Below are 112,923 nucleotides of genomic sequence, written 5' to 3'. Positions count from 1 at the left end.
GATGTCATAGCTGTGCTTTATTGTGAAGAAAGCAGAGCTAATGACCAATCAGAATCCAGTACCAGAACAGTGATTTAGAGATGTTACACACACACACATACAAACCTGTCTAAATTATTTGAACACTTCTAAATTATTTCTTATTATGAATGAGTCTCTGAGATTCTCTTCTGTAAAACAACAATTCTACATTTGACATCTGTTTATACAATGTTCTGCATTTTCATTTTGGTTTCCATGTTTAGTTTCTTTCACAGATCTCAGTCTGGCTCTTCACCATCTCTGCTTATCAGCTGCAAATCAACCTTGACAAGACTGAGCTCCTCATTCGTGTCCACCCCAGTCTCTTTCCATCTCTTTTGAAGGTCATGCAGTCATTGACTCCTGATGTGTACACATATTGGAAGTTGTCCTAGTTGACCCACTGCCCTTCATTTAACTCGCTGTGACAGCTGTCCCATCTGCATATGTGTATATATTGGAAAAATCTGCCTTATCACTCCCATCTAAAAATCTGCAGTCTGACATGTGATTCATTGAAACAAGTAATTCTCACATTTGTCAAACTGCATTTTTGCACCATTTTGAAGGGCACTCTGGGACACCACACAAAGGGTCTTTCCAAACAAAAGTACATTAATCTCATTGCAGGACACTTCCACAAGACTGTTAGTAAAAGGGTACATTTATACAGTGATTAAAGTACCCACTTCAAAGGCTCTGTATTTTTAAGTAAGGATAGCATAGGGGTGATCACTTTTGAATGGAATTTGCCCCAGTTCTCAATATTTTCAGAATCATATTTAAGACCTCTTTCTGGCCTACAATGCAATAACTATAAAGCATTATTCAACTGTACACCCACAAACTTGACACTAATACGATCAGAATGTTCACCCTAAACAAACCCAGCCATACACTCCTGTCTACTTGTCCTTGTATAGTGAAATTACTCTTTTTGAAACACCTTGATTAAACTGAGAAAAAAATACTAATATGCCCACTATGTAAATCTGAATTTCTCTACTTCGCATTAGCAGAACATTCAACGCTTCTGGTGTTACAGTATGTTCTTATTGGAACTTAATTTTGGCTTTTTCTAGGCTTTCGATTTCTTTTTGCTCCACTGTAACTGAATCATCTTTGAAAACAAATGTTTAATGTTTGTATATGCTTAAATAGTTATGTGGGCCCCACAGCTTATACAAGGCCCTGTCAACAGAGCCCTGTGACTATGAGGGCCCCACGCCCTCTTATAGGATCCGTTTGCCTTTCTGTTTCTAATTTCTTTTTTTGAGCCACTCTTTAATCTTATAACGCTGCCTGGTGAAAGTTTCCATGCTTTTCTGGTAGTAGAAGACATTGTATAATCATTTCCAAAACAACTACCTTTATATTTTGATGCACAAATCTTTTTTTATGTGAAATCTTTGCTGATTTTTGATAAAGTAAAATTAACAATAATGCTAATATTGTTACTAATGTTTCAATAGTAGTAATTATTGAATTCAAGCAACATGTGCTTATTATTTTATAGAAATATAGGTTTAAACAGGTTTACAGTTTTGTTGAAACAAACTATAATGTTAGTCTGACAAAACCTTGTCTGAAAGTTTAAAATAGTTTTAAATGCTTGAAGTTTTTACAGGTTTAACAGAAAGAAAGACCACTGTGTTGGTACATGGTCAGGACGTTTCGTAGTTGAGGGCTGACTGTGCTCAGGTATTCTGCCAGTTTATATTCTCTGTTTAGGGACTTTGTTGAGCCGTTGATTCTGTCCAATGTTTTAGATATTTTTCTTTTTGTGTTTTAATAAATTTGATTTGGTTTTGCTGGGGTTTTGTTCTGGGGTTTAGCTGGACATGTTTCAGATTGTAAAGTCATCTCTAAGACCAACTGGCTACAAGGGGGTTTCTCTCTGAGGTCAGCTCTTTGTATCTTAGGGCTTTGTGTCGAAGGGTTTATGTATCACTATTTTTTAGGTGGGCATGGATTTTATGGCTCTTTTTTTATTTTAATTATTAGTGGGTACAGTCCTAATTCTGCTCGGCATGCATTATTAGGTGTTTTTCATTGTACTTGCAGTATATTTTTGCAGAATTCTGCCAGCAGGGTCTCTATAGAGTGTTTGTCCCATTTGGTGAACTCTTGGTTTGTGACCCATGCATTTTAAGTCTAGGCCTTCAGTGTGATTCATGCCATAAAGAAAATACAGTTTCCCAATGAATGAGACATTGTATCATACATTACGTGGCAGTCAACTAATGATACCAATTGACATTTTAAAAGCACATCCACGCACAAAAGCCAGAACCAAGGAGGTATAATAATGCTCTCAAGGAAATGCTCTCTAATAATATTTGCAATGTAAATTTAGCTTGAAATAAATTTTGTTTCGTCAGGGTACACGGTTACTTTTCAAAACTTGATCCGACACTGAATGCACAAGCAGCCTAATTTGCAATTCGAAAACTCCTGATTTTGCTATAATGCAAAAACACTTACCAATTTGCTTGAAGTGAAAATCAGTCTCAATGGTGATGTGGCTGTGATGACAGCTGTCTCGTCAGAAAGATCTTGTGCGCTTCACTTTCAAATTACGTACATCACAAAAGCATGATTGTATCACTCAAGTCCAGCTAAAAGGCCTGAACTGGGACAAGCATGGCTTCGCCTCTATTGTGAGCGACAACAGCACTAGATCATCTGCAAACAGGAGGCATTTGACTTTGACAGTGTCTAGTAAAGTAAGACCTGGTGCTGGAGACTGTTCTAGAGCTCTCGCCAGTTCATTTATGTATATATTGAATAGAGTAGGGCTTAGACTACAGCCCTGTCTCACTCCACAACTGTATTACTAATCACTCCAAATCTGTGTGTTTGTTGCCAATTGTGACAGCAAATGTGTTGTTAGTGTACATTGATTTGATGATGTCATATGTTTTGTCTCTGATGCCGCACTGGATCAACTGAAGCAAAAGCCCCTCATGCCAAATTGAGTCAAAAGCTTTTTTGAAGTCAACAAAGCATAAGAAGATTTTACTTTTGTTTTGGTTCATTTGCTTGTCAATTAGAGTATGTAGTGTAAATATTGTCTGTTGTGCAATATTTAGGTTGGAAGCCAATTTGGCAGGACATTACTCAGGACATTTTTGTTTGTGAGAAATTGGAGGAGTCAGTTGTTTATGATGTTGCAGAATAGTTTAACTAGGTTGCTGTTTACACATATTCCGTAGTAATTTTTAGGGTCGAATTTGTCTCAACTTTTATGAAATAGGGGTTATGAGGCCCTGGTTCCAGATGTTGGGAAATACACCTGCACTAAGGATTATATAAACATTTTTGAGAATGGCAATTTTTAATTTGTGGTCTGTGTACTTAACCATTTCATTTAGAATGCCATCAATACCACATGCTTTTTGGGATTTAAGGGTTAATATTTTATCGGAGAGTTTAGCTATTGCAATTGACAAATCTAAAGGGTTTTGGTAATCTTTGATAGTTGATTCTCTTGTAATATATGGCATTTTGCTCATGATTTTTGTTTACATTACTAAAGAGGTTGGTGAAGTGGTTAATCCACACATCTCCATTCTGGATGGCTAGTTCTTCATGTTTAGATTTGTTTAGTGCATTCCATTGTTCCTAGAAGTGGTCTGATTTTAGTTCAATTTCCTTTAACTTATTTTGTATGTTTTCTTCCTTTTTCTTCCTGAGGGTATTCCTATATTGTTTGAGTTTTTCGTAGTAGTGTTTATGGATGCTTACATTGTCAGCATCTCTGTTTCTGATTTGATAAAATGTCACTTCTTTTCTAAGGTTTTTGCATTATTTGTCAAACCATTTCTCATTGGAAAAGTGTCTATTTGTTTTTTTGTTTGTGGTTTTTATGTTAGACAATGTAGCATATATTTCAAATATTCTGTTCAGCCCAGGCCCGGACTGGCCATCGGGAGCACCGGGACAATTCCCGCTGGCTTGGCGACTAAGTTGGCCTGCTGCCAGCCAGCGGGTTTTTTTTATTATTTTTTTATTTTTTTTTAATTATTATTATTTTATATTACTACCTTTACCAGTGATCATTTTTGAATTCGTCATTCAATAAAATTATTATTAATATTAATAACAATAAAATAAAAAAAATATCATGAATCTGTTAGTCTTGACTGGCAAGGTTAAACAGAAAATGCGAGCAGCACCCGATGATGGAGAGAAAACTGCCAGGTGGAGCAGAGAGGGAAAGGACAAAAAAAAAAGAAAGCACTCCAAGAAGAAGCATCAAAATTTTGCAAAATTACTGACCTGTTCAGGGCTTCAAGTGCAGGTCAGTTTCATCTGTAAATACTGTACTTTTTTCTTCGTTAACTTGAACTGCTAGCAAATGTAAGCGTCTAACGTTACATTCGTGGAGAAATCAAAACAAATGAGTGCACACAGAAAACTCACTGAAGAAATGTACTGAGGTAAAAATTCGAATTGTTGTTTTTTTTATTTATAACATATGATTTAGTTTAACATAACACAACTAAGGGAGCTGTTTTGCAGAATATTATCACGATTGAAAATGTTACATTGAATTTATTTACTGCACCATATTAACTGTTTTTGTTTGTATTTATTGCACAATATTAACTGTTTTTGTTCTATTTAACCGACTAAAATAGTTCCAAAGGAAAGCTACAGCAGCGCGGCGTTTTGAACGAATCTTTTGTATGAATGACTCACTAATTAAGACGGTCACTTGCCGCCACCTATTGGCGGTTTAGTTTAACGTTTAAGTATTGCATTTTTTTTATATTCAAACATTTATTTAAAACATTAATCTCATAACATTATTTATTGCAGTTGTAATTGCAGTGCACATTTTTTTATTTGGTGGGTAATAGCCCTATAGTGTCTTATTATTATAACTGAATTTATTGATCAAATGTAAGAATTTGACATAAATGCTTGTATGTACGTTATGTGCAGACCCATTTGATATTAGGACTGCTTTACTTCTAGGTTGGTTGTTTATGTTTTTATGTTATTGTCATACTGTGAAATAAATGTAATTTAGGGGGGAAAAAAACAAGGTTGTCCGTGTTTCTAAATTTTATTTGGGTGCATGGCCTGGATGGGTGTAGGATTTCCCGGCCTGAAATTGTGTCACAGTCCGGCCCTGGTTCAGCCTATCTACTGCTAAACTGACACCTTCAATGTTATTCAGGAGTGGTGTAGCAAGGAAATGTTCTAGTGGGGTTTGAATTTTTGGTTTGCCAATTATGCTTTCTTAACTATTTTGATTCCATCTACATTCTGTCAATGTAATGTAGTCAAGGGGATTTTTGGACACTTTGAAAAGGCTTAAATGATGCCTTCATATGGGCTTTTCTATGGAAGAATAATAATGTAGCCAGGCTGTAGTGTCATTCCAGACGTTTCCAAAATGTTTTACAAATAACCACAATTTTTGAGGTCCAAACCTTTCGGCCCTTCAAAGCTCTCACAATGGAGGGTAAAGTCTTTGAAGGAAATAGGGTGTAGGAATGATCACTTCTGAATGGAATGCACCCCTCATTCAAATGAGTTAGAAAAGATACAGCAGCATGAGCCAGAAATTCCTGAACTCTAAAAGAAAATTGGCCCCGTAGCCCTTGCTAGACATAATCCGCCCCTGCCTACTGGGCAGGCAGGAGAATTTATAGAAAAAATTACTTAAATGTTGATCTGTTTCTCACACACACATATCATGGATTTAACCACTGGAGTCTTAGAAATTACTTTTATGCTGTATTTATGTGCATTTTGGAGCTTCAAAATGTTGGTACACATTTACAGTACTTGCATTGTGAGGAGCTGAAATGTTCTTGTAAAACTCTTGGTGTTCTGCAGAAGAAAGAAAGTCATGCACATCTGGGATGGCATGAGGGTGAGTAAATAATGAGATATTTTTTTATTTTTGGGCGAAATAAATAACCCTCTTAATAAAGACCAATGGATAAAACAGTCCAATCATTCTGATAGTATTGCGGCCAGAAAGTGAGACTCAGTGGGGCAATATGAGTTTTTGTTTAAAAGACTTTAGGTCTTGCAGGGTACAGAATTTGCATTCCCATGTGATAATTACGAATGTTCTGTGGCTTAAACTGTGCTGTTGATTCATCTCGTTTTGTAAAGCTCTTTATTATAACATTATGTGCCACAGAAGCAGGCAGGTGGCGTTGTGGGTATAAATATTTGCATTTTGCTTTGATGCAAACATCATATCGGTATAAAGCAAAACAGGAAGACAATTTTTCGTTATGTATATATTTTTTTTATTTTATAATGATGATGTTTAAATAATCTTAAATTCATACCAGAATTGGTAAAAAAAAACGCGCGATTGTTGTAATTTTAGCAGTTTTACAAACACAGCCTGTCTATCATGTGTCTACACTTAAAATGCACGGGCCACAAACCAAGAGTTCACCAAATGAGACAAACACCACCTGCCTGTATGACAGAGTGTTAAGATAAAGGTTTAAAATCTTTCATTTATAGGCTTTGTATAAACGCTTACTTTTAACAATGTCTAGTAGACCAAAGAAGAATAAAAAGCAGAACCCTTACGACACAATAAAATTGATCTTTCTTTGCTTTTCTGTACGTTTCCCCCTCCCGAACAATAGCTATATAAACAAACTGACTGACAATGTGTATTATTCCTATCTGACCGTCTGGTAAGGAGCAAACGCAGTTGGTAATATGCAGAAGTCCCTCGGGTATCTAGTCAGTTGCGATGAACAAGCTGTCAATAGATGCAAGAGGCTGTTGAAGTTGTAGAACTGCAACACACCGGTGACCTGCTGAAGCCACTGGAGGGCGATCAAGGTCTTTCCGCGCTGCGCAAACGTGCCTATCGCGGCGGAGCGCAGCTCCCCAATAACACGAGCACAATGGACAACGGGCGAGACTGAGCGGCAGACAGATGCGCGCTGCGCATACTTACCTAAGGCTATTTGCACATGACATCTAAAAACTTTGATACATCTTGATTGTGACGCTGCACGTTTGATTTATCAAGGCACGCGGCAGCGTGTTCTCAGCACCTGCTTTTTTGGTGAGTGTAAGTCCAGGCTTAATGCAGCGGTGCATGTTTTTTGGGGAGGGGGAAATGAGCAGGTGATGAGAGATCCTGTTGAATAATAGACCCAAGGGCGAGCCGAGGCTAAAACTATCATCCCTCGAATGCGATCACACCTGACTGGTTGAGGTGTCATGTTTTGTTTTTGGCCACGTCGAGGAAGATCTGGATTCCCAGAGCAAGAGGGATTTTTTGACAAGCCTTGGATTTACATCCTCACCCATCTTTTTAAGGGTGGAAGCTGAGAAGGCATTCCCTTATCTTTAACCATGTAAGTGTCTCGAATGATGGAAGATGGAGTGCATGAGAGGGCTAATAAATTGCGTGCAACGAATGTTTATAATTAATTGTCATGGGATTTTGGATCAGTAATATCACGCGCTGTTTCCTGCTTCTTGCTTGGCTGGCCTGTAACAATAAGGATGTCTCATATTATTATTATTATTATTACTTGTATTATTACGTAGGATATTGACTTAATGTATGTCTTTGTTCTTGATGAGGCTACATTGTTTTTGTTTTTTTTAAATGTTTTGCTCATGTTGATATTCATATCCATCACAGTCTGTTTAGGATGCCTATCATGAACCGTCTTTTATCCTTTCCTTTGCAGTTGTTGCTGGTGTCAAACGGATTTAGTGATTCATTCACAGCCACTGAAGTGGCAGAGGATGGAGCAAACCTACACCCCACCCCTTCCTCACGGTGAAGATGGGAACCAGTGATAACGGAAAAGGCTTTTCTCTTCTCCTAATTCCGTTTTCTTTTGAATAACGTGACAGCAATGCGCGTCCGCCAAGCACATGGATTCTAGAACTCGTGGGCACATTTTTCCAAATGATGTCACCAGATACACAGTGTTTCTTTACAGCTATGAAGTCCAATTATAATAAGTGAAAGTGCACTGAAAGACCTTAAAACCATTCGCTCGAACAGTAAACACTTCGTGCATATATAGTGTGTGCACTACAGCCACATAGCGTGCCAGTCAAGTGCACAAATGATCTTTAAAGCGCTGAGACTATCTCATTCTTCAGCAGTTTGCTGAGATTTTCCAAGTCCATCATTCTTATAACGCATCATAGGCTGAGAAGATGGAATTTGCCATGGTGGGTGCGGACAGCGGGGGATGCAACGCCCACCTGCCCTTCGGATATGCCCAAGCACTCGCCAGAGAGCGAGAGCGCGAGAGGGAGAGACACTCGCGCGCAGCGGCGGCTGCAGCAGCGGCGGCTGAAGCTGTAGCGGTTGGAGAGGGAGGTGGGTCCTGTGGCACACATCCACACAACCACCCGCAGCAGAATCGCACCGCCTCCTCGACGAATGCCAACAACAGTAGCGCCGGTACCGCCTCGCGCCCCTCCTCCTCCCAACAGCAGCAGCAGCAACAGCACGAGTCACCACAGCAACTTCTCAAAGAGCGAAAAAAGCAACGAGGCGTCGCGCGCTGGAGACGGAACCGCGCGGCACTCGGCGGGGATCTACGCCACTCAGAGTTGGCGCTCCTAGGATCCGAGGAGGACATCATGATAGAGGAGGACGAGGCAGAGGGCGAGGAGGAAGAGGAGGACAGAGGAAGTAAGAGGTCAAGTTTTGTCTACAACGTGGACTATGAAGAGACGGTTTCCTTGACGGACCGACGTCCTCAGTCAGGGTATGAAAATGTTTACAACGAGTACGGCTGCTGCGAGAGAGTTTTCATCAACGTGTCGGGCTTGAAGTTCGAAACTCAAATGAAGACTCTCGCGCAGTTCCCAGACACCCTTCTGGGGGACCCGGAGAAACGAATCAGGTACTTCGACCCGCTGCGCAACGAATACTTTTTTGACAGGAACCGACCGAGCTTCGACGCCATTCTATACTACTATCAGTCAGGGGGCCGGTTAAAAAGACCCGCCAATGTGCCGTTTGACATATTTTCAGAGGAAGTGAAGTTCTATGAACTCGGGGAAGAGGCAATGTTGAAGTTTCGCGAGGATGAGGGCTTTGTGAAAGAGGAAGAGAAACCGCTACCCGAGGACGAGTTCAAACGTCAGATTTGGCTCTTGTTCGAGTATCCCGAGAGTTCGAGTGCAGCCAGAGGGATTGCGGTCGTGTCAGTGCTGGTCATCGTCATATCCATCGTAATTTTTTGTTTGGAGACATTGCCAGAATTCAGGGATGACAAAGAATTCCTCAGCCCAGGTAAAAATTCCACCCTCGCCGAAAACGGATTTACGCCGTTCAACGATCCATTTTTCGTCGTTGAGACGGTGTGCATCATTTGGTTCTCGTTTGAGATCATTGTGCGCTTTTTCGCGAGCCCCAGCAAAGCTGCTTTCTTCAAAAACCTTATGAACACCATAGACATCGTCTCGATTTTGCCTTATTTCATAACTCTCGGCACAGAACTCGCGCAACAACAACAAGGCAACGGGCAACAGGCAATGAGCTTTGCAATCCTGAGAATCATACGACTGGTCAGAGTGTTCCGGATCTTCAAACTGTCTCGACACTCCAAAGGTCTCCAGATCCTCGGACACACTTTGCGCGCGAGCATGCGAGAACTGGCGCTGCTCATCTTCTTCCTAGTCATCGGTGTCATCCTGTTCTCCAGCGCCGTATACTTTGCCGAGGTGGACGAACCCACGTCCCAGTTCACAAGCATCCCCGACGCATTTTGGTGGGCTGTAGTGACAATGACCACGGTGGGTTACGGGGACATGAAGCCCATAACAGTAGGGGGGAAAATAGTGGGCTCGCTGTGCGCAATCGCAGGTGTCCTGACCATTGCGCTTCCAGTCCCCGTCATTGTGTCCAACTTCAACTACTTCTACCACCGGGAGACTGATAACGAGGACCAGACGCCCGTTGTCGAACAACCCCCATCGGGTTGCCCGTATTTTCCGGATTTCCTGAGAAAATTCAAAGGGTCCCCATCGGGGTCGTCGTTGGGTGACAAGGCGGCCGAGTACATGGAGATGGAGGAAGGCGTGACAGAATCTCTATGCGGTGCTGACACACAGAGCCCAAGTAGAGGGAACGGTAATGACATAGGCGGGAAAAACAGTTCACATTTACGAACCCTACAGACAGATGTATGATCATAGAAAATGATAACCTTCTCGTGAGGTTTGCGTGAAGATGACTGCACAAATAAATCAGTTAACAGCACACATGCACGCACGCACGGTTGCGCGCTTACAACTTGAAGACATACAGGACGCGCGTGCGCAAACACAGAGACATTCGCATACGCTCTCATGCAGTTCTGGACCTAAGCTGAAACATTTTTGCAATGTGGCTACTTTTGTAGAGAAACATACCATCAGGCGACAGGCAATGCAAAAATCACCAGCTTTACGTGACGTGGAGAGGTATCTATATCTGCTAACCTGTCCTGTTGACAGAACTGAACCACTCCAGGCTCATTAAAATGAAGGCAACAAAAATGAATTTGCATAGGCACTTTATGAGTTACATTTGTCAGTAATTGTAGGGAAAAGAGGCGAGTTCTTATCTAATGCTATTATGCAATAAAGTTTAAATAGTTTGCACTATCATCAGTTATGTTGTAGTGTCCCAGTTTTATGCAGATAAAATAAATATATGTAACATTAAGGCAGAGAGGGAATAAAATAATAATAATGATATAAATTGTATTACTAATTCGAAATAATATAAAGCAAATATAGGCTGCAACCGTCAATGTTAAGAACAATTAAGCAAATGTTTCCCTTACTAATGAATTAGTACCATTTTTAATTTGTATTATTTTTGAGCTGCATGACGCGCAAGGCAATGACATCTTAAAACCCCATTATGGCATACAAATGTGTTAGCATGCCAGTATTTACAACACACTATTAGCCCACCCCTGTGTAGTTATTTGTGCTTTGTCCAGGGTGGCCGAAAACTCATTTTAGTTAGTCCCTTTTGTGAGTGTTGAAAAACAATTCAATCGCTTTAGTTTTTGTCAAACAGAACATTGTATTCTGTATTCATTGGCAAACACTATAACTCATTCATCATGCAACCAAGGATTCATTCTCTCTGATCATAAATGTCACTTTTTTTTGTGTATGCTGAGGCCAAAATACCGGTTTCACATTGTCTCACAAAATAAACACCTTGTATAACAGAATCGAAGACACCATGGCTTGAAGGATCAGTTTGGCCACTGTTGCTCATATGGGAGTATATTTCAAGGGAATGCTTCATGCAACTAATTGTTCTTCGTCCCTTTACCAAATGACAATGCATCCCTTTATGAAAATGCTGACCGGAAATGTACAACCAAACAGCACTGATGGAAACATGAACTCGGTGGACTTCATGCACAAGAGTACCTGCGTTCCACAGCGAATTCTTGTCCTCCTGGAGTGCACGATGACCACTGGGCATGTGCAGTTCATTGTGAGAGGTAAGCATTCTCAAATTTAGAAAACTGTTTAGTTACACAGCAATTATGCTTTCATTATATACAGTTTTACATAGCATCCAGCTGTTTACGCATGTGTACAGGTGTTTACGCATATGTATTTGTTGTCTGCCAGGGCTAGAAGCAGGTGTTATACGTGACCTTTGCATGCTTTCAATCTCAAACATCTCATGTTTTCTCATCTAATAACGGTATATCAACAATACAACAAATTGCTTAGCAACAAGGGACTTTTATTGTCACAGAGAACACCAACCATGCTGTTCTCTCTTGCAATCCAAAAATCCTCAGAGCTCATTAGTTGTTCAGAGCTTCATTTTCTGATGTCTTAATATGGCTGTTACCATTATATTGCAGACAAGATAATTGCCATTCCAGTAATCCACCAATCTTTTGTCATTAATAAGACATACTCTTTGCACACACAACAAGGGGATAACTATGGCCTCCCTGGGCATAATCGTTTCTCACAACATGTTTACTTGCATATCTAGTACTTAGATAAGATATGACCATAGATATTTAATTACCATAACAAAGTGCATTGGTTTTCTGAGTGTGTATCGAGTGCCTTGTGGGGCTGTTACAAGAAAGTGTCTTAAAATTGTTGATTAATAAGTAGCCTAATAAACAACAAACATGTATCATTTGTTTGTTGAATGGTAAACTAGGCCAATGCAATTCCTGCCAGAGTATAGTGTACATTTTCAGAAGTGATCCTCTTACAACTTGTAGTAGATGCACTAATGTTAAGGAGATATATAATGGAATTAGATCACTGAGGTATCGGGCTCCTCCTTTTACATTTTACATTTACATTTACATTTATGCATTTGGCAGACGCTTTTATCCAAAGCGACTTACAGGGCACTTATTACAGGGACAATCCCCCCGGAGCAACCTGGAGTTAAGTGCCTTGCTCAAGGACACAATTGTGGTGGCTGTGGGGATCGAACCTACAACCTTCGGATTACCAGTTCAGTGATTTAGCCTACTACGCCACCACCACTCCTTTTATTAAACAGAAATATTTAAAGTAGCCTATACTCTTACTTTCTTCATGAAGTAGGGCATATAGTTTAAATCTAAACCAGATGAGTATTACGATTCAAACCTAACACATGTGTAAACACACCTTCCATGAGCTGAAGTGGTTTACATTTGGGTAATGTTAGTTTAACTTTACAGTTGATAACAAACTGTTCAAATAATTCATATGTAAAGTAGATTTAATGAAAAAAAAGAATGCATACTACATGTAGACCCCGCATTTGCGTTTATTACTTTGGGCTGTCCAGCTAATCACAGGTGAGTTTCATGAGCCAAAACAACCCTTCTGTAGTAGGCCATCAGTCAGACAGTCTAATCAACATAGCTTCGTTCATTTCTACAAAGTTACTTTCAACAATGCTCATTTATCCATGTTTTGTATTGGCTTTGTGTTGATCTAATTTAATAATCTAGAGATGAGGAACATACAAATGATTGTTATTTATCTGCATATCTTTCTTGATTGGCAGCATTACATGAAATGCACTGCAGATTACTAAATCTGTGTTAAATATGTAAAACTATTTTTAATATCAGCCCCTGTTTTTTCTACCTTCATGTTGGTGTGCAGTCGACAAACTGTAGGAAAAAAGATAGAGCTGCTGTGTTCTTAGAACACATTTTACTGAAGTGAATAGATGTTTTTTATACATGAAAACATATGGACGTTATTGAAACGAATAACGAATATTATTAAGAATATTATTGTTGTCTTTTGATCAAATTCATGCTCAGCAGCTCACAAACTGTAGGGAAATGATAGATTTGCTTTGTTCTTATAATGCTTAAAACCTCTAATAAAGTCTCTTTGTAGGTCTGTAGGCAGGGGCAGACTGACCACAGGGATAACCAGCTGCGAAACGGGGCTGAATGGGTGGCGATAAGCTGAAACGGGCTGCGACTGGCTGAAAAGGGCCACAAAATGGTGCTGCGGCAGGGCTGTACGCTAAGTTTTTTCTCAAGGAGTACATGTGCTCCTAAATTAAAACATGTAGGAGCACACAAAAAAATTTAGGAGCACAGTGAAAATTTAATACAGAGTTTATTAACAAACAATTTATTACATACATATTTATATTGCGTGTATGAGTATGTGTGCGTGTACAAAGGGACACACATCTGTAGAACAGCACATACCACCCAAATCACACATTGAACCCATGCCTACTAGAATCAAAGGATATCAGTTGTCCAACTGCTTTTGTATGTTGACCGTCTGGCATATTTAGAGGTCAGCCAGCGATCTCTCATTATGTCAGCAATTTGACCGATCATCTCGGCACATTGTCTTATGTGGGATTCATGTAAACTCAGTTTTTGTGGTGGAGTCTGATAAGCGGCCTAAATTTGACGAAAGGTTCTTCTTATTTCACAATGAAGTATGCGATGTTTATCCTAGGGTAAGATTGTGCCCCCCTAGGGAATTGATGACCTACGCAAACTGCGCAGTATGCATGTTGGTAGCGGCAGTACTGATAATAGAATAATGCACCATATCAAAGAAAAATAAATAATTTGCAAAACTGCAGCATCCCACAAATCGAAATAAATGTAAAAAAGAAGGATGCTATTTCACGTGTGCATTTAAAGTATAACATTTCAATGTGTATAAACAAAGTGCATATAAATGTAACAATTCAAATACAATCTGAACAGTATAAGTTGGCTCCGCCCTCCCTCATACATCTTTGGTTCATTGTTTGACACTGCGTGTCTGATTGACAGGAACAACAGGTGAGGCTTTTAGTCTGAGCAGACAGTCAGAACTAATGTGTGTGCTTGAGCATTGAGGCCTATATTATTTAATTTGTTTTTTCGTTATTTTTAAATCATTTGATTATTCGTATCTTAATTTGTTTTTAAATAGATTCTGATATGCGAGCCGGCTCCCAATGTTCACCTACAAGGCCGAATCGATCGCAAACGACCCTTCACTATTTCAGATGTGTGTTTCCTGACACGAAGGACGAGATGCCCACCTGTTTTTGCCCTCTACAATATTTGCAGAACATGACATTGTTTTCTAACTCTAGCCATGGGAACATTTTGAGCCAATTTGCATTGAATCTATATGTTCTCCCTCCACCGGCTACAGTGGACGTTGAAGTGACAGCTGGGGTCACGGTAGCTTCGCTAACATTGTTTTCAGCATCCCTAACATTAGCCGTCTCAGGTAAACCTTGTGAAGAGACTTCATTAGTTGAACCTTGCGAATCTCCCTCGCCAAATTCCTCTTTCTCCTCATCTCTTTTTCACTTAAAATAAAATGCGATGTCGCCTATACCGCTACTTTTCTCCATTGTTCACCTTTATCTCTCTGACTGGACCGCGTCATCACAGAAAACTCGACTGTGGTTGGCACAAGCCGCTTGTGGAATGTGGGTCTTGTAATTTTTAAACAATTATCTTAAAAAGGGGGGAGGGTGTTACGTTTGTAATCTTTATTCGTACACTGTGTTCGTAAATAATTTTTCCAGTTCGCACGTATCTATTTTTAGGGGCAAATGCGAGTGAAATACTCGCACTGTAGAGCCCTGTGCGGCATTCACAAAATGTGGGCCAGTTTATATGTAAAATCCAGGGCCGATTTCTCTTCCCAGTCTGCTCCTGTGTGTAGACACACACATTTTAAAGGAATACAATTTTGTTTTAATTGTTGATTCAGTGACTGACTAATTTCACACAAGACATTTATTTGTCAACACCTTCTGGCATCACCAGAAATAATCACCGTATCATTAAATGGAATTAATTTTGGTGAATATAGTCAAAACAATTGAGCCACTTGGATACATTTAAATCCCACAATGCATACATAGAGTAAAAAAATGTATTGTGCACATGCACAATTGTCATTATTGTAATTGATTAAATAATTTATTCAGGATCAGTTTGTTCTCAGTCTTTAATTGTCATCTGTGAAACAGAAGCAAGTGCTCCACTAGGTGCCCTTTATTTTTGCAGCTAATTTTGTAATTATTTTTCAATACTTGAATATTTAAAATACCACAAATATTAAAAGTAAATAATACATATACGGTATATTAATATAATACTGATATCATTCTGATATATTAATATATACTGTAGTATGTCAATACTGCACTGTACGTGTTGGGTCTGCACGAGCCACCTACGGACAGCTGTGTCCCCCTTCTTTTAAAATGACTGCTTGCATACACTCGTATTCACATGATAACACAGGCTATTAAGCACTTGTTTACTGGGTGATGTTGCATGGCCCATATAGTGAGGTGTTACTGTAACACTCTGTCTTCATTTTCATTTAGTGTATTTTGGATTGCAGTAAACATTCACAGAGCTAGTTATTTGGTTTACTGAACATTTATAAAATCTATTGATAAAGTCGTGGATTTTGTTGGTCTGTATAGCTCTTATATGTTGCTCTGGGCCTAAATGTTGTTGGTAATGATTCCTTGAGTCCAATAGCTGAATCTGCCTGTTTTTGTTTAAGCAAAGGCTTTAACGGGCCAATATGAAACAGTCTGCGTTGTGATGTAGCCCAGTTGTTGTGATCATAAAATGGATACCAAACTAAAAGAAAAGTACAGCTTCCCTCTAATACTTTATTTTTGGCATCTTTCACTCATACTGTCTGCCTTTTCTCTTATCTGTTCCTTGCCTTCCTTCTCTGCTGCTCTTTCCCTTTCTCTTTGCTAATGTTTTTGTCTCCTTTTTTCCCCTCCATCTTCTGCAGCCATTGTAAAATTACTCCAGGGTGCAAATGTACCCTACTCATCCATTTGTGGCAGCCTACCTCACTTCTGTGTAGAGGAACTTATAAAACCAAACTTGTGTTAGAGATGGAGAGATTATTAAACAGTTTGATATTATTAAACTGTTCAGTTCATAATGCATGTTACTTGTTTACATTGCAGGTCTATATGTGTGCGCATGCATGTCTGTGAGAGTGTTTGTTATGTGCAATCAATCAATAAAGGCCTTTACCCACACCACCTTCATAAATATCAGATTAAATGCCACTGTAAATGGATATTAGACTAGATTTCCTAATATCAGTCACCCATGACTACAAAGGACATTTTGACATATTGATAGATCAGCATAACAACAATCATTCCCATCATGCTGACTCTCTGTAAATATCGAGACTGGCATTTGAGCAGTGTGTAGAGCCAGAATAGTCCAGCTGAAAGAAATCACTATCACTCCACTCAGAGCATTCATTAGCTGCTTTGCGTGATGTGTGTAGTATGACACTCAAGTGTAGCTGTACTGCTCAGAGCTTGGCTTGATTGCTGTACCAACACAAACATTTGTCTTATTGCATGATACAAATATAAACAGCGCTATAGATTATAAGTTGAGCTGTCATGGCAGATATTTCACTCCATAATTTCCTCATCTTCTCTCTGTACATCTGAGTCTGTGAAGCATAAATAACAGCGTTGCATGTGCTAAAATTGGAAAGGCAGACAAACACAAGTAGTCTAGTTTGATCTTCTTGTATGAGTAGGGATGGGAATCGTAAGGAAAAACTATTCCTCTTCACGATTTAGATTCCTTAATTGTTCTGTTCCAAAGAGATATTTGGAAATAAGAAATGTAATTAGTATTGATTTACTGCCCTCAGTAGCCTGTTACCAAATAATGAGATTATTTTATATTTTAACAGAACAGATTCTTGCAAAAGGTGTGTTTAAATGGCTTAACTTTTAAATGGCTACAAAACTTATTATGTGTATCTTCAAGTACTCTGATTTAAGTCTCGCAGGCACAGTAATAATTTGAGATTCATTTCAAATCAGACAAATTAATGACTTGTAGTTCAATAAGGTTTTGATTCACTGAAAAGAACTGGCTGATAAGAGTCATTCTTTCATGGGTAGCACTGTCTGCAACCTGATCCGGGGCCAACAGGATGCAACAAACCGGAACGGATTCGGGTCAGTTTTATATCGGGTCAATAAATTAATAATTGAACAGGCATACCTAAATTGTTTAACACACGTGCTGTCACGCACAGAAATGCATGAACGTATGAGTTACGGGCTGTTCACACCGAATGGGTTTTTCTGCGTTTCTGCACAGTTTTTCATTGTTTTCCTATGTAAATACGTGCTGGACGGATGTCTTTGACTGTTGCACTACACCTCACACAGGGCCGCTGCATTTTGTAGACACTGTGTCAAGTTAAAAATAACTTTTCAAGACACCTGCATTCTGTTTCATTCGTTGAGCTTCGTCTAGCTTGTTTTTAGCGCAGGTATCACAAAGATTCTACGTTCTGAAGAAAGTCAGGCTGCAAAGAGGACTTCATTTGACTGTTATACTGTTACAAATGATTCCAGATTGTTCTGCACCAAGCAAAGTTACAGCACTTGATAAACGGTAAGCCAATTCCTTTCTGCTCTAGTGTGCTGAGGGGCCGCCGTGCCTAGTTAAAACCCTACTGTTACTGTTCTGTTACAAATGTTACATATGATTTTTGAATAAGATACAGCCCATCACAGCAATACTTGCTAGGTCATTTGTTCAGGAGGTTCCGGATCTGCACAGATTGTCCGTGTACTGCCTAGTTGCACCTGCCGTTGACTGTACTAAAGAGTATCAAAGCAGTTGTCATGTGCATGCATGTGTAACGGGAGCCAGCTGGTACATGATAGCTGTGTTCGTGTATGTGTAAACCTCACTCTCCTGGCATCAAGAGCGCACTAGCAAATGACAATAGAGGCTGCTGCCTTTAGCCTCCTTGTTAGCGTGGCCGAGGCTGACGCCGGTTTGAATCCAATTCGGAGCAGGTTAAGCAGGACCAGTTACAAATGGAATGTGTCCATATGTGCTCGTGGTCAACAGAGTATACGTTGAAAGGCTTAGTGCTCAACCACAAGCCTTATATGTCTTTGAAGCCTTAAAAGATTGCAAATCCGGCTAAGTGGTATCACGGTATGTTTTATGCTGCGGATTTAGTTTTGCTCATTAAGTAGTGATGCTGCAGTGTCGCTGAGTGGTAGCACAAGAAATACTGTCAAAAGTGGTGTCCTGTCTGCTTCAGCAAAAGAATGTACATTCGAGAACCATGAATGGTACTGAAAGTCATGAAACTTATTTGGATTATTTTTTTTTAAATGAATCTGGTTCTGTATAAGAACCGATTCTTGGTTCCTAAGTGTATTGATGTCTAATTTTCTATCTACATCTACTTTTAAAGAATAAGATTACCAAAAAAATTATATTCTGTCATCATTTACTCACCCTCATGCCATCCCAGCAGAACACAAACAAATAATTTTTGTAGCGCCAAAAAGCACATATAATAAAATTAATCCATATTTCTATAGTGGATTTATTAATGTTTTCTGAAGCGAAACACTAAGTGCATGTAAGGAACAGATCAAAATGTAAACTTTTTTTATAAAAAAAAATTCACGAGGGTCAAATACTCACAGCCTCTCACGTGATGTAAGTGTGTTGGTAAGTTCACACGAGAACTAATGCGTGAAATTAAAGGAAAAAAAATATGGAAGCGCAGTGTTGTTTACAACAGAGGAGCATAGGTTTTCATACACAGATGCCTCATTTGGCTGGTTTGGATGCATCAACTGCGGCGCCATCTTGGAACGGTCAACAAGGAGAGCTTTTTGAATCATTTTGAATGCAAGTGAATGGAGCAGATGGCTCAGACCGAGCTCCTTGCTCAGACTGCTGCATAAACTGCCTTTGTGTGGAAACAGTATCGTGGTCCATAGGAACAGCTGCAAATAATGTATCTGTTTGCAGAACAGATACAGTTTTAACTCCAGCCTTGTCAATGTGCTGGCCGGAAGTGAGCAGTTTTAGGAAAAAAAATTAAAATATTGATCTATTTCTCACACACACACACACACACACACACACACACACACACACACACACACCCCATTTAGCCTTAACAGACTGTAGGGGCAAGTGCTGTTAGCGAGCACCTATGAAGGCCGGAACGGTACACGAGGGCCAGCACCACGCCCAACCGCCTTTGTCTCCCCAGTGGCGATGTTTACACACCGCACCAGGTACTCATTTTAGGCTGAGTCGACCTAGGGGAGGCCTGGGACCGGTTCAGATAATCGTCGCTGGTGTTGGCCATAAGCAGGAATCAAACTCGCGTCGCCAGGTTCGTAGCGCAGCGTGCTAACCGCTACACTACTGCTCCCCCCTTCAGAATACATTATTTATTCCACTGGAGTCATATGGCTTACTTTTATTTATTAAGCTTTTTGGAGCTTAAAAATTTGGCACTCATTCACTTTTATGGACCTACAGAGCTGAGATGATTTCCATAAATCTTTTATTTTGAGTTCTGCTGAAGAAAGACAAAATTAGCTTTTATTATCAATATTACTCAGATCAGGGGGCCTGGGTAGTTCAGCGAGTATTGATGCTGACTTCCACACCTGGAGTCGTGAGTTCGAATCCAGGATGTGCTGATTAATTCCAGCCAGGTCTCTTAATCAACCAAATTGGCCCATTTGCTAGGGAGGGTAGAGTCACATGGGGTAGCCTCCTTGTGATCGCTTTAATGTGTGGTGAGTTGTGAATGGATGCCGCAGAGAATAGAATAAAGCCTCCACACACACTATGTCTTCACGGTAACGAGCTCAACAAGCCATGTGATAAGATGCGCGGGTTGACTGTCTCAGACGTGGAGACAACTGAGATTCGTCCTCCGCCACCCGGATTGAGGCGAGTCACTATGCCACCACGAGGACTTAGAGCGCATTGGGATCTGGACATTCCAAATTGGGGGAAAAAGGGGAGAAAAAAAAAATATAATTCTGCAGTACCAAATATTTAGATGTATAACCCTTAAAACAAAGTGGAATATATACATGTGTGCTCAAGGAATTGTAAGCAAACTTTAAGTCACAAGATATTTTTTTTTTTGCAAAACTCTTTTAAGACGCAGTTCCATAATCCTTGAAAACTTAAATCTAGCTCATAAGCACCTTATTAAGCATGTTTACAACCTGGTATCTTCTTAACTAAGTTCAAAACACCAGAAGAATCAATAATAAGCTAAAAAAAAAACTGTCAATTGTACACAATGTTTGATGAACTATGGAAAGGCGAAAGGGACAAAAAAATCAAATAAATTAAGTCATGTTTTAAAGTACATAGTATTAAAAGTTTGAAATTTCTGAGCATTTGAGCATATTTGAGGCTGAGACAGAAGTTAATAGGACTTTTATATAATAAATCTTTAAATATATAAAAATCTAAATGACATCTTGCAGATATAAAATTTCAACTTTTATTACAAAGTGTATTATATTTCGATAATTCATCAAAGGAGGGTCCCATATGTATCCACAGTTGTCTGGGCTGAGCACTGAATATCCTCTGACACTAGAAATGCCCCAGGATAAAACTGGAAGGATCTTTTGGACCACCGGGCTTGCTAGGACCAGTGTCAATGTAGTGTGTTTGATTTGGATAGTGACCAGTGGTTTCTTTCAAAGACTCCTTCAGGAAATGACAACACTCAGTTAGAGCTGATTCAGGGAAAGATTTAGTACTCCTAACAGTAGGGTCTTTCACCCTCAAGTTTTATGTACTCATATTTTCCTGGTATACAGACAGGGCGACTCTGCACCTGTGTGTGTGTGGAAGACTGGACTCCATGATCCATTCATAGTCCTGTTCTTCCTGACAAAAACACTTCTCTTTAGGGTTTAATTACACTCCTGTGGGGCAGGACAGTGGAGGTCAGGATGTGTGTGTTGCTTAGCAGTCCTGTCTTGTTGGGTTGTGTTTCTGTTATCTGACGGCTTAAGCCCAGGGGGTCAGGGAGCACTGTCTGGACTAATAGGACTGACCCCTTTGATGAGAGACCCAAGACAGGACTCACGCAACGGGACACCCTAACAAATTTCACAACCTTTGCAGAGGTCAGCACATCACTGTCATTTCAGTTTATGTCCAACATGAAGAGAAGCAAGTGGCCATCCCTAAAAAGCTCATTCCAAAAACCCTTTGGAAAAGAGGTGGTATGTTTGTGTCTTTTATGACAACCTTATTCATTCGTTCAGTAAAAAAATATCCATTGAACACAAAACAGCTGCCTTTCTGTTTCAAATTATATTTTTACTAGACTTACTGTTACTTGGTGTTCTGTTGCCCTTAGTGATCGATGGTTACTTGAGTTGTCTTTCATTTTACAGACATAACCTCAAAAACATGTTTCAATATGGCAGTAATGGAGCTATAGAATCTTTTTATTTAATCTAATTGAATTCTGCAGAGAGTAAATCTAGTTTTCAAGATTTTGCAGAGAAACGATTAATGCTTCATGTCTACTGAATATGCTAAACAGTCAAATCTGAATATCACTACATGCTAGAACTGTGAAATTACAACATTTTGTGTCAGTTTTGAACAAGAAAATAAAAGAGCAAAAACTGATAGCAATCACTGATGAACAACTGGAAATATTTACACTCACAAGCTTACACCTATTATGCTTCATAAGTCAACAACGAGTGTGGTCATGTAAATGCAAATTTCCTTTATCGGGTTCAGATCATAAACATTTTAAACAAATAATTCGACACAGTTAGATTTTTTACCATTATTTCCATTTCCTATTGCATATAAACACCAGTGTTTTTCCCGGTTTATCCAATTTTCTCAGGTGTTTTGCGCATTTGACATTTTGACATCATAGATGGAGAATAATCTGATGGTTTCAAGTCTCATGTACTGTACGTAAAAGCAATTTTCTTACGTTATTAATTTTTTGGAATAAGCTGATTTTTGGTAGTAATCAGCATATTGCTGTGTATGAAAACGCGCACAATGCAAACTACTTTACACTGTTTATTGCACAAAAAGTAACTTGAAAAGAAAAGCATGGAATACATTTCCTAAAAGCAAAGTCTACTTGGAATACAACACAAATTATAAATTATTTGAAAGTCATATTTCAAGATCGATGCAGTTGCATTAATGCGGCAGAATTTTCAATCAATGCTTTAAAAAAAAGGATAAATCATGACACACGTAGTTATAAGTTACATTATTAATACTTATTTACTAAATGCCTAAATGGCAAAAATTGGAAAAAAAATACTACACTTTACTTTTCTTGTTAGGTTATTTCACCATGCATCCCCTTAAAGTGACACCATCTGTCAAGATGTGACATTTTAGTGTCCTGGGGAGGTACTGTGGCCTTACTCTGCATTATAGACAGTCTCTAATTCCACACAGCACAAGAAATGAATTACAAACGGGACTCACTATGCCCTGATGTAATTCCTGCTCTGTTGGTGGTTATAAGCACACAGAAAGCCAAGTGGGAATCAGTGACTTTCTGATGTTCACACTCTTGGAAATGCTAAATGTTACTAGCAGCCCCAAATTACGTTTAACAAATCCCATCATTTCCTGCATGTATTATATGGTTTTTATGATATAGATGTATCAACTTTAGATTATTAATTCTGAGTAAATACATTTGGAGTATCTTTGGAAAACAGGTTAAAGTCTTGTTAATGTCCTCGTATTTTGTATATCCATTTCTCCTCTGTGGTGAACAAGGAAATCGGAATTGTTGTGATCATTCTTCTGGTCTGAATGTTTATCTTGGTGGGTTTCCTGTGCTTTAACTGGCTTGTCATGCTTCCCCCAGAGAGCAGGCAGACAAACGGAAGTTTTGGGCTCTTGAACTAGCCAGCACTTCCTGTATTTCTATGGAGATAGCCACACTGCTCTTATTATAAAGGTAAACTATTGTTGTTTTAGTAATATTATCTATTGTACTGTGATGGAGAAAGGGGTTACTATGACTTCCCTCAGGAGAGTTTTTTATTTGCTTCATTTAAGTGTTCTGTTAACCAAATTTGCTTGGAGGGGACCAACTGAGGGACCTAAATCTGCTTTACCAACAGTAGAATATATAACATTTCTTTTACATTTCTATAAAAACCCATTTGCTGCTTTGGTAATGTTGTCCTCAAATACCGTGTAGAAATTTTGAACCACATTTTACCCTACAAGATATATTTGTACACAAACCCTGGCTGAGGCACAGACAGTGATGTGACATTGACATGATAACGTGATGAATGTCCCATTAAAGCTACACTATGGGTGCGTCTCAATCAGCTCCCTAGTTCAGTGGTCAGGGCACTTATCAGGGAGTCTGATTATTTTTAGGGCTGTCTCAATCAGAAAATCGTTCCAGTGCACTGAAATGTTCGCTCCCTAAGAAATCCCACAATGCACCTTAAAAACCAGGGAGCATTGTTGCTCACTGTGTTCCCTTACAGGAAACGTCAGTCATGTCTTCTGAAGTCTCTCAAGTCATTCAATGATGAGCACAAGTGTAAAACTAGTTTTTTTCTCTTTAAAAGGGATGTTGTTTACAATGCCTTTCATTCATAATTATCATGAAATTGAAGCAATCTTTTAAATATTTGAGTTGTTAAAAGGTTTAAAATACACTCCTATATATTTTCATTTCTTTTTTATGCCATTTATCTGTTATAATAACACTGAACATTTGATTATCTTCAAGGAAAATGAACGATAGTGTCATTTATACAAGGATGGTGTGTGAATTCGTGTTCACGATATACTGATAAACAACACATGGAGCTTGGGAGCTGATTGAGAACATGCAGGGTTACTTTTGGCCCTCTAGCGGTCGAGGCACAGAAATGCAAGTTTCTTGCGGAGGAACACTGTTTTGGTAATTACGTCAGTCAGGCTTTGGCTCTGCTCTTCTGCACAAATTAATCTGATGGTTTGAGGAGAACTGGTGTAACCATGGATACAGGTGACCATCTTATCAGAGCAAATGTCACTAAATATAACAAAACCTCACTCACCCTCGCCCACTCCCCTCAAAAATATAAATAAGTAAATAACGAAAGAAAAAGATGGATATCCGTTATATGAGCAGTTAAGTAGCATATCTTCCGATGTTGTTTTGACTTATTTAAAAAATAAATAAATAACGTTATTAAAGTCAGGCAACAATGACATTAGACATAACGATTGCTAGTCATATCAGATGGTGGAAACTATTATAGCTTAGCCAGTACGTAAATAGACTAAGGTAGTAACTGGTTTTGAGATTGTATTGTTAACAGCATAAAGTAATTGGTTTTCCATTGTCCTTCCTTCCTCGAAAATGAAATCAAGCACTGCAGTACCACAATTTATAATAAAATGCCCCATTAAAGTGGCTAGCGCTATTTAACGAACTACCGTGCTAAGAGAGCTACCTGGCCAACTATCGGTCCACTAAAATATCTTACCTGTCGAGCTATTTTAAATCCTTTCAGATCTCTGAGTTATTGACACCTCTGAAAAGCCACGGCGATGCTTTTTCATGTTTTATTATTACGGGCTCTGCCGCTTTCACTTTTTGTTTACAGATTCTTCGAGGTTCGATGTTTCTTTATATTGCAAACGGGTGATTCCCCATAGGGTTGCCTTTTTGAACGATCCATGGTCATTGTTGCTCATGTGTTGTGGCAATAAGCTTTCAGCTTCAAACGACCATAACACCTATCACCACACACATAAACGTGCAGTATAGCTGGACTCTCTTTCCTTTATTTAACGACATGATGTAAACATGCACGGATGACTGACAGAAGTTTGCAATTTCCCGTCAAATCCCGCCAGATCTAAAATATAAATAATGATTATAGGCTTAACATAGTGAATCGGGGTAAGGCAAAAAACATGGTTTGCAAGACAGATTGTTGTGTACTTGCTCATGAATGAAATTTTGTTCATTTATAACAAAAAAATAACAAATATCTTTCATAGTGTAGCTTTAAGTAATATACTGTGTCTGTAAAAAACAACAAGGCAACTAATCATTTCCCATGACTTATTAAAATTAGGGCTGGAAAATTTTGTTAAAGTGTTAGTTTTTGCAATTCATATTTGTTTTAACACATTAGAAAAATCTATGCAATTAAAGTTGTATTCTTTTTTTATTGTTTGTTTAATTTAATTTTAATTTCCTGAAAGAAGAAAGGTGTCCCATGTTTTTTCCTGGCAGGCTGCTCAGCCTTACAGGCTCTGAATGGTCTGGGGGTGGGGTTAGGGCATCTGCTGCCTGCCAGGAACAAACCCAAGCATATTTGTACAATGGGCGAAACTTCACTAATGTTTTTTCCCACTTTCTGTGGCTAAGTATGGCATATGTAAATTTTCAGGAGGTACATGCTCGACTCAGTTGCACATCTGAGCAAAGAAACTGATAATGTAGAGCAAGGGCAGTGCATGTACACTCACCTAAAGAATTATTAGGAACACCATACTAATACTGTGTTTGACCCCCTTTTGCTTCAGAACTGCCTTAATTCTACGTGGCAATGATTCAACAAGGTGCTGAAAGCAGTCTTTAGAAATGTTGGCCCATATTGATAGGATAGCATCTTGCAGTTGATGGAGATTTGTGGGATGCACATCCAGAGCACGAAGCTCCCGTTCCACCACATCCCAAAGATGCTCTATTGGGTTGAGATCTGGTGACTGTGGGGGCCATTTTAGTACAGTGAACTCATTGTCATGTTCAAGAAACCAATTTGAAATGATTCAAGCTTTGTGACATGGTGCATTATCCTGCTGGAAGTAGCCATCAGAGGATGGGTACATGGTGGCCATAAAGGGATGGACATGGTCAGAAACAATGCTCAGGTAGGCCGTGGCATTTAAACGTAGCCCATCCGCCTCAAGGTTGTGCGTGTTGTGGCTTCACAAATGCTTTGCTGCATACCTCGGTTGTAACGAGTGGTTATTTCAGGCAAAGTTGCTCTTCTATCAGCTTGAATCAGTCGGCCCATTCTCCTCTGACCTCTAGCATCAACAAGGCATTTTCGCCCACAGGACTGCCGCATACTGGATGTTTTTCCATTTTCACACCATTCTTTGTAAACCCTAGAAATGGTTGTGCGTGAAAATCCCAGTAACTGAGCAGATTGTGAAATACTCAGACCGGCCCGTCTGGCACCAACAACCATGCCACACTCAAAAGTGCTTAAATCACCTTTCTTTCCCATTCTGACATTCAGTTTGGAGTTCAGGAGATTGTCTTGACCAGGACCACACCCCTAAATGCATTGAAGCAACTGCCATGTGATTGGTTGATTAGATAATTGCATTAATGAGAAATTGAACAGGTGTTCCTAATAATCCTTTAGGTGAGTGTATAAGGCATGTATATGTATACATATACATATATGTATTAAACATTAGGCTAATACCTGTAAAAATGTGTTTAATTAACTATCCGCAAAAACTCCAAAACATTTTAGCATTTAGTAACAAATAAATTATTAATTTCTTGACAGTTCTTTGAGACATAGTATATTTGGATAGGGATATATATATGATGATTTTTAATGTTTGTTGTAATAAATCATGTACCATTATTTAAATGTGATTAATCACAGAAAACTGCAACTAATTGTTTATTTTTAAATTATTGTTCCACAGCCCTAATTTAAATACTTTTTGATTCTATTGCAAGTGTATATGTCAAGATGCCAAGTCGCAGTTTCTGAACAACATGAACAAAGTAATAATTCTAAAATAATAAAATCACAAATGTGAAAAAGTTAATTAAATTTAAAGCACAGTTAACCCAACAATTTTAATTATGTTACCATTTACTCACTCTCATTCCAAACCTCTTTGACTTTCTTTGTTCTGTGGAACAAAAAAGAAGTTTTGAAGAATGTTCATGCTGCTCTCTTCCATACAATGAAAGTGGATGGTGAGGAAAAGGAAACACACACCATAAAAGCATCATAAAATATCCCACACAACATATTTACTATATTACAAGTCTTCTGAAGCCATATCATAGCTTTGTGTGGGGAAGAGACACATTTTTCTTTGAAAACCGTGCCTTGAAAATCTTGCACCTTTGGTCATCATTCACCTTTATTGTTTTGAAACAAGCAATTTGGACATTCTATTGTAAATATATAATAAAAAATAAATATCTACTTTTGTGTTTCATGGAAGAAAGTTGATTGAGGGTGAGTAAATGATGACATATTTTTTTTTATTATTTATTTATTTATTTTTTGTACTATTTAATCTTTGCTGGATTTTTAGAATACATTGACCTGCACAGAACGGGGGCAGCAGGGGTGCAAGCCCTTGCCCCTTTCATTAGCGGAAACACAGTCGATCGCCTCGCACTCGCACTTTCTCATTACGCCTTCGCGCCGTGCACCATGTTACAAGGGTCATACCACAATGAAAATAAATAAATAAAGTGTATTACCATGGTGCTTTTTGTGAGAAATATAAAAGAATAGGCTATTATTGTGATAAAGGAAACATAGAAAAAAATAGGTACAGTATATACTGTATATACAAGAAAATTGTTAAATACTCAAAAAGCAAAGAAATTAGTTTCTAATTAGAATTTATAATTACTACTCATTCAAAAAACAAACAATCAGTGCCCTTTTTTATTCTTCCACCCCTGTCCCTGCTAATGTTTGTGCACATCACTGTATTATCCTGAGCACATGTATTCAAAAATCTGTTTGCAAACTTAGCATATTCTATCAAATAAAATTTCTTCCATTCCCCATTCTTGGGTTTGACAGAGACATACTGTAAGATCTTGACATATAATGTGGCCTAGCAAGATGATTGACTTCCTGCTTCCTGTTCTGTCTGCAGGAATGGCGGAAGAGTCTTTCTTTTCATCTCACTCTCTCTGTTCAAGCCTCTGTATATTTATATTACTTTCTTTTTTTGTCCTGTGGCTTATATCAGTGGGGGGTGGAAATGTTAATGTTGCCATGGAAACCTTAGATAAATCTATTTTTTTGTTTACCAGCTCCAGAGTAAAATGTCTGTGTGAGCGAGTACAATGGACTTACTTGATTGGAACAATGTTTAGTTTCTGTGAAATTTTGCTCTGTTACTGGAAAACAAATGTTGGAGTTTGTGGGGCTTTTCCCCCTCCCATGCTGTCTTCCTTGCTGTCTTGCTGTCTTCCCTCCCTTAGTTACCTGGGTATTGTTTATGGTGCTTACATATTCATTGCAGTATTGCAGACACCACAACTCAGCTCATGATATCTCTGCCAGTCCCCCAGGCTTTGCTGCATTCAAAATGTGGAGCACTTAAGTGCTTTGCTGCTCCTTACTACTGGTTAGAAGGCCAGATCCCCAAGCACAGCTCATCACGGCAGCTGCTGCCCTCTTTCCACAATGATTTTGACAAGTTTCTCCCTGTTGCTTAAATAATGCAAACCATCTCGCCTCAGTTTAGCATAGTTTACCACAGTGACACTGTGTGTGTGTGTGTGTGTGTGTGTGTGTGTGTGTGTGTGTGTGTCTGTGACTGTATATTTTGACTTTGCCTGTCGGGATTAGACTATTAACAGTTATTTGAGGAAACTGCGATAATTCTGCACTTTTCACATATTGCCACCCAAATTAGGGAATTTATTTGTTATCAACCAAATTATGGAATTTGAAGTATGTACTAGAAATTTTATTAAATGCACAATGCGAGCAATTAAAATGAACTCGATAAAACAATTGAGATAATTTTGCAATGAAAAAATCCACGCTACAGTAATAAGCTTTTGAGTCATTTTCGATATTTAGTCTTTGTTCTACCTCTGTTTAGATGAACAGGTGCGTGTTGCTAAAAAAACGCAAGGTGTTCGGCTTTCTCAGACTGTATAAAGTTGCTAACATTAGCTGCCTTGCTAACGATTAGGCCCTGCCAGTTACCGCGATCCGGGTCCGGACCCCAGATTGATTCCAACCGCAAGACTTCATGACAACGGTTGTGCCCTCTCATTGTCCATAGTGAGAATCATGACAAAACAGCAGTGCTGTGTACACCAGCTCAGATCTTTCTGCACTAAATTCTTGAATACTTTCTCTAGCACCGAACATGCTTCATTTATGCCCTGTCTGCATCGCACGCGTTGCCTCTTTTCCCTGCATGCGAGTAGACATGAGGTGCCCTGTAAGTTATCGCGGTTCCAAAATACTTTTAGACCATAAAGTTTTTCTCCTTCTAAATGTAACTTTATTAATAAGCATGTTATGAGCCTTTAATAATAAACAAATCGATTGTAATTGTAAACTGTTGTAATTTTGTGAAAATGAATGAGATGTTCTCTAGAGATCATCTCTAGCATGGATAACAAGGAAAGTACAATAAAATTACTAGTTGGTAGTCTTTCTCACTTTAATGAAAATAATAAAAAAATTAAAAAATAATCAGGGGATACCCCTGAACCCCCATACATTATCATTCCTCTGTCACAAGGGCTTCTATGCCCCCATACTTGGGTATCTGATTTTAAAGAAATGTACAAATATATAATATGAATGTAAAAATATTCAAACAATTACTGGACTGCTGTAATTAAGCTTCAAAACGAACCGATGATCTTTTAACATTTATATCTCTCATGTCATATAACTGCACTTGATTGATAAACTCTATAAAATATTTGTATATTTTGATTGAAGATCCCTCAGACCCCACTACTTTGGCCCCCAACGAATACAGTCCTTGACAAAAGTCTTGTCGCTTATCTATTTTGTAGAAACACCTGCTATTAACCTGACTTTTAATTAATCAATTGGTGTTAGAAATAGCTCATATGAATAGCTAAAACCCTCCCAAATGATGATTAATACACTGAAATAAATTAGTTTCACTGAAAAAAGATTTATCATTTAAACAAGACAGAAAGGTCAAATTTTAGCAAGACAAAAGTTTTGTCGCCTATACAGAAATTGAACAAATTTACTGCAAATACAAAAATATGTCAGCAAATTAAGTAGTGGTGCTGTGAGATCCAAATTTAATATCTTGTATGACTTCCATGAGCTTGAAGGACTGCATCCATGCGGTTTGGCAATGATTCATACAATGTATTGATGAAGTCATCAGGAATAGCAAAGAAAGCAGTCTTGCATGCCTCCCAGAGTTCATCAATATTCTTTGGTTTCGTCTTCCATGCTTCCTCTTTCATCCTACCCCATGTATATGCTCAATGATGTTCATGTCTGGTGACTGGGCTGGCCAATCCTGGAGCATCTTGATCTTCTTCGCCTTGAGGAACTTTGATGTGGAGATGGAAGTATGCGATGGAGCACCATCCTGCTGCAGAATTTGGCCTCTTTTATGGTTGGGAATATAAGAGGTAGCTAAGATTTCTTGGTATTTTAGACTATTTATGTTGCCTTCCACCCTGCAGATCTCTCGCACACCCCCATACTGGATGTAACCCCAGACCATGATTTTTCCGCCACCAAACTTCACTGTTTTCTGGGTGAATCTCGGATCCATGCGGGCTCCAGTAGGTCTCCTGCAATATTTGCGGCGACTGTGGTGTAATTCAACAGAAGATTCATCTGAAAAATCCACCTTCTTCCACTTTTTAGCAGGCTGTGGGCCTTGGCAAATGCCACACGGTTTTTCAACTGTCTTTTGTTTAGTGCTGGCTTCTGGGCACTGATTCGACCATGGAGGCCATTTCGAGACAGAATCCGACAAACTGTTCTGGTTGACACAGGGACTTCAGGTGACCAGGTCTCGTGGAGCTCTGCTGCAGTGGAAAATGGGCTGGCCTTGGATTTTCGAGCCAACGAACGGTCCTCTCGAGCAGTTGTCTTGCGGGGTCTGCCTGACCTGGGCTTGTCAAAAATGTCTCCAGTGTCTTCAGATGTTTTTTTTATCCTCTGTACTTGACGCTGAGACACATTGAAGGTGTCTGCCACATCAGCAGTGGATCTGGTCTTCAGCCTCTTGATAATCAAAACTTTAGTCTCAGGGTGAATCTTAGGCATGTTTGCAGAGGTCTAGTTGCCGTTGATGTGAAGGTCTAGTGTACTGGGGTTGTTTTTATACACACCTGAGACCTAATTGATCCATTATTAGTCACAGGTGAAGCTCATATGACAAGGCGACAACACTTATGTCTTTGCAAAAATTTACTCAATGGGCTTTACCAAGCTGTGAATTTTAGAATACTTTTTAACAGTTTCGTTTTGCACTGAAACATTATTACAAAAGCTGTTGGGATTAAAATGAGCCATTTCTTGTAAAAAAAATCTTGATTAGAAATATATTTCAGCGGCACTTCAGGTAAATTTGTACACAAGCGACAAGACTTTTGTCAGGGACTGTAGTTGTGGAGACTATTTCGACTGTTTATGATTTCATTTTTTGTGCAAAATGTGCAATATACAAATGTGAATGCATATCGTGATAAATATCGCGAAATAAAAGGAAAACTTTTTTGATTACAGGTTATCATACAAGATATAGATAGCATGGTAGATGGAGATGATCCGCTTACTCTGTTTGTTAAGAGTTAATTTCATTTTTTTTTTTAAATATGTTGAAAATGGTGAACACTCATGAGATGAAGACTCCAGTCATATCAGAATCCCAATCAAATCTGTTACATTGCACAGGTCGCTCCTTCATGGGCGCTGCCTTGTTGACAGCACATGAGACTGTGTCATGCAATTGAGTTACTACCTCTAATAATGACAATAATAATAATAGTATGCCTACTTTATTTAGCACTTTCAGCCAATTCTTAAACTTAAAAGTACACTGAAACTAATCAAGCAAACCAAACAACAAAGACAGTATACTTACTACAAACAACAACAGTGTTAGTGACATGGACTAGTAATTTTTAAACAATAAAAATAGTGAAAAGGTTTTTTAATATTTAAGACAGCATGTTAATATTGGAATTATTCTACTTTAAATAATATTTAAAATCACAACTACCATTACAATTAGTATAAATAAGTAGAGTATAAACATTATTTCATAAATCTGATGGTAGTTACCTCACGTTATTTGTTGCAGATACTAAACTGTTAGTGTGAGTCACTTCAAGGATAACTAGCATTGTGTGGACAAGCTTCACAATGCAATATTTGTAAAATAATGTCAAGATAATGTCAATAATGCTCAGAATGTAAAAGATATGATCTCGGATTCAGGGGCAGTATCTTCATCTGGTGCTGCAGAAGCGAAAAACAGCCAAGCGATAACGGCCATCAATTGCATTTTCTTTTTTTGGCGAGGAGTACTACGCAAACACGCCTAGCCAACCAACAGATGTAGAGTTACATAACAGACATCATTGCATGGAACCAGACCAGAACCCTCTCCAGTGGTAGAAGATGAATGAGAGTCGATATCTTAATCTTTCACGTATAGCTGTCTCTTCCAAATCTGTCCCAGCCGAGAGAATGTTTTCTGTGGCAGGAGTCAACAGGCTTTGCTCACGTCTCCTTCCTAAACATGTAGTTTTGTTTCTGAATAAAATATGTTGACGCATAAATAATTAAGCTGTTTTGTCTGTGAAATATCTAGACTCTTTATATTATTTACTGTTTAAATGTTTTTGAGCGGAAACTTTTTTCCAAAACCACAAGTATTACTGGGACAGATGGGAGAGTAAGAGCCAGTTAAAATCTTACTGAGTGCACTTTTAATTATAAAGGGACCTTCTAGATAACCTTACTAGGTACAATTTGAAAATATACATTTTACAAATTATATTTTATCATTAGTTTTTCCATCATGTTGTTCACATTAAGCTTATGAAAATTTTTAAAATTCAGTCTATTCCATCAATAACTGTCTTGAAATTGCATATATTATGTTGCTATATATTTTTGTTACATGTTTAATATTATTGTTTTTTTTTTTACAAGTATTTTTTACTGTTTACAAGTATTAACATTGTTATGGAGAACTCGTTCTAAATTGATACTGTCTTTATGAAGACCAACATCAGCCTGTGAGCACATCTAACGAGAGAGGATGTGCATTGTTTCTTTAATCCATAAGTGTTGTTGTTTTTAATCAAAAACTAATTGTAAAGAACAGAGACATTATTCAATGACATATGGATTGCTTGGATCTCATGTTTGGGCACACAAAACAAGTTAAACCAAACTTTAAGTCTCAACACACAGTGAAAGTATCTTGGTGCTAATAACTTCTTCACCACTATACAACTCAATAACTATTGAATAAAGTCGGAAAGTTTACCAGCAGCCAGTGGCTTATCATAGACATTTCTAGTGCCATAGTGACTTCTGGAGATTTTGGTTTTTACCCCTTTCAGATAGATAGGGGCTGTACTTTTATGCTGCTTGTATCCATAGAAAGTAGCTGCCTTGGAGCATTCCCATAATGGCTGCAGTGTGGACTGACTCTCCCTGAAAGTGATTTGGTGCTGTGCAGTGATTCAAATAGAAGCTTGTTAAAGAGGTGATAGCTGAGCTTCATTGTATAAATTTAAGTGAATGGTGACTGTAAATTACATCAACAAAACCATTAATCACAGTAATGTTTGTATGACAATTAATCATCAGACAATATTTCATGATCGTGACAGCCTTTTCTGACTAGATTCTTCACCCAATTAATATGAGTTTCTACATTTACACTTCAAGTTAAATCAAGCCAATTCATTCTTAGGGTATTTTCAGACCTTTAGCTTATCTGATTTGTTCCATAACAGGGGCTAAAATTGTTGCAATATTGCATTTGCGCTTTCACAAGGCAACATATTAAAACTGTCCAAAATCGTGTTAAAAAGTCACATGGTCAGAATGTTTGTGTGCTGATATGTTGGTTGTCAATGTGTCAACCATTATTATTTTTAGAGTATTGTTTAGGTAACAGTTATGCAAAATGTTGCGGCATGGCACAGAATGTGTGTTCCAATAAGAAATTGTGCTACAAATAACAATTATCCATCACTCAAATGCATGAGTTGTAAAATTTCCCATATTCCATTGCATTATTTCTGGCATTGAATAGTGCCTGTTCTCATGGTCACAGAGCTCTTGCGCTCTCTCTCTCTCTCTCTCTCTCTCTCTCTCTCTCTCTCTCTCTCTCTCTCTCTCACTCGCTCTCTCTCTCACTCAAACACATACACCTGACAGAGAGTGAAACCATGTAAATATGGTTAAAATGAAAACGGATCTGCTAGTTTTTATGTCAAGCCTTCTAAATAATTTTTTTTCTTGTTTTTTTTTTATCTGTCAAAAAGTTGCTAACACCTGTTGCTACCTGTTTCTGTTCTGCTGCTATTCAACAGAAAGAAACGATCATACTAAAATTAACCCCGGAATGATTAAACACCACCTCTTTTAATGGTAATCTCTAAAAATAGTCACCAAAAAGGCTATATATACAGTTGAAGTCTACATACTCTTAGGTTGTCATTAAATAATAAAGTCATTAAAACACATTTTTTAACCACTCCACAGATTTCATATCTGATTTCATTCAAGTCGTTTATGACTTCTACTTTGTGCATGACATGAGTAATTTTTCCAACAATTGTTTACATACAGATTGTTTCACTTTTAATTGACTACATCACAATTCCAGTGAGTTCAAAGTTTACATACACTAAGTTAACTGTGCCTTTAAGCAGCTTGGAAAATTGTAAAAAACGATGTCAAGCCTATTTTAGCTTCTGATTGGCTACATGGAGTCAATTGGAGGTGTTGCTGTGGATGTATTTTAAGGCCTACCTTCAAACTCCACGCCTCTTTACTTGACATCATGGGAAAATCAAAAGAAATCAGCCAAGACCTCAGAAAAAAAACTGAGGACCTCCACAAGTCTGTTTCATCCTTGCTAGCAATTTCCAAATGCCTGAAGGTACCACATTCACCTGTACAAACATTAGTATCCAAGTATAACCACTATGGGACCACGCAGCCATCATACCGCTCAGGAAGGAGACATGTTCTGTCTCCTAGAGATGAACGTAGGTGCGAAAAGTGCAACTCAATCCCAGAACAACAGCAAAGGATGCTGGAAGGAACAGGTAGACAAGTATCTATATCCACAGTAAAACAAGTGCTATATATACATAACCTGAAAGGCTGCTCAGCAAGGTAGAAGCCACTGCTCCAATTCCGCCATAAAAAGACTAAAGTTTGCAAGTGCACATGGGGACAAAGATCTTACATTTTGGAGAAATGTCCTCTCTTCAGATGAAACAAAATTCGAACTGTTTGGCCATAATGACCATTGTTATGTTTGAAGGAAAAAGAGTGAGGCTTGCAAGCCAAAGATCACCATCCCAACCGTGAAGCACGGGGTTGGCAGCAGCATTTGTGCATTTTCCTTGATAACCAAGCAAGTTGACTCATGTTACCATTTGTTTATTATATCGCAATCGCATATCGCAATATTAAACTCAATAATCGCAAAATTACATTTTCCTCAAATCGTGCAGCCCTATATATATATGCCTAAACGAACCAAACTAAGGGACAAAATGCACTATGATCTGAAACAAAGTATCCAAATGAGCTAGGTGTGAAAACACCACTAGATTCAACTTATCTCAGATCTTGAGTTTCTGATCAATTCTTCTGCAGATTTTTGTCACAGAAACTCGCTCTCTTTGGTGACATTGCACTTTCCATCTTGCCCTCTCCCACCACCAAGCTATTCTGATATTATTTAGATGGGTCTTGAAAAATGGCAGTAGACAGCAGTGCTTATTTTGAGCTTGGGAGAGGGAGATTTGGCTTACTTAAGAAATATTCTTATGCTTCGAATACCAGTGTAGATCTAGCAGGTTTTATAAAATGTGGTCTTTGAGGCCTAAAGTGGATTTTCCAGTCAGTAAGGAGAATGCATAACACTGTTGGGGAAGACATTTTGTAACATTGTGACAGAGAGAGAAGTGAGAATAGAGTCCAGTACATTTGTGATTGCTCTACTGGAATTGTCCAAGAATACATCCCCCCCCCCCCCTCCCCTTTATTTACTAATTTGATCTTCCTTTCATTTCATGTATATTTAAAAATTCCATTTATTTGTTTTTCTGTAGCCACAATGAATGCAGCTACGTGTGATCTTACTGCTGTAGTTTTATTCATTTTTATTAGCATGACTGCTAATGTACATAGTATCTTGAGCCCTGAGAGTAAAATTGCAATAACCTAACAAGAAATGCATGACGCTATGCCTCAGTGCATACAACAGAATTTAATATTCTTGCAACAGATAGTGTCAGGTAAATTATTATTGATTTCTGCGTGTGCGTATACAGTATGTGCATGTTCGTATTTGTGTGTGCATGCATACTGTATGTGTGTGTTTAGAGTAGGCAGAAAAAGCATTTTAAGTCCAAAGATTGTGAGGCTTTGACGCTGACAGCTGAATCATAGGTTGCTAGGGCAGGAGGAGAAAAATCAATGGCTTTTTAAATTCACTTTTTGAGGTAACATCAAAAGGCAGTGTCATTTGAATCACATAAATACATGGCTGTGTGCAGGTGTTATGCAGAGGCCAGGTGAAGAGAATCAAGGGTTGTACAGAGGGTGTTTTCAGCATGAATTGGCAACAGTGCCATGAAGATGCCTGATGCTGATAAAAATTCCAAGACCTCCCATTCACCTTCACTTTCTCCTTAAAGTGACCATCAGGCTTGAAATCACAAGCTGACAATCCTTCAACATCAAATATTAGCCTATTGCTTTGTTAATTTTAATTACTCATTGATTATATAGGATTCATTACTCAAAGGCGTCACTAGAAACATTATTATTCATGCCAAAATTAATGGCACAGTATTAAAGGTATAGTTCATCCGAAAATTTCAATTCAGTCATTATGTACCTTGTACGTCTTTTTTTTGGTACAGAAAGGGAGAAATTTTGAAAAAGAAAAACATTTTTTTTGGTCGGACAGGCTGTGGCATATGAAGTATCCAATGTCGTACAGTTGGAGTTGGCATCAATTCATCCTCTAAAGTAAAAAAACTGAAGTGATATCTGGCTAGCACTGACTGTAGTTTGTCATCATCTCTCAACGACACATAACAGTGGAGTCCGACACAAAGCAGGAACGGAGCTGGATCATGGGTGCCTCTGGATATGAATCCCAATGTTGAGATATGGAATCAAATAGAATAATATTAGCGTAGATGTCAGTCAATTTTATGCCGAGTTATAGATCATGATATATGTTTCTGGTTGCGGCAGACCTAACTAAAGCAGCCTAATTTTAGAGTTGATGAATAAATTCAGTGCATGAATGGCAAAATAGAGGAGTCTTTAATCTAGACTTAAACCGAACGCTGTTAGGGAGACTATTCCATAGTTTAGGAGCCAAATATGAAAAGGATCTACCTCCTTTTGTGGATTTTGATATTCTTTGAATCATTAAGCTAGCCAGAGTTTTGTGATCGTAATGAACGTGATGGAATATAGTGTGGTAGAAGGTCACTCAAGTACTGCAGAGCTAGACCATTCAAAGCTTTGTAGGTAGTTAATAGAATCTTTAAATGTATACAACATTTAACAGGTAGCCAATGTAACAACAATAAAATGGAGCTAATATGATCATATTTCTTAATTCTTGTCAGCACTTTGGCAGCTGCATTTTGAACCAATTGAAGTTTATTTATTGAACTTGCTGGACTTCCTCCTAGTAATGCATTACAATAATCTAGTCTTGAGTTCATGAACGCATTAATAAATTTTTTGGCATCTGCAACAGAGAGCATATGGCAAAATATAGCAATATTTATCAGATGGAAGAATGCCGTTTTACAAACATACACAACAAAAACGTCCGTAGCCACAAAACAAGAGACAGAATGAGGGTAGTCAGTGACAGTATCTTTTATTAGGATTTGCTAAAGAAAGAATAAGTATTATTCCCATCATCTCCATTGGTGAGAAGGAAAAAATTATGATGAAATTCAAACTTTTTACAAATGCATTCCAAGTTACAAAAGTTGAATTTGCTTAAGCCTCTTAAACTTTTCAGAGGACAACTCACCGAGAGCATGATCAGGACTAGACACTTCAAACTAACTAAAAAAGACTAACAAAACAAGACACATTCTGAACTTTCTCCCCTTTTCTCCCCAATTTGGCATGCCCAATTCCCACTGCTTACAAGGTCCTTGTGGTGGCGCAGTTACTCATCTCAATCTGGGTGGTGGAGGACAAGTCTCAGTTGTCTCCACTTCGGATATAGTAAGCCCACGCATCTTATCACATGGCTCACTGTGCATGACACCACAGCATCTCATAGCATGTGGACTATTCTCCGTGATCCACACACAAATTACCACATGCCCCATTGAGAGCGAGAATCACTAATCACCACCCCATGTGGGTCTACCTAGCAACTAGGCCAATTTGGTTGCTTAGGAGACCTGGCTGGAGTCACTCAGCACACCCTGGATTCAAACTCACAACTCCAAGGGTGGTAGTCAGCTTCAATACTTGCTGTGCTACCCAGGCCCTGCACACACTGAATGAAACATGTTCATTTTTCACAGCTCTTTGATAATGATAATAATCACCTTTTACAATACATTACAATCAGTGTGCATCTGTTCTTAATAATATAATAAAGTGTTTCTTCAACCATGTGTTTGTGTGTCTACGGGCAAATAATTGTTATATTAATTTGATAATAATTATAGTCTAATAATAATAATAATTTAATAGATTAATGGGAAAACGAGCCAAAAAATCATCTTGACCGTTAAAGGCATCAGCTATTGGCGATCACTGACTATCGTCAATCCCCGAGATCATTGTCTGTCGGCACAACCCTAATGTGCATTTCTCTCTATAAATTAACAAAATGTTCAGACAGTCTCTTGCTGGTTTTTCCGACACATTCAGAATCATTACCACTTTTGATGGTGTCGCTGCAGCTCCGTTCGTGTGTGCGCTTGTAAAATTAATATATTAATTTTAATACATCATTATTACGGTTTAGTATTTCTCTGTTATGTAGAACAGTGTTAGCAATGCTACTTATAACATTCTTTCTGAGCCCTAGAACTCAAACCATTTTCTGATGCCCCCAAAATATATATTTTTAAGTAAATAAATTGATAACATAAACATACGACAACTAGTCAACTAATGGCTCAAACTAACGACTTCTAGTTGACTAGGAAAATCTTTGGTCGGGGCAGCCCTAGTTAACAATCACCTTTTTTGTTTTTGTGCAAATAAAATAAAAAAATGACATCCATTACTAGGGCTCTCTTCAGTACGGCAGAGCTCTGCCCACAAGCATGACAAATCTCTCAGAAACAGTACACTATTTTTATTAACATAAATGACAGATATACAGAAAGTGAAAATTGTATCATATATACTGCATAAATACAATGAAATATATGATATGAAATCTCGTTGATACTGTTTTCAACAGTCTTGCTCACTAGGAGGTGCTTCAACCCCCTTGGCGTGCCTTTGAATGTTTGGTGAGAAACAAACCGAAACTGAAAATGAAACAAGAACCTCTGCCAAGAGCTCTTTGAAGCATACCAAGCACTGTGTTGATTTATTTTTCTTTTTTTTCTTTTTATTCAGTTCTCACAAAAAAAAAAAGACTGCTGTCTTGCGATCTGGTCATACGGTTAAGTAAACAACGTCCCTTGAATAATTCCACTGGACTACACTTGAAATATTCCCAAATCCTCTCTCACCTCTTTTTCTCTGTCTGTTTTCAAGAGCACTTAATTAATTTTCCCTCTTTTTCATTACATTTAGTCCCTTTTTCATTATTATTTAGCCCCCCCTGCATATACCTATATCTAATACATATTCCAAATTTTAGATAAAAAATTTTCTGTTCAACCTGGGGTCAAGGATCTGGACCGCTAATACAAGGCTACAGGGTTGATCCCAGATGTTAACTAGAGAGTTCAAATCTGGTCACCATAGTGCTTCTCAGTAAAGTACTCCTGAATGTGGTACTCCTCTGCAGTTTGTCTGATTGAATAAATTGAATAGATACATTTTTTTCAAATTCAAGAGACTGAATAAAAAGTGTCCACAAAATGACAAGTAACCAAGATTATCCGCATTAATATATAGTACTAATTGGACTTTTAAGGTGAAAATTTGGTCTCTCTGCAAATGGGAAAAACAAAAACAGTTCAAGAATATCAGACAGAGTTGGACATTCATTGGTATTGTGTGCTCTGTTGAAGATGTCTGCTGTAGTACAAGGTGTGTGATGTCATATGTCTTTCATTGTAACCCCATGCTTGAAGACCAGACGAGCCTCTCATAGCTGTACAGCGAGACATAACCAGCATTAGGGAGAGCCTGTCTGAGACATTAGATCTGTCTCCCTTAAATAGGGATGAACGTTATTGGCAGCATAAATCCAGTATATGAAAACTAGCTCAGGGATGACTGCTGATATCATTTCTGTTTCAGATACATCTGTTTGATTGAAATCAAACAATAAATCTCCTGTAAGGTGAAGAGCAGCATGGCAATTGGCACACTTGTGTCCCTCCTTTAGATCACTTGCAATCCACTGTGGCTCTGAATTATCAGACATCTTGGCATCCCACTAAATCTCAGACATAAAGAGGTGTGAATCAAAAACACTCTTGGCATTTAAGAGTTTAGCTTTGGTTATTTTGCCATTTTCACAAATAAAGGAGCATCATAATCTCTGGAGTACCAGCATGTTTTAATGATTAATGGTAATTATTATATACTTTGTAAGATAAACTATCCAGTAGCTGTGTCATAGATCATCCAGGACCGATCACTCATGTTAAATTGATTTTCCTTATAGACATGCGATAAACATTGTCAGAGAATGTTACTGCTTACATATGTCTGCAAACGCAGACACCAGCCTCAGTTTATTGTGCTCTGGGCCTACCTTGTTGGATATCAATCACATAATCACATGAGCTTTATTGCAAGGAAGAGTGAGTGGGGTAAGATATGCCAGTTTATATCATACATCTTTTTTATTCATTGTGGCAGGGTGGAGGGCGAGGCCGGGTCGTGATTCTGCACACCCAGCCCTTAATCAGGCTAATCAAGCCTCAGAGGGAATAAAAGCAGCTGAGATTTACGGGCAGCTGTCCGACACCCGTGTGTGTGTGTGTGTCTTTTTGGTTAAGTTTATAATTAAAATATTATTTATATTATCTAGCCGGTTCTCGCCTCCTCCTTTCCCATTAATCCCTTTACATTTTCATATTTTTGGCAGAAAAGAATTATCTTTTAGTTTTTCATGAACATTTTCCACACTTTCCCTGGCATTTAGGATTTAACGCTCCACCCCCTTTGCATGTGAAATGAGCAACAACACCAATCACTGCTCCAGTGCGCATAGTGTTTGCTGTCATGTCTAATAAAATGTTTAACTCTCCCATCCTTCAATAGCACCCTCTTTGTAAAGTCTGCATTACATTGTGACTGGATCAATCCATGGTGCTGTTAACATAGACTGAAACAACCAGAGACCTTGTTATAAATTTTGGATTCTTCAGAAAGATACATAGAGTGACAGATGCCACATATAGCTTAGTAACAGCTCAATGTATTTATCGTAGTGTGTAGCAATAGTGGTGTCTGTTCTGCTTTCTCCGTATGACCTCACCACGACTGTATGGTTCAAGTTTCTGATCACCCAATCGGTGTCATTGTGTGTTATGTGGCCAGTCATGTGTTGTTGGATTTGTCTGTGATGTAACACAATTGTAGACATACAGAGCAAGTTGTTTTTGCAGCTAAGTTTTAATAAATGTGTTTCTTGTACTGGGTTTTAACTTTTGACATGAGTATGTTTTACCAGTATATCAAGCTATTTTATTTCAAAAGAAGTAACATTTGATTCCTCATCATATTGATCTTTTAAATTTTCCTTCAGGCAAGGAGAAATGAGACAGATAAAACTAATACATCAAATATATTTTTATTACATGTCTCTCTGGAATACTTGATTATCATTGGTCAATAGTGGCATCCAGCTCTCTGATATTTCTAAATAATGACCAGGCATACATTTATATTTCACCAGTCAGATATTATGAGTCATCATTCCTTCATCCCATATCAATCTGTGATCTCTACAATTAAGTTAATGAAATAATTGTCATTTTTTATTTAAATGTATTTATTTGGCATGTAATTGTGTAATAAGTGGGATAATGAGCAGTCAGAAGGTCATTTTCCAATATAAAAACTGACAGACCTCCAACACATACCAGAGGTTGAAATCAGCTGTTTCTGGAGACTCTGCGAATTCCACAGTCTCTTTCATATCAAATTATACAGTAAATTCAACTTAAATAATTATTTAATGTCCATTTAATTATTAATTTGGTAAGCCGTAGGTAATAAGCGAGACAATCTAAAGGCATCCGGAGTTTATCTACAGTCTTCTTGTCTGGGTTTATTTTGTGATTATGACCAGCTGACTGTAGATTATCCTTTAATTTATATATGTTAAAATAATGTAGGAGGTAAGGGCTAAACTTACAAGCCTCTGGCTCAATTTACCCCACAGCCATTGTTTGGGTGGGGGTGGGGGGGTAATATAGACTTACAATTTGGTTTATCTTGGGATGTGGAGAATTTACTTGGACATGGAACAGTTTTTAGCAACAAAAAAATACCTCATGTGCTATTCTTATTCATAGACGGCTATGCATGATGTAATTTGTTTCCAAAAATAATATGCTCCCAACCTACAAAAACACTGAGGTAAACACAAACCACATAGCAGAATTACAAAACAAGAATGTATACTAAATGAAAACAGCCTAAATCTGTTTTGAAATTATATTCAGGTATTTGAATTCGACTCCAGTGCCAAGAGAAAGTACTAAATTAACTGAAGCTTGATGATTTAATTGAAAGATCGTTTTACAGAGGAATAAGTCAGACAGTGATGTCCTTATTTAAATATGTAACTCTCAAGCATTTATGTAAATTTAATGCACAAATCTGTTTGTACATTTTAGCATTTCATTGCTTGAGGGAGAGAGTACAATTAAATAATTGAGACTTTATCCATTTTTATTATTCTCCAAATTTAAATCTATGAATAAACACTGCCTCAGAGCAACCCCACTGACCAGGCTTTTTTAACGTCATTCCGAATGTTGCCCTTTTTAGTCACCATGCTGCTACCAGAACGTGCTTGTTAACACTGCCAGAAGCATTGGCTAAAAATGGAGTTTAAAAACCCTGTTCCCTGTATAAGCCAAAATGACATCATGCAGTGTCACAAAATTGGTTGCTCATCTTTGTGAGTAATGTGCTATTTTGTTTTCTAGAAATTTGATGGCTTATAGAAGGAAAAAATATAAGATAATAACAGTTACATTTATTCATTTTGGTTTGTGTTCTAGTTGTTATACATTACTGTATGTGGAAGAGCGTTCTAAAATTGAGAGCTAATTGTGTTTGTGGTCCTGACTCTGATGAACCGGTCTTAATGATTTATCCTCTTCTTGGACTTCTTTGCTTGTTCAAACTAAATTATTGTTCTGCACATTTTTTTATATAAAGCAAGCAAATCAGTTTGTGTGTGTATGTGTTTGACATTACTGTTGTATGTGCTCTTCAGTCTATTTTTTAGCCAGTAAAACACACACTGATATTCAAGGTCATGCTTCAATGGGCAACTGAATTAGAGGAAAGGTTTTAAGAGCTTAACAAAGTCCTGTGTCAATTCATTGGTTATACAGTTTAATTTCATAGGGGAACAACCTTACAAGTGTCGTAATTTAGGTGAGAGTATGAACCAATGTATATCTTTTGAGATCGAAAAAGTCGAGATTCTTCATTCAAGTGTAGCAAGAATTACTGATGCTTGGGATGGATGAATCAAGAAAACTATCTGTAAATACTGTCCATAAAGAAGACAACGAAACATTCTCTGATTATCAAATCAAAAATGGTTTGACAGAGCATAATATCTCATGTTGCCGTCTGTCTGACAGAATCCCCTTGTGTACCACAGACTTTTCAGTGTTCGATTCTCACTCCTGTGCTGTAGTTCAGAAGCATTCTGTACAGAAGCGGCATCCTGTGAAGATTCTTCGACCGCAAGTGGTTCTGTTTGTGCCTTGTTTTGAGGGGGCAGAGGACGTTTTTGCTTTAATGATGTTACATAGCCCCCACCCCCGCGAGCAGGATGCCGCTAATTCACTCTGACAGTCTGTCATACAGTCAGAGGCACATCATGCACATGTGCCTCCATTTTGCAACCCCCCCCCCCCCCCCAATCAGCATGCTGAGGGTTCTAACGCTACACTCTGTCACATACTACATGCTCTGCCTATTACAGTGACGGCAGCCAAGAGACTGGGAAAGAGGGATAAGCAGACAGACCGAGAGCGAGAGCGAGAGAGACAGAGTGAAACAAAAAAACAACAGCAGCAGCAGCTATGTAGGCATTCACGCACGTGATAGATCAGCAATGATAAATTATGTGGATATTTGCTGTGGACATTTTTTTAATATCTGATTTTGTATGATGCTGAATGTTAGGAATAAAGTATTTTTGGTTGAAAAACTTTATTCCACATGCAGCAGTTAGCTACAGGTCTCTCTAGAAACATGACACTCCTTTCATTTAGCAGAGATTGGCCACTTCTATTAAAATTAATGGGAGAAATTGGAACGCTCATACAAGGAGCTCGAAGTGCCCAACAGTCAACGGCTGTAGAAAGGAAGTCCCGACCTACACGTAAAAGAGCCAATCAATGTATAGATACAGACCATAGACTGTAAAAAAAGATGGACGAAGCCCCTTCGCTCTTTTCCATTGGTGAGAACTGAAACCGCCAGTGTCCCGATATGGCGCTGACATCTTGGGACTTGAGTCTGCGCAGTTGCGAGTTCGGGACCAAACCTGCGCATTAGTGAGCAGGAAGTAAAGCCACGAAATCAAGTCCCCGCCCTCACTCTGGTTGAATCAATCGCAAGCACACGCCCCTGCACTTTTGACTTTTGACTTAATTATTTGACGGTGTGAAATAATTAATTATAGAAATTTAGATATTAAATTTAAAGCTCCAATCTCCTCAGTCCTCCGAAGATCCCGAACAAAAGTCAGTTGGTGCTTCAGTGACTACTTCGCTCAGAGAACCTGTAAATCACAGCTGTCAATCATGATGTCACAGCACCGTTTTTATAGCATCAAATAACTAACTAAAAACAAACTCAAAAATTACATCAACGTGATAGAAACTACAGTAAATGACAGAAACTATCTTTGGAAAAAAGATATGTGAAGTGTAATTTAACTGTTTAGTTGGTCTCACGTCCCGTTGAATAACATGGGGAGGCGGAGTTTATGACCTATACTAGCACCAGTCACCGAGGGGGTGATCGAGACGTTTTGGCTTCACTTTTGAGGGCAAGTGTGGCACACTTGATACAGACATTGCCTGTCAATCAACTCGACAACACACAAATTGCATTTTTAATGTAATATGAGGTAAAGAAGCACAATTTATGAATTAGATAATTTCAGGGATTTGCATTAGCTACATAATTTGCAACATTTAAAAGTTACTTAATATTAGATAAAATTATCTCAAAATCAAACTTGAGACATCACACACATTGATCTCATGGATCAGGAAAATGTTGCATTGCATAGTGACAAACAGGTGTTTAGAAACGTGTTGTGGTAGTTTTGTTGCTATTTATTTAGTGTTTTGGAAGAAAATAAAATCAAAATTGCCTTTTACCATTAGCTCTGTTGTACCATAATCATTATTCTGAAATTAATTATATTTGTTCTCTCTCTTACCTTTACTGTAGTCATTGATAATACTGTTCCCCACTGTTCAGCACATCTGAAAAGTGCTATTTCAACTTTGCCAGAGTTCATGGGATTTGGGGTTGTTGTTGGATCACTGTTCATAACACAAAAAAGAATGTATGCAAGAAGGCTAAAATTAGCTACGGAATGAAATGTCTCAGAAAAAGGAAAATTGGCCTCAATGACTACAATTCCTTATTCAATCATGTTTTGACCTCTCCTGTGCCAGGAAAATATGAACGTAATTTAGTAGCAGTAGGGAGAGGAAAAAAGAAAGTCAGCAATGAGAGGGAGAGAGGCAGAGCGAGAGAAAGGGAACAGAATGTGTAAGTTAGTGGGGCTGTGAGAGGAAAGCTTGTTTCCAGGGGCACAATTAGATGCATAATATTCTAGATTGTTTAGACCATAAGCTTGGCTGTTTTTATATGTTTGGCTTTTTTCAGCAGTGAAAAGCATCTGACGCATTTAATGGCTTTCCAGCTCACCAATGTGCCAGTGTTAATCAGTGTTGGTATATTACTGTAGTGTTTATTAGAAATCCAACGGCAAGAGAAGAATTGTGAGGGGTAAAATAGATCTTCAATTCTAAGGGAAAGTAGCTTCTGAATTATTTGGTGCCTTAAAATACACTGAGATTATTGATACACTTATTTTATTATTATAATATGTGTGTAAAAAGTCACTTTTCAGTTTAACTTTATGTATTGCCAAATCTTGTGAATACAGCTTATAAAATGTTACTATCAAATTGCACTGTAAAAAGTGGTAACTTGCAATTTCATGAAATTTAACGGAATGGTTTTGTTGGTGTAACCTAATGCATTCAGGTTGATTCAGTGATGTTAAATAATATTATTGACGTGAATAAAACCAGTTAAATTAGTTGTTACCACATGAAGCACATTTATATGTTAACCTTTTTCAGGGTTGACATGGAGACATATGACTTCAAATCTATCTGTCGATTTTCTCATTCCCTCCTTTAACCTTTTAAAAAAAGAATAGTTTTTATTCCCCTATATGTCAGTACACATCATGAGGACTTCATTTCTGCTATATTAAACAAACGTCTTCACTACTTCTACACTGGGAAATGCAATTTCACTCTTCGCTGGAATAAAAAATTTAAATAATGAAAAAACTAAAAAAACAATAATAACACTAGTAACTGTGAACATTATCAATAGTCATTATTACAGTCCTTTGGTGTCCTGAGTGAGTGCTTAATGCCAGTGAGAAACATTATTGTGAGATGTCTTCCTGTTTCTGCAAAAGGGCTTGACAAAGTCACCATTGGCAGGCAGATGCTTCTGGCGCTACTCTGTTTTGCTGGCCTGCAGAAATATTCTCTGGAGTCATTTTGAATGTTCATAGGACAACAGCTTACTCCATAATGTCTGGCAACATTGGTACATTACATGGCCACCAGCAGCTTGACAATGGCCGTCTCTCTTGATTTTCTTTACATTACAGGTATTATGGTATACCCACCAACTGTTACTTATTGTGGCCTTTTTAGCAGTGACCTAAGCTTTAAGACAAGGCCGTTTTAAAAGTGATCTGATGGTGTTTCCCTGGACCCCTAGGGTTAAAGGTGCTCTTAGTTGCAATTTCTCACTGCTCAAACTCTACTCATGTTCAGTTGGCTTTTAAAGTCAACTATTATTCCAGAAATTGTTTTCTTGTTCTTTTTAAATGTGTTGATATTCAAGTATGCTTTAGAGTTTAAGGGAAAATCTATCGCATGATATGAGCTGAAATCAACTCTTATTAGCTGTGTTGTTCTTGATAGTGAAAAACCATCAGGGTTCATGTGCAAGGCAGAACAAGCTTCTGTAACCATCTGTGCCACTTGGCACGGCACTGCACTTCACTGTAAATGTAAAGTCAACTACCCGATAGTTACTCCGTAATTACATCACTGAGGAAACTGTTACTTTAATTTGATACCATGCCAGGCAGAGGACTTTTGGGGCTGAAGAGAATGTGGGTAAAGAGTTGTTCAATTGGAAACCAATTAAAATCTGATGATAGACAATTGCCATCATAAAATGTATTTATATACGTGTAATTTAAAACTGTTCTTTCCTTTTCTGCTTTCTTACAGTGTTGTGAGTCTTGCCCATGAGAGACTTTTCCATCAGCCTTTGGACTCCTACTGAGGGGAATTGCCGTGACTGACAGTCAGTGGATGGGTCAGACCTGTTGCCGCAGGTATCATTGAAGCCACAGCTGGACATCAGATGAGAATGGACACTGCAGCCTCCAACAAGCCTCAAGGCAGGAATTCCATCGTCAAGCCAGGTGTCAATAACTGTTTAGGACCCACCCCAATAAATGCCTTAAAGACACAGTACACTACATCTCTATGTAGAGGAACCTGCAGCAGGAGACTTCTTAAAAAAGCTTGACATATTTAATTTTCCTCTTTACGAGTGAATCAGTGTCTTGCAAGAAACAGATGTGAATATTTTCTTATATTAGAGAAATATTTGATTCGGTGTAATATTGTCACTTGTTTTTGTTCGGTAGGCCTCGTAAAAGGTGTTACATATAAGTGAAGAGAAAGCTTACTGTATGTGGCAGCCTCTTCCATCTAGTTTTGTCCATTTTTTTATTTGTATTTTTTCATTTCTTAAATCAAAAGACTGCCAGCTGGAACTGAAAAATTCAGCAGCAGTGTCAATGATGTCAGTCTGGACGCCTTTGCAGGGTCACACATTTTCAGTTTGAATGCAGGGTCTAAATCCCATCCCCCTCATCGCCAGACTAAAATACATTAATTCTCCAACCTGGTCTCATACAATTGTTACTGTACCTACGTTTTTCAAAATGATTTTGACATGGCTCGTTCTGCACATCACAGCAGTTTCCTGGTGAAATGAACACTTAACAGGAGGAGAATAATACATTTTATTCACATTCACTGAAATCAGGAGTAAAAATGCAGATTATCTGTTCAGAAACACTTTTCGCTATTTAGCTCGCACAATTTTATCTAATGATATCAAAACACTTATGAAGACCTTATTCACAGTATTTAACGGAATGACAACAACTGAAGGGATAGACTCCTCAAGGGGTTGTACTGTTGTTTAGTTTAAAGGATCATTCTGCTGTCATAACATTAAAAAAAAAAATCTTTCCAGACATTGAAAGACAAAAAACACTAGTTGTGAAAAACTAGATGTGATCTAGGAGCTTTATACAACTTGTAATGTGGTACATTGTAACATTTGCATTACATAAAAAAAATTACAATAATTTACAAGTGTATCAAAGCACTGTATCTCAACTGAGAGATAGTTGCTTTTGCTGTTCTGGGTGCAAGTCAAGAAGAGTAGACAAAAAAAATCTGAAAAGCATCACAAAATGACATGGTTGCTTCAATTGCTTTTTTCATCTCACATGTGTTTATCACACTATCGATTAGGTTTAGGTTTAAACCTATACAGTATGTAATGAACCATGTAATGTCATTTTGAAAAGAAAAAGAGAATGTAGCCACAGTCATGTAATTTTCATGAGATCAGGCTGAATAATCAAGAATCATTAGAGTAGCCGTGTCCTTGTTATCAAAATCCTAAAAGTGTCGTATCACTGGGGTTAAACATTAGTAATTGTCATGTGAAATGGGCCTGTACAGTATGTTTGCTTGTTTTGTGGTCACCAAGGTGCAGATAAATGACAAAGCAGAAGGGGGTGAATTATGGTACCATCAGGATTGGTGGACAGCTGGTTGATGTTCATGTGAGTCAGTGCATACTGGACTGATGCCCAATGCTCAAATTGTGAGCTGCGTCTGCTGCATCCACATTACATATCGGTGATGTGCAATTTTGGCCAACCTCTACAGAGTTTGGTTTATAAATATTACAAGTTAGTTTATTGCAATATGAATAAAAGTGAGCACTGCAGCGCACCGAAAGTGTATTAAAACGCTATGCTGTTGTGACCTGGGAATTTTGGTAGTGCAGTTCAGTTCCCCCTTTTGCAATACTCTCTAGTGCTCTCTAACAGAAGACTGCAAATTATAGTGCCACACACAGATAGTATGACAATTAAGCCACATAAAATGTGATCTACAAGTCATATTCCCAGTTGACAAATAGTCTTTCTGTTGTGAGACAAAAAAACATAAGGAGACACAACTGAAAGAGATGATACTCTCTCTGAAATGACTGCCCCACAGTACTCCCTGTCTCTAGATCTCTTTTCATCTCCCACTCTTTTTCCCTTCTCTAACACTCTGCCTATCTTTTTCTCTCCTTCCCTGCCTATCTGACATGCAACCAAGTATGCAGACTGGATCTTATGCACACTGTTTTCTTCACTTTCTCTCTCTGTCTGTCTGTCAGACAGAGTCTGTCTCTCTCTCTCTCTCCCTCTCTCTCTCTCTCTCTCTTCTGTATCGTTATCTTTTGAAATCTAGTCTGAATAGACATGTCAGAATTTGAATAAGGGAGAAAAGATTTGTGGTCTGTATGAACTTATAGAATATAAAAACAAACAATTTATAGAATGAACAAGCTGCTTTGCTGTCATGGAAATGCATTCAATTAATCTGTATGCAAAGTTCTATGGAAGTATACTATCTATTTTTTTAAATCTAGCCTTGAATATTATATAACCAAAGTTGAACCCTAAAAGTCTCTGTTCTATGTTTGGACCTTTATTTCTTGAAGAGATTTAGACCTAGTAAAACTAGATGCACATGAAACACGACGTATGTACATAAGCAGATGTCTATTTTATTGTGTCCTCAAGGTCACACGTTATTTTAGGCAGATCTACTTTTTGACTGTTAGCCTTCAGAAGTCCCAGGCCCTGTATTCTCTTGCTCTACTGATTCCTAATGGTTTTTGTGGACATCGTGGAAGCCGATCCTGCCAGTCGCAGACTCTCTACTCAGCTCTTTTGCTCTTTTTTTAGCGTGTGTGTTAGTTGACTGGTCTCTCTAGCAGAGGGCCACTTGCTAAGTACTTTTCATAAATTGAACACAAGTTCATCAGGCGAATCAGCAACATGAAGCATCTAAACATGGAGCATTGTGTCATGTCACATGTTGTAGAACTGCATGTGACTTTAATATGTATATATGTGATAGTAATATTATGATGTCACTACGACACATTGCTCTGTGCTCCATGCAGTGGATCGGAATGGTTTACATTCAAGAACAAACATTCCTTAACATCCACAGTGCGATGCGCACTGCTCTTTCTTTTTACACTGAGTCAACAGCCAAGAATTATCAGCCAAACGTGAGGAGACTTTGTTACCATGGAGATGCTCTGCCAGTGCTGACTGGTCAGCTGGGTTTTGAGAAAGAGGGAGCTTTATCCTGTGAAAAAGGGGAATTACCTGCTAAGTGAGATAAACCATATCAGCACATCCTCTCATTGATTATTTTGTTCACATCTAAGTTCGCTCATTCAAATGGTTTGCTAACTGTTGATGTTTAATTTACACAGGAGAACATAATGCAAAGGAGAGAACTCTAAAAGCTTACTCAATAGCTGCAACACACAATATTACTAATATGAATTCTGCTGTCTAATTGGAAATCAACCCACTGTGTTAGAGACATTCAGTCTAAACAAAGAGAATCCTTGGAAATGCATCATAAAATATAGAGTCCCTAAAAATAACTTAGTACACCAATGTGATATTTGATGTAACATTTGATCAATAAAATGTTGTTGTGGCTTTAATCATAGCATGGACTATATTGTAACTGCAGTTGTCTGCACATTGTTAATGGATTTCAATGAGCTTAGATAGATTCTTAAAAAACATGATTAAGCTTCTTCCACTTTTGTAAAGTGTCGTAATGGACAGAGATACCTGTGTATCACTTGGCTACTCACCCATGTCTCCATACAGTAATGAAACCACGGGAGAACATTGCTGACTGGAAAAGATCTCTTTCAGTTACCAGATCAGATTACTTATTGTGTCAATCATGCACCGCTGTACCCTACAAATGGCCAAAGGAACAATCACATGCAAGGACAACGTTTGCTAGCCATTTCTGCAAATCCAAGGAAAAAATAGATCAAAAATAAATATCTAATATCTGCTAATATATTTACTTCAAAACTCCTGTTGATGAGAGGTGTGTTGGTATGTGTTGGGTGAGCTCTTGTGCCTCCTAACAAACAAGTAGAGGGAGATTGGTGAGCACTTGATCATATCCATATGGCAGGAAAGTGTATTGAATCATTCCCCTGAAAGAAGTAAATAAATAACGAAATAAATAACCAGATATTGTGAGTTTTGGATGGGCTTGCCCTTTCTTTTTGCATGATGCTTTGGGTTTTTGAAAACTTGCATCCTGATTAAAGATGTATTTGTGTTATTTATTTACTTTTTTTCTTGTCTTTTTTGGTACATTGGACACCCTGTATCATTTATTTTTTATTTTTGTTTGCTGGTAAATTCATTAATCTTAAAGATTTTTCTACATGCATATAATTTTGTAGGCAGCAATATGATATGTGATGGAAATGAAATTATGTGCAATGTTGAAAATTAAAAAAAGCAAAACATAATATATTAAATAAAAAAACAAAGAAGGTAATTTCTATCTTTCGTCTGTGTGTGTGCATTTTTTTTTATGAATCATTTTAGTAATCTGATCACCCATCTACGAACTCCCCCTCAAATGAGCTGTCTCGACACACCTTCATTATATTAGCTCTCATCTTTCTTCACTTCTGAGACTCTCATTTCCATCTGTGTGTGACAGTGAGGCCTGAGAGTTGATGTAGCATGTGTCTAAAAACTCCCTCACCATGTGTCTGTGCAGTCCCCGTCTGAGGCCTGAGTTTTGCCGTTATGGGACATTTTCTGCCGCAAGGGCATATTAACTTGTTTTTGACACCTGACCCACCTGTCACTCATGTAAGGCACACTTTAAATATTTAAAATGGAAGCTGCATGGAGCAATTACTAGACTCTTGGATATGCTCCAGACACAGTAGCCAAACTCCCACTGAAGAAAGATAATGTGCCTGAGCTCACACACATAGCCCTGCGCTACTCTGCACAGCACTCTATCCAAGGGTCACACAAATACACACATATGCGGCAATGTAAACACCCTCAGATCCACAACAACACTTGAATGCTGATGCAGTCATTCCTTCTTACATTAATTCACTTGTCCACACCAGTGCACCAAAATAAATTAGGTGTTAATTAGTCCCAGTCTTATCTTCAGCCATTGTTTGACTTCAGGACAAGAGTCAACAGGTAGTAGGGCACAGGTGACCTTTCTACTTTAATTATAGATGCCCCTTTCTCTGTGGGTTTTTTTATTTACTGTAAACTGCAGAAGCTGACATGGGAAGAGATAGATTTGTCTTTGTGTGTTTGCATTGCACCTTGAAGGTCAGTGCCTGGGGACTCTGTGGATGGCCACAGGGTGTAAATCAGTGACAGAGTACTGATATTTATAGGCCAGCACCCATCACAGCTGTCTGTAAAATGGAGTGAACTTGCCAGAGGACCCGGAACAATTCTCAAGATTACCGTCTTCACATCCATGGTACTCGAATCAAGGCAGCATGCATACCCACATGCCCAAATGCACTTACGTAACATTTACAACAAGAAATGTCAGCTGTCACATTCACATTAGCTGTGTCCAAGCATGTTTGTTATCATAGGCCGGAACAGTCAGGGCGCATACGCTCATGTGTGTTGACTGGCTTACCAATTAGTAGCACAATACAATACTTGTCATGTTCATGCAAAGTCACTGAATATGAACAAATGGTAATATTTCAGATGTGATGTGCAGAAGCGTATTATATTTGGCTTAGAATGCATGTGATGGGAGGAGAGTCAGTCCTGCTAGCTGAGTTTGTGACTGTCTTCCAGGAAGAGACCACATCACTCACAGGTGTAACATTAGACCTGACACAGAACAATAGCCAAGCACATGGTGGGCATTCTGTAGCCTTCACACAACCACAGAACGTGGCAATAAGCGGCTAGCCTTATCCCTAACACTGCACTGGAAACCTAATGCCTGGCCCATTATTGTCCCTAGAAATTCTACACCATTCTACGCTCCGACAGTTTCCTTTAACCCTCCATCCCTCTCTCTTTTCACTTTAATCTCCAAATTCTTAGGTTCCCCGAACTCGTCCTCAGATAATGTCTAATCTCTCTTCTGCGATGCTATTGTGCCCTCTTCCTCATCATGAGTCTGAAGCCTAATTACCAGCTATTTTCCCCAGGCCTTTCTAGTCGGCGTTTGATTCACACCCAATTAAAGCAATCAAGGTATAATAAAAAAATTGATTTGCTCAAAAATGATTGCCAGTTCTGGGCTTAGGAAGACTGGGCAAATAATTTTTCCCTTGAGACAGTGATTGAGGAAAAGATACATAATTTTTTCCCCATCATTTAAGCTATGGCTCAAATTCGTCTTTATAATAAATAACATGCTCATCATGAGCAGTCATTCAACTATTAAATAATATCATATTATCATGATGTCTAGCCTCTAAATGCTTGCCTTGGAAAAAAAACAAAAGCAAATACAAATAACTTGCTATGCCAGACATACTTGGTCAGTTTGTGTCAGGTTTTGATGGATCCCATAAATTCTTCTTGGATTTTTTTTCTCTTTGCTCTTCTATCAATTTACTGTCTACAGCCTTCATTGCAAAAAAAAAAAAAAGAAAAACATTTTATTAATTACCAATTAGCATTTTTGTCGTGTTATCCAGTAAATGTATCTAAATGGTCTTAAAAAAAATAATAATAATAATAATTATAAAATAAGATCTTAAGACATTATAAGTCTTGTTTTCAGAGAAGTCTGACAACATTTTGTGTTTACATTTTAATTTAGTTTTCCTTTTGAAATTGTTATTTTTCTTACCCCATTGGCAAATAGTTTTTTTTTAAATTATTATTATTGTTGTTTTATGCATAAATCTCACTAAATTTAGTTTGATTTCTGTGAAAAAAGATTAAATAAATTAGGCAAAGTTTCCTAATCTTATTTTAAAAATGTTTAGATATTTTTACTGAAAAACAAGACAAAAACACAAACATATTTTGCAGTGTTTGTTTCACATACTGAATACACAGAACATAAAACAACCCGTGAATAATGTCTGGTTAAAGGAATAGTTCACACAAAAATAATTTTCTCTCCTCATGTTGCTCCAAACCTGTATGACTTTAGTCCTTTAATAGAAAACAAAAGTAGACCATTCGTGTTCATTGTATGGTAAAAGATGCAATGAAAGTGAATGGTGACTCAGACTAACATACTGCTTAAAATCTCCTTTTGAGTTAAAATGGAAAAAAGAAAGAAATACAGGGTAGGAACGGCTTATTGTGAAATGACGACAGCATTTTCATTTTTGAGTGAAATACCTCTTTAAGTGGTATAAACAAAAAACCTTTATTAAAGGACACACCCCTAAATGATGCCATCAAAAAAGGAAAAAAAGAAAAGAAAAAGAAAAAAACCTTGACACTTATTTAATTACATTTAAATAATATACATGCTGCTTTTATTAACTAACTGTGTCAACTACAAATATATTCAAACATACATACATACATACATACATGCTTGTTCTTTTAAAAATGTATTTGTCACAATGCAGGATCATTTAAAATGTTGAGGAACTGTTGACCAGTTACAGGACCTAAGATATACACTTTCCATTATACACATTTTAATCTAAAATATTGATAGTTATAAAAAAAAGTCCATGCATCAAATACACATTTACATTATGAAAGGCTATGGGCATCTGAGGATCAAAGTAAGCTTCAGACTGTCCTTTATGTGTTGGTAAATACACTAAAACTCCCATTCATTTATGTGCAAAGTTGAGTTTAGGGGTCATGGCTTTATGATGGCCTTTTGATGTAAAGTAAAAGCTTAAAGTTTAATAGCATGTGTTGACATATGTTGATTAATGGTAACTACACCCAATAATATTTGCTGAGAGGAAAGCTGCTGTCTTGGCAACAGAATTTCTGTTGAAATGGGTCGCTTCAGCAGCTATGAATGTATATTAGACCAGTGTGGTGGCTCTGCAGGAGAGAGAGGGAGGGGGAGAGAGAGATAGAGAGAGAGAGAGAGAGAGAGAGGAGTGAAGAGAATAAAAAAGAAAATAAATTAGTACCACAATAGATGACAGAGCAGAATAACAGTCTAGGGACAGTTCCATGGGAATGAGAGGAAGAGATAAAATTGTGAGTAGAGAAGAAAAAAAATGTATGAACAAGAATATGAGCATGAGAGAGTGAATGGAAGTTATGCTCTGACAGAGAGAGAGAAGACTGTTGATGCAGAAATGATTGAAATGTAAGAACACATAAGACTGCACATACTCAGCCATCCTTAACAAGCACACAAGCAAACGCAGGCATGCACACGCACACACACACACACACACACACACACACACACACACACACACACACACACACACACACACACACACACACACACACACACACACACACACACACACACACACACTGCCATGCACACAGCACATCCTCAGCCACTCTGTGCAATTACAGACATCATTCTCAGCTCTGATAACTTCATACATTGGCCTCGTCTTAACCTACCAATAGCACCAAACCAGCCTCCGAGAGATAGGGAAATGAGGACCAGAGAGCATGATTTTATATGACACTTATGCCCTCATGGTCAGCGTGAGGCCTTTTAGAATTTAGAGGACTTGGAGCTAAGGCGTAGTAGAGGAGGTAAAAATAATTTTTGGGGGGGAGAAACGGTGGTTGGTGCACACGAGCATGGCACAGACAGTTTGTGACATGGGAGGCGGGTGCTGTCTACAATGCACTGGCGGTGAAATGCACCCGCATGAGGTGTGAAGGGAAATTTCTATTTGTTGTCATGGAAACTGCCAGTGTGAATTGTCTGGAGCAAAAATACAAGTGGAGGGGAGGAGAAGAGAAGAGAGAAGACTCATGGTAGATCTATCAGTTCTTCCATTGCAGAGATGAAATAGCTATTTTTTTTTAGAAATGCAACCACCTTAGGGCTGTGGTGCACTTTTTTTTGGCAACCAAATCTAAACTATTTTTATTAGAGAAAGCAACATCTCAGATAGAGTATTATGAAAAAAAGTGTTCAGAGCTAAAGCTTTTACTGCACAACAAACATGAATAATTGGATTTGTTCAGTTTATGAAGTTGAAATGATGTATTAGTGATGTCTAACTGCAGTCATTTGCAGATATTCACATAGGCTGTATATGCAGAGGAGATGTTCTCATAATGGAATAGGTGTCGGGTTGCATTTATTCCAATTGTGTGAGACTGAATGGTGCATTCGTGCCTCTGAATCGTGCGCGAACACAGTCGTGCAGAAGCGCTGCTCTTACGCAGCTCGAGGATTTAAATGGGGAGGGACATCTACTGTATTTCCTACAAGCATTCAACAGAGTGATATATAAGGGTGTCCGGCCCTGTCAGTCATCTACAATGGATATTTCCACACACACACATGTTGGTGTGGCTATCGTTATGAGGACTCTCCATAGACATAATGATTTTTATACTGCACAAACTATAGATTTTATCCCCTAACCATAACCCCTAAACCTAACCCTCACAAAAAACTTTCTGCATTTTTACATCTAAAAACATTGTTTAGTATTTTTTAAGTGATTTGAACTATGGGGACACTAGAAATTACCCTAGAAACCACAATTATAGCATAATACCTTTGTAATTACCAGTTTGTAACCTAAAAATAATGCCCTCCAAACCCACCCACACACACACTTACACACAAACACACACACACACATTCTGAACCTGAGCAGCACAAGATATTTTCAGCTGTGACACACCTAACCTGCCAGTGCTCTTATCATCCTAGGTGGGAGTGTGTATTCGTCCATGTGTGTGTGTGTGTGCATGTGTGTGTGTGTGTGTGTGTGTGTGTGTGTGTGTGTGTGTGTCAAACTAGTGATTAGGGTATCAAATTAAGTTTTAGACCAAATGCAAGAACACAATGAGAGCCACTTCACACTGCTCGATGCAATGTGCAGTTTTCTGTTTGAGCAAATGGCCCCCAATAATTTAAAACAATTATGTAAATCACGTTTGTTGTTCATAACTGCACCAATATCGGTGGAATCAGTGTAGCCTATATACATAGTGGTTAATTATGACTTTATCTACTTAAGTAAAACATTAAATTCAAACAATCATTATCATGTGCTCATAGCAGTACATTAGACTGTGCATTGGTCATGGGATCACTTTCTCACATACGCACTATAAATATATCCTTATGTGTACACTAACATGATTTACAATGGGTTGACATCTATGAGAGTGGCAGCCTTAACATTTTGTGTGTTGTTGGGGGTCCGGGTTGGACTCTGGTTTGCTTAGATTTCGACAGTGAATGTTGGAAGGAGTTTGAGAAAATAGCAATGCAAAGGAGTGATGTGTAGAAGTAGTTTTTGGTTTTACAATGAGTCACAAGCTGATTTCAATGGGGACAGCAGAGTGTGTTGTAATTTGGATGAAATAGCAATGAAGCGATAGAGGCTGCATGCAGAGAACATCTCTTGGAGAGGCTGCAAATGCAAGTGATGTAAAGGTTTTATGCAAGCGTGCAGTTTGATTGGCAGGGCGGCTTAATGGTAATAAGAATAAGTGTCATACTTTCCTATTGAAGTTGTGCCATGTTGAGATTTTACCCCTGCGCAGAGACATGCTGTGGTGCACATTATTAGAATTCCTGTTAAGCGTTGCTGGTGCATCTAATGGCACCATTCTGCGATAAAGCGTATTGTATAAAATGTGATACTATAAAACTGTTGGGTAGATTACATCTAAAAAAGTAATATGGTACTCATTACAAATTACACAACTCTATGATTACTCTTTTTAGATAATCTAATCTGATTACATTTGGAGTAATTATTGCATGTTTTGATGAGTCTAATTTTAAGTGTATAGACCTTATTCACGCTAGTGCCATCTTTTTAATGATTTTTAATGAGAATGACAACGAGGCTGTGAGGGACAATCTCTCTCTTCAATGGCATGAATGGTATAAAGCTGATTTTTCACAACTCATGTTGTGTGGAGTTCTTTTTATCAATGTTTTGTCTGCGGAACGATACAAAAACACTTTAAACTGCAGTACATCCTATTGAAGAGACTGTACATCTATCCATCACAGAATCATTGTCATTCCAGTCAAAACTCAAAGAGGGCGCTAGCGTGAATAAAGTCTATAAAGAAACAACTTACACTCCTTTTGTAAATTATTAGTAAACATTAAATGGGTTGGTGCTGTTTTGGTAGCATGAGGGGGATATAATATTAGGCAGGTGGTTTTAATATTGTGGCTGATCGGTGTATGTAAAAACAATTACCTGGCTCAATAAGTGAACGCAATAAAAAGCTGTTTAAAAATCATTATAAAAGGCACACATGTGAACTTACATTGTATATTAAGGTCATATTCTAGATTTAATACAAGTTAAGCTCAATGAACAGCATTTGTGGCATAATGTTGATTACAGCAAAAATAAATAAATAAATTTGACTAATCCCTCATTTCCTTTAAAATAAGCTGAAATCACGGTTACAGTGCAGCACTTATAATTATCACATTGCTGTTGCCCCAGAGCATGTGAGCGGAGTGGAGCGGTGATAATTCCACCTGTGCAGAGAGTGGCTTTTGATGATTCCACTCCGCTCACTCAGGCCACTCAGCGCTGCTTGCTCAACCCAGAATGCGCTTCGTGACATGCTGGTTTGGGAACCTGCTAAATGAGCAATAGGCCTGAGGTTATGGAGTTCAAACATTGTTTTAGGGAAGTTACAAACCTTATAGCCTACATAAATTATAATTTAAAGTTAAGAACGAGGAAATCGAAAGGGAGTGTAGAGACCGTGAGAATTAGCAAATATTTCTTTTGGAATGCACCACATTCCCAGAAAGCATGAGAATGCGCTACATGAACATGGTAGTGCAGCAAAAGGTGAGCTAGTAGGCTACACTACCATTCGATAATAAATTAATAGATAAGTAGATGGTATCTTGTTGTTTTGCAAACATGTCAGTGCAGCTGCCAGCTAGATGTAGGCCCCGTTTTGTGGGGTGCGAATGTTAGAGCACCCTCAATTTAATATGTAAGCATAATAATACTGTATATTGGCAAAGAATACAGTGGTGGGCAAAATAATTAGCACACTTGGTAAATATGAGCAAACAAGGCAGTGAAAAAAATCTGCATTGTTTATCTTTTTGATCTTTCATTAAAAAATTTTTTTAAAGTAAAACAATTGAAATGGGGGAAATATCTCATTATTAAATAAATATTTTTCTTGAAAACATGTTGGCCACAATTATTGGCACCCTTAGAAATTCTTATGAGTAAAATATATAGGAAGTATATTCCCATACATATTTTACATTTGTTAGTACACCTGAGAGACTAGGAACATGAAATTGTTCAGCCACGACTTCCTTTTTTGCAGGGGTATAAATATGAGGTATTCCATTAATCATCAATCACAATGAGTTAGACTAAAGAATATAGTTCTGATGTGCGGCAAAAGGTTGTTGAGCTTCACAAAATGGGAAGTGGCTTGAAGAAAATAGCTAAAGAAAATGCCCAGTTCAATCAACTAGAGATATTATGAATCAGCCTGGAAGAGGATATGTGTCTATATTGACTCCACGCACAGTGAGGAGGATGGTTCAAGTGGCCTAAGAATCTCCAAGGATCACAGCTTGAGAATTGCAAAAATTAATTGGGTCTTGGTGTCAGAAAGTCTCCAAAAATATATCAGATATCACCTACATCACCACAAGTTGTTTGGGAGGTTTCAAGAAAAAAAGCCTCTGCTCTCATTCAACAAACTCAAGCATCTTCAGTTTGCCAGACACTACTGGAACTTCAAATGTGACCGGGTTCTTTGGTCAGATGAAACAAAACAAGTGCTTTTTGGCAGCAAACCCCAGAGATGGGTTTGGCGCACACAGAGATGAAGATGTACCCAATGCCCATGGTTAAATGTGGTGCTTGATTTTTTATGTTGTGGGGTTGATATTTTGCCAGAGGTCCAGGACATCTTGTTTGGATACATGGCATCATGGACTCTCTCAGCGATAATGGGCCCAAGCGATAATGGGCCCAAGCACTATGCCACCAGCTAGGAAAACAAAGCATGGTGGGCATATGCATTTGAGAGGGTAAATATAAGAGGAATATTTCAAAGTCACACTTCCTGTTAAAAAAAGATGTTCAATGACATCTGTGCTAACAGATAAATATCTGCCTGATTACAAATGATAACGTCCGGAAGACCCAATTATCTAATAGCTATTGTAAACTAGTACAAAATAAACAGCGAGATTTTATATACTAAAACAACAATACAATCAAATCATTCCATATGTGTACGTTACTAAGCATTTGATAATTTAATAAATGTCGGCCTATGGCCTAGCATATATTTCACCCAAAGAGGGGCACCAAAGGGGCAGTTGCTCGGGTCAGTGTATAACTGCTGTTGTCAGATGTACTGTTAAATTGGTGATGATTTAATACATGTTCCTCTGTGTTTTGTTGTGGGTTTAGTGTGCTATCAAATTTTTAGATCATGCTGGTATGTGGTATGCAGTGTAGTGCTCAGCTGAGCTTTGTTGACCTGTGTTGTGTTGCGTTACACTGTGCCATCTTAGCTTAAGCTGCTCTGAGGGAGCTGTCAGTCAGCCCTGTACGGCTGAGCAGCTCACAGGCATGGGGCATTTCATTCAACCTTACAGAGAGAGTAAATGAGAGGGGAACAGAGAGAGAGAGAGAGAGAGAGAGAGAGAGAGAGAGAGAGAGAGAGAGAGAGAGAGAGAGAGAGAGAGACATAGGGACAATAACAATTTCCTGAGTATGGGAGAAAGTTCACTTTCAGCCTCACACTGTTAGAATACCAATTCATTCATCAAAGACTCAAACCACACACACGCACCACAAAAGTATTTTTCTTTCTCTCATGTACAAAGCTATTTCAATGAAACTGACTGTATATATTTCTGTTCTCTTTCCTCTTTCAGTCCTTTGCCCCAACTTCCAAACACACACTAAAATGAGTCACATGTGAATATCTTACAGATGACTTGCATTCATAATCTGTAATTCTCGGGCACATCTGCCACAAAGATCCACAAAGACAAGCTTATTTTTGCCCCTAAACCATGAAACCCTTTCTAAAAATAGCCTGACCCTATTTATCTCATGTCATATCTGCTTTATCACGGACAGAAATAGAACGAAATGGCTTGGAGGGAAAAAAAAGGCATCTTCCTGCTGGAGTATTGCACAGGTTGTGCCTGTAAGCTTGGGCTTTGCATAAAATGAGCATTGATAAATTTAGCAGACTTACGTAACCATTCCTTCCTTAAATTCAAACTGATGAGGCAGGGAAATATATTTATTTCATTCTACAAAGCCTCTATGCTAATGAATAGTGGAGAAGCTTTGAATGTGTCACACTGTGCTAGCTAAGTGACAGGCGGTAAGGGGTCAGGATTGGACTTGGCAAAGCTCAGATCCACATGCTGTCTCTGTGATGAACAGGACTACCTACAGAGGGTCTGCTTGGCTGTGGAACATTCAACATTTCCTGGAAATAAATAAATTAATTAATTCAGAAGAAATTGTCTTACATTCTGCTTTGAGATCTGCATTCACTGCTTCAGGTACAAGCATTTTGCCACAGTGAACTGATGAGTTTTACTCTGCTTGGAATACCAGTTTGAAAGTGATTCAGCGATGGCCAAGGTAACTCACTGCAGAAAATCATCCACCTCCACACAGTAAAACACTGCCTGAACATCTGTTTAATATCTTACAAAGAAATCAGTGCAGATATTTGTAAACAGCTTGCTAACATTCTAATTCTAGAAAATGACTGGTTAGAAATGTTCTGGCAAAATAAATAAATAAGATATGAAATTCTTAAAGGGAGTCAAGGTCTAAGGTCTGTTCAAATGGCAGCAAAGTCCACACTAGTCCTTTTTTGTTTGAAACGTTTTATTTATTTATTTTTTCAGTTTCCTAATGCCATTGATTTCCAAAGTATGCAGTAATGGAAAGCATTTTCTTCTACCGAAAATGAAGCATTTAGAAATAAATCTCCATTACTACATATTTTAAATGTGCACATCTTAAAGTGTCTCTTGAAGTGTTTCATAACATCATCGTTTAATTATTGCATATATATATATATATAGTAGCATTTTTTTTTTAATTCAATCAAATCAATCAATCTACATCATTCAAGATAGCCAGCTAATATTTATTTTCAGAATATTGTCATTGTCTATAATAAACATTTATAAAGTTATACAAATAACCAAAACAGCTTTAAGAATATATTATTGCAACTGTCTATTTACTGGCAACAATCATTACTATTTTGATCTCCATTTATTAACAAAAAGTTTTGAACATGAATCAGTCATGTCACAACTTCTATTATATTAAACACCACAAAAAACGAAAAAAAAAAAAATTAATGAATTAACTCCAGATGATGTTTCTCTGTCTGTCAATATCTCATAATTCGAGTCTTTTAAATTCGTAGATTTTTTTTTCAATAAATTCAGATTTGTTTAGTGACTATTTTTGTAAATCCCACTCCCACAAATGACAATAAAGCATATCTATCATTTTGTGAACTGCTGTGTATGACTATACAAAATAATATGGCCTAAAAATTATTTCAATTAGGTCCTGATGTCCTTGTAATGTCATCAGTCATGTTTATTAATAACTTATCCAGCCCCTTTTTCTGAGATTAATAAGATATGCCTCCTCCTCTCCTTCAGTCAGTTAACAGATTCTGATCTTCGCACATTCACAAACAAGATGACAAATTTCAGACTCAAATGGCCGAATGGTTCAGTGAAGCACTTCAAACCAATGATATACTCCTTCACAGCACACACCTGAATGCTATTGGTGGTCACTATTAGTCAGCCTTTACCAGGGGTGTAAAGTAACAAATTACAAATACTCACGTTACTGTAATTAAATACTTTCTCTCAAGAATTGTACTTTTTTTAAAGAAGTTTAAAAATTGCATATTTTACTTTTCTTGAGTACATTTTACGTGCTGTAACTGTACTTTTACTGCGCTATTTTCCCACCGTCTGTGTTCGCTACTTCACTGTCCTAAATTTATTTTTAACTATCAACATGATTGGCTAGGGAGAGTCTTGTGACTCCCGTCCAATCAAATAGCCTGAAATTTTAATTACTGAGATTATTGGGTTGCTGTGAGAGATTAATGCAATGTTATCAACTGGGCTGGGTAATAAAATTATCTAGATGTTTATCTGAAAAAGAGAGATGTCCTCGATCAAACTTTTGTGTACTTTTCTATATCTAGAACAGGGGTGTTCATTACATCAATCATGATAGCAAGAGTACCACTGGTTGGTTGATCTAGATGAAATATAAAAGATTGACTTTTTATTTCCTGACGTCTGTCGCTTCGTGTTGTTTGATTGACAGGTGGCTAATGTTTGAGTCTAAACGATCAAATACACTTTATAATTCCACCAATGCCCGTCTTGATGAGGATTTAATGTAAACACAGTCGTTTATGTCTAAAGTGAATTTAAACAGTGGGACAAAATGCATATTTGCATCAAAATGTTGGACTTGAAGTGTACATGTAACCAAATTGAGCACTGTCTAGCAGGCTATTATACATAGCCCACTGTCTAGAAGTCTTATAAAGGAGATTAATCAAACAACAATATCAAGGAAATGAGAAAACCACTCACTACTTTTGGCTGAATAACTTGAGTAGCTTTAACAGTATTAAACATTGTATCTCAAAAGGAGGACAATGTGGTCCCCCATGCACTACTTAAATAAATAATTCATAAATAATGAACATTCTCTAATCATTTAATCACCTATCCATCTGTCTATGACTTTATTTCTTCAGAACACAAATTAAGATTTTTAGAAGAATATTTCAGCTCTGTAGGTCCATTCAATCTATGTGAAGAGGTGCCAAAAAAAGCATACAATTAATACATACAACTGCAGTGGTTTAATCCATGACTTCAGAATTTATATGATAGGTGTGTGAGAAACAGATCAATATTTAAGTAAATTTTTGCTAGAAATTCTTCACTCTGCCCGGTAGGTGGCGATATGCATGAAGAATGTGAATCACCAAAAACACAAGAAGAACAATGTGAAATTTAAAGTGTATGACTGAGCAGGGAGTAAAAAATGAATTAAATATTGATCTGTTTCTCACCACATCTATCATATCACTGCTGAAGACATTCATTACATCTCTGGAGGCACATGGATTAGACTACTTTTATGTTGATTTAGTTGATTTGTGGAGCTTCAATATTTTAGCACGATTCACTTTCATTGTATGGATCAAAAGAGGTGAGATATTCTGATGTGATGTTGCCCCTGTACCAAACCACTTTTCCCATGCCTGCTCTACCTCCTCTATTGTGCAGGACATGTCGTGCCAAGTGATCCTGTTTATTCAGCATATTTTGCATTCTTTACATTGTTTGAACATGTTTTATGCACAACAATAACGCTCTGTCGGCATTAAGGGAAATTTAGACTCTACACATAAACTGATTTTAATGTAATTGTTTCATACATTATGATTTAAAACCGTGATCAGTGTATTTTCATTTCTGTTATCATGTCTCCCTTTTATTTATTGGAATCAGATTCATGTAGTGTTTATCATAGATAAGTGATGTATTTTAAAAGTTGGCCTACAGTGTTCATTATAATGGGGCATAGGTTTTGCAACTCGGTACTCAATACTCATGAGTACTTTTAAATGAGCTACTATTTTACTCTTATTTGATTAGTTTTGGACAGTTACTTTTACTCTATGCACACTACAATGTTTGGGAAATAACAGTACTTCTACTTGAGTATAATTTTTCAGTACTCTTTCCACCCCTGGTCTTTACAGACAAGAATAGTCACTTAAGCAGTCACGTGCCCAAATGGGAGATCACACATTTGTGTGCTGATTGCAGTCAAATACTTTTATGGGGGCTGAAGGCCTAGCAACTATGCTTGCACGTAATATGCCACATCCACTCTAATCCGTTTTTGTTCAAAAACTCAATTAAATTTTTTTTAACGTAATAGTTTTCCAAAGTATGCACTAAAGTAGAGTGTTGTCAAAAGGCTACATTTTCAGTGGAAAAAAACCTTCTAGTGTGGATGAGAAGCATAAACGTAGCAAAATTTATGATTTTTCAAAAGAAAAGGTTTTAGTATGAGGAGTTAATAAGGACGAGGCCTAGAGTCCTAGATACAGTTGCTTTCACACACAATTTGGTTATTTAAATTATGTGACAACTGTATTCTATAACTGAACAGACAACCTTACATTTAAATAAACATGGCTGTCAACCTATTTTTGGAAATGTGTGAAGTGTGAACAGAACCACACTGGACAACCTTTTAAGTTACGTCATGTAATACGAGAAATGCGTTGCGCTGTACATGCGTGTGTCTCAAGTTTTTCATATGGGGTTTCCGTTAACTCACAGAGGCAAGGATGTTAGCTGTGTGTCTTCCAAATAACTAGTCCCTGTCTTCAACCAGAGCTGCTTCAATCAGTTGTGGGGTGTGGGCTCAACCCAAATGCTGCGCTCTACACTGAATGTTAAAAAACATTCAAAGCCACTGTTCAATAAACATGCACCTTGACTGGACTTGTTTATTCAATAATTTTTCATCAATTATGAATACTTGTTGGTGTTACAGACATCGCCATCGTTGATATGTACTTAGTCACTATGGTTACAAGTGTTATTCAAGGCTATCAGGACACTATAATACAGGCTTGGCTTTGGTTGTTTGTTCATACAGACAGTATTCAAGCCACTAATGGTTGTCAATCCCAAACACTGACCGTGAATGTGGTTTAGTTAGCTTAGATCACAGAAAATCTATCTCTTTCTTCACAGCAGGTAAATTTTGACAAGCCTTCACTGCTATAAATCCTTCTAAAACATAAATTTTGTGGCTACTCATCAAGATCTGCCCCAGAGACCACTTATCTGATGAATGCTTACAAGGAGTGCGTGCATAACTCACCCTCTCTGCTGCCATTAGTCTGTGGGACATAGTATCTGATCTTAATGTACTCTTCTGTCATATCTGCAATCACCTGGACTACATCTCGAATTTAGCAACGTAAGAACCATTGATGATAAAGTAAGCCTGTGTTATCAAGAGTCAGAGGAATAATAACTGTAATACATTGTACAGCAGCACTGTTTTTAATTAATTATGAAGTATAGGGGAATGCACTGCATTATTAGTGTGTGCAACAGTTTGTTAGTTCTTACAAGCATTTTGATTAATGTGTTTAGTAGCTAACTACAGTGGAGTGTGAAGAAATAAACCAGCAAGCTGAGCAAAATACAAAAATAGAAGAGATAACCTTTATTGGTTAAGATTATGTCTGATTTGGCTATTATTCTAAAACTGTTGTCATGATACTATTAGTCAATGTCTGATTTAATCATGACTTAAATAGAATAACTGGCAGCATTAAACAATTAGCAATTTATCTTTGAAATAAAAGAAAAACAATTGTTTATGCTCTTTAATGGTTTGTTATTTGATGCTTTGATTAGTGGTCCTATTTTTATTTCTCAGCGGCAGACCCTGAGAAAAGTCAAGGTTCAGCAGACACTTGAAATCCAGGAATAACAAACCAAAGGTCACTGTGTCTGGCCCTTCTACAAGTCTAGCGAACAGGAAAAATAAGAGCAGAACAGACCAATAAGTATGAAAATGCATTCAACAAATGTATAACAGATAAAGGCATAGATAAAGATTTTTTTTTTTTTTAAATAAAGGAAAATTTGATATCGGCAACTTGATATGTGACCATAATCTCCACTGAGACTTTACTTGGTGCTTCACAGGGCACCGGTCATGAACTGGCATGTCTGTACATGGGTACAACCAATAAATCAATCCTCAGTCTCACAGAGATGTTTTACACATTTGTCTTCCATGTAAATCCGTGTCATGATTCAGTAGTTGCGTGAGACTGTTACTTGGCTGCAGTCACCAAGACTCTAAACTCAGCTGAACAAGGTGGAGGGACCCTGTGAGCTTTGGCACAGGAAGCAGATGGAGAGTTGTCTCATTCCCAGTGGTCTTCCCTCAAGAGGGTGCCAGGAAAATACAGAAATGCCAATTGCTCTTCCATGGTCACTGCAAGTGCGGTTAAGCAATCATAAACGCACTTGAAAATATTACTAACAGCTGTGCAGTTCACATTGTGCATTAGTATAGATCTGAATCACTTATAGGGCTGTACATGATTTGTTGTATATGAAAAATTTTGATATTTGGAGTTGCAATAGCTTTTTTCATGGGGTTTTGTCCTTTTTGGCTGCAGATGCAAACAATTATCAGAGACCGTCTGCTCATCCGATCTGAAATCACACCGTGTGCATTTTCATTCATAAGGTTTACATTTTAGAAATATTAGCTGCACAGATTCATAAATTTGTTGTCATTTTGGATATGTTTATTTAAAATGTTGCTTTATCCTTGTGCTTTTTGGATAATCAGTCATAAAAATATTTTTTATATTATTTGGATGAATCCGTTACTCGTTTTGAAATCAATTTGTGTGCCTTTCCGAATAAGGTATTCGGCTTCGGGCACCTCCTTAGTTCTCAGCATTATAGAAATACGCTATGCACAAGCATATTTGGCATCCATGATGAATATATTCCACAACCAAAGTTTCTGATAATGGGGGGTAACTGATATAATGTCAGTGCAGTATTCAGCTGGTCACCTGATATCACATGGTGGTCACTATGTGGAGTAACCACCTGTATGTCAGATAAAATAGCTTTTGTTAGACCAGTTACCAATTGGAGTAGAAACATTTTCCTTTTTTTAAGTAGAAAAAATACTTAGCGTACCTTTAATTAACAAAAGAATATAGAAATGAGTGAAGTGGTGTAGTTAAGTCCAGTGATTTTCAGGAGACAGAAAAATAGAGAGTGGTGTCCTGATTTTGTGCTGAGGTGGAAAAGGACAGACTCACACATGAAGCAAACAGATGGCACATTTGTCCCTAGAGATGCTTCTCCCATTTTCATCATTAACCCATATTAACAATATATAGTCTAAAGAGCCCTGTTTCCACTATGCATATTTTTGTTTTAGAGGGTTTACAAATCCTGCACTTTGACCAAGACAGGTGTGTCTTCTCTAGTCAATGACTGGCAAAATCAATCTGTCCTGCCTCCAGTGAATCATAACATGTGATGTGAGAGTCAATAAAAGGGTAACTACACTTTGGAGGGGGAATGAATGGTGAAAACAACTCTTGACTTTCAGATTTAGTACTTGACATTTGGCATTTTTCCTCAACCAAAAACTTTGCAAACATGACATATTTGCTCTTATTATACTTCAAATATCATTGGCTGATGTTTTATTTTCTCAGAGGGTAATACTAAAACAATTTGTAATTTCTTTATGCAGAGACACTAATGCTAAAGGGTTTCATATTCTAAATTATGTAAGATTTGTACTTTACAGAATGGAAGCAATGTTAAAATATTCCTGCTCTTTGTAATAAACTGATCCACAGTCAGTTATCTGACTCAAAACCACATCCAAATCCAGGCCACATCACAGCCAGTGTCTGGAAAAAATCCAGCATCCTAGTCTTACCTTTAGACCTACAGTGGGGTCCAAAAATCTGAGATCACATTGAAAAGCTGGGACTCTTTTTATTTCAACCTATTAATACAGTTAATAATTATTAATATAATAATAAGAATAAGAATATGATGATTCTGCACTATTTCTAGGTCACAAATGGTAAGCAAATTTGTGTCATTGACCATGTTGACTCCTATGTACATCTGGTCAGATTTCCTTGCTTTCATTGAAACACAGAAGATGCTTTTCAAGAACAGTCTCAAATCATACTTGGATAACATGGATCATCAGGTTTTGCACAATCTTGTGGATGCATGCCAGAAGTGTTGGGTGTATTCCTAGTAAAAGATAATTAGTTGTTGTAATCTAATTATAAATTCTTAATATTTTTTTGTTTAAAAAGTAATGTAACACATTACATTTAAATTTGTTATAATCAGATTATAGTCATTTAATTAATTTAACTAGTTTTAAGATCATCCATGGCTCGTGTTGAGGGGGGATGTGAGGGGATGCATCCCATCTCAAAAAACATCCCCATTGTAAAACCGCCACCCCTCTTATCTCCTTTACATCAACTTAGAACAAACCATGCAGATACATTTTATATTTCTCTACTTGTGATAATTACAGACTTTAAATAACGTCAGTTAGCCGATTAGAATTGAATATTCCAAAGAGCATCGTAGATTAAAGTCCGCATACAGGACACGGGACGCAAATCTTTTCATCAGCACTGAACGAGCACTGAACGCTCACAGCCCGTTTTTTTAACACGTCTTTGAACGGGCAGAATGCGCATGCACTTGGAATTATTTGCACTAATTAGTGTGTCCACAAGTAGGCATGGAAACACTCACATATGAGCCGTTGTTGTCACTAAGAAGCGCAAGAAGATGATGTAATCGCCGGATAACAACAGGAGGCAAAGGTAAAACAACAAAAGTGGATGTACATGTCAAGAGAGCGTGTGTGAGGTGGTCTGGAGATACATGCAATTGTTTAACTTGAGTCTAATGGACTATAAAGACATCTTTATGGGTCTAAACAGAACTAGTCCATAATTGTCTCTTAGCAGTCATGGCACTCGTGCCAAACGCCTGGGAATGTGTGCACAGTCATATGGAGTATACTTTGAAAGGCTCTCTCGTTCGAAGTATATTTTATTTGGTCTTTAGACATGTTAGGGGTTGCCAGATATCATGACATGCAATCCTCCAATCAGAGCTTCACATTTGCACAGTTTAGAAATATTCTGCCAGTGTTATGCTTTATTTGTGCAGTCTGGCAACCATGAGCGTGCAAACTTTCTTTACTGCGAAAAGGTGCCAGTGTTCTGTGCTCCTTTAAAAATAGCCATAAGAAAAGTTCAAGGAAATCTTTTGACTTTCTTTAAAAAGAAGAAAATGGAAGGTAAGTTATTGATATGACTAGTCTTTTAGGACATTTCCAGTGACTTAACGCTCTAGATACATTTTTTAATGCCACTGTTTAAGCGTCCTGCATGGAAACATCTTCCTTTACCAGTTCGGTTATTGGAGTAGAAAGGATCCGCGTGTGTGACTGATCGAGCGAGAGAGAAAGAAAATATTTTTCATAAATTATTTTAAATAAAATTTATTGAAATTACAGAGGGTGACAGGAGCATATTATGGCCACTTATAGCATTTAGCTTTGCTTTAGTGCCATGAACGGATGCATGAAACCATCATAAATGATACATTATCTACTGGATACATTACTTTCAATAATCATCGAGTGTCATCGATAACTGTTTTTTTTTTTTACTGATCTAATATGGATAAAGCTAATTATTTAGAGATTCAGTGGGTGTGGAGCAAAAGACAGTTGCAGTGACAGCTTTGTCCTTTATAATGCTTTTCTATAATACACAAATAGCTTTATTCTTCTAAAATCCATATTTGCAATGACAAATCATAACAGCAGCATCCCCTGTTCTAGATGTACGCCTAACACATACCATATGAGCTTTAGTGTTTGAGATTGCATAATTTATTGGAAAAGGGACATGATTTACAATTGGTTTTTTTAAAGAATTTTTAAATAATCAAACAAGATTATCAAATTTCTATTATAAACAGTGGCGAAATATTAAACCCAACCATCCCCCTTGAAATGTTTTACAAATTAACCACTGAGTGGATCACTAGTTACACATATTTCTCAAGTAATATTATTGATATAGAATACATTTCAAATACAAAACAACTATTTGTAATAGAAATGTGAAGTGCTGACTGTGTGAATTAGATAATACATAAATTATTTTGTGTTCAATGAACAGAAAAGTGTTTTAAAAAGTAACTTAAAAAGTAAAGTAATTCGTAATGAGATTACTTTTATTATGACCTGTGGCTCAAGGGATGCAACAAAAAACAGGGACACATGAGTACAAAATTAACTCAAGGATTTATTAACAAAAATATACAGTTGAAGTCAGAAGTGTACATATACCTTAGCCTAGTGTTTCCCAACCACTGTGCCGTGGCACATTGTCAGGTATGCTATGGAAAATGATCAAATTCCACAAAATAAATAAATGCATAAAAATAAATAAATATTTTCAGGGATCCAAACTCCTCACCTTTCGGAGACATTTCTCCATTTTGAAACCACAATCGGTCACTTTTGTGATTGTGAAGAGCAATGATTAATGTGCAAAAGTGAGTGATATTCATACGCGTTAAGAGTCTTTCACGTGACTCGCGTCAGCGCTGCAGAATACATTGAAGTCTATGAAGTGACGTCACACCATAGTGTTTTTCACACACACTTTTGCTTCACCAATAATGTCTTTGAGAGTACTAAGCAACAAGAAATATTTAAAAACTGTCCAAATGTGTGAAGAGATATTGAATGTCTCATAATTTCTTTTAATTAAATGTTAACTTATCATTTACAAATATCAGAGACCCCAGTTATTGAGCTAATATAAATTCACCAAGAAAACGCTTAGACCTAAAAATAAGCAAGTCCTTTTATTACTTTCTAATATTTTCTCTCTTCCAAATACATGTTTTCAATGTTTATTGTATACACCTCCCGCTTTTTATGTGGCAAACTCGTATAATCGCCCCTCTGTGACACTTTCTGCACTCTTGTCATGTGGAGGGCAATGCAGCGCTTGACGCGGGCGTTGAACGGAGCGTTGACACCAGAAGTTTACATACACTTTGTTAGTATTTGGTAGCATTGCCTTTAAATTGTTTAACTTGGGTCAACGTTTTGGGTAGCCTTTCACAAGCTTCTCACAATAAGTTGCTTGAATTTTGGCCCATTCCTCCAGACAGAACTGGTGTAACTGAGTCAGGTTTGTTGGCCTGCTTGCTCACACACACTATTTCAGTTCTGCCCACAAATCAGATTGAGGTCAGGGTTTTGTGTTGGCTTTGACTTTGTTGTCCTTAAGCCATTTTGCCACAACTTTGTGGGTATGCTTGGAGTCATTGTTCATTGTCCACAACTTGCTGGCTTATGACTTGAGATATTGCTTCAATATGTACTGTACATATAATTTTCCTTCTTCATGATGCCATCTATTAGGTGAAGTGGACCAGTCCCTCCTGCAGCAAATCAACCTCACAACATGATGCTGCCACCCCCATACGTCACAGTTAGGATGGTGTTCTTCGGCTTGCAAACGTCACACTTTTTCCTCCATACATAACGTTGGTCTTTATGGCCAAACAGTTAAAGAAATATATTTTATCAGACCAGAGGACATTTCTCCATAAAGTAAAATCTTTGTCCCCATGTGCACTTGCAAACTTTAGTCTGGCTTATTTTATGGCAGTTTTTGAGCAGTGGCTTCTTCCTTGCTGAGCAGACTTTCAGGTTATGTTGATATAGGACTAATTTTACTGTGGATATAGATACTTTTTTACCTGTTTCCTCCAGCATCTTCATAGGGTCCTTTGCTGTTGTTCTGGGATTGATTTGCACTTTTCGCACCAAACTACGCTCATCTCTAGGAGACAGAATGCGTCTCCTTCCTGAGCGGTATGATGGCTGCGTGGTTTCATGGTTTTTATACTTGCGTACTATTGTTTGTACAGATGAACGTGGTACCTTCTGGCATTTGGAAATTGCTCCCAGACTTGTGGAGGTCCACAATTTCTTTTGATTTTCCCATGATGTCAAGCAAAGAGGCACTGAGTATGAAGGAAGGCCTTAAAATATATCCACAAGTACACTTCCAATTCAGTACACCTCCTATCAGAAGCTAATTGGATAACTGTCTAAAGGCTTGACTTAATTTTCTGGAATTTTCCAAGCTGCTTAAAGGCACTGTTAACTTAGTGTATGTAAACTTCTGACCCACTGGAATTGTGATATAGTCAATTAAAAGTGAATCAATCTGTCTGTAAACAATTGTTGGAAAAATTACTTTAGAAGTCATAAATGACTTGCCAAAACTATAGTTTGCTAACATAAATGTATTAATAATAAATAGAGTTGTTAAAAAATTTGTTTTAATGACTTCCACCTAAGTGTATGTAAACTTCTGACTTCAACTGTAGGTATTTAACCAAAAAAGAAGAATGTTAGATGTATTTATCAGTAAAATCAATAGTGTAGGCAAAGTAATGAAAGTGTAACATGCAGTGGAGATGATGTGAATGCACTAAAGAAACAAACTAAATAAAAGTCTAAAGAGCACACAGGTGCCTTCTCCAATGAAGCAATCCGATGCCCCCTTTTTAAAGGGCCCAGTAGTTCCCAGAGCAGTTATGCACAATGAGGCAATTTGGGTGGATAAATTAATCTTAAATGCACTGAAGACACATCTCCAAACTCCAACTAACACAGGGTTGTCACACTTTTCAAAAACATAATCAGTAATCTGATTACAATTTCACAAGCAATTAGCAGTTTGTAATGGATTACCTTTTTGTGTAATTTACTAATCATTGCAAACCAACCTGAGTACATGCTGTCATTTAAAGCAAAAGGCAGACATACTAAGAAATTGTAAAGTTCAAGTAAAGATTTCAATTAATTTGTCAGGGATAAAGATGTGGACCCCATTGCAGGTGTTCAGATTGCTCTTTTGCATACACCACTTCATCTCTAAGAGGTACAAAGATTCAAGCTCATGAAGGTTTTATCAAATCCCTGAAGGTCTGTTACATATACCTGAACAGTGACGTGCGGTGATGTCTTAAAGAGGCTAGGCACTGAGTTATGAAAGCCAGATTACCTGATTTATTGTTTAAGCTAATAATACGTAATAACAGTGAACGTTATGCACAAGCGCGGCATATTAAGAAATGTAAAAATCAGGATGTATATCGTGTACTCTCTCTCTCTCTATCACAGACACACACACACACACAAGCGCTTAAACAGTGAACGTTACGCACAAGCGCGGCATATTAAGAAATGTAAAAATCAGGATGAATTATTTGTCAATAAAAAAAATAAAAAAATAAAAACAAAATCAGGATGTATATCGTGTACTCTCTCTCTCTCTCTCACCTATACACAGACACACACACACACACACACACACACACACACACACACACACACACAGTGAACGTTACGCACAAGCGCGGCATATCAAGAAATGTATGTATTTTATATATGTATTATATATAATATATACGATTTTGTTAATATATCTTCATTAGATATTATTATACAAAATTCAGTAGTCAAAACACAGAACATATAACAGAACATAAGTTGTTTATTTTTTACAACATTATGTGCTTATTTTTTATGTGCAATCTTCATCTTTATAACAGAAGATACAATACAACAATCCTTTACCTTTTCATTGTGGTAGGTTATATTCAGCTTCCTTTGCTCGTCAAGTGCAAGGTCGATCCGAGATTTTCCAAAGGTTTTCAGTGTAATTTGACACTGGATATGAGCTGACGACTTTTCATGCTTGGTTAAAGCTGCGGGCAGGTTGTTCAAATCACAATATCCCGCTGAAGTCCAAACAGTCTGACTGGTTGAAAAAAGCAGGCAGGGATAGCAGTACAGCCGCTGATTGTTAGCACAGCCACATAGCCAATCTGTACTAGTCAATCTAAGGCTGGCGTAGACCTCCCTCTTGCAATTAACTCATATTTGGAATTAAAATCGAGCTTGGAAAAAATTCTTAATTCCGTGATTACGGCCGGTGCTGTCATTTTGATTTTGAATTTGGTGGGGATTAGGCATGTACGCTAGCTGTGGTGTAATGACGTTAGCTACGCAAATGTCCAGGAATATCTCGATTTTAATTGGTCCATGTCTGATACGTAACGGAGATGATTACGGGCATAACATATTTACGTCAAAAGGCACAGCAGATTTGTGCTTTTTGCCGTACATGTTAAAGAATACAGGATCGAAGTGCGCATGCGCAACATGGGTTTTCCGCTTGTCGTCTGCAATGAATGGACCGTAAAAGCACTGTTTATTCTACCATTTGTTTTTAGTTGATTATGCGTAACTGCTACATTTGTCATCATAACGTCTAAACAATTGGAATAACACACATATTGCATATATAAATCACAAGAATAAAAAGTAAAAATACAAATACATGTTTATTATTTAATAAACATTTTATTTTTGAATTTTGGCAGGGTAGGCAGTGCCTAGTTTGCCTACCCAGACCGCACGTCAGTGTACCTGAACTCTCTATTTGAACCCATTCCATGCCATTCACCCATTTTATTAATGTTTTTTGTAATATTTTGGCATGTTGCTCTGTATGGATCCACAGAGATAGAAACCCTTAAAGCACATAAGTGCCACAACAATGGTTTCATAACGACAGTCATCAGTGAGTTTGTGGGCGATGAACTCTTTGGCCGACTCTTAAATAATAGTACACAGCAGAGGTGTACTGTGACCTTCTCCTGTATCACTCTATGAAGAGAAATAAACCTGTGATGATATACTGCATGATTTATGACAAATGTATCATTGATTTGTTATTTTGATTTTAAAACAAAATACATTCATCTGATGTGCATAATTAATCTCAGACGCACATCTTAGTGACATAAGCTACAAAAACAATTAAAAAACTCAGTGGGAAGGTTTAGTAAAATGGTCCACTGGTATATATATACTGGTCCACTGCACCTTATGTAAATGACCGGGTCTTTCTCTGTTGACCATGTTGGTTAATCCTCAGACAGAATGTATTGTATATTCATGTCTGAACTGATATTCTAGTAGTTCAAATCAACAGCACAGACTAGATCTATCTTTGAATTAAAATAAATTGTACTATTTTGAATTGCAACGTTCAATCTGGGATTGTGATCAACTGAAATTAATTGATTATCTATCACATACAATACCATGCCACCCTAGTCCTCTTGAACCTGTTCCTGAAACATTTTGGCTGGCAAATAGTCTCTTAATCTTGTGCAATCGTCATAGACATTGCTTGATTGTTGGGCAAATGTTTTTGCCAGTTTTAGAGGCGCTTTTGTGCTCTTTGGAATCCCTCCCACAATGTAGGCTCCTCAAGAGCAGTCGAACGCCCACCATAGAGCTCTTTCTTTATCACTCCCTCACGCTCGTGCTAGCACTGACTTCTGCAAAGGAACAATTCTATTCTGTTGATCTAGAGTGTTTTCAAAGGTAAAGCTTCCAGCCTGTTCAAGGAAAGGTTAAGTCAGTCTTTTGCAAATTAGCTCTGTTGCAAATGTACACATTATCCATGTTACCACCTCTTTCAAACTCTCTTTTCCTTCTGTCTCTCCTTCTGCAAGCCCAGTATGCTGCCAGTAAAACACTGTAAAGAACCATGGGATCACTTCAGCAACACTAACTTTTCACAGAGCACACACACGAGTCATCATTACCCAGCCAATATGTGGAATGACATAGCAGTTTTCATACAGCCCTCTTATGTGTGCTGAATACATTTATCCACAGTTATTCTGCTGAGAATAAACAAAGCTTCGGGAGAAGTTAAATGACCATATTTAACACCATGGCTTAAAACTGATATCATTTCAGTTGTTCATTAGCAAAGCTGTTGTATATCATCTGCTGACTTGAGTTTTCACTAAAAGTTTTATAGGCTCTGTCGCATCCAAAACTCTTATTTTAAGTTGGAGAATCACTTAATCGATTACATAACTCTCACAACCACAATATCAGTAAAGACCACTGCATATACAAACTCTTTCCACAAGACTTTTCTAAAACTATTGAACAGTACTTGAGTATTATACATTGTGTAAGACATTATTTGAGGCTGAATTATGATTGAGAACAATAATGGCTGGCAGATAATTGACAAAATTCTTTGTACATTACAGTAAAATGTAAAAAAATAAATAAGGCCTTACTTTCATTGAAGAGCACATGTACAAGCTGTTTTGCTTACAATAATGCTACTAGAGCTGACTGAAGTGTTGGTAACTGTAAGTCAGTTGGTGGACAGTAACATTTTAAGTTGCATGCAGATCTTTACTGTACAGAGCGTTCAAATGATTGTACATAACCTTAAGAATGCATTTGGAGAGTTCTGTGGGCAGCTCAATGAGGCTTTAAATGTCACACTCCTAAACCCTCGATGAAAGTATATTCTCAATTAATCTTTTTCAGAATGTTTTATGAATGCACCAACGCACAAACTTCAGCATTCTTTCTCAATATGCCCTTTAAACAGCATGAATGAAAGATTTACAGCTTTAAGTCTGATGTCAATCTTCATGGAATGCTTATTGTTGTGCTGCATTTTCTAAAGGACAGCGTTATATTGTGCAACCTTTTCTTTTACTGAGAACACAAATATGCATTTTCTAAGTTTGCTTTTTGGGCTATACCTCACGTAACATTACAATGACGCAAGTGAATATTTTTTGTATTGAAAACTATCTGTGGTGTTCTATAATTAGTTTGGATTGGACATGATTTGTCTCTGTTTTCAATAAGGAACAGATGTGCTCTCTTTTTCCTTCATGAGTTTGTTTGTTGTTAAGAAAGCATGATGACTGAGGAGTATGCTAAATTGCTAGAACTTATTGAGGTGCAGAAATTCTGTAAATGATTCCTGGCAATTGGCAAGCTCCTGGCTAGCATCCTAGCTGCAATATCTTAGCTTGTTTCACCTATATGTTTGTGCAGCCTCTGTGTAACGTAAATGCCAAGACATATGGTCTCCTTCAATTGATAGTTCAGCCAAAAAAATCTATAAAATCTATATAATAAATAAATCTCACTCCAGTCTCAATTTACTTTTTTACTTTCTCAGTTGAGTCCCAATACACTTTCATTTACATTTCATGTATCAATAGGGGAAAATTTTTTTGATAAGTGAAAAGGAAAGGCACAAGGGTAGTTAACTACAGAACAACATGACGGTGAGTGAATGACCATTTTTATTTTTGTGTGAACTACCCCTTGTAGATTGTTAAAAGGTAGATAACATTTTATTAAAATATATCTCAAACACCAATATCTAAGACATTCTACTAGAAAATGTCTGAGTATAATTGATGATAGAAAAACACTTATTGGTAAAGCTTTTTTTAAGAGCTACACTGATCTCCATCCATCCATCCATCTTCAACCTCTTATCCGAAGTCGGGTCAGCTACATTGATCTGTATTTTCTAATTAAGCTCTAACTGCTTAATTTAATTAAGAATATGAATCAAGTAGTTAAGAGCATTTAAAAACGAAATCACCTTCATTTTATTAAAACTCTGCATAACCAACCCGGTTTCATAATAAGATGTAAATGTAGTATGAGATTGCGAAGAATAGGCTCATACTAAAATGTAAGACATTTACTCCCATAGAGAAACATAAATGAACCAACAAACATTGTTATTGAAATTTTTCCTAAGTTAAACCAATTCTAACATAAAGTGTGACCCCTTAGTCAAACCTTAAAACTTAATGATTTTAAAAACTGCTGTTTAATAGGAAAGAAAGAAAGCACTGGGTTGTGGAAGGTGTTTAACATACGGTAAATATGTATTTATATTGCATAAATAAATATGGAACGAGTAATCAAATGTGTTCATAGACTTTTCATTACTTGAAATAAAGTGTTGGATAGAGGCTAAAATTTGACGCACATGCATTCCATTGGTTTGAAATTCTGTTTGTTGATTGGTTGGTCTAAAAGTTCAACATTTTTGTATGCACAAAACTTGTGATTTTTCTTAGGATTCCATTTTCATGACAAATGTATTGATATACATTTATGTTCAGTAATTTGCAATGATCGCTCAGGCTGTCAAGTCAATTGATATTTGTATAACGCCTTTCACAACACACATCATTTCAAAGCAGCTTTACAGAAGATCAGGCATTAACAGAAGATAAAACTGTAATGTCTATAATGTCTATGAGTCATCATTGTGTAATAAGATAAAATACGATTGTGAGTTGTGTTTAAAAATAAGTAATTAAATAATAATTGTATTTATAACCTTTATAATATAAGGATGTAATATCAGCCTTTCCTATACTGTTTTTCGCTATAATTTTTACTTGAAGTCAAAAAGTAGAAAAAGATTCAGAGCTTTTTCTAGACATCTAGGCTTATCTTGAAGCTCACTTTCACTTGATTGAAGTAAGTAATCCCTGACTTGGACAGATTTTACTGAATTCAGTCAATTATCAGCATTAATTCCAGCATTAAATTCAGCTGATAAGTGGTTTAGAGCTGAATTGGTTTTGACTGTATCTCAGATTGAATCTCAATGTGGGTTCACAGATGGAGCTAAGCTCATCAAAATGGACTCGCTCTTTTTCTCTCATTCTTAATTCTTTCATCTCTGAAATCTGACTCTCGAACAGCGCTGCCTACCTAAACAGCTTCACAAGGCACTAGAGGCGCCCATTTTGGGTGTCTTTAAAAGACATGAAATAATAGCATCAGACTCTCATGTGTTGTTTCCTGCAGTAAATCCAGAAGCTGTGTTTGAAAACAGTATCCTGTTGTTTTGTTCTCGTATAGTGGGCCCTTATGTCACCTAGTTGACAGCCTGGAGGATATTGTGCGAGTTTTGGATTTTGGCACTCTGTGGTAGTCTGTCATGTGATGCCTAAAATAGATAAAGCTTCCCTCTGAGGACTGGGAAAAAATGATAGCCCACTGCAAATCCCTCCAGAAAGTGTTCTCTTGGAGAGGATAAAGGAGTCAGAGAAACCATGGCTCAGGACAGGGCTATAATCCAGAGCACCTGTATTCAGCAGAAGGGTTACCCTCAGATCACTCATCCATCATGGTATGAGTGCTCCTCTCTTGGTGTGCACTGGATCATACTACACTGTCAAACTGGGTTGTGGTCATGAAAACCTGTAACTTTAATGACAGCAAAAAACAAACAAACAAAAAAAAAACTTAAATACATAGTTAAAATTCAGGTCATCACATTCTTCCTAACCTGTATGACTTTCCCTCTTTCTTGGAAGACAGTCCCCATTTAATTCCAATGTATAGACAAAAGAACAGCATCAACCAGTGTCGGGGAGTAACTAACTAAAAGCAGTGATGCTAATAAATTAATTTGTAATAACACAGCTATTTTCAAAGAACATTTTACAATAGTGAGCTATATTGTCCAACAAGTAGCAGTGTGGCATTACAAAATGCTACATTTGTCTCATTTAATTGTCAACAAAACAATAAATGAAGATAAAATGTGACTCATGTATAGTGCTGGGAAATCCAAATCCAAGAAGGAAATTGGTACTTTAATTCACCAAGTGGCATTCAACTGATCACAAAGTATTACTGATGTAAAAAACAGCACCATCACTATTTGAAAAAAATTACTTTTTATCAAATCTAGACAGGCCCCATTTCCAGCAGCCATCACTCCATCACCTTATCCTTGAGTAATCATGCTAAATTGATAATTTGGTACAAGAAAATCACTTGAAATTATATCAAACACAGTTGGAAGATATTTGGTTCTTTAAATTAAGATTTGTGTTTGTTTTTTAGTTGCCACATTATGCAATAGACTGGCATGTCTTAAGGTCAATATTAGGACAAAAATGGCAAAAAAAGAAAAGGCTTTCTCTATAAACTTGTCAGTCAATCATTGTTTTGAGGAATGAAGGCTATACAATGCTTGAAATTGCCAAACAAAATGAAGATTTCATTCAAAGGTGTACACTACAAACTTCAAACACAAAGGACAACTGACTCTAACAAGGACAGAAAGAGATGTGAAAGACCAGATGTTCAATTAAACAAGAGGATAAGTACATCAGAGTCTCTAGTTTGAGAAATAGACGCCTCACATGTCCTCATCTGACAGCTTCATTGAATTCTACCCGCTCAACACCAGTTTCATGTACAACAGTAAAGAGAAGACTCAGGGGTGCAGCCTTACGGGAATAATTGCAAAGCCACTTTTGAAACAGAAAACAAAAAGAAAAGGTGAGAGTGGGCAAAGAAACACAGAAATTGGACAACAGATAATTGGAAAAGAGTGTTATGGATCTTAACCCCATTGAGCTTTTGTGGGATCTGCTAGACTGTAAGGTGTGTGAGAAGTGCCGACAACACAGCCACATCTATGGAAAGTTCTACAGGAAGCATGGGGTGGAAATGTCACCTGAGTATCTGGACAAACTGACCACTTGAATGTCAAGAATCTGCAAAGCTGCCATTGCTGCACGTGGAGGATTTTTTTTAATGAGAACTCTTTGAAGTAGTTTAAGAAGTTCCGAACATTTTCTTTCAAATTGAAATAATAATTTATTAATATCCTGACTATACATTGTGATCAGTTGAATGACACTTTGGTGAATAAATTACCAATTTCTGTCCATAAGAGCAAAATCTGTACATTATTTCAAACTTTTGGCCACCAGTGTACATGATCTGCCTGATTGCAGAATGCTGTGGGACAAGACATTTAACATCATTTCACAATGTTCAATTGTCTGTATGAATAAAGATTTATAGGTTCTTTAGATGCTTTGTTATTATACTTTTCTTTGTTCTTCAGGACACTATATGTTATAGTCCAATCTGTTCATTTTGTTCATTCTTTAACTAGTCCAACCTGTAATAAAAAAAGCATGCATTCATAAATGCTGCAAATTGATGCAGAAGAACTTTTCCACACCCTTCCAAATGCCACAAAAAGCTCCAGTTCTTTCTCCATTCACCCTTCAGTGATTGACAGACACACCCTAGCCTAAACAGAGCAAACAATTTGTAAAAAGAGCTGAGTCACCAAGGGTTTTCAAGGGTTTGGATGATGGAGGGGAGAGAGAATAAGAGAAAGGTGAAAGAGAAGGTGAGAGAAAGTAGCACAGATGGGAGAGAGAGAGATAAAGAATATAAAGTCAAATAAATCAAAACAAAAAACAAACTCATACTCTAGATACAAGTAATTATTTTAAAGAACATGCAGCGCACATCTGACTCATTTTCAGTACTGTGCATGTAGATGATGTCATTGGTATATTTAGGAGACAGAGACCATAAGTGTATTTGACATAATGGGGTCTGACAGAGATGGTCACAAACCAGTCTGCCCTCATACTCGTATGAATAGTGACAGCCATGATCTGCCAGAACATAAGAGAAAAGAAAAACAAGAATGTCTTCATTTCACCCTTGCCATCAAAAAATACATTTACTATGATGATGCTCCACAAACTTTATTTATGTTGACAAAGTTATCAAGATGCAACAGCAAAACCTTTCCACTTCTTCAGGAATACTGAAAAAAAAATCACGATAAATGTTTTTCATTTGAAAACAACCTGAGAAAAGGACGTCGAAGGACCTCACCATGTTTGTATTTAAAACATCTAAAAATCTTTTGACTTTTGCAAGGAGGTGGATAAAACTTGGATAAAGTTTGTGAAATTCTCCATAATGTTAGTTGTTTCTAAGTGTGAGGTGCACTTGAAATGCTTTGAAATGAAAAAGAGAGGGCTTGGCAATCAACCAACAAGCAATCATGGACACAATAAGGCCTGTGTTAGTGCCGAAGTACCACGATACATTGAATCGGTTTAAACGAGATCCGGAGAAAATTGCCCGACTGATGGTCTCGTTCTCTTACGCCCCTACCTCCACATCTCACTGTCTGACTGTCAATCATCTGAGACAACAATTGCTTCAGAGAACAAATGACAAACACAATGGTGAAAAATAAGGGAACATTTCTCCAATTGCTTATATGAGTATTAAGATGTGAATATCAGCATCCATCAGCATTTAGAAAGTAATGATAATGAGAGCGATTTGTGATCCTGTTAGTAGAGCTGGGTGGAACAATTACATAGAGCCGTTTCAGTCCGAGAGACTCTGTTTGCTGTGAGATGTCCTGGAGGTAGATGATGCAACAATGCAGGAAAAAGGGTAGAGCTAGTCATGCATTTGCTAGTCCACTGTTTTCATCAGGCATTCTCCCCTTTGATACAACAGCATTTGTCACCCCCTCTGTCATACAAGAACACTCACTCAGCACAAACTTGCACTCAAAACCCATACACAAACACACATATGTGCATACATTTCCACAATTACAGTATACAGTACATTGTGTATTCAACATCGTCAAAATAGTTACCAATGTGCCAATTTTTGGTCTTAGTACTGTTATGGTTAGGTTTAGGGTTTCGGCAGCAGCTTGGACATTCAGAAAGCCGATTTTACCAGACAAAACATTCAGCCTCCTGTAATCGTTTTTGGTGAGATTAGTCTTGTGTATTTATACAAAAAAAATTAACAACAAAACCATTTTTACTGAAACAAATTTACTAAAGGCAAATCAGTCTGATTTTGTGGTCTCCATCATATGTTCTTCAGTAAATAAGTACACCCAACATATTTCCACATCACACTGTCAAGTGAGCAGCAGTTCTACTCTGCACTGAGGAGGGGCTTCACGATGTCTGACTGAGAAACAGCTATGATGCAAACCCCTGCAAACTGCTAAATCACCCTTCATCTGTAACCTAAGATACAAGAGATTTAGCAGTTTTTAAGAGTCTTAAAATGCTCAGTTGTGGAGAGTTAGAGGAATGACAGCACACCAAAGGATATGTACATTCTTTAACTATGTCTGTGTGTGTACTGTAGAAGCTAGTGTGTTTATAAAATACACTATGGTACTCGAGGCATTCATGTAATTTCATTGCTTTCTCATAGGAATGTGCACGAGTAATCGTGTAGAGTACTCGTCCTGCACCAGCTACTTGAGAATTAAAACGCTAATCAAATAACGTTAATTAATTTTCCTTTCTGCATTTGCCTTCTGTGAGCAGCTCTGAAATAAACCGGTTTCCCTCTGAATCTGTCCCCAAATCTTGCTGTAACAACTGAGTCCACTGGGTGGCGCTGTGAATCTGTGCCGATGTGTTGGATGAGAGAAGACGTGTAATAGCGTCTGTTTTTCTAAAGCAAAGTAAAGTTATATTACAAAGTGATACTTAATATTTAGATTCTTATTGAATTCTACTCTGTTTATATTCGGTTCTTGTTGGAGTCATGCAAACCAGCAGCTTTTATTATTATAAATAAAACAACTTGGAAGCTTGACAGACCAGTATGTATGAGTGTGAAAAATCTTAATACAGGCAGAACGCATTTTATAAAAAGAAATCTTTCACCACTTGATTTTCTGAAAAATAATGTGAAATTATACAAATTTTACAGTCTTTATGTAGACTCAGAATTTATATATGTGCATTACACTCATGCCATCAGTATTGGTTTCTATGTAAGCTCTTTGTGAATGCAAATGTTATTCCTTTTCAACCTTTTTTGTTTTATTAACGCATATAGTTCAATACATTTTTTCCCAAAAGAAAAGCATAGTTTGTTGAATTTATCTTACATTGAAAACGTTATTTGTTACGTTTGTGAATAAAACAAAATCTAAGATTCACGTACGTGTTATGCGTGTTATTTTTAACATGCATTTTAAGTTACGAGTAATCGGGTACTCATTTTATGAGGTTTAGAGTACTTGACTACAAAACTATTTGAAAATGCCCATTCCTACTTTCTCACAAAACAACTCTAAAAGTCAGCATGCATTTGTCCAAGCCTCGGATTGTGGTTCCTGCATCTGGCCTCTAAATTACATCAGACAGAGCCTTTAGGCTCTGAGATCCCCCACCACAGTGCAGACCTCTGTGATAAAAGATCGAGTGTCATAATCTAAAATTTACTACTGTATGTAACAGTGTAGCAATACCTTTTAAATAGACATTTTTGTGACAAATAGATCTCTGGTAATTGGGGATTTTTCACAGTCTGAACTGTTTGGACCAGTGGTGCTCAACTGTTTTTGTTTCAGGACTCCAACTTCATAAAGTACAGTACCAAATATGATTATAATAAAAAGGTAAGCAAAAAATATCCTTGAAATGTATTCATATTAGGCCTACCAAGAACTGCAGAGGTCCAGTATAATCAGTAACATCGCAAGCTGTTGGAAAATTCCTGTCATTAACACATTACTGGAAAATTGTCAATTTTGTAAAACCAACAGCAGATGCAAATATCATTGCCTGTGCAAATCAAGGGGACACTTGTTGATGTGGCTTTATAATTTGTATTTAGTGCTGTTCTCTTTCCCTTCCATCCACAACCCTATCCAGACAGGCCTGCAACCCCACCAGTTGAGAACCACTGGGTCAGACAATAACAAGAAATTGTTTAGATTAGCGAATTAAACAATGTACTGAAAATTCAATTTAAACTGTTATCTCTGTTTTTTCCATAGCACCCCCCAACATGAAACAAAAAAAACAGGATAGTCTCCCTTGCTCCCTTTCTAAACATCATACACAACACACTTATATAACTTTAATAAAAGAGACAGCTTGCGATGAGGATTTGATTTAGTGTGTCTTTGGAGTATTCAGAGCCATGTTGCAGCCTGTGGCCCAAGAGGAGAGGGATGGTGAGGGGAGGGGGTGAGGACTCGAGACTAGACACACTCATGTGGAAAGGAGGATCTGGCCTGGAGGGGCTCAGCCGAACCTCACAGCCCCCTCTCGCTGTGGTTACTGAGAGAGCCTGTTTGTGTGTGTGTGTGTGTGTGTGTGTGTGGCCACGTCAAAGAGGGGTTGTCTGAGCCAATGAGATTCAGAATGCGAAATATGTGGGTGAAGTTAGCCATGCATAATCATGTACGAATGTGGCTGAAGAAAATGTCATACAATATTTATCTGCCTAGACATGCATGTCACATGATCATGGATGCGTTAAGCACTCATTTGATGTCGACATTATTATGTGTGTGTGAGAGTTAGTGTGCACTGTTCTACCAGTTGACAAACAATACACAAGTGTTTTAACACACACACACACACACACACACACACACACACACACACACACACACACACACACACACACACACACACGTTGGTCTACCTATCATTATAAGGACTTTCCATAGACATAATTCTTTTTTTACTGTACAAACTATAGATTCTATCCCCTAAACCTATCCCTCACAAAAAACATTTTCAATAAAACACTGTTTAATATGTTTTTTAAGGTATTTAAATTATGGGGACACTAGAAATGTCCTCATAAACCACATTTATAGAATAATACCCTTGTAACTAGATAGGTACATTTCCTGAAGAAAATGTGAGTGGTGCTTGCCGTGGCAAAACTCGTCAAATAGCATTTTCTAACTTGTTGCTAAGCACTAAAATAATGGTCATAGAATTTTTCATGTGTTAGCACTTCACTAGGGGATTCTAGCATGTGTTAGCATGATGTTAGCACGGTTTTAGCATATCTTATCACTTCGCTAGGTGATGTTAACATGTGTTAGCATGTTTTATCACTTCGCTAGGCGATGCTAGCATGTGTTAGCTTGATTCCAACACGTTTTTAGCATGTTTTAGCACTTCGCTAGGCGATGCTAGCATGTGTTATCATGATGCTAGCACGTTTTTAGCATGTTTTAGCACTTCGCTAGGCGATGCTAGCATGTTTTAGCATGATGCTAGCACATTTTTAGCATGTTTTAGCACTTCGCTAGGTGATGCTAGCATGTGTTAACATGATGCTAGCATGTTTTAGACTTCGCTAGGCAATGTTAGCATGTGTTAACATGATGCTAGCATGTTTTAGCATGTTTTAGACTTCGCTAGGCGATGCTAACATGTGTTAGCATGATGCTAGCACGTTTTTAGCACGTTTAAGCACTTTGCTAGGCGATGCTAGTATGTGTTAGCATGATGCTAGCACGTTTTTAGCATGTTTTAGCACTTTGCTAGGCGATGCCAACATGTGTTAGCATGATGCTAGCACAATTTTATCATGTTTTAGGGTGTGGCTATGAAGATTTTAGGTCATTACTTACTGGCTGCTTGATAATATAAATCCTCTGAGGGAGAGAGAGAGGGAGAGATGCAGGGCTGACAGGCCCTTTTTGTCTGTGTGTGTGAAAATGTCAGTTGGGATTTGAATTTCTGAACATTCCGCAATGTTAAGTCAATGGGACTTTTTTGGCTGCTTTTTCGTCCGCTGTGCGAACATCGTACACCCAATCGCTTAGAAAAGATATAGCACACCTCTCCTCAATGAGCCGCACGATTTGACACCTCACTCAGGGGTCTGTGACAAAAGCTGCGGGAGGAGTAGCGCGCCAAACTTTGTGTGGAATAAGAAGAAGAAGAAGAAGCAGAAGAATAAGTATGCACACACACCTAGCACAACTCTTAATCTGAAAATGACCTTTACATCCACAGAGAAACTAAAATTGTTTTATACATAGACAGTCACATTCACAAGTTAAGGAACGGTGAATGTGTCCTGTTGATCAGGTGATTGGAAAATGGGTACCGGCTACTCAGTGTATTTGGCTGAGCATCTCCTCTGCAGTGAAACTTGACTTTGCAGTTCCTGTCTCAGTTGTATCATTATATTAGGTTTGTCTACTAAGTTTGACTACTTGATAAGCGCTGTCCTTTCCATGAGCCATTGTCCATGAATAATCAATCTAGTATTGGTTTGAAGCCAGTTAAATGTCTCCACAGGTACAAAAGTAGCTGAAAAGCTTAGAGAGAGAGAGAAAAAAATAAAATCTTTTCCTAAACGAAATGCCTGTGATTCTGTGAAGGCAAAGGATTCCTTTGCTTACAAAACTCTGCCTGTTACTATAGCAAGACTAATCAGAGTTGAACCAGTGACCAGGAAGATAATTTTGAATGCTTGTTCTAGTAAAGCTTTCCAACAAGTCATGTTTGATAATCCATCTCTATTGCTGTTGCAAACTAGGCTTCCCGTTTCGGTGGAACTCATCCATGCAAGCATAGTGTTCGAAGATTAGTGTATATGTAGTTACATAATGTACTTACATAATGAGACAAATTGAAGCTAAATCAGCTTTTTAAGAAACCCTTGATAACTAATATTAAGACATTTTGAAACAGACAAATGGACATTCTCAAGGACAATGAAAATACTTTTTTTTCTCAAGTCAAGCAACATGCTGTTTGTTCTCCCTATGTTTCCCTTCCATCCTTCCTGCAATCCATCCTTTGTATTCATCATCTCATTTATTTTACAGACTCAGGTTCTTTCCAGCAGGGACAGCGATAGAATAGGATGATATATCTTTTGAAAACACACCACACATTCATTAGAACATAAAATACAAGTAGGCTTAAACATGTTCAATTATGATACACACTGCAGCATTCAGGCCAGTGTTAAGGGCATCTTCTGTCTATTACATTGGATGAATAATTAAAAGTTAGCCAGAGGATGAAAATAACGTTGTGTGCCTAGAACAAGAGCCATAAACGTTTCAGTCAGATGGCATTAGGATGCGTTTAACATCCTATTGCAATGGATGCAGCATAAAATTAAATAATGGATGCAGCATAAAATTTAATTGGTGGTTGGGGTAAGTATGATCAGAGATGATCAGAAAATAGGAAATACTAGGGCCCATCTACTTCAAAACAAGTACTGTGTGAGGAACTCCAAAGTGTCAGAAAGAAATACAGTCCAGTGCAGTGCAGTACAGTATGGGTGATACTGATTGTGTGAATGGCAAATTAAGAGGCTGAAATGGATTTTCTGACACTTGCTTCATGACATCATTATAAACCCACCTGCTCTGGCAATGTGAAATCATGTGATCATTTTGTGCAACATTCCACTGGGCCTAGGGTAACAATGAAAAGTAGTTCAGAATATTGATACTATACCGTTTATTTTTATATATCATACATACATATTCTATAACCTACAGTACATTAACCTACATCTAATATAATATAATATAATATAATATTTAAGCAATATTACACATATTACATGCTGTTGTTCATATATTCGCCTCCTACTGAAATATGCAATCTCTAGAAATGATCACTGAACAAATAAGTGAATGAAATCAAATGGAATCAAAATCCTTATTTGGAATATTTGGAAAGCAGCAAACACAGAGAAGTGGATTGATACCAATAGTGAAGCGTCCCAGTGCTGTTGGACTGTATATCAGCATTCTTGGAACGTCATTCATCCAGTCAAATTCTAGGACAGAAGTGTTGTATAATCAGAGACTATTTAGCAGAGCTGTGCCACTTCTATTAAAATGAATGGGATAAATTTGAATGCTCAACCATGAAGTTCTAGCACGCAACAGATGAAGAAAAGAAGTTCTGCCTTCCAAGTAAAAGAGCCAATCACCTTTTAGATACATGCATCGCCTGTCAATCATCTCAAGAACATGCATGCGCATTAGCTATACAAGCTGGGAAAACTGTGTTTTTTTAGCGTAATCTGAGGTAAAGAAGCACAATTTATAATACCAGCATGCTCAGATTTTATTGTTGATTTGAAATATGTTCTTTAATCGTAATTTTGACCAACCATTTTTGAGATTTCGGTGTTCCCCCTTTTCAATTAGATAGTTGCTGCACTGGCATTACTGCAAATAGCCTCCCGAGAGAATTCCAAAGATGGCCGACAGTGGACTTTGGACTAAAATGACTTTGATATAATGTAATGTAATGTAATATAATCTAAGTTTAGAGATGCCTAGCTAGGAAAGGTAAAAACCCCACTTTCACTCTTAAATGTGCTTTCCTCATCAACATAGAGGCTTAAAAATTAATCTCGTCATGGTGCATATGTGAGATGTATGACAGCACAAGATAAGCTTGCATAAGCAGGATGTGGCTAAGCTGAAGCCATTTCCCAATGAGGTGGTGATCACCTTCAGCTGCTGAGAGAGGAAACCATGGGGAGATGAAAAACGGGCAACTCAGTGTGATTAGTTGTGTGCTGTCTGTACAAACAATCAAGGTGGCATATGTGCCACTGTGAATTACCTTGTAATGTTAGCGAATGCTAATCCCTCAGCACATTCATGCCCTTTGCTCCCTTTATCAAATAATGTCGGCTGATATGAGCAGAGCGTGCTGTCAGAGAGACCACAGACAAGGCCATAGGGGAGAGGATACTATGCTTTTAGCAGCATCTTGAGTGGATTTAAATCCTACTAATGTCCTTTTGAAAGATAGATATATACCAGTGGTATTTATAAATTAACAGTCAGGAACTATACTTTGCACTTGGCTCAATTAAAAAAAAAAAACTATTAAAAAGCCCTGATTAATGTGTCAAAATACAAACTACACTGCCTGGCCAAAGAAATTATAAATAATAATTTTGTTTGGATTTAAGGCAGTGTTTTGATCTGGGGTTGCTTCAGTTGGTCATGTCTAGGCTAAGCAACATTATGTGGCAATACAATAAAGTCAGTTGAGTACCTGAATGTACTGAAAGGTCAGGTTATCCCATTAATGGATTTTTTTCTTCCCTGACGGCATGGGCATATTCCAGCATGACAATGCCAAGATTCATCGAATTGTGAGAGTGGTTCAGGGAGCATGATGAATCTTTTTCACACATGAATTGGCCACCACAGAGTCCTGACCTTAACCCCACTGAAAGTCTTTTGGATGTGATAGAGAAGACTTTACGGAGTGGTTTTGACTCTCCCGTAGTCAAAACAAGAGCTAGGCCAGAAATGTATGCAATTCTGGATGGAAATAAATGTTGTGACGTTGCATAATGTTGTCGAAACAATGCCATGACAAATGCATGCCTTACTCAATGCTAAAGGTGGTCCAATGAAATATTAGAATATGCTAATATTTTCTATGCCAGTGTAGTTCTGTAGGTGTGGTTATTAATTGACTTGGTTTGCTGAAGTCTGGCCCCCTTCTTACTGGGACTAACAGTCACCTTCCAAAAGAATTGCATTTGTATAACTGATTAGATAATAAGCACTTTTTCTTTTACTTTTATTTTGTAGTATAGTCACTTAACAGATTGCCCCCTTATTAGAATTAAGAAAGTCAGAATTATTTTACTAGTCAATTAATTTTATTTTAATTTATTTATTTTTGTCTTTTAAGACTTTATTGTGTACGATTATGTAGGTTTGTTGTCTGTGTAAGTTTTGTTCACTTATTGTCTGTTTGCTGATATTGCACATTGTATTGGTTCTGCGAGAAGCACCAAAGTAAGAATTTCATTGTACTTGGTACAGCTATAAAAGCTTTGAATTTCAGATACCTGTAATTATACTGAGTCTGGAGTCTGAAGTGTATTGACAAACTTAGCTAAAGTTTGTAGGCCCAGATGGACAGCTCCACTAATAACCCTGCTTACACACTTCGTGCCAGAAAAAGTAATTTTGAATGCCATTTTTTCCTCTCTCTTTTCAGTCCAGCTTCCCTTCCCTCGCAGTTTGTCCTTTGTCCAAAAACTGTACTGGTAGAGATTTGTGGGTGAGCTGCTCTGTCGGTATTTGCTTTGAATGACTTTTATGTGCTAATAACTCTTTTTAATGAAACATTGTAAAATTCTGCACATGGTGAAGGAAGCCTAATTTAAAGACTTTGAGATTTCTAGATAACTAACTGCTCTAGTCGAGCATTGTATTTCTCTATCTCTTCTTAGAGTTTAATCTGCACCAAGCATGGTACATCAGATATGAGATGAACAGAAACATTTGAAATTTCCATTCGGAAATATACATTTTGAATTCTGTCACAAATCAATTGGGGATACCCAGTTTACATTTAATATGGATTCATATATGCATGTTGAGTATCATCAGTATTAGGTATGTAATTGCTAAATGAATATTCTGGGTACAATACAAGCTCAATCGACAGCACTAGTGTCTTTAAAAAGAAAACATATGGGTTACACTTACAATGGAAGTGAATATGGCCAATCTGTAAAATATTAAATACTCTGTGTTTCAAAAGAATAGCCACAAGACATAAATAATATGCATGTTAACATAATTTTAGTGAGATTAAAACACTTACTAACCTTTACAGTGCAAAGTTATATAAAATTCTATAAAACTTTGTTGCATGACAAGTTGACAATGTAACACTTAAACATTAAAACGGCAATACAAATGACAATTTGAACAACTTTACAGCTCAAAAAATACACTGGTTTTAACAGAAGGATTAATGTACTGGTAAGTGCTTTTGTAAAATTATAAGCTTCTCATTTCTGCCTTTAAACTCTCTGTTTAAAAGCCCTGTTAACTTTCATTACAAGTGCCTCATTGTGACCTTGTATTTTGCCTATTTTTATTTCCTAAAGAATTATGTCAAAATTATTATTATAATTTTTTAATTCAACAACTTTATTCCACAAATGCTGTTGATTGAGCTAAACTTGCGTTAACTTGAGAACCAGGAATATTCCTTTAAGTAAATAGTCCTAAACTGAAAATGGATCCAAGTTAACAGATAAAGCCATATTGGCTTTAAGGTCATAGTAGCAACCCTCCTGGAGACTAAACACTTTATAAATAAAATAAAATAAAATGGCAAAGACATACATCTGATGTGTTCCATTCAACTCAAAAAGTCAGATTGTCCAACTTCCTGAAGGGAAAAGTGCAATGGAACGCCAGTTGAAGTCATCTTGGAAAGTCGTTTGGAAATTTTCAACTTCGATTTCTCTGAGATGCAGGTGCGTGACATCACAAACAAGTTGGCATACTAGGAAATATACAAAGTAAATGATAAACAATCACTGTTATTAAGTAATATCGATAAATTAATCAAAGTTCCTACATTACAAAATATTAAATCTTGTTTAACAAACGCCTGCAGAAACAGGTGCATAAAACATGGAATATTATACTCAGGGATGTAGCAAGGTCTTCTGGACCTCCTGACTGTATATTGCACTGGGCCAATTTCCTTTAAAAAATAAATACAGTTTTGAATATGTTGTGGAGCCCCCCTGCACCCGAGTGCCTCTAGAATCATTACCACTTTTCACCCCACTTGCTACAGCCATGATTATAATCCAACACCTGTAGCACAGATGCTAGTGTTGCAGCATAGTTTATCATTTGGGTTGCTAGAAGACATCTCTGATAACGGGAGCGTTGCAGTTTTGCTTCCTTACACGTCACCTTTCCAGCATCTGGCAATGGAATGTTTTTATGGTCGGAGATCAGAGAAATAAAGTAGGAATATCCCACATCCGACTTGAATGGAACGCAGCATAAACTCAGGACAGTTACAGGATGTTTGAATGACTCCTAAAGCCAGTCTGTGCCATATACGAGCTCAAGAAGTAAAACATTATGAGCTTTAGATTTGGGCAAACTTGAATTATAGACAAATATCAACGGGGACATTGTTCTGATGGCTCTTTTTGTATTTTACATGTTCCTTGCTACGGCCTAGTGACATCCGCTAACTTCCATCATGGCTAATGTGGTAGCTGAGCAAGTCAATATGCAATGTTTATTTACATAGGAATGTCATAGGAGGACATAAGGAAAGATCACAGGCTTTTTCAGCAGCTGGAGAAAATCTACTGAGTTTACCATAGCTCTCCAGATGAGAAAGAGTCACTCTATGCCAGCTGACCAGCACTGCCATCTAGAGTTGCTTTATACACATAACCTGATGCTGAGAATTTGTAAGACCCTAGGAGGCCTCTCTCTTGTCAGAACCAGTAATTGCATGGTATATTGCCTGTCACAAGCCGTACATTTAGCACTGATAGTGATATAAGTCTTAGTAATGAGTCTTTTCAAAGCCTGGACGGTTTTGGTCTATCACCAGGAGCATTAAGGTAATAACAAATCCTGGCAGGCTACTCTTTCTCTCTCCTGACTATCCAAAGCCTGCAATGAGCACCATAGATCTCCTCCAACAGGAGACTGCGGCCTATAGGTGTTACAGTGAGATCAGCATTCAGTGCCATCAATATACTTTCATGTACACCCCCCCATGAAGGTTTGATGTGCACAAAATGTATACAATAAGTCTTGAAAAGAACTTGTAATAAGGTAATAAGTACTTCTGCTTAAGTAATGAATACAATTAGGGCCACCTTAGAAAAGATTCCTGTTGATAAGTTTTCACGACTCGAGAGATGAGCTCCAGGTCTGCTGCTAATTTCCTTTCTTCTCCCCTCCAGTTGAGCATCAAGAGTCTGATAAGATGGAAATTAGAAGTAGAAAAAAGTGAAGAATCAGCTGCTCTTTATTAGGAATCCCTCCCTTTCCCTGCTGGCAGTGTCTGGTGGTTCCACACGCCCTTGACTCCTCCTGTTTGACTGGCGGACCGGTTTTCCACTGCACTGTTTTCCTTTTAGGGAACAGAAAATTCTCAAGCTGATGTTTGTTCTCACACTGAATAACCCACATACATTTGTAGACACGTTCTCCTCACTCTAACTCCTCGTTAGATACGACTGTACATATTAATTGGATTACTAATCCTGTCAAGTATAGCAGGGCAGGGTAGGAGATACTTCATGCATTACAAAAAGTATTTGGACACCATGAAAAATCTATTTTTGGAAATAAAGCATTGTGGAACTACTGTTCATTGTGGGTAACAGCCAGAATTTTGTGAGGTTAAAACCTTAAAACTGTCAATGAGCAATGCCATCTTAATGAAAAGTGTCAGGACCTTGGATTTGAGTTCTATTAGAATAAAGAGCACAATGCTTGGCATGCTCTCCTCCAAACACAACACATGCAACTCATCAACTCAACAGGAAAGGTTTAAAAAAGAACAAGCACTCCCATCTTTAAAGCGAATCAGTTTATATAGTTTGGTTTACAAACATTTCTGTATACAGTATTTAATTTTCTCCCAGTACAAACTAATGTGTGACTCATTCAGTGAGAATGTACAACTAGATGTATTTACAGCGCAAGCAATCATACCGGCAAAATACACAAAAACACGACCACATGTACTACTCCCTACTGGCAGCCACTACAGTTGAAGAGGTAGCTTCCATGGTTAGATGATGCATCCCATTTTTGGATTAGATTGTGTCCTACAAAAATAACTTACAACATACCAACACTACATCTCTCGCAGTCACACAAGTACACAGGCATACAAAACAATACAAATACACATAATCACACACATACGTACATGCATAGACACATAATGATTTGGAATTATGTCGGCTCTTATAGCTACGACCTGCAAGCCTTCTTTAAATTTGTCAAGTTGATGCCAGAGCTTATATAACTGGCATTCATTTGAAACATAAAAGAAGTCCAAAGGAACATGTTGACATTCCATATCATAGGCAAACAAATGCACATTCAACATTTCATTTCCCTTGAATGCCTGAAAATACATGGACAAATGTGTACAATGGAATCATTATGGTTAAATGTTCTACATGTCTGAACTCAAAAACGCACTTCGGTCCTCTTCTCCACCACACCTGACATAGCTTAGTGTCACCTTCAACATAAAAGAGTACAGCTGATCAAAAATTAAAAGTATAGAGAAAATCTGCTTTTCTTAAGGGTTCACCCAAAAATAAAAAATTATCTTATCGTTTACGCACCCTCATGTCATCCCAGATGTGTATGACATTCTTTCTTTTGCAGAACATAAATTAAGATTTTTAGAAGAATATTTCAGTTCTATAGGTACACTTCAAAGCTCCAAAATCCAGATAAGAGCAACATAAAAGTACTACAGACCACATCTTCTAAAATTATATGATAGAAGTGGGTGTGAAACAGAGCAACATTTAAGTCCTTTTTCCTTCACTTTCACTTTCTCCTCCTCCTGCTGCTTTTGGTGATTTACATTCTTCGTGCATATCACCCCCTACTGTGCAGGGAGAAGAATTTATGATAAAAATTACTTAAATATTGAGTTGTTTCTCACCCATACATATTATATCGTATCTGAACATATGGATTTAACCACTGGAGTAGTATGGATTACTTTAATGCTCCTTTATGTTGATTTTGGAGCTTAAAGATTTTGGCACCCATTCACTTGCATTGTTTGGACCTACAGAGCTAAAATGTTCTTTTAAAAATCTTCATTTGTGTTCTGCAGAAGGAGGAAAGTCATACACATCTGGGATGCCAGGAGGGCGAGTGAATCATGAGAATTTTCATTTTTGGGTGAACTATCACTTTAAGGGCAGCTTTAGAATATTGCAGACCTTGGTACAAAGCATTATAAATGTCAGCTCTTGTTTATATTATCTCGACTGACCCTAGATGACTGACCTGATCTGAAAAGAAAAGCTTCTTTATTTTTCTCTACCCAGTGTACAAAATACATTTGGAAATGATCTTGTCTGTCTTTTCTGGAAAAATAGTAAAATAAAGGTGTGTAATTTGCCATTCATTCATTCATTCATCAAAGCAGTATGTCTTAAAATAAATTAGTAGAAATGTACTAGTGATTAAGGAAGAACTCTGGTCAAGACATCCATTGTCATTGTAAAATATAAATAAAATGTTATTACTTTCCATAACACTTGACAGAAGTGTATTGGCATAGCATGGCTGGCTTACTCTGGCAACTGAGGGAGAGGGCTGTGATTTTAGGATCACTTTCAGAAAAATAAAAGGATTGAAAGGTTTTCAAAAAAGGAACAAGACACTGTGAACAGAATTGTACTGTTTCTACATTACATTCTCATTGGCTTACTGGAACTCCAGTATAAGTAAAACGTAGCTACATAAAACGGAATCCTCTGCCACTGTCAGGCTTTATGATGCACGTGACGAGGAAAAAGAAAAAAAAAAAGACATTACTAAAAACACTGAAGCCTAACAAACATGTATCTAACAAATGTGTAAAATGGCACATATATCCCTGCTTTAAAATTAAAAGGACAGATGTTAAAGGAGAACAGGGGGAAAAATATTTTTCTAAAAATAAACAAGTTATATTCTCTACCAAACTGAAAGGCAGGCAATGGGAGAAAAGCTCACTATGTCCATCAACTGTCAATCAGCCCTGGGTGACAACGCAATTGAACATGGCTGAGGGGGTCAGGAAACAAAGAAAATAAGAGTTGTTTGCTGACAACCTTTGGCTCAGAGTCTGTCAGATTCCCTTTTCATGGATAAAGGATTCAGTCTATCTTAACACCATTTTATACACTCACACCTGCACATAAATGTGCAGAAACACAAACCCAAGTGTGAAAAGAGAAAGTGCTTCCGTCTGTTTGTGTCTCCATGGCTGCAGCCACGTCTAGAGCCTCTCCCTGTTCTCTATCCTTGCTGAGCAGGAATACTCCACACCCGGGAGGACTCTGTGAGGAAGTGAGTGTTTGGGGCTGTGAGCTCAGTCTGTCATGCGGGGGATGTTGTAAGAGTAGTGTACTAAAGGGAAGCCGCGGCTCTGACAGAAACAGGCTCGCCCGCACGCTTGCACCTGCTCCGAACTGTCCGACACAAACGAATCGCCCTCGTCTCCATATTCTGACTGGACAGAAAGTGTCCCGGTGTCTGGCCAGTACCCCTCTGAGTTCAGGCACTGGGGTGAGTTTGCCAACAGGATAGGACAGCTGTGGGACTTCACTAAATGTCTACAGGCTGAGGAAGCGGAAGAAGAGGAGGAAGATGATGTCCTGATGTGAAGGGCAGCGTTACAGTGTTCACATATTCCCTGGGTGTTGCCGTGGAGCTTTGTGTACATTCCACAGTCGTAACCAAGCTCACTGGACAAGCCTTCGCCGTCATCAGACACCGTTGAGCCCCCTGCTACCGTCCCTTTGGTAATCGCTTTACCAACTCGCCCACTGCAACCTCCACCCCTTCCCCACCCCCTAAGGCGGAGCCAGTCATATCGAAAGGAGGGACTGAAGCAGACATACAGCACTGGGTTCAAGCAGGCAGAAAGAGGAAAGAATATGAGCGTGACTGATTTGGCCATCTCCGGCCCACCCACTGCATTACTGGTCCCAGCCAACAGGGGAGCAAAGGAGAAAGCGGCCACTGGGCAGAAGAAGATACAGTTGGTGAATATGAGCCAGGCGATATGGCGCACAGACCCAGCCTGCTCAGGGTCAGCCAGCTGGGCCCGACCTAGCCTGCAGTATAGCCGCGTATAGACCACTGCGCTCAGCAGGTAAGCCAGTGTATTCATCAGCACCAGCGCCACTGTGAAGCCCAGCCCTGGCCCAGGACCTCCAGAGAAGGGCAGGCAAAGAGGGGAGCCCATAGCTGATCCATGATAAAGACTGAGGCAGGCCGCTGCAACAGCTACTAATCCAAGCAGCAGCGCTGTAATACCGATCCTCCTTCGTCCTTCCCTTCTTTCGCCACTGGACCTCAGAGCTCCGGCTTTTCCCATGAGAGCCCTTACAGCCAAGCAACGCTCCAACGCAGCTAATGCCAGCAGCAGCACAGCCCACTCTGAGGAGAACACAGCAAGGAAGCTCAACAACTGACACCCGGCGCCTGTTTCCCACCACACGCCGTACTCTGCAAATGAGCCCCAGGTGGCAGCATCCAGGAGCGTCAGTGCTGCCACGTAAACCCCTGTGAGCAGGTTGGCGGAGGCCAGGAGGGCCACAAGGAGGCGGGTTGAGGAGAGAGGGGATGTGCGTGGGGAGGTGGTGGCTGCAAGGACCAAGCAGTTGAAGAGCAGAGCAACCAGGCAGATAAACCACACGGTCAATCTTATCATCCAGCTACCCAACAAGTGCTCACAGGGTTTAAATGCCCCTGAAAGAGACCACACACAGAGACAAATCAAACCAAAGTATGAGAAGCATATTAGAGGCTAACATAGGTGGCAACAATTATATAAGTAATTTAGAATTAATCATATAAGGAAGCCAGGGCTAGATGTCGCACCTTTTGCTCCAGCGAATCTTTCTCAGCCTAGGTCTATTTTTGGAAGTTTATTTCCACATAGGCACAAACCATAAAGTCTTGGTACAAAAAAGCTATTGAACATTTTCACAGTTATTGCCCAGAAAAAAAGTAAAGAGAAGAAAAAAGTAAAAGATAAAGTTCATTTAACACATGTTGCCCTTTTGGAATGACACTCCCTAATAGAGGGGCTTCTTAGCCCATATATTATAGTGTAAAAAGTTGTCAAAATGGAACTGGCAATTAAAATCCTTGCTATTATAATTGGTTAGTAAGTAAATAAATAATTATGAAACAAAACACTTAAAAAATGACTTGTATTTTAAACAATTAACATACAGAAATATCAAACCATTGTAGAAATTGTAGAAATTTCTAATATTTAAAGCACATGTTACAAATTGCCCCAATAAAATGTGACAACTTGCACCAACCAAAGATTTATGAAAAATAGTCTACCCTAATCCTGACAACACACTCCTGCTGTTAAAGTTTTGGTTAAAATCTACCATCAGATGCCTTAATGTAGTGTGCTTTTATTGTGTTCACTTGTTTACCAAACAACTATAGCAAATAAGATATTGTAAGTTAAGTTCAGCAGATACAATATCTAAAAATAAAAAATAATCTCATTTAAGGGGGGTTTAAACTAGGTGTTTGAAACCACCATACAAAACCACTGCTAGAGAAAATATGCATTTGTGCAATGTTTTACTCAAATGGACCTTTGATTCAAAAACTTATAGTTACTTGGATACAGCCATTGAGACAATGTTCCTATGTGACAACTAGCCCCAGTTTTCTCTTCATGTTATGTATCACATTACCACAAGTTCTATGGCTGTAGCTAAAAGAGACTGAGAGAATAAGACTGTATTTACCAGGTGAAGGTGAGCAGTGCATGACCAGAGGTGTCCTTTCCATGTCCTCCTCACCACCTAACACATATAATTATATGCACGTCAACAATGAGAAACATTACACACTAACAAAGCCAACCCACCTCAACCAATTACAACTTACATACATCCAAAAACACTATAAAAGCCCCAGCACACTCACAGAGAATTTATTTTGTTCTTTGTTCAGAGGTAAAAAGAAGTTAGAAACAACTGGGTAACAACGTACAATGAACATTCAGACACCGGCCACACCGCAGGGGGAGGTGTTTAGAGGAACATTTAAATATGAGGACACACAAGACTTCATAATACATCAAATAATATGACATTAAAATGTGTTATCAATGACATCAAGCCTCATTCTAGGAGTAGAATTGACATAAGATCAGTAAAAGAAGCTGTTTTAACTACTCAATAATGATATGAAGTAATATATATGGCGTAAATAATGTGTAATTTGTCTCATTTACATTCAGAATTCATGAAGCTGATGCGCTACACGCTATACACACCCATAATATGTACAAATTACACTTTGCTATTGTAATTTATGATAACATTGATACTACTGCAAAGATGGGTGTATAAATGTGTTAAATGGTCAGAATACAGACAAACTGAATGACGATAAGCACATCTTACTTGGGCAGATGTGTGAATTGCTTTTGGCTGCAGACGGCACATGAGTGAAGCATCATATCATACAGTAGAGTGAAACGGGCACTTCAAGAGTATTTGAATAGATTTGATTCCTTATGTAGACTAATTAAACAAAACATTGCAAATTAAACAATTTATTGTAGAGATTAAGGTGAATTTGCACCAGCTAGCTAATAACACACACCAGTGTGTTCATGTTGAATGATCTTAACTGACTGAATGGAATAAGCTGTCAGTCTCAAAGTAAGTGGAGCTTCAGATCACACACCTACAGATGACTTCGACCAATGGCAGTAAGAAGGTGTTTAGCAGTTTTCCTTAAAGTTTGCCCTGACGAGCTGTTACGAACCACTGAAACAAACTCAACACCTTTTTGGACAGATTTTGTTCTAAATGACATCACACATGTTCGTTCTTTGATTTCGTAGGAAGTATGCAGGGGCCTTAAGCAGTGTGTCGGCTAATAAAGCGTGTAGAACTGCGTGAAGTCATACCAAATGCACTTCTCCTCTCGTCTTCATCAGCTGGGCTAACTGCACTGTCACAAGCCATAAAAGCACAACACTGATAAGCATAGGGAACCGTTATAGACCTGCAGGGACAAAGACAGAGAGAAGAGTGAAACAAGAATCATCATACTTGTTGGGTAGCCCTAAAGAGGCACTTAATTATCAGGGTTTTCAATCTGAGAAAATCTCAAGGTCTCCATAATTTCTTGAGTACACTGTGTGTGAGATTACCGAATACAAGTGATGGGCAAGTCACGCCATTACTCATACAAACTCAACTGGGACACAGGAACAACCTTAATGACCTGTCATCAGTCACGGCTCATGAGTAGGGCTGTGAAGAGCTCTAACCTGAGTTTAGGCAGACTCTTAGCCATCAGGCTGTTCCTTAGCTCCACGTTTCCAGTCAGCTTGAGCTGGTTCAGTGCACTAAGTCCTGCAGTGGGAACGCTGACTAGGGAGTTCAGGCTCAGATCCCTAATGGGATGATGGAAAAAAAGCAATTATATGCATATGCACACACATGCAAGCCCTGTATGGCTATTTTGTCTAATCAGAGGTGCTCTTGTAAATAAACTGCATCAAAATAAACTATATGTCTTTAAATTCATTAAAAAGCTGAGCAAATAATATATGCAACAATGTGTGACTTGCGAGAATTACTTTCCCATTATAATTCATAACTAATGCACACACGCACAATAAAAGAAAAAAATATTTGGTTGAATCTGTCAGATAATCTACTGAAATACTATGTTAGTTTATAAATCTGAATGCTAATGAGAGCAGATTAGCTGGTTTGTACACTGAGTGAACACTCACAGGTTGGTGAGAGCGCTGAGAGAAAGGAAGGCATCTCTGTGGATGAACTTGATCTGATTTCTGCTCAGGTCTCTATAGAGGGGTAAGAAAACACAGATATACACAGGTTAAACATATACTGATGTCTCTGGTAAAAGAATGAGAATTCAGACCATGTCTCATGCGAGACTGTATACTGTGTGTAGCACTGGCATGTAATGATAAGAACTGGATTACAAGTTAAAAAAAAATAATAATAAAGTAATATGCCACATGAGGCTCTAAGTTACAGAGCTTTCACCAATTATCCCATTTACATGCACATCAATGCACTGATAAATCCCCAAAATCAGCTTATTGAAAAAATAAAGACAAAGCAAGAAAACGGCGTTTAGTCCAGTACATTGGATAAGCCGTACGAGCACTAGTAAAGGTGTTTATATGCGATGCAATATCAGGGTAATGGGCAAAAATATATCCGTGTCAATCAGTTTATTCTTATGACACTGATAAAGGAAAGCCAGTTAATGCATTTACATGACCATACACATTGTCGGCTTATAGCATAATCGGTGTAAGAACATGCATGTAAACATAATCATTGAGGGGTGTTGTTCGGCACAACGTGAAGCACCTTTAACAATGGTAAAATCACAGCTTCAAGTGGCATATTGCTTTTAAAAGATGGAAACAACAGCAATGATAATAAACACCAATGTTAAAAGTTTTTATTACACTTACTCTAAATAATAATTACAATAAACACTTGTTCTTTCAAGTAATATACAGTAAAGGTAGGCTGTTTAATATTGCCACAAATATGGAATTCAGCTGATGTGCATTTATCGACTATATTACAACGGCATTAAATGTGGCTCATCTAATCCGATTTTTAAACTATCTGTTTTATAACAATTAATTTGGATACATTTTAAGTTTAAAGGCCATTTTTTTTTATCTATACTTTTGCATCGAACCTACGGCATAGGCTACACATAGCTTAAAAAATTTAACCGTGTCGCGTCGACACAAACCACAACAGCAGTGACCGGTCCACTTTAACCAGAGACCACCCCCAGGATGATAAAGATATCTGAGGTAGTAAAGAATCATATTTCATACGTTATGGAAACTGAATACCTCTAATTTGACAGAAAATTAAAAAGCACCCGGTATGAGTTTGTTATATTGCCTATATGCATTTTAAAGTCTTTAAAACGACACCAATTTTGTGTTATTTAGGCGAGTAGTTATTCATTATTTGACTATTTCTATTTCAGCAAGGAACGTCAAAAGAATGCCAACATTTTTATGCATTATTATTTATGTGACTCAAGAGCAAGCATACAGTAGTTTCCTCATTTATTTTCTCCCTGCAATGCAGGTAACGTACATAATAAATTATACATACCTAAATTTCAACATGTTTATATACTTTGAACCCATTGTTGATGCTACAATAATTCAATAAATACTTTTGATTCCAGAAATGACATTGCTTTTGTTTATTTATGAAACATATCATTAGTATTTTGGCTGTGTACTCACAGATTAATGCAGACTCACCAACACAGAACTATAAATACAAACCAATGCGTTGGCCACTATGTGGTGCCTATGAAATAGGTTCGATGTAGAAGCATAAATCATCCTTAAGGATACAGTTTAAGGATCTGTGATTTAAATTAATTTTGATTGGTCAATCATGGCATTCTGGTGGCCAGCTGATACCACACTAAACAATTGCCTAGAAATGGTGGGTTTATGATGGCCTCAGTTCATTTTGAAGTGCTTATATAATGCACTGTCGCACTGGAAAATAAGACTCTTATCAAAGAGTAAAATAAGAATCATATTAAAACTTTTTTTTTAGGATTGCCATTTTTATTTTTGCTCAAAATTCCCTCCTTCAGATTTTTTAGAATTTAAAATAAATGATCGTGATCAGATGATGTGATAATCGTGACAGGCCTTGTGTTGTTCATTTACAATTTTATTGTTGGTGTACCATTTTAACCATACCAAAGTTTTATTTGTGTGTTCCACTGTGTGAGGTGAAAAAACCTTAATAATTAAGGGTCACCCACTGAACTCGTATTAGCCACATCAAGGGTTTTATTGTACCTCTTAAATGTACTGTGCTTTTGTATTTAATATGCTAACTCCATATTCAGTTGGTATGCACTAAATTGATTACAGACAAATGCTCTTATATTGTCATTGACACAAATTATACTTTGATTACTTGTGAGTTTTCCCTGTAAATTTTTGTGAAAAGCCGCATCAAATTTGGAAATTTTGTACCGCAATAATCAGGAAAAAGTGCTGCGAAATCCTGGTGGGACAAATGTTTGTATAATAACTTATGCTGTTTAAATTATCAATGTTCCAGGTAAACTTTGCTGTACAAGTCTCTTGAAGCACCATGTGGTCTTTTCTTCACACATAATAAAATAATTTCTATGTTATATACAGATGCAAGGAAATGTATGGCAGAAGAGGTATGGTACGGTACGTTGGATACATTATAAATAGACTAAGCTGTGTATTGCACATAATTATTGCTCAATGGGGCAGTGTTAACTGTTCATGAGATGGATAGCCTGAGGGGAAAAAACTAGAACAGGTACTTGGAAGCACATGTAAAACAACCAGTCCTCAGCAAGCGGTCACAATGTTAAACTGCCAAATAAATGCTTAAAAATGCAACAAATCCTTAAAGTGAAAGGTAGAGATCTGTAAAATTTGAAACAGTACAATGTTACTTTAAATGGTAAAATACAATTGTACAACAAAGGGTTAAGATGGACAATTATTCAATTTTGTCAAAGAAAAAAATATATATAGAATGTATTTTATCATTTAGCTCCTTTACTGAACACCATTTTAAGATAATTCAAGACTTTACACTCAGAGATGACACAAATGCCAGTAAGATGTAAGTTATTAAGTAAATAAATGTAAATGTAAGTCTTATCTCAAGAATCAGTGAAATGTGATAAGAATAGTCAGCCAGTCATTATCGCAATGAGTGATACAAGATACCTTTTACTGTGATAATAACCGGCTAACTACAGTATGCCTTACTTATGGTTGAGAGTGAATGTGATACTTACAGCACTCTAAGGCTGGTCATGCCCTGGAAAGTGCCTCTGTCTATCTGCTGAATTTGGTTATGCTGTAGACTTCTGCAAGAACCCATAATAAAAAATAAAAAAAACATACATTCACACTCGCACTGACAATACATCCATACTTACGTTAGAGAGTATATTAATTTATATGTTTGAACTAAATTGCATGTAAACATTAAAAAATAGGCCACAATAATGGAACTTACATGTCCTGCAGTCTAGCACAGCCCTGAAAGGACAGCAGGTCTTCGATTTCATTGTAGGACAGATCTCTGTCAGAATATACAGACAAGCATGCTAAACAACAGAGCTGCTTGTGAGGAATGGAAATGTTTTGATGAAGTTTAGACAGGAACTAATGTGTGATGTGTTCAAGCACTCAGGCAGTGAGCAGGCTTGTGTCTGCCTCACTCTCCTCCGGGAGGTCATTAGACATCACTTTTAAAACGTCCCCCTGCAGCTGTGCCCCTGACAGGCCACTGTGCACGGGCCTGTGAGGTGGATGACGCTTGACTGACGCACACTGTTTGTGTGATGGTGTGTGTCTGTGTGTTTGAAGCTGAGATGGAGGGAAGCGTTTGGTTATGACTGACATACCGAGCGGACCATATGTTAATAGCTTGATTGACAGCAGGGGCTTAAAGGCTTTTCAGTGACTCTGTGTGTGTTCTGACTGACGGCTAACCTTTGTGTGTTAAGGGGCTTGTGACTGATGTTTAATTACCGAGTGCCAGAGGCTGTAACTGGCACATCATTGGGCGCTCATAGACATCTGATTGGCATGTGTTAGGAACTGTTATGAGTGGTATGTCACTGCTTAAAAAGGTGACTGTGTGTGTGTGTGTGTGTCTGAGCACACACGTGTGTAACTGAACAGTGAGGTGAGTTTGTGTGTCAAGCTCTGGTGTGACTTACAGTGTACACAGCACAGTCAAGTTCTCACATAAGTTTGCTGGTATGCTTTGGATTTTAGTCCCTGTTAAAGTCCTAGAAAACATAAAAGACACAAAAAGTATAAATTGAGAAGTATTTTGTACAGTAGCCCACCCTTGTACAGTGCTTTATTAAATGACTGGCCTGTTATTTATAGTAGAGATGCACCGATCGACCGGCCAGGGACCGGAATTAGACCGGTAACCGGCCGGTCAGCCTCACGTCTTACCGATTCCAAGCCGGTCCGTTTTGTTACCAGCGGCGCAGGCAATAACGTCACAGCTGCATGTAAACATGTCATTGGCGTGGGAGATCTTCACTGTGAGTGAAGAATACATAAAGTTCGAAAGGCCAAAGTAAACCGCGGGGGAACCACCACAATAACTTTCGGATCAACAAACCTAATTAGATATTTAAAACACCATCACCCAGCTGAAAATGCCCATTTTAAAAAAGAAGCTAAAAAGTGAAAGCGGCTAAAGCTAGCCAGAGCTCTGAGCCAGCCACAAGTCAGCAGCCTCTCCTATCATCCCTCGGAATGAGCAGCGAAAAGACCAAAGCAATTACGAGGGAAATTATGGAATTCATGGCCCTGGATGACCAGCTGTTCTCCATAGTTGAGGACAGAGGATTCAGAAATCTGATACATTTCCTCGATACAGAGTAGGAGGTACTTTCCGACGTCACGTTGCCCGAGTTGTTTAATCTCGTGTCATGTCACACACGTAGCGTGTTATCTGTCCACATTTGGGTACACTAATCCGGGAGAGGGGAAGGGGGGGCGGGGGGGGGGGTGCTGGATGGCAGAGGCAGGCTAAATACATACACATTGTGCCGTTGTGATTTAACGTAATTTTTCCCACCGTGTCCGATATTAAAATCAGTGCGACACACATTGCAAAATGTGTGGGCATTGTTGGTATGGCTTTGGGATATGAAATAAAATTCTTCCATCCAGCTGTTGTTAAATGTACATGTATATTTCGTTTTTTTCACCAGAGCACCAGCTGATTCTTCCCTCCCATCTACCAGTGATGCTTGATTTAACATCCCGCGTCTACTGCCTGCGCAGATATCAACAGCGCAAATGGGTTTTGGTTGCCAGATTGAGGTCATACATGATTTGTAATTTGTATGATGTGCCGACTGTGTGAGTAGGATGCGTTTCATTCAAGATCTGGCAACTGGACCACCTTGGAATAATATATTGATGTGATTATTCATATAACGTGGTTTGGGCCATACAAATTACGGGAGTTTTTTTGAGAGAAATAAGAAATCGGGAGACTCCTGGGAAAAACGGGAGTGTTGACAGGTATGCAAGCCGTTCCCGAAGCAGTGCTCAGTTTTACAACTGATATTTGGACATCTAATGTAAGTTGAGCGTTTTGGACACTTCAGTTTTTCAGATCTTTGGAATTGTTTTGTTAGACGAGTAATAAAGAGAAAAAGGTACATTTTATAAAAATAGTGGAAAATGACATTTGTTATATAAAGCAACTCATTTGCAGTTAATTGTTATTTCTACCTCTTTCCAGTCACAGAGCACTTTATTTTGAGAGTTGTTTAAGTGAGAGAAGATCCTGTAACTTAGTGCAGTTTGGGGGAAATTGTAATGTTAAATAATTTATTTATGAAAATAAAATTTAGCATTGAAGAAATGTAGATTTTGTTTGTATATGTGGTCAATTATAGTTCTTACAAAGAAAATCGGAAAAATCGGTATCGGCAGGTCACACTTGCAAAAAATCGGAAATCGAAACCGGCCAAGAAAATTGCAATCGGTGCATCTCTAATTTATAGGGTTCCCACCCTTTTTGACCAATGAATTTCCATGTCTTTTCTAGTCATTTGGGATTTCTGGAAACCAATAAAAAAATAATTTGGATTCAGAATGATTCTGTAATTGACTGAATCGTTAACAATTTTCACTAATTAACCAACTTGGCATTTGGAAATGGATTTGCTCACAAATCACTTTGGTTTTCAAACAAGTTTTGCTCTTAACAAGAGCAGATTGTGACTAGAAAATATTATATTCATCATGATTTTTTCATGACTTTCCAATATTTCGTAAATTTTTATGACTTTTTCCAAGCCTGGAAAATACAATTTTAACACTACCTGATATTTTCAGGTTTTTAATGACAATGTGAACCCTGTTTATTAAACGTATTGTCTGCTGGTAGATGATGTAACTACACTTTTTCTGCTGCCAAAATGCACCAGTCTACATTGACGATCATTCAAAAGCAACCAGCTTTTCTGAAGAACTAAAAAAATGTTGTAAGCTACATGCATGCGCAAATATTTCATTATATGATAGAAGATGTTTTTCCAGTAACCACTTTTTTGGAGGGCTCTTACATTCCTCTTACTTTTCCTTGTCTGCTGCCTTTGACGTCACAGCTCATAATACTGGCCAGTGAAGGCTGTGCACATTCTTATCAGGTTGCATACTTTGCGTACAATAGCTTTCTCCATCTATTTTAGACCTCTTTGGCCGTTTCATAATAGGAAGCTACATATAAATGATTTCCTGTTGATTTTGTTCTTTGTGTTTGTTTTTGTTGTTGTTTAAAATGAACTCACAGGCTTTCCAGATTTGCTGTTCCAGTAAGGCTGGGGAAATCCTGCATCATACTGGCACCACGCAGCATTCTAAAATATGCAACAAATTACAGTTGAATAAACAGAGACAAATCTATATAATACATATGCAGGAGTAGGTACATGGAGTATAAAATGCATATGAGTAGGTAACTGACAGATGTTCTATGACTCTTGTGAGCGATTGGCATGTTAAGATCTGTGTAATTAGATCAGTTGTGAACCATTTGTACCGGTTCTGCTTACAGAGAGTGCAGGTCTGACAGGTTCTGGAAAGCAGAAGTTCCCACGAAGGAGAGCGGGTTGTCGAAGAGATGGCTGTAGATGGATACACAAGATCAGATGCTTATGGCCAATAGAAAACATCCATGGGATTTTTTTATATCTTGTGTTCTTGTTAAATAATGTTTGAGTCGGCATGTGCTTACATTGTGCGTAACAGTAAATTCTTATGGAAAGCTCCCTCAGGGATGGATGCAATGTTGTTGCTATGAAATCCACTAGCAAACAGGGAGGAATAATTAGGAATCAAGTGAAAAATCCTTAAAAAGCACTGTGAGGCAAGTCATTGAAAAACAGTCTCCCTCAGGATTCGTAACAGCAGCCCAAACGATCTCAGCTTACCTTATTACTATTATACTTTATTTCTAGCACCTTTCCATGTTACATGGTATTTGCACAAGAACTTTCCCATGTTAAACATTTTTACACAACACAATTTTATGCTCACTATATATTATATTGATTTGTTTCTAATCACACTATTTTCTTGTCTGTTTTCAATTCTGTTTTAATTATTGTTTATCCACTGCAATCATATCCTTTCCTATCGACCTTATTTATGCTAGCGATGTCTTTGATTTTAAATAGGAATGACCACGAGGCTGTGAGGGATAGTCTTACAGTCTCTTAAATGGGCTGTACTGCAGTTTAGTGTTTTTGGATCGTTCCGCACACAAAACATTAATAAAATGTCTCTTTTTTGGGGATTTTCTCCCCTTTTCTCACCAATTTGGAATGCCCAATTCCCAATGCACTGTAAGTCCTCGTGGTGGCGTACTGACTCGCCTCAATCCGGGTGGCGAAGGATGAATCTCAGTTGCCTCCATGTCTGAGACTGTCAATCCACGCATCTTATTACGTGGCTTGCGGAGTGCGTTAATGCGAACAAAAGAGCCGGTGGAGGCTCATGCTATTCTCCGCAGCATCAATGCACAACTCACCACACGGTTACCCCATGTGACTCTACCCCCCCCAGCAACCGGGCCAATTTGGTTGCTTAGGTCACTCCGCACGCCCTGGATTCGAACTTGCGACTCCAGTGGTTGTAGTCAGCGTCAATAATTGCTGAGCTACACAGGCCCACCATTAAAATATATTTTTAAGAATATTCAGTATACAAAGAACTCCAGACATCATGAGTTGTGGAAAATCTGATTTATACAGCTTTATACCATTTGTGCCATTGAAGATATAGTAAGTCTATCCCTAAGAGCCTAATTGTTATTCCCATTAAAAATGGGGTGCTACTGTGAATAAAGCCTATCCTATCCTATCACAAAGCAGTTCTACTTCTCAACACTAGATGGCATCTTGGTACACTTTTTAATGCACTGCAACTTCTGCAAAGCTTTTTGCCCCTCAGTCTCTGGATTGCAAAACACAAATGGTAAGCGAGTGGACAGATCCCTGTTTGGGGCCCTTGAGTTTAAACTGTATGCAGAGACTATTCTAGTCTTATTTTTGGATTAGATAGATTGTATACTGCTGGAAGAGGCACGTGTACATCACATAATTGTTTTTTTTTTTTTAGATGTTCAGAAATCCCTCCTATTCACTATGATTTAATATTGCCAACTTACCCTAACACCATCAATAACTTGCCACAAAATAAATGACTAAAAGAGGAACTATTGGAATGACTGAATGAGTGTATGAGTGAATATATGTGTTTATAGACCCTCACAGTTCTTTCAGCTTGGGCAGAGTCTGAATAGCCTCTGGAAAGGTCTTCAGATTGTTGAAGTTTAGATCCCTAAAAGGAGACAAGTTAGGTGAAAGTTATTCATTTTAGGATAAAACACTGTTGTAAGAGCAGAGCAACACACATACAGAACCCCTCTACTTCCCTTAATAAACCAAACTTGTATTGTTTTAGTACAATCATTACAATAGCCTTTACAATAATCAATAACCTGTTCAATTCAATAACCTGATTTGTTCCTAAGTGGATGATCTTGGTTTTAGCTGAACATGTAAAGACAAGACAACTTTAAGTAAGATGTTAGTTCACCCAAAAATGTTCATTTACTTACCCTCATGTTGTTTCAAACCTGTATGACTTTCTTCCGTGGAACACATAAGGAGATGTTAGGCAGAAAGTTGGCCTCAGTCACCATTCACTTTCATTGTATGGAAAATAGATTCAATTTATACAAATAGTGACTAAGGCTTACATTCTGCCTAACATCTACATTTTTGTTCCATGGAATAATGACAGTTATTCAGGTCTGGAACAACACGAGGGTGAGTAAATAACATACTTTTAATTTATGGCTAAACTATCCCTTGGCCAATATAAGTTCAGGACAAAATACAACGTCAATCAAAATGAAATCAAATGAAAAAAGAGAAAAGAAAATCTGTTCAGAGAAATCCTTTAAGCCAAGACAGGACAGCTGGTCTGCTGATTTCTTCAATGTGTTATTGTTTGTCTTTGCAGCCACACGATACAGTTTGGCATTATATTTCCTCTCTACACCCTAATGCCCCTGTTCCATGTCCCACTCTGCTCCCTACGGGCACAGGACACTGGCATGTCCTCATCCTGTCCTTATTACGGCCAGAGTAAGTAAATAAAGCAGAGTCAGCGATGGCTATCTGCCTTCCCCTTCCCTCTTTCACCCTGACGCTGTGGATGCTTGCTAAATTAACTGTGGTAAGTGGAGAGAGAGAACGGAGGCAATAAGCTAAAGCCGTGGATCCTAAAAAGACTCTTTGTCCTTTATCGCTATACTGTAAATCCTGATTAACTGAGTTCAAGCAAATCAGTAATGACTCAGAGTTGCCTGACCTCTCAAAGGTTGATCTTTGCTCACATCACCACACTCAAAACAAATGGTGTATCAGCGCCTCATTTAAAATGTATTCAAATGAGTTTTTTCTCTGTTTACAGTTATTCTGTTTACTCTGTAACTTCAAAACATCCAGTCCTTTGAGTTTTAACAACTCGCACAAAGTGAGAACCAAAGAC

The 112,923-nt window shown here is 37.8% G+C and overlaps 2 protein-coding genes across 3 annotated transcripts in view; one reads left to right on the top strand and one right to left on the bottom strand.

The window, feature by feature from the left end:
* The first annotated feature begins 8,202 nt into the window (after positions 1-8,202).
* Positions 8,203-52,783, top strand: LOC127650643 (potassium voltage-gated channel subfamily A member 1-like). Its single transcript, XM_052136211.1, has 3 exons — positions 8,203-10,132; positions 11,230-11,510; positions 48,316-52,783. The coding sequence occupies exons 1-2, from the start codon at positions 8,203-8,205 to the stop codon at positions 11,340-11,342; spliced, it is 2,043 nt and encodes a 680-aa protein (XP_051992171.1). The 3' UTR covers positions 11,343-11,510; positions 48,316-52,783.
* A 40,941-nt stretch (positions 52,784-93,724) lies between these two features.
* Positions 93,725-112,923, bottom strand: part of LOC127646732 (leucine-rich repeat-containing G-protein coupled receptor 4) — a 104,635-nt gene continuing 85,436 nt past the window's right edge. The window contains exons 8-20 of one of the 2 annotated variants that reach the window (XR_007970951.1): positions 111,637-111,705; positions 110,099-110,170; positions 109,917-109,988; positions 109,653-109,721; positions 107,043-107,114; positions 106,334-106,399; positions 106,110-106,181; positions 103,015-103,086; positions 102,544-102,669; positions 102,178-102,275; positions 101,003-101,059; positions 95,342-95,443; positions 93,725-93,987 (exon numbers count right to left, since the gene is read on the bottom strand). Coding sequence is in view for 1 of the 2 variants with exons in the window: in XM_052130585.1 (XP_051986545.1) it covers positions 98,587-99,971; positions 101,003-101,059; positions 102,178-102,275; positions 102,544-102,669; positions 103,015-103,086; positions 106,110-106,181; positions 106,334-106,399; positions 107,043-107,114; positions 109,653-109,721; positions 109,917-109,988; positions 110,099-110,170; positions 111,637-111,705 (2,230 nt within the window). In the remaining variant the exon portion in view is untranslated. Of the gene's footprint in view, positions 93,988-95,341; positions 95,444-95,962; positions 99,972-101,002; positions 101,060-102,177; positions 102,276-102,543; positions 102,670-103,014; positions 103,087-106,109; positions 106,182-106,333; positions 106,400-107,042; positions 107,115-109,652; positions 109,722-109,916; positions 109,989-110,098; positions 110,171-111,636; positions 111,706-112,923 lie in introns of those variants that run through there. The other variant, XM_052130585.1, reaches the window with a different exon arrangement.

The sequence above is a fragment of the Xyrauchen texanus genome, chromosome 1, assembly GCF_025860055.1.
Source record: "Xyrauchen texanus isolate HMW12.3.18 chromosome 1, RBS_HiC_50CHRs, whole genome shotgun sequence".
NCBI classification, from domain to species: Eukaryota; Metazoa; Chordata; class Actinopteri; order Cypriniformes; family Catostomidae; genus Xyrauchen; species Xyrauchen texanus.
Note: the sequence above shows the minus strand (reverse complement) of the source record. Positions and strands in the feature narration are given on the sequence as shown.

Bases quoted from the DNA above. Each gene is read 5' to 3' on its own strand.
- LOC127650643 (XM_052136211.1), top strand. From the start codon at position 8,203: ATGGAATTTGCCATGGTGGGTGCGGACAGCGGGGGATGCAACGCCCAC. The intron at 10,133-11,229 runs GTAATGACATAG...CTTGTATAACAG, and splicing joins GAGCCCAAGTAGAGGGAACG to AATCGAAGACACCATGGCTT.